General features: G+C 43.1%; 4 protein-coding genes across 6 annotated transcripts; 2 read left to right on the forward strand and 2 right to left on the reverse strand.

The window, feature by feature from the left end:
• The first annotated feature begins 3,238 nt into the window (after positions 1-3,238).
• LOC120025562 (phosphatidylinositol 5-phosphate 4-kinase type-2 gamma-like) lies at positions 3,239-16,922 on the forward strand. Of its 2 annotated transcripts, XM_038970123.1 has the most exons (10): positions 3,239-3,388; positions 3,486-3,583; positions 9,539-9,635; positions 10,141-10,290; positions 11,614-11,760; positions 12,717-12,755; positions 12,896-13,009; positions 13,219-13,492; positions 16,542-16,645; positions 16,842-16,922. In XM_038970123.1, the coding sequence occupies exons 1-10, from the start codon at positions 3,239-3,241 to the stop codon at positions 16,920-16,922; spliced, it is 1,254 nt and encodes a 417-aa protein (XP_038826051.1). The 2 variants fall into 2 exon arrangements, with proteins under 2 accessions (XP_038826051.1, XP_038826056.1); XM_038970128.1 differs by lacking the exon at positions 10,141-10,290.
• Positions 16,923-27,078: 10,156 nt separating this feature from the next.
• Positions 27,079-28,248, forward strand: LOC120025580 (G-protein coupled receptor 182-like). Its single transcript, XM_038970138.1, has one exon. It carries the CDS (start codon positions 27,079-27,081, stop codon positions 28,132-28,134), a length of 1,056 nt encoding a protein of 351 aa, XP_038826066.1. The 3' UTR covers positions 28,135-28,248.
• Positions 28,249-33,829: 5,581 nt separating this feature from the next.
• LOC120021320 (arf-GAP with GTPase, ANK repeat and PH domain-containing protein 1-like) lies at positions 33,830-95,529 on the reverse strand. The gene is made up of 18 exons (XM_038965031.1): positions 95,367-95,529; positions 47,945-48,003; positions 47,367-47,454; positions 46,948-47,033; positions 46,613-46,754; positions 46,149-46,283; positions 45,827-45,948; positions 45,316-45,480; positions 44,453-44,539; positions 44,139-44,243; positions 42,788-42,947; positions 42,324-42,443; positions 41,990-42,127; positions 39,827-39,978; positions 39,042-39,132; positions 36,850-37,072; positions 36,195-36,546; positions 33,830-34,066 (listed from the first exon to the last, which is right to left on the reverse strand). Exons 1-18 carry the CDS (start codon positions 95,527-95,529, stop codon positions 33,830-33,832), a joined length of 2,625 nt encoding a protein of 874 aa, XP_038820959.1.
• A 20,818-nt stretch (positions 95,530-116,347) lies between these two features.
• On the reverse strand, positions 116,348-126,020 carry LOC120062000 (cyclin-dependent kinase 4-like). Of its 2 annotated transcripts, XM_039011794.1 has the most exons (9): positions 125,795-126,020; positions 123,458-123,526; positions 122,968-123,188; positions 119,786-119,921; positions 119,269-119,436; positions 118,988-119,097; positions 118,449-118,499; positions 117,810-117,945; positions 116,348-117,574 (listed from the first exon to the last, which is right to left on the reverse strand). In XM_039011794.1, exons 3-9 carry the CDS (start codon positions 123,183-123,185, stop codon positions 117,476-117,478), a joined length of 918 nt encoding a protein of 305 aa, XP_038867722.1. In that variant the 5' UTR covers positions 123,186-123,188; positions 123,458-123,526; positions 125,795-126,020; the 3' UTR covers positions 116,348-117,475. The 2 variants fall into 2 exon arrangements, with proteins under 2 accessions (XP_038867722.1, XP_038867732.1); XM_039011804.1 differs by lacking the exon at positions 123,458-123,526.
• Positions 126,021-137,034: the final 11,014 nt, after the last annotated feature.

The raw sequence follows: 137,034 nt of genomic DNA on the forward strand, positions 1-137,034 counted from the left end.
TGTTTTGTTTGCGCTGATCTTAACACTTCTTGCACATAATGTTTCCGCCCATCGTTTCCTATAACCTTAAAAAGCTTCTGGACATCAGAACAGAGATCACTAACCTCAATTTGTATGAAGATTGATACTTCCACGAGTCGGCGGCACAGGACATACTGCTCACCCCAGACCAGGCCCTAATCCCCGACAGGTGGAAGAGAAAGAGACGGCGATATAGAGGCCAACGTGCGGGTACCCTGATGAAACTACGCAGAGGAGAAAATAAACAGCCACAACCATCTGTTCTATTGGCAAATATACAAATCACTGGAGACCTGAAGATGGGACCTGAAGAACTGTAATATCCTATCCTTCTCGGAAACTTGGCTGAACAAGTAAATTGATCATATTCTAGCTGGTTTTTCTATACATCGGCAGGACAGAACGGCAGCGTCGGGTAAGCTCAAGGGGGGTGGTGTGTGTATCTTTGTTAACAACAGCTGGTTCGCAATCTCTAATATTAAGGAAGTCTCGAGGTTCTGCCCGCCTACGTTAGAATACCTCATGATAATCTGTAGACCATACTATTTATCAAGACAGTTTTCCTCTATAATTTTCTTAGCTGTCTATTTACTGCCACAAACCGATGCTGGCACTAAGACCACACTCAACGAGCTGTATAGGGCCATAACTAAATAGGAAATAGTTCATCCAGAGGTGGCACTACTGGTGGCCAGGGATTTTAATGCAGGAAAACTAAAATCCGTTTGAACTGATTTCTACCAGCATGTCACCTGTGCAACTAGAGGCGAAAAAACGACATCACCTTTACTCCACACACAGAGTCGCATACAAAGCTCTCCCTCGCCAACTTTTTGGCAAATCTGACCATAACTCTATCCTCCTGATTCCACCTTACAGGCAAAAACTCAAACAGGAAGTACCAGTGGCACGCTCAATACGGAAGTGGTCCGATGAAGCAGATGCTAAGCTGCAGGACTGTTTCGCTAGCACAGACTAATATATTCTGGGACACATCTGAAAACATCGAGGAATTTACCACATCAGTCACCGGCTTCATTACTAAGTGCATCATCGACGACGTCCCCACAGTGATCGTACGTATATATCCCAACCAGAAGCAATGGATTACAGCCAACATCCACACTGAGCTAAAGGCTAGAGCTGCCGCTTTCTAAGAGTGGGACACCAGTGGAGGCTGCTGAGGGGAGGGCGGCTCATAATAATGGCTGGGATGGAGAGAATGGAATGGCATGTAACACACGTAAACCATGTTTTTGCTGTATTTGGTACAATTCCACCTATTACAATTCCACCTATTACACTCCAGCTATTACCACGAGCCCATCCTACCCAATTAAGGTGCCACCAACCTCCTGTGCGGGACACCCTCTGCCCTCTGACGAACATTCAAACAGGAAAAGCTTCAATTGAGGACTGAGATCGAATCCTACTACACTGGCTCACTCACAAAGCCACAGGGCCAGACGGATTACCAGGACGCACTGACCAGATGGCAAGTGTCTTTACTGACATTTTCCTCCTCTCCCTTACCCAGTCTGTTTCAAGCAGACCACCAGTCGCTGTGCCCAAGAACGCAAAGGTAACCTGTCTGAATGACTATCGCCCTGTAGCACTCACATCTGTAGCCATGAAATGCTTTCAAAGTCTGGTCATGGCTCACATCAACACCATCATCCCAGACACGCTGGAGCCACTCCAATTTGCAAAGAGCCCCAACAGATCCACAGATGTCGCAATCTTTATTGCACTCCACACTGCCCTTTCCCACTTGGACAAAAGGAACACCTATGTGAGAATGCTGTTCATTGACTACAGCTCAGCGTTAAACAACAATGGTGCCCTCCAAGCTCATCACTAAGCTAAGGAACTTGGGACTGAACACCTCCCTCTACAACTGGATTCTGGACTCCCTGACAGGAAGCCACCAGGTGGTGAGGGTAGCCAACAACACATCTGTCACACTGACCTTCAACAAGGGGGCCCCTCAGGGGTGCCTGCTTGGTCTCATCCTGTATTCCCTGTTCAAAATTGTTGATGAGAAAGCATATAGGGAGGAGGGCAGTGTGGTGCCAGGACAACAACCTCTCCCTCAACGTCAGCAAGACAAAGGAGCTGATTGTGGACTACAGGAAACGGAGGGCCGGGCACGCCCCAATTCACATCAACGGGGCTGCAGTGGAGCGGGTTGAGAGCTTCAAGTTCCTCGGTGTCCACATCACTAAGGATCTATAATGGTCCAAACACACCAACACAGTCGCGAAGAGGGCACAACAACTCCTCATCCTCCCCAGGAGGCTCAAAAGATTTGGCATGGGCCATCAGATCCTCAAAAAAGAAAGTAAAACAATTAAATAAAGGATAAATTAAAAAAACAAAAGTTATACAGCTGTACCATGACTGGCTGCATCACCGCTTGGTATGGCAACTGCTTGGCATCACTGGGAAGGAGCTCCCTGCCATCCAGGACATCTATGCCAGGTGGTGTCAGAGGAGGGCCCTAAATAAAATAAATAAAAAACTCCAGCGCCCAAGTCATAGACTGCACCAAGTATGGAACCAACAGGACCCTGAACAGCTTCAACCCCCAAGCAATAAGACTGCTAAATAGTTAAATAGTTAACCAAATAGCTATCGGACTATCTGTAGTGAGCCTTTTTGCAATAACTTGTTTTGACACATCAACTCTGTACAGCTATCCAAGTTATTGTTACTCATGGTGTATCTATTATTACATGTATTATTGCTTGTTTTACTTTCTCTAGTTTACTTCTCTCTGCATGTTTGGGAAGTTCCCGTAAAACAAACTTTTCCCTGTTAGTCCACACCTGTTGTTTACGAGGCATGTGATGAATAAAATTAGATTTGATGTTGCTGCATTTGTGGGCGGAGTGCGCGAGCGCTGAAATCGTTGCGCACCTGTCAACTGGACACTGGGTAGGTGATGCAAGATGATGGCGAGTGTCTTTAATGTGATCCGAGTTTGTTTTTCGGCGACTATTAGGGTAACAGAGTCACTTAAAGAAGGCCAAAATAAATAATTAAACCAGGGAGTCATTGAAGGAGTTTGTCGTGCCAGCGTCACAAACTTGGGACCGAATAACAACATCAAACCAAAGGTGAATTCATGTAAACAAAATTAATAACGAATTTTTTTTGTCCTCTGCTCTTCATTGCAACCAACTCAGACTATTGTTTACTGTACTTTAAGCGCGCAATGGCTTCTCCGGGTGCCTCTTCGAGTCCTTTGAGTATCCTGGCTCCCAAAACGAAGACAAAGAAGAAACATTTTGTACAGCAGAAAGTGGAGGTGTTCCGAGCCAGTGACCCTGTTCTAAGCGTCCTTATGTGGGGAGTCAATCACTCGGTACGTCGATTAAATCAAAGTTTTTGTTGATGTTGTTGTTATTATTATTATTATTATTGTGTGTGTTCTAACAGTGTAACGTATCCACTATCTGCAGATTAATGACCTGGTCCAGGTGCCTGTCCCCGTCATGCTGCTTCCTGATGACTTCAAAGCCAATACCAAGATCAAAGTCAACAACCATCTCTTCAACAAGTAGGCTACCTTACTAGACTACATACAACTCCGTAAAAATAGATATATTGATCCTTGCTCAAGTGGAGAGTTAATAATGTCATCTGATTATAAATCCCCTTCTTGACTCAATTGTTCCAAATTTGTCACACAATCTCTGCCAGGGCCGGCTCTAGCCTTTTGGGGGCCCTAAGCAAGATTTGGTGGCCCTTTTAGTTTTAAAGTTAATTTCCTTGAATTGTACACATTTTTCCATGGGGCGTAGAGTAAATGGTGTTGTTTTAAAGGCCTAGTGCAATCAAAAATGTTATTTTACACACTGAGGTTGGAATAATACTGTGAAACTGAGAACATGATGATAATGGCCTATTAGTGTAACAGCTGTTTGAAAAGACCAGCTGAAATTTCAGCCTGTTTTGGTGGGATGGATTATTGGTCTTCCATTATGACAGCACCATGCTGTAAATTAGTTAATAGACCAATAAGAGTTCCAAACCTCTGACAATAATAGCTCATTTTCAGTTTTCCCCTTCCCACCCAGACCACTCCCAGACAGTCCTAGGAAAATTCTTGCTTGAGAAATTCAAATCAAATCAAATTGTATTTGTCACATGTGCCAAATACAACAGGTGTAGACCTTACAGTGAAATGCTTACTTACAAGCCCTAAACCAACAATGCCGTTTTAAGAAAATACCCCCAAAAAGTAAGAGATGAGAATAACAAATAATTAAAGAGCAGCAGTAAATAACAGGGGGCTATATACAGGGGGCACCGTTACAGAGTCAATATGCAGGGGCACCGGGGTCGAGGTAATTGAGGTAATATGTACATGTAGGTAGAATCAAATCAAATCAAAGTTTATTTGTCACGTGTGCCGAATACAACAGGTGTAGACCTTACAGTGAAATGCTTACTTACAGGCTCTAACCAATAGTGCAAAAAAGGTGTTAGGTGAAAAATAGGTAAGTAAAATAACAGTAAAAAAGACAGGCTATATACAGTAGCGAGGCTATAAAAGTAGCGAGGCTACATACAGACACCGGTTAGTCAGGCTGATTGAGGTAGTATGTACATGTAGATATGGTTAAAGTGACTATGCATATATGATGAACAGAGAGTAGCAGTAGCGTAACAGAGGGGTTGGCGGGTGGCGGGACACAATGCAGATAGCCCGGTTAGCCAATGTGCGGGAGCACTGGTTGGTAGGCCCAATTGAGGTAGTATGTACATGAATGTATAGTTAAAGTGACTATGCATATATGATAAATAGAGAGTAGCAGCAGCGTAAAAAGAGGGGTTGGGGGGACACACAATGCAAATAGTCCGGGTAGCCATTTGATTACCTGTTCAGGAGTCTTATGGCTTGGGGGTAAAAACTGTTGAGAAGCCTTTTTGTCCTAGACTTGGCACTCCGGTACCGCTTGCCATGCAGTAGTAGAGAGAACAGTCTATGACTGGGGTGGCTGGGGTCTTTGACAATGACACCGCCTGGTGTAGAGGTCCTGGATGGCAGGCAGCTTAGCCCCAGTGATGTACTGGGCCGTACGCACTAGCCTCTGTAGTGCCTTGCGGTCAGAGGCCGAGCAATTGCCGTACCAGGCAGTGATGCGACCAGTCAGGATGCTCTCGATGTTGCAACTGTAGAACCTTTTGAGAATCTCAGGAACCATGCCAAATCTTTTTAGTTTCCTGGGGGGGAATAGGATTTGTCGTGACCTCTTCATGACTGTGTTGGTGTGTTTGGACCATTCTAGTTTGTTGTTGATGTGGACACCAAGGGACTTGAAGCTTGGGACTTGAAGCTCTCAACCTGCTCCACTACAGCCCCGTCGATGAGAATGGGGGCGTGCTCGGTCCTCCTTTTCCTGTAGTCCACAATCATCTCCTTAGTCTTAGTTACGTTGAGGGATAGGTTGTTATTTTGGCACCACCCGGCCAGGTCTCTGACCTCCTCCCTATAGGCTGTCTCGCCGTTGTCGGTGATCAGGCCTACCACTGTTGTGTCGTCTGCAAACTTAATGATGTTGTTGGAGTCGTGCCTGGCCATGCAGTCGTGGGTGAACAGGGAGTACAGGAGGGGACTGAGCACGCACCCCTGTGGAGCTCCAGTGTTGAGGATAAGCGTGGCAGATGTGTTGCTACCTACCCTCACCACCTGGGGGCGGACCGTCAGGAAGTCCAGGATCCAGTTGCGGACGGAGGTGTTTAGTCCCAGGATCCTTAGCTTAGTGATGAGCTTTGAGGGCACTATGGTGTTGAACGCTGAGCTGTAGTCAATGAATAGCATTCTCACATAAGTGTTCCTTTTGTCCAGGTGGGAAAGGGCAGTGTTGAGTGCAATAGAGATTGCATCATCTGTGGATCTGTTTGGGCGGTATGCAAATTGGAGTGGGTCTAGGGTTTCTGGGATAATGGTGTTGATGTGAGCCATGAGCAGCCTTTCAAAGCACTTCATGGCTACGGACGTGAGTGCTATGGGTCTGTAGTCATTTAGGCAGGTTGCCTTTGTGTTCTTGGGCACAGGGACTATGGTGGTCTGCTTGAAACATGTTGGTATTACAGACTCAATCAGGGACATGTTGAAAATGTCAGTGAAGACACCTGCCATTTGGTCAGCACATGCCCGGAGCACACGTCCTGGTAATCCGTCTGGCCCCGCGGCCTTGTGTATGTTGACCTGTTTTAAGGTCTTACTCACGTTGGCTACGGAGAGCGTGATCACACAGTCATCTGGAACAGCTGATGCTCTCATGCATGCCTCAGTGTTGCTTGCCTCGAAGCGAGCATAGAAGTGATTTAGGTCGTCTGGTAGGCTCGTGTCACTGGGCAGCTCGCGGCTGTGCTTTCCTTTGTAGTCTGTAATAGTTTGCAAGCCCTGCCACATAAGACGAGCGTTGGAGCCGGTGTAGTATGATTCAATCGTAGCCCTGTATTGACGCTTTGCCTGTTTGATGGTTCGTCGCAGGGCATAGCAGGATTCTTTGTCTGCTTCCGGGTTAGAGTCCCGCACCTTGAAAGCGGCAGCTCTACCCTTTAGCTCAGTGTGAATGTTGCCTGTAATCCATGGCTTCTGGTTGGGGTATGTACGTAAAGTCACTGTGGGGACGATGTCCTCGATGCACTTATTGATGAAGCCAGTGACTGATGTTGTGTACTCCTCAATGCCATCGGAAGAATCCCGGAACATGTTCCAGTCTGTGATAGCAAAACAGTCCTGTAGTTTAGCATCTGCTTCCTCTGACCACTTTTTTATAGACCGAGTCACTGGTGCTTCCTGCTTTAATTTTTGCTTGTGAGCAGGAATCAGGAGGATAGAATTGTGGTCGGATTTACCAAATGGAGGGTGAGGGAGAGCTTTGTACGCGTCTCTATGTGTGGAGTACAGGTGATCTAGAATGTTTTTCCTTCTGGTTGCACATTTAACATGTTGATAAGAATTTGGTAGAACTGATTTAAGTTTCCCTGCATAAAGTCTCCGGCCACTAGGAGCGCCGCCTCTGGGTGAGTGGTTTCCTGTTTGCTTATTTCCTTATACAGCTGACTGAGTGCGGTCTTAGTGCCAGCAGCTGTCTGTGGTGGTAAAGTATGTGTAGCCATTTGATTAGATGTTCAGGAGTCTTATGGCTTGGGGGTAGAAGCTGTTAATAAGAAGCCTCTCGGACCCAGACTTGGCGCTCTCGTACCGCTTGCCGTGCGTTTGCAGAGAGAACAGTCTATGATTAGGGTGGCTGGAGTTTTGACAATTTTTAGGTCCTTCCCCTGACACCGCCTGGTATAGAGGTCCTGGATGGCAGGAAGCTTGGCTCTGGTGATGTACTGAGCTGTACGCACTACCCTCTGTAGAGCCTTGCGGGTCAGAGGCCGAGCAGTTGCCATACCAGGCAGTGATGCAACAATCAGGATGCTCTCAATAGCTTTTACTAAGAAGCTATTTTTGTCAATGTTTTAAATTAAAATGGTAAAAAAATCCCTGTAAGGTACTTAATTATTACCCTGAAATGATTTGATAGTGAGATTTAAAAAAAACAGCTGCATTGGACCTTTTTTAAGTCAAGTTTTTACCCAATTATACACATTTTGCCATGGGGCAGAGAGAAAACATTGCAATTTTCTAACACATTTCATGCAATTCCACTCATTTTGCCAAGGAGCAGAGAGCATACAATTGCAGTTACTGCTAATTTCCTGCAAATATACCAATTTTGCCATGGTGTGGAGATACATTTTTGCATGTTTTAAAGCTAATTTACTACATATGTAGAAAACTACCAGTCTAAACATTGTTTGGTGACATGGCTAATTGAGTGGCAGTCAGTGACTGACATAACAAGAGAAAAACTGCTGATGCACAACCAAATTTTGGAATTGCACACGGTTTATTCTACTATTCTTAGTAAGTTGAGACCCCGACTGAGTTCCTAAAAAAAACATGTTTTAAAAAATTTGGTCGAGGGCCCTTGGCCGCAACGTGGACCTAAGAGAACGTTCATGTTGCTTATGCCTGGAACCGGCCCTGATCTTTGCCACAAACCAATTTTCAGTTCTAGCAATAATTGCATATTAGAAGATAGGTTTGTCTATGTTTATCTGAATTTCAAAGGCGAGCACTACCTATGAAGCTGCATTCTGTGCAGAGATGTGAGAGGGAGAGTTTTTGGGAAACACTGCTACCTAAAGCATTGTTGAGAGCTTTGGAGCCTTGCAGGTTTTGTAAGAAGGAAGATTTACAGTAAAGTGCTCATACTATTCTAAAAGAGAAAGAAATGTCCTGTGTGTGGACCATAGCAGGGATTGTTTAATCTCTCGGTGCAGCTCAGCTCACACAAACACCATGACGCTCAATGGCTAAGTAGACAGCGCAATTAGACTCACGATGACATGTCCACTGAAAGGAATGTGAAAGGAATCGGACACAGAGAGAGAGATGGTGTGTGAGACGCACACAGAAGTGACAGAGATGAGTCTAATTTAAAAAAGTGTATTCTTGTATTTGTCAAAGGCCAGAGATTGGCTGCTCTGATGTCTCATTTTGTGTTGTTATTGTACAGTGGGGTCCTGCATGTTTCCTAGGCAGAGACCGTAAACTTTATAAACCTCAATGAGATTTGGTAGATTTTTCCAATCCTTTAATCTGGTCAGGAATTCAGGCCCTGGTGGAGGATTGCTCCCACTTTACTTTGTTTGGATTCTTTTTCATTTGCACAAGAATGAGAAAGTCCTTTGAAATAATTTTGGAATGATAGGCACAGTGGTTCAGATATCGTAATATCAATCAGATGTTCTCAGAAATGCCGTCCTCTATTATTAATCCAGTTATTATTGCAATGCTATTTTTACAGTAGCCCTTGGACTGCAAAACTTACTCATCCAAAATGGTTATTGCACGGTGGTGGTTGCAACAATATAATTGATTTGAGCTTGTCCTCAGATTATTCTTCAATACACTATTCACAATATTAATCAGTTATTGAGCTCAGTTGTACATTCCGATCCTTGTATTTACAGTTTGTTCTCTTCTCTGCTTTCCTCCCTAAGTTGTAGTACACAGCTGAAAGCACTTGGGAGAATGATTAGAAGCGTGTTGTCCCGTTTCTGAACAATGATGTGTGAAATTCCTGCCTCAAGTAGGGAGAGGAGAGGGAAAGAGAGAGGGAGATGCAAAACAACATGCAGAATAGAGGCCAAATGATATCCATGTCCTCGTGGTTAATAGGTGTAGTGCATCAGGTCATTAAGTTGAAGTCTGGTTCTGGTGTTTCTCATCTTTGTCTACAAGATGTAGAATTATAGTCCTAATGTTTGTGAATGTTGAATTCATATAGGCCTAACCTTATAAAACCCATAGAATTAGAATGAGTAGAAGAGGCATCCCCATTCGTTCTACTTGTATGATCGGTAATCCAGAAAAATAATATAAAGCTGTAATAAACATCAATAGTTACACTTTTGATCTCTATTATTTGTTTCTCTACAGAGAGAATCTTCCAGGACATTTCAAGTTCAAAGAGTATTGTCCACAGGTGTTCCGCAATCTCCGAGAGCGCTTTGGAATCGAGGATCTGGATTATCAGGTATGAATACCCACACACAGGCAAACATGGTGAGTCTTTATAAGCTCTGTGGCTTTGATGGCCTACTAGAAAGGGGGTAGGTTTGAATGGGGCAGTTTTAAATTTGCATGAGGTTGGCATAATATTTGCATAGATTGGTTGGTAGGTAAGGTCTGTGTGTTCACTGCATGTTTTCACATAGTGGTGTCTTTTCATTGTCACAGGTTATGTGACATTAATAGGGACTCATGTATGATTTGGGGGAGAGTTGCCATTCAAAGGTGATGGAATTTTACTGGTCCGATGCCCGTTTAATCAGTCATACCCCAATTTTCTTCTAAGAGATGCATCTACCATCTGTTTTGATGTTGTGTTAGAAAAACATGAACTCCACATTAATTTACGTTTCAGTCATGAAAACATCTGTTAGATTTTGTGGTTAACCATCCCCTTTTATGTACAGAGATGTAAAATGTTTTCCATAACATTGCACTTCTCTTAACTTCATATCCCCTCTGATACCCAGGCTTCTCTGGCACGCAGCCCTCCAGTGAAGGACGGGGATGGTCACGGAGTGGGGCTGCTGCTGACATCATATGATCGCACCCTGAAACTCAAACAGATCTCCAGTGAGGAAGTGGAGGACATGCACAACATCCTGTCTGAATATCACCAGGTAACAACACTGGCACCCATTCCCATCTGGCAACCTATTCCCTTTAGTACACAACTGTGCAACAGTGAGAGTGCAAGCTGGTCCTGGAGACTCTGGAGATGGGTGTTTTAAGCTTTTGTTCCAACTCAGCATTAAAGTGATACTTCGGGATTTCAGCAATGAGGCCCTTTATCTACTCCCCCGGTCAGATGAACTCGTGGATACCATTTTTATGTCTTTGTGTCCAGTATGAAGAAAGTTGGATGACTGGAATTCTATGGGTGTCTGCTAGCATGCTATGCAGCTGATTCAATTAGTGATTATTTCAATAATCAAATTTATTTATAAAGCCCTTCTTACATCAGCTGATATCTCAAAAGTGCTGTACAGAAACCCAGCCTAAAACCCCAAACAGCAAGCAATGCAGGTGTAGAAGCACTGTGGCTAGGAAAAACTCCCTAGAAAGGCCAAAACCGAGGAAGAAACCTAGAGAGGAACCAGGCTATGAGGGGTGGCCAGTCCTCCTCTGGCTGTGCCGGGTGGAGATTATAACAGAACATGGCCAAGATGTTCAAATGTTCATAGATGACCAGCAGGGTCAAATAATAATAATAATCACAGTGGTTGTCGAGGGTGCAACAGGTCAGCACCTCAGGAGTAAATGTCAGTTGGCTTTTCATTCATTTTCATCCGATCATTCAGAGTATCTCTACCGCTCCTGCTGTCTCTAGAGAGTTGAAAACAGCAGGTCTGGGACAGGTAGCACGTCCGGTGAACAGGTCAGGGTTCCATAGCTGCAGGCAGAACAGTTGAAACTGGAGCAGCAGCACGGCCAGGTGGACTGGGGACAGCAAGGAGTCATCCAGGAGAGTGAGTTGAGTGAGTTGAGTGAGTTGAGTGAGTTGAGTGAGTTGAGTGAGTTGAGTGAGGTGAGTGAGTTGAGTGAGGTGAGTGAGTGAGAGAATATTTATTTATTCATACACACACAGGACACCGGATATAACAGACGGACCCTAGCCCCCCAACACACAAACCACTGCAGCATAAATACTGGAGGCTGAGACAGGAGGGGTCGGGAGACACTGTGGCCCCGTCCGACGATACCCCCGTACAGGGCCAAACAGGCAGGATATAATCCCACCCACTTTGCCAAAGCACAGCCCCCACACCACGAGAGGGATATCATGTGTTTTAGTGCTGGGCTGGAACAATGCTCTGCACGTCCTGTACTGTAGTTGAGAAGCAATCTCATATACAGATGCAGCATCACACTTAAATAAAATAACGGCATACTTTATTAAGCTCACCTCACCCACATCGTCCCTGGTTCTCCCTCTCTGCCAGCACATAGTGACGTGTCACGGCAGCACACTGCTGCCTCAGTTTCTGGCCATGTACCGGTTGACTGTGGAGAGTGAGGACACCTACCTCATCGTTATGAGGAACATGTTCAGCCACAGGCTCAACGTTCACAGGAAGTACGACCTTAAGGTATCAATCACATTATTTTATAAAATACCTTTTTGCATCAGCAGTAGTCATAAAGAAAGTCCTATACACTTTTTCAATACATCATGTTTAGGATATTTTGAGTGCAACCACATTTTTTTAAATTTGAATTATGTAACAACATTTAGCCCATATATTCAGGTCACTCATCACTGTTCTATGATGTTCCATGTTGTGGATATGAGGTATATTACTGGTTTGGGCTCAGGATAAAGTTAGTCTACTTACAATAATGTGGTTATATTGAGATTATGCTCTCACACAGACGGACCACTAGATGGTATACTGGTGTCGTTACCCATTCTGTCCACAGTAGTTTTGCTCAGTTCCACCATAGATGTAATTACTGGCAGTGAAAGAAAGCAACCCGGCTCTCCGCCCCTGGTTAGAGAATAAGGCAGCCTCACAAAGTTACACACACACACACACAGGGAAACTTAATTTACACACACTAGAACATAGGTACATGGGGTTGGTTCTGAAAGGTACAGGGAAAGGAATAATGAATATAAACATATAGGCTACAATGACTATAGCAGAGTAACACATGGGTATGAATGAGCTTCAACACTGTAATGGCATAGAACTGGAATAGCTCAATATGAAGGACTGTATATGATAATACATTGCAGTGATGAGCAATAGCAACCATAGTTAATAACTGTATATGATGATAGATATAGTAGGCTATTACAAAGTAAGGCACAACAACGACTGTAATCGACTAGTAGATGGTGAAGGTTATAACACAGTAACAAGTATCAAATAGAGTGTAAATAGGAAACAAGTAAATAGCCACTAATAATTGCAGAGAGCCAGTCTCTGCGGTGTCAGCCAGACATAAACAAGTAACACAAGCTGGAAAATAGTCCTACAGCGCCCTCGGCAGGAGAATTGGTAACAGGCAGGTTTGTAAACAGAATGTGTTCTTTTATCAGGGGTCTCTGGTGTCCCGTGAAGCGAGTTTAAAGGAAAAGGTAAGATCATAGCAAAATCTCCAAATGGATTTATTTTCAAAAGTGAGTTGTGGGATATCTTGAAATTGATCAACATGTAGATCCAAATTGGTTATCTTATTGACTTGCTCCCTCTCGCCTCTTTCTCATTGTGTTTTCAGGAGAAAGAGTTGCCCACGTACAAAGATGTGGACTTCAGGAATAACATGCAGAAGGTTTATGTGAGTGAGGAGGAGAAGGAGAGGATCATGGACAAGCTCAACAGAGACGTGGAGGTGAGTGTCCGAGACATGGCACAGCATCAGTTGCACAGCAGTACAATATGCATCATTGCAGAGTGACTGGCTGAGAGGGATGCCCCAGTGTGGGTTGAGAGGGAGGAAAGATGAACAGACAAATGTGACTATGCTGTTGTAAGTGGCTAACTGTACTATGTTTGTCTCTTCTTCTGTGTGTGTGTGTCTGTCTCCCTTTCTCTTTCCAGTTCCTGGTGCATCTGAGGATCATGGACTACAGCCTGCTGCTGGGGATCCACGATGTGGGCCGGGCGGAGGAGGAGGAGATGGAGGAGGAGTCGAATGATGATTATGATGCGGAGGACGAGGAGGAGGAGGAGAACAGCCTGACTCCTGCTCCTGCTGTGGGCTCCTATGCCACCTCCCCTGAGGGCATCGCTGGCTACATGAACTCCTTTAAACCCCTGGGGCCCGGGGAGTTTGACCCTTATGTAGACGTCTACGCCATTCAGAGTGCTGTGGGTGAGTCCCCATAGAGATCCTATAATTAACTTCTAGAATTAAAGTTTTCCTGACCAAGATGGCAGATTTTTAGGCATATTGCTAGGATGACAATTTACGTTCTAGTGTTCTATTTAGTTCTGAGCCCCAACAAGTGAATTTTGTAGCTGATCAGAACAATGATTCAAAGAGGAATGGTTTCTTTTTCGATGTCTTGGATGTTTTGTATGGTCATTGATGATCTAACTGTTGGATACATTGATATAAACCATGGCATTGTTGAATACTTGTTTCTGATTGGCTTGAAGGGCATTATTTCCTTTTATACAAATGGTGGTTCTAATGCTGATTGGTTAACCTCATTCTAGCCGGTGTCTATTCCATGAGTTACCACCGGCTACATCTATGACGTTAAATGCCTATTTATTCTGTTCTATCTGACTGCGCAATCCATTGTCTCATCAGCCCAGCCAGACAATTTCTAAACTTGATCATCACTATAAAACACATCTAGACATTCTCACATTTCTTTTAGACTAACATTTAGTTTTCAACAGCGTACATTTGTATAAACCTTGATGTCTGTCTCTCTGACATTTGCAACATTGTTTCAGTATTCAAATTCGATCTCCAGCCGTCCCATAGTAATGAACGTGTCCATAGTAATGAACGTGTCGGGAAGATACAGACAGGCAGGCACCGTTTCTCAGCCAGTTGAAATCATGAATCGGCTGGCATCATTTTTATGGATGTATACAAAGAAATGTCAATTGAAAAAAGGTAAAAAGAAACAAAGTTTGCAGTCTTTCCTGCTTCAGTTTGAAGTGATTGTGTTAACTGTGTTGTTGGCTAGCTCCTCTGAATAACAGTGTCCTGATGAGAGAGCACATGTTCTATGCCAGGTGAAATCACACCTCATTAGCTCATTCTTATGGATGTATCTAAATGTATCTGAAAACCGAACTGATAGAACAAACGACCAGCCGGCTTGGGTAGCAACCCTAGATTTGCGTTGGGACTATATCTTGTGGAAGGATGAAATAGTATGAATAAATTCATCAAAATAACGTTTTTAATGAAAATATGTCAATCATTATTTGAATATGTTGGTAATCCGTTGTATAAAAGTGATAATGCCCTCGAAGCCGGTGTTTGGAGGATATATTGCCGACTTTGTCTCGGGCCTAACAAAACCTGTGCCAATATATCCTCCAAACACTGGCTTCTCGGGCATTATCACTTAAATAACACACAGTATATTTGCACGGTAGAATTCAGTGACTGTAGTTCATTCTTATGTTCTATGTTTGAGGTGCTTTTGAAAGCAAAAGTCAAATTGAAAACATTATTGGCCTTGTTGAATTAGATTTTAATAATAGCAAACTAGGAGTGATGGTTCGGTTAGCTAAACTAGCAAGCCTGTGTGTTTGGTTACTAACTACTGTCGCTATCTAGTAAACTTGCTAGCTACTTCACATTTCTAGCGGCAGGGTCATTCCTAATATGCGGTTCCTTTTCTGGCCCCAGGAAATATCAGTTCTTATTTAGTATAAAATTTGGATTCCAAAAGGCTTTAAATATAAGATCAGGTGTCCTTTACCTTAACACCAAAATATGGATCCTGAAAGGGAATTTTCTGCATTTTAAACACTTTTTGTCAGTGAATGTAGGTATTTTTGCCATGTCTCCAGATGTTATTTATCAACTTCCACAAGAAATATAAGCCATAAAATAATAAAATGTTTCAAATCTTTCTTCATTATTTTATAGTCCTAGTAATCTCTTTCATCAATAGTTTTTCATGATTATTTCATGTAAGATTTTCTGTATCTCTCTGATATCACTTTCCACCCTGTTAGTTTGTTGTAATTCTCCATTTAAGAAAACGACCCCTTCCTACAATGGCACCACATTCAAGAAGTGTCATCATTTCTTTGGTGGGAAAACTATGGTGCAAAGCTAGATAACTAGAAACACTTAGTTGTATCTATTTTTCCATGTTTCATGTTGTTAGTCTGTATGTCCCACTCATAAATGTCCACCCTGTTAGGCTAAATTATAGACAAAATATGTTTGATAGAGAAGTTAAAACCCTGTTCAAGTGTTCACCGTTAAGTGCCTGAGCTTGACCAATATGTTTTTCTGAAAGTCAAACGTAATTTTTCTGATAGAATACAAAACAAAAAGGTAAAATATATATTTTCCTAAAGTTGAGGTTCCAAATGCCACCGCATTGTAGGAATTGCCTGGCAAATGTGTTAAATTATAGCCATGGTATAATCAACTTTTTTATTTTACCAGGTAAGTTGACTGAGAACACGTTCTCATTTACAGCAACGACCTGGGGAATAGTTACAGAGGAGAGGAGGAATGAACCAATTGTAAGCTGGGGATGATTAGGTGACCATGATGGTATGAAGGACAGCTTGGGAATTTAGCCAGGATGCTGGGTTAACACCCCTACTCTTACAATAAGTGCCATGGGATCTTTAATAACCTCAGAGAGTCAGGACACCTGTTTAACGTCCCATCCGAAAGACAGCACCCTACACAGGGCAGTGTATATCCCTGGGGCATTGGGATATTTTTTAGACCAGAGGAAAGAAGGCCTCCTACTGGCCCTCCAACACCACTTCCAGCAGCAGCTAGTCTCCCATCCAGGGACTGACCAGGACTAACCCTGCTTAGCTTCAGAAGCAAGCCAGCAGTAGGATGCAGGGTGGTATGCTGCTGGCTAACTTGTGGCTCTATGCAGCTCCTTCCACGTCGTTCATTATTTTCCATAGAACGCATAGACTCTTGTTGATTAACCTTTAGACACAGTGATGATGAGGAATAATGAACTTGTGGGCACAATCCGAACCTGAGATACCCATGACTTACTTGATACTGCATCAATGTGTCAATGAGAGATTTGTGTGAAAATGTATCATGTGCATCCAAATTGTTAGGATTTGTCTCATACTGTATTACGCCGTATACAATACAGTAGCTCCATGTATACCTCACAGTCAGTAGGGGAGTGATGATCGTCTATCCACTGTGTGATAGCCTTGTCTTGCTGCTGTAGGTGCACCCCAGAGGGAGGTGTACTTCATGGGTCTGATTGACGTCCTGACTCACTATGACACCAAGAAGAAAGCCGCTCATGCTGCCAAGACCGTCAAACACGGGGTGAGTGACACACGGATGTGTGCATGCCTGCAATAGAGTTGTGAGTATAAATTCTGAACTGTACTTTAGAACCTTTTAGGGGGTAGGAAATACCCACATTTTCCAATTGTTTTTCAAGATGTTTTCTATCTGAAAAGTTAAAGTTGTTGGTTTATCAATATCTGTATTTGGCATGTTGTGTTTTTGTTATTCCTAGTCTGGAGCAGAAATCTCCACCGTTCACCCTGAGCAGTACGCCAAGAGGTTCCGTGAGTTCATTGCTAAGATCTTTGCCTAGCTTACCAGAAAACAGCTACATCTACAGTACCATGGCCGACTCAATACGAAAAAACTCCCCATTTAGTACCTTGTTGTTACAATTCATTATCCAACAGATACTGTATTTGATTCTAATATTTAACTACACTGCTTTTTGATTTCATGAATCAATTCAAGTAGATGATTTTGTATATATATAACTACAGAGCAAATATACAGTATATTAACTAAGAAATATACCGTTTTTTAAAAGCTATTTATTTAATTGAAGTTAAAAAAGTACTAGCTTTGCCACCTGTGGAACACGAGAGAAACAACATCGTCACATGCCTCGAGTTCTGGTTGACTGGAATTTTGGAGACCTGGCAGAGTTCTATTCGCTGTGGAAGTCTGACAACAGAGTGCGTTTGAATGGCTTCTGTGACGATGGGAAGAGAGAGGATTGTCTTTGTGGCATGCTCTTCTAGCTGATTCTCTGACTGGATGGAGGCACAAAAGGACAGAGTGACCGTAGCGATGGCTATTAATTTATGGACACACATACTGAACTGGTATTTTAGAAAGACTGATCGATGTCATTCTTTGCCTAGATTTCCTTAAATCAAAACAAGGTGGAGAAATGCTTTTCATTCTTTTGAAATCACTGATGTATCTTAATATATTGGGAGTGGCTTCTTAATCCGTGAGCGGATCTTTTATTTCTGAGGCTCCGTATCCGTGAGTGCGCAAATTCTCGCAGTATGTCTCATTCATTTACTCATGCCGAACCCAGATTAGATACATGGCTAGTTAAATCAGAATTAAATGGCAAAAAGATGATATTCGCAATGTCACTAAGAAAAAAACAACCACTACAATGTCAATGATTTTGTCATGAGTTCAGTACCATTTGCTTGATTTTGCGGACCCATGACTAAGGTTTATCGTCATTAGCTAGCTAACATTAGCATGCTAGTGTTAGCTAGCAAGCTGTAGGCAAGTCCATTGGAAACCGATGCAACCCTGGTGGCTATGTGGCTTGTTAGATGACCGGTAGTGACAGTGAGGTCCATATGAGAGTCAAGGCTCTAATAAGTGCCATCGTGCACAGAAAATACTGTTTGATGAACTAGCTAAGTTAGCTAACAAGGTATACCAGTTATCATGTTAACTAGCTTTGCATGCATGGCAGGACCAGTGTTGTCCAAGATGGTAGATCGTCTCTGGTGATGTGTCAACATTACAACCACATTACAACCTATGGGACGCAAACATTCCTGCACATACACAGGTATCGGATTACAATAAGAAATATTTCTCAATATATTGCATATTTAGTCCACAATTTCTCTGACATTTGGCTTGTAGTTCTTGCACAACAAAGAAGTAGAGACCGTTTTCAGGGACCTACCCAATCAAAACAAACAGTGAAATTATGGTTAGGGAGAAATCAACCATACCACCGCTACTAGGTGTCAATGTATCCCCACAGATCAAATTGATTTCAACAGTACTTAATAGAGTCCACTAACTTGCTGCACTGGTGTAAAAAGTCACTATTGCACATGATTTTCATATTGACATATCTGGGACATTTTGGAGAACGCTTATGGATCTGTTAGACACATACACACACATCTATGTATTTTCTCTGTAAATGGATTTGCATTTCTTGGGTGAGGTGGGGCTAACTAAATAAGAAATGACAATCCAGGACAAATAGAAATACAGCCTGCTTTGTGATATCAAATGCTTTCTTACATTTTAAGATGGGGTATGCAACCAAGCACACATGAAACCATTCATGAAGACAAATGATTTGAAGTACACCCCTGCTGAGTATAAACAATAAAAATGATTATAGATGCCCCAAAATAGATTGAATGGGCTTGTAATTCACACAGTTCTGATGAAAAATCAAGTGCATTTGATGTAAATATAGGTATACAAGGACATCTAGTGGTCAGCAGGTTTTTCATCCTCAGTCACTAGCTGTCATAATTGTGTATCCCTCCTTCACAAGCTTGATGTTTCCTATGCAACAAAAAAAACATTGATGCACTAGCATGCAATGACGCAGGTATTTACATTGCAACATGTATTGTCATTGACTAAAACAAAATATAATTGTATGAGAAACCGTAACACTTAAATTAATAGCCCGGGCGTTTATTTTCTTAAATTACTGAACACAACTGCCTTTTATTAGAGACATGCTTCTATTTGAGCCAGGCATCTATTTCCTTAATGCACACAGTTTTTGCAAATTTGCATAGTTAATTGTTTAATTCCAGCATCCACTTCCAGCATTTTTATCAATTTCCTCATTTCCTGCACTGTGTTATCGTTTACAAACGGTGTCACGTTTATTTTGTGTAAGTATTCCACTATAAATACAACTTTTTTTTAAACAAACATTTTCTCCACTTTGCTGTGCATTTTCGGCAGTTATTACTTTCGCCACTAGAGACGATTTCTAGCGGTCTGTGTTCCCAAAGTTGTTGACTGTTTTTGTGCTTGCCAGTTAGCTAGCAGTTCTCAGCTGTTAGCAACCAATGGCTAGCAGTTTCTTTCTGGTGATAAAAACAGATGATTACCATCATTTCTTTGAGACATTACTGAATTATTTAACGTAACGAATCAAACGTTAAACCTCAAACAATTCATGGTAATCTCAAACAGGCAGTGGTGGAAAAAGTACCCAATTGTCAAACTTGGGTAAAAGTCAAGATACATTTTTAATAGAAAATGACTCGGGTGAAAGTCACCCAGTAAAATATTACTTGAGTAAAAGTCTAATAGTATTTGGTTTTAAATATACTTATATATCAAAAGTAAATATACTTAACTATCAAAAGTTAAAGTATAAATCATTTCAAAATTCCATACATTTTTTATATGCACACTCACGGATAGAAATAAAAGATCCAGTCACGGATTAGGAACCACTCGCTAATATAATTTGTGCAAATTACATTAAACGTTTCTTTAAATCTATGTTTGAGTTGATATCTACTAAATTATCTGTGTTACATTTTTGGAAGTTCTGTCTCCCATAAATCCAGATATCCTACAGTAAGGTGAGTCACAGTATTCCCAAAGTTCTTATCATATTTTATCAGAAATGTAATTTAAAGCATAGACCTAGCAAATTGTCCAGTGTTAAATCAACACTGACAGTGTTAAATTTAACACTGGGCCCGTGCCTACACGGGTCCATACTTTTCAGTGTTAAATTAACATTCATGGCCATTTAGCTGTCTTGCTGTTGCTAGCTAATTTGTCCTGGGAGAAACACTGGGTGTTTTTTTTATTACCTGAAATGCATACGGTCCTTTTTTTGATGGATCTTTGTAATTTTGAGTCATAGAAAATTGTGTGTTCTCTACTTCGACAATTAATCCACAGATAAAAAGGGAAACCTAGTTTGTTTTCTTTGGTTAATCTCTTCTCGTTCATCTTCTTTGGATTTTATATGGCGGTTGGCAACCAAATTTAACGTGCGTTACCGCTACCAACTGGACTGGAGTGTGGACCTCGTTCATCTTTCAATCACCCACGTGGATATATCCTCGTAAAAACGAATGAGTATATAAGAGAGGTGGTACTTGCAACGAGTCAAACGTCTAAAATAGAACGGGCTCATATAACCAAGTTTTATTTTAGCACCTGGCTACGAAGATGCCCACGAGCAGTGGGCATGAAATTATTGAATATGTGTAAATCACAGGAGGTTGGTGGCACCTTAATTGGGGAGAATGGCTCATGGTAATGACTAGAGTGGAATGGTATCAAATACATCAGGTATTTTGATTCCATTTCCTCCGTTACAACCATTATTATGAGCCATTCTTCTCTCAGCAGCCTCCTACGGTGTATATTTATTTTGCAACGCTCGCACACGTAACATGGCCGGTTTGGTCAGCATGTAACACAGTAGCGTTAGGAATATTATAAGTGCAAGTTTTGGGGAATACTATGGTATATAAATGAACATTAAATTCTCTGGCAACAGCTCTGGTGGACATTCCTGCAGTCAGCATGCCAATTGCACACAAACTGTGGCATTGGGTTGTGTGACAAAACAGCACATTTTTGTCCTTTTGTTGTCCTGAGCACAAGGTGCACCTGTGTAATGATAATATTGTTGAATCAGCTTCTTGATATGCCACACCTGTCAGGTGGATGGATTATCTTGGCAAAGGAGAAATGTTCACTAACAGGGATGTAAACAAATTTGTGCACAATTTGAGATAAATAAGCTTTTTGTGCATATGGAACATTTTGTGGATCTTTTATTTCAGCTCATGAAACATGGGACCAAGACTTTACATGTTGCGTTTATATTTTTGTTCAGTATGTAATTCCTTTTGGAATCCAGCCAGCGTTAGGACATCCGACAGTTGGAATTGTTTAATCACCTGCAATAAATCTAACTGATTGGATAAGTTTAGAAAAATAGGTTATTTATCTTTGTAGCATAAGATTAATCAATCAATCAATGTGCATTCAAAAACACAAATATAAGAACAATCCTTAACATTTCCACCTGCAGTAGAGCATGCTGATAATGGTGGATGTGGTTTTGATGGGAACGTTATACTCCACAGAGTAAAACTGACACACTCACACTCAACACTGGTTATTAACACCAACACTGGGGTTATTTTACACCACTGAGTGTTAATTTCATATTTACAAAATTGATTTTACTCCGGAGTCAACAATAGAAATGTTATACTGAAAAATAAACACTAGGTAACACTGGACAATATTCTGTGTAGAGGAATATAATGGTCTTGAACATCTGATAGGGATGTCATTAACATGTTAATGCCTTCCAGTAAACCACCAAATCCCACAAGGCAGGCAATCACAGTGCAATCTGATTAACAGTGTAACAGTCTGATTTACTACAGGGATAATAAGGATGGACAGACATTTCCTACCCAAAGCATTAACCACCCACGCATAGTGTTGAATGGGGAGGCACCACTAAATGGATGGAATACACACATTGAGCCATAAAAGCTGGACAGAGAGTCAAACTGGCTCACCATGTCCTTTCCCCAGATACGCCTCCCCTCTCAAGCTTCCTAGAACGATTTCATTGTGTATTTGTGTGTGCATGTAACCAGCGTCCTAGTGCTTCCTTAGCAGCTTTGCTTTCTCGCTCAACTTGCCTCTCGACTGGGCTTGAACTAAGGTTGTCTGTCTCACAAACACTTTCCATTACATGTACATTGTTTTTGTGTGCTTTGACAGACATCACACAAACGCCTTCATGGTTTTTAGTCCTTCAGTGTAACATCCTTTAGAGGGGGGTATTTCCTTTAACATTCTCCTCAGAACAGCAGGCCTAGGGTCAGAGGTCACAGCTTTTATTGTCCTCACCTTGTATATCATAAATCTGCTGACACGTTTTCCTGTTGCACTAGGGAAGATCAACAAAATAAGTAGGTATGGGGAACAAAGGGAATTGCTGAGTGAACGCCGAGAGGTACACAGGGGTTTGAAAAGGTGCGGCGCTCTTTTCTAAGAAAGAGATTGAAACAAATCCAAGATAAATATCCTCTGCGTCTGTTTGACCTGAGAGAGATATGGTATGAGAACTAACTTTGTTAAATTAAAACAGTGCTTGTTAGAAAGTAATTCATTCGCACCAAAGAAAACAAGTGAAAGACAAAACCGTACAGATAAACTGGTCAAAATGGGTTGCAGGTGAGGTTGGAAACCCGAAAGGGCTTATATTAAAACCAATATACAAATATAAGTACAAATAAAGCTTGTTCAATCAGTTAAACAGAGAATGACAATTATAAATATACATGATATACTCAGCATATTTTACAAGAAACAAGAACTGGTGTCTATCATTGTGCAAGCTTTATTGTAATTTAAAAAATGAAGTTGCGGCAGAAACTTGTGCTTGAAAAAAATCTGTATACTCTTTACGGTTGCTGTCAGTTTAAACTGAAAATAAAATGCTGTTTTGAAACTACAGAATGTACTCTGTAAAACTGACACAATTTAATTGTTATAGATGTTTAGGTGGCAACATTATTTCAGGGGTTATAGAAGACAACAATAGAGGGCAGCAGTATTTGAACTGGGTATGGCAGGATCTGAAATAGCCTAATGTAGCTGTGGAATAATAGTAAGATGAGCAGTCTTAGAGTATCTTGTGATGTTGGGCGAGACATACTGTAGCTACTATGTACTGGATAAATTGGTTTGTGGATGTAAAACCTCCATAGCACTGTCTTTCCTGACGCAGACACCAGTAATGACTCTGTAGAATTTCAAGATGCTTCATCCATTATTTTCTAAAACTTAGTTGCAGTCTTGGTTAGGGTGACAGTCTTTGAAAACGCTAAGTATCTCCTCAACCCCTGATTCTGCCCTCTCAGCACAGTTCTCTTCTGAAAGCACTGCTAAAGGTCAACTTCCCCTTAGAACCAACTTCTGATTTTGTGGCATCGATAAGAGTCGGAAACATAAATTCCAGTGTAAGAATTGACTACAAAGTCCGTCTCGTCCAAAGCTGTGCTTTGTAAGTGAGTGTGTCATGACTTACTGAAGAGTTTGGTATGGATTAGGATCATGCCCACTGGCACAGTGCCAACTGACACGGCAGAAGCAGCTGTGCTGATTGCGCTCTATTCAATCATAGCAGTCAGATCCTCCAGACAGTGAGACAGACCTGCCCATTACGCAGTGCCTCAGACTTGGTTACATAAGACTATACGTCACCTATGTTAAAATAACTCTAAGCCCTTTATGGAATGGCCACTTGCTGATGTGTTTGATATCACTCGAGTCTGCCACTCTTTGGGGCAAAATTAGAATTGTGACGATCAGAGCAACTTGTCAGAATTGAGAGATGTCTCAAATTGTCAACATTCCAAAACCTATTCATGAGCATCTTGTTCCCCCCCCCCCCCCCCCATGACCTGTTTTGTAACAATTCCCTATGAAACATGGCCAGACAGATGCACACACTGGTAATAGATAGTGAGAAATTAGAAAAACTAAAACGGCACTGAAGCACACACGTCACCACTCGCCAGTGTCTTGATAAGCTGATCGTGACCTGGCTGCTCAATGTCCCTGCGACCTACTACTTGCCTTTATTGACAAACACAGAGTAGCAGCAAGCAGGCATGTATTAAGTGATGACAGATGAACAGTACAACTTTGTAGATTGTGATTGACAATCATTCGTAGTAGTTGCATGGATGAGTTTAAGTGTAAATTATTTATGTAACTGAGGACTTATTTAATGACAATGCTTAAGGGCCAAATGATTCATGTTTATATATACAGTGAGCTCCTAAGGTATTGGGACAGTGACACATTTTGTTTTGGCTCTGTACTCCAGCACTTTGGATTTGAAATGATACAATGACTATGAGGTTGAAGAGTAGACTGTCAGCTTTAATCTGAGGGTATTTTCATCCATATCGGGTGAACCATTTAGAAATTACAGCACTTTTTGTACATAGTCCCTTCATTTTAGTGGACTAAAAGTATTGGGACAAATTCACGTATGTGTATTAAAGTAGTCAGAAGTTTAGTATTTGGTCCCATATTCCTAGCACGCAATGATTATATCAAGCTTGTGATTTTACAAACTTGTTGGATGTTTGTTTTGGTTGTGTTTCAGATTATTTTGTGCCCAATAGAAATTAATGGTAAATAAAGTATTGTCATTTTGGAGTCACTTTTATTGTAAATAAGAATATCATGTTTCTAAACACTTCTACATTAATGTGGATGCTACCATGATTACGTATAGTCCTGAATGAATTGTGACTAATGATGAGTGAGTTAGATGCACAAATAGTTAGATGCAAAGTTAGATGCACAAATATCATACCACCAAGACATGCTAACCTCTCACCATTACAATAGGGGAGGTTAGCATTGGGGGGGGGGGGGGGATGATATTTGTGCATCTGTAACTTTCTCACTTATTATTCACGATTCATTCAGGACTATCCGTAATCATGGTAGCATCCACATTTAATGTGGAGGTGTTTAGAAACATTCTATTCTTATTTACAATAAAAATGACACTACATTATTTGCCATTAATTTCCCAATACTTTTGGTCCCCTAAAATGGGGGGGAACTATGTACAAAAAGTGCTGTAATTTCTAAATGGTTCACCCGATATGGATGAACATACCCTCAAATTAAAGCTGACTGTCTGCTGTGTCACTGTCCCAATGCTTTTGGAGCGCACTGTATAATTGTTGTTTATGAATGGTTTATTATGAGTTGACATGATCATTAGAAATTATTCAGGGCTCACTCAATGTCAGATAGGGACTGTTAATCCTGGGGTGAAAAATAAACCGTGGACTCCATATGTTCCATGCCTAAACTTGCAACTGTTGTAACGTGTGTTGGATCTGTTTTGGTTCCCTGACCTCCCTGATTGAGGTGACATTGACCTTCAGTGACCTCTGACCCTCACCCTTCTATGATAGATTTTGGCTCTTGCTCACAACTTTCCTGGTAGTCTCAAGTCTTAATAATGATATCATTTTAGCCCCTTTAGTTACATCATAATAATGAACTCAGGATGGCTCAGTTATGTGCAATTCTTGTATTTTTTTCTTTTTGGGGGCTTCTTTCATCTGTCACGTTTTTATCTCCCCCTCTATGTTGGTCTGCTCATCCTCTTGCCAGAATGTCCCCCAAACCCCTTCCATCCCCTCTCCTCCCGCTCCAGCGAGGATATCCTGTCCTCCTCTAGCTGGGTGATGTTGACTCAGGGCTGGGGAAGTGGGTGTGGGGAAGGACTTTAACTGTGTGGCTCATGTCTGTACCAGCACAGTGGTCATTGAGGAACACACATAGCCAGTGCAGCCAGGACTTTGAACTCGCTCAGCTGCAGTGGATCCTACAGGTGCACCACTCTGCTCTCTCACTCCTGATCTTGTCCTCTCATCACTGTTCAAGGTAAGACTCCTGATGTGAAGTCCTCTCTCACTTTCATCTCTCAGGCTGCTTCCTAAAGGGCACCCTATTCCCTGGCGGCAGGTAGCCTAGTGGTTAGAGTGTTGGACTAGTAACAGAAAGGTTGCAAGATCGAATCCCCGAGCTGACAAAAATCTGTTCTGCCCCTGAACAAGGCAGTTTATCCACTGTTCCTAGGCCGTCATTGAAAATAAGAATTTGTTCTTAACTGACTTGCCTAGTTAAATAAAGGAAAAATATAAAAGATATTGCACTACTTTTGACGAGAGCCCAGGCTATGGACAAAAGTAGTGAACTATGTAGTGAATAGGGTGCCATTTGGGACTTACTACTACTGACTGAAGGAGGAAAGCTAAGTGTAAGAGAGAGCTTTTTATGACTTATTTCTCATATAGGCTCTTTCCATATGGTCTGGTAATTATCCAGCCATTGTTACTTAGCTGTTAAACTTAAGTTTAGCTATGATATCCACAGCATTATCTATAGATTAGAAGTACCACAGATTTGCAGCATTGTATCAGTCAAGTCTCTGGTCTGACTTAATCTGGATCTAATGTTCTTCATAGGATTGTTTGATATGTGTAACAGTCAAGGCCTCTTGTGATCCTTTAATATTTTATACACTGCCTCTGATCCTCGCCCTGGGGAACACATGCATTCAGTCCAGTCTGTAACTGCCTCATACCCAAAGTTCCGGGATGAGATATAGGAAAACACGGTTTAGAAATGAAATTGTCACATGCGTTAAATACAACAGGTGTAGACTTTACCGTGAAATGCTTACTTACAAGCCCTTTCCCAACAATGCAGTTAAAAAGTAAGACGTGCTAAGAAAATAGTAAAACAATATAACATGAATGAGGCTATATACAAGGAGTACTGGTACCGAGTCTATGTGCAGGGGTTCGAGGGAGTTGAGGTAATATGTACATGTAGGTCGGGGTAAAAGTGACTAGGCAATCAGGATAGATAATGGGTATTTGGAAGGGAATGTAATTTGGGATGAGTCCCGAAATGCAATATAGCACAAACATGCTTTTGTAATGAAGTCCTCAGTGGGGTTTTGAACTTGGCTAAAAAACACACACAATAGGTAATGTAACATCCTGTAGTTGTGGTCACCCCTGATGTTTGTCATAGAAATCCTTATGACACTGTATTTCTGTTTTTTTTCATCTGGATACAATACCGTTGTCCACCTACAGGTCATGGACGAGCACCCCACCTCCGCCTCAAACGACAACAACTACACAGACTCTGCCTGGTTCATCCATGAGTGCCATGTGGACCTGGACAACACCTCGAGGCGCGTGGTGCTCTTCCTGCTCTACCTGCTGTTCTTCATGGCTGGCCTCACGCTCAACGCCCTGGTGGTGTGGGTCAACTGGCACCGGCGCAGCAGCCACAACGGCGTGCTCTTCTGCATACTCAACATGGGCGTGTCGGACCTACTGATGACAGTGATGGTGCCCTTCTTTATGCTGGAGGCGATGATGGAGTACGTGTGGGTGTGGGGATACCTCCTGTGCCGCTTCACCAACCTCGTCTACGACATCAACTTCTACAGCAGCTCCTTCTTCCTGGCCTACATGACGGTGGAGCGCTACCTGGCCGTGGTGCGCACCGGGCCCCGACCCTGGGGCCCCAAGCAGGCCAGGCTCAGAGGCCTTCTCTGTGGGTTCCTCTGGGTCCTGTCCGTGGTTCTGGGCCTGCTGGAGAACGCCCATGTGACACTGCTGGAGTGGGACGAGCCAGGCTGCTACAGCTACCCAGAGCACAACTTTATAGACTGGAACACCGCCCACACCTTCCTCTACCTTATCTTCCAGTTCCTGGGCCCGGAAGCCATCATTGTGACCTTTAACCTGCTGACCCTGCGGGCGAGACCCGAGTGGGCGGGGCGGGGGAAGGAGCTGTGGCTGGTTCATCTGTATTCCCTGGTGTTTGTGCTGTGCTGGCTGCCCTTACACATTGTCTTAATGTTGCTGGTGGTGGATGAGCTGAACCCAAGGGTGCTGAGTTGCCAGACGGTGGCGAAAATCTACTTCTCCTATGTCGTGGTCAAGGCTCTGTCACTGTTCCACTGTGTGGCCAACCCCATCCTCTACAACTTCCTCAGCAGAAGTTTCCGCGGAAACCTCATCGCCGACCTGGCTCGCCACGAGAATCGCGGCAACCGTGTGGGTAATGGAAGGGCAGCGGCCAATGAGAAGGGAAAGGAGTTGAGTAACGCCAGCACCAGCCAATCGGATGTGGAGTCTTAAAGAGAGGGACCATTGTAGAGGGGGAACAAAAACTCATGCGGTGGAATGTCCCTTTGCCATGCTTGATGTTTTATTGTCACATACACCAGATATGTGCAGTAATATAAGAATAATAATATTATATGCCATTTAGCAGACACTTTTATTCAGTCATATTTTACATGTGGGTGGTCCCAGGAATCGAACCCAATACCCTTGCATTACAAGAGCCATACTCTACCAACAGAGCTACAAAGGACCACAGTGATTTGTGTTGTTTTACAGGGTCAGCCATAGTAGTACGACGCCCCTGGAGCAAATTAGGGTTACGTTCCTTGCTTATGGGAGGGGTAGAGTGGAGCTGAAGGATGGGACTATAAAACAAACAAAAGATAACTATTGTAAAATATACTGTGTCTGTAGAATGTATATAGTACAGTATGTATAAGCTGGAAGTAGAAGCCTAAATGTTGTTGTCCATTCGTTTATTCCAATTAGGGGAGGTAGGGTTAGGGGAAAATAATAAAGGACTATCTATATATATTTGTTTAAATGCATCTATTTTATATGTATTTCCCCAAAAATATGGAGTATTGGAAATGATGCAGACAATTACATTGATGGAAGCCACAATCTATCTGCAATATTAAAGCTGACCTACCCCCTTAAAAAAGGAACAAAAGGTGCCTTGCTCAAGGGCACCTCGGTAGATTTTTACCTTGTCGGCTCTGGTATTTAAACAAGCAACCTTTGTTACTGTCCCAACGCTCTAACCGCTAGGCTAACTTCCACCCTAGCTAGCGGTTGCTTCCTTTTCCTCTGCCACACACTTCCTGTTTTTCTTTATTTTAGGTTTCTCGTTGCCTTAATGAAGGGCCCCCCAGTGGCATGACATTTCCAGCAAGGGAATATCTTCCATGTTCTATGTCCATAAACGCTGATGTAGAGGAATGCAGAGATAGTTTTAAGCACAGATCAAGAAAGTGGTAACTAATTCAAAATGTGTCAAGTTTGGTTAGATTAATAATAATTGACAGCTTATTTTGACAGTCTTTCACTCAATGCTTTTTTCATACATCATTTTTTTCCTTTACATGTTTGGTTGTAATATCTTATCCTACTGCTATAATCTGTTCAATAACACTGTGTTGAACAAGCTACTGAACATATGTGATAAACCAGCTTCAGGATGTGGATATATAAAATACCAATTGTCTTCTTTTCTGTGAAATTTGTTGGTTTTCAATCACAGCCTTCTTGTTTTCACATATGAACAAACAAGTTATTAACCTCAAAATGAATGTCATGCACATTCTTCTCACAACCACGAGAAAATAAAGATGACGACTCTTAACTGTCAATAGTTTTGGTACAGGTCAGGTTTAGCATCAAAATAGACATTATACAAGACTACAAATTCCCACAAGCCATCTCTGACACCTTTGCTAACAGGTATTGTGTCAATTTAAAACTTGCACAATACAGATCACAGAATTGTCAATTTAAAGAAATGTAACCAATATTTGTCATTACATTTAGCTAACAGATTGTTAATCCAGAGATTCTTACCTTTGTCTCGATTCGGCAGTCTCGTCCATATCATCATGGCATTTGTAGTTCTTTGATCGCCACATGATCAGCTAATTAGCATTAAGATACATTTTTGGGGGGGGTAAATACAGTTGGATATATTGACAAGGCACCTTGTCCTGGAAAGATTTACACGGTTATCAAAACATCACGCCAAGGTAAGCCTACACAAAACACAGCCCTTATTTTAAGTTTCTAAAATCTCCTATGGGAAAAATGAATGGTGGAAAAACAATTGGAACCCTTCCCTTGTTTGACCGGTAGGTTTTATGGGTATTATGACAAACACTGTGGTACTCTATAGGCCCTGTCAAAAGTAGTGCACTACATTGGGAAATGGGTCATTTGGGACGCAAGCCAGGATTAATTAGCAGGTTTCTGTGGCTTGGCCTGAGCCGACACTACAGAACTCTTGAATGATCTCTCCTGCCTCACAATCTACATGTCTGCCTCCCCATGGCCGACACTGGAAATTAGTGTTTCAGGTTCACTTGTTGATTTACACCCCCCCCCCCCCCCCCACACACACACACACAATCTTGCATAGCAAAAAAACAATACATGTAGAGACAGATCCATGCCTCAGCTTTACATATCCCTTCATGTCAATTCATTCAAACGACAAAATACCCAGAATACAACATTTTTATTGTTGCTTTGTTGTATGCTGTTTTCCCTTTCCTTACTTTTTTTAAGCAGATAAAAGTTGCACATTGAAATATGAAACACTCCCAAATATATAAATAAAACCACAGGTTTGACAGTAATTGTATTGACAGCTAACTTGAATGAGCCATGAATCAAATACAGGAGTAGAAAAACACTGCAAAACAAAAGAGAAGCATACACAATTTACAGACAAATGTTCATTTTCAGTAATAAAAAATAAAAAAAGAGGTATGATCATACTGCAGTAGTTTGGTAAGTCCCAATATAAAAGCAACATGGTCCTTGTGGTGTTATGATAATGGTCTAATGTGGCCACTAGCAAACTTTTCATTCTCAATACAAGGCAATTCATTTCCCTTACTAATAATAATTTTGTACAGTTGGAATAATAATCGAGAATGACGTCTTGAGTTTTGGTTTTGAACCCCTTTTTCTTTTGTGGGTGTGGCAGTGCACCAAAACATTCCCAATATTTGCAATACATTCAATCAAACTCGAAGGCATTTAATTTGTTTCACAATACAATGGTGTCTGGCAGTAACACTGTTCAGCTAAAATAGAACATAGAGCAACTGCTCTAGTGGGTGGGTGGGTCTCTCTCTCTCTCATTTCTGAAACACGCATTATTCACACACATTACAAGTCTCCATCTTGGATCTCAAAGTGACTTCAGGGAGCTAGATAGCGGACTGCCAAATAAAATAAATCCCCAAATCTGTCACAGTTTTGTATCTCTGAACAGCTAAGAGTAACCCCTGTGTGTATTAAACAATAACCTACCATACAAACTTCAGAACACACATTAAAATTCTTGACCATGAAGTACTTCTCAATATTGATAACTATGACAAGTATAGTAATGATGTCAATTTCATATGTCTTTCTATACAATTATTATTTTGACATAAATTCTTAAAATACAAATCCTATATCTGTTGGACAGTATTTCTTTTGAATTTGATCTCAGCTGAGCATTGTTCATTAACTGACCGTTTTGTCTGACCGTGGTACAGTGATACTTTAAAAGTGGTCATTATAGTTCCAGCACTGTCCATTGCTGTTGGTCTTGACTCCACTGTTAAGTTTCTGTATGAGTAAGTACAATGTTATTCAGAGGATTCAATGAGCCCCCTCATACTCCTTTTATCATCATATTGAAGCATCTTTATAGATTTAGCTGCATTTTAAGTTAAGCTGCTCCACATCAACCATAACCATCAAAGCACAGGAGAAATGTTCATAATGAATTTTAAACTGACATTCTCCGCTGTTGAGAGCGGAAACCATCTTCCCGTCTTCATACTATAGTCTTATCATGGGACTTCAAGCATCCAGAGGTACAGAAGGGCGAGAAAGACACATCCATTGTCTCACACTGGTAATTCAATTATTGCAGTTCTGTACCTCTGGTTTGAGAGGTACCTGTACCTGTGTACCTGTGGTTTGAGAGATGTGATTGGGCATGAACCCAAGTCAGTATACAGGACAGGCCATCAATTTGGCCCCAGAGCTTGGCATTACATTATCCCTGTCTGTCAGTCTGTGTTAGTGCAGCTCAGGGTACGGGGTACTGGTGAAGCAGTAGCACACCTTTTGGCAGGTAAAAAGGTCCAACAGAGCAGTGGTGAGGTGAGCCTGGAAGAGTATATATCATCAGCGCCATAGTGGGGACAAGGTACCCCACTGACTAGACCAGTCCCTCTCATTCAAACATGCATGCACACACACAGAGCCAAGTTAGAGGGAGTTCTGCCTCCTGGCTTTACTGTGGTTAGTGATGTGTGGGTTGACTCAAAACCTGCAGTCCCTGCAGTTTAGGGCAATTAAATATTGTGTGGCTGAATGGCGGGCAGGCGGGTTGAATAAACAATGCATTTAAAAAATCCATGAATGTATAATTCTTGTGCAATTCATATCTATAGGCTACATTTAGTTTTTTTTTTTTTAGCTGGTGCTAGAGTGTAGCCTAAGCCTAAACTTTAGGGCCTAACTGTACACTCTCTGAATACACAGCAATCGTCAAAAGATTTTGCGAACTTAAGCAGAAAAAGTTAACATCGATCCACTGAGGCAAAAAGGACAATGTCGGAGTTTAATTAAATAAGAGACGAGCTGCAAAATGGAGAGTTGACAATAAATAGAAGAAGGGCCAGAACAGTAGCCTGATGTTTGGGAAAGATTTGGTGAAGTGGTAAAAGAGGATGATAGCAGTGCCAACTATTATGTGTGATTGTGAGGCGCTATACAAATTTGACAGTCACAAGAGGAGGACTTCAAAATGGTACATCAAGGGAACTATAGGCTACTGTTCAGATGGGTTAAAGGCCCAGTACAGTCAAAAAACATGATTTGTGTTGTATATATATTTCCACACTATGAGGTTGGAATAATACTGTACAATTTCGAAAATTATGATACTGCCCTTTTAGTGTAAGCGCTGTTTGAAAAGACAGCCTGAGGTTTCAGCCTGTTTTGGTGGGAGGGAGTTTTGGCCTTTCATGGTGACATCATCATGTGGTAAATTAGTTAATAGACAAGAGAGTTCCAAACCTCTCTGCCAATAAGAGCACATTTTCTGTTTTCACCTCCCCCACTCAAACCACTCCTAGACAGTCTTAGCTAAATCTTATTGAAAAATTGCTCTTTGCTAAGAAGTCAATTTTGTTTCATTTTGACCATTTTAATTGAAAACAATCACACTAAAGTACTTAATTGTTATCCAGAAATGATTTGAAATACGGATACAAATGCTGCACTGGACCTTTAAATGGAATAGTATCCTGAAATATGCACACTTAATATAGGTCTATAACCGCCTAATATAATATTAACTTGTGAAATTATACACCAAATGTACATTTTGACTGGAGTGGAGAAATATTATTTATTTATTTCAGCATCTTGAGAGAATGAATGTGTGGTTAGGGACTGTCTGTAAAGTTCCTATCTTTATCAGCATCAGAAAAGCTGATAGTAGCCTATTTCAACCACATAAAATATGCATCCAAGCTGAACTGAAATGTTATCAGAAACATGTTGGGTAGTTTTTACAGCTTTTAACATTTTATATATTTGCGGGTTAGGGTCAGGCCTCAGATTTTCACTTTATCACATTGCGGATGGGTTATTTAGCAAATGCGGGCCGGTGTGGGTGAATAAACAGCTGACCCGTGCACCACTAAGGGTGGTGATGGTGTTGGCTGCTTGTTCATTCAGTCCTTCTAGTCTGGGACTACGTCCTGGTGTGACTTTATGGGTTCCTTTTAGAGGACACTGTGATGACACAGCCTCCCCCTTCAACTAGAGCTACCCTGGCATGCATATGGTCACAAACACACATGCACATCCCACACAACCTCTCTCTCACACACACACACACACATATTGCATGTACTCACCCTTTTACACGTACATACACACTTACACTTTCACACAGTGTGCTCTAACCCCTGTCACATTAAGACACTGCTCTTCTGGAGCTGCTGCTGCGGCTGAGGCTGGCGGCGCTGCTCTTGCGCGAAAGGCTGGGTGTCGTGGCGACTGAGAGGCTGGGCGTTGTGGCAACCGAGGGGGCCGGCTCGTTGGGGCAGCCATACTGCAGGAGGATGTCAGCACACTCCTGACTTCCAGCGTAACGCGCCAACGTGAGGGCCGTCTGCCCCTGGGCGTCCCGACACCTCACATCACTGCCATACTGCAACCAGGGAGAGAGAGGGGGGAGGAGGGAGAATGAGAGCGGGCAATAAGATTCAGCTGAAATTTGTAGTGGATAAAAAAGACATGTACAGTGCATTCGGAAAGTATTTAGACCCCTTGACTTTTTCCACATTTTGTTACGTTACAGCCCTGTTCAAAAATGGATTTAAAAAAAATCCTCAATCTACATACAATACACCACAATGACAAAGCAAAAACAGGTTTTTAGAAAGGTTTGCAAATATTTCTAAATATTTGGTATGACGCTACAAGCTAGGCACATCTGTATTTTGGGAGTTTCTCCCATTCTTCTCTGCAGATCCTCTCAAGCTCTGTCAGGTTGGATGGGGAGTGTCGCTGCACAGCTATTTTCCGGTCTCTCGAGATGTTCGATCAGATTCAAGTCCGGGCTCTAGCTAGGGCACTCAAGGACGCTTTCACCCCTGATTGCTCAGTTTGGCCAGGCGGCCAGTTCTAGGAAGAGTCTTGGCGGTTACAAACTTTTTCCATTTAAGAATGATGGAGGCCACTGTGTTCTTAGGGACCTTCAATGCTGCAGACATTTGGTACCCTTACCAAGATCTGTGCCTCGACACAATCCTGTCTCAGAGCTCTACGGACAATTCCTTCGAACTCAAGGCTTGGTTTTTGCTCTGACATACACATTATGTTCAATCAATTGAATTTACCCTAGGTGGACTCCAATCAAGTTGTAGAAACATCTCAAGGATGATAAATGGAAACCGGATGCACCTGACCTCAATTCTAAGTCTCATAGCAAAGGGTCTGAATACTTATGTAAATAAGGTATTTCTGTTTGATTTTTAATACATTTACTAACATTTCTAACAACCTGTTTTTCCTTGTCGTTATGGGGCAGTGTGTGTAGATTGTCATTATGGGGTAGTGTGTGTAGATTGTCATTATGGGGTAGTGTGTGTAGATTGTCATTATGGGGCAGTGTGTGTAGATTGTCATTATGGGGCAGTGTGTGTAGATTGTCATTACGGGGCAGTGTGTGTAGATTGTCATTACGGGGTAGTGTGTGTAGATTGTCATTACGGGGTAGTGTGTGTAGATTGTCATTACGGGGTAATGTGTGTAGATTGTCATTACGGGGTAGTGTGTGTAGATTGTCATTACGGGGTAGTGTGTGTAGATTGTCATTACGGGGTAGTGTGTGTAGATTGTCATTATGGGGCAGTGTGTGTAGATTGTCATTATGGGGTAGTGTGTGTAGATTGTCATTATGGGGTAGTGTGTGTAGATTGTCATTATGGGGTAGTGTGTGTAGATTGTCATTATGGGGTAGTGTGTGTAGATTGTCATTATGGGGCAGTGTGTGTAGATTGTCATTACGGGGTAGTGTGTGTAGATTGTCATTACGGGGTAGTGTGTGTAGATTGTCATTACGGGGTAGTGTGTGTAGATTGAGGGGAAAAAAATATTGTATCAATTTTAGAATAAGGCTATAACGTAACAAAATGTGGAAAAGGGGAAGGGGTCTGAATACTTTACAAAAAATAGCTATACAGTGCATTCGGAAAGTGTCACACTACTACACCCAAGTCATAGACTGTTCTCTCTGCTGCCGCACAGCAAGCAATACATCAAGTCTGGAACCAACAGGACCCTGAACAGCTTCTACCCCCAAGGAATAAGACTGCTAAGTACTGTAGTTAGTCCGGGTAGCTATTGGTTAATTATTTAACTAACTACATTGACCCTTTTTGCACCAACTCTTGACTCAACACATATGCTGCTGTTACTGTTTATTATCTATCCTGTTGCCTAGTCACCTTATCCTTACCTATATGTACATATATACCTCAACTACCTCGTACCCCTACACATCGACTCGGTACTGGTACCTCGTGTATATAGCTAAGTTATCATTACTCACTGTGTAATTATCTTTCTATGATTCCTCTATTGTATTTCTGCACTCTGCTTTGTTGGGAAGGGCTTGAAAGCGTTTCACTGTTAGTCTATATCTGTTATTTACAAAGCATGTGACATAACATTTTATTTGACATTTCTGCCATTCTTTGGCTGTAGTGTCATGAGTGGATGAAAGACAACAAATGGAAAAGGATGAAGAGACTAAAGGAGGGATGTTCTCTCACCCAGACCAGCAACTGGGTCATGACCACGTCGGCGAGCTGGCAGGCAGCATGCAGCGCTGAGTGGGGCGGCAGGGGGGATCCCCCCATGGGAGAGCTGGGGAATGCAGCAGGGGGCTGAGGAGAGAGGTGACCCCCTGGGCGGAGTGGGGCGTTAATGTCGTCCTTGGTGCTGTGGGCCAGGAGGAGGAGCAGGCGGGGGAGGTCCCTCTCCATCACGGCCACCAGCAGACTTGCCGATAGCGTGTTGACCTCTGACCCCTGGCTGGGGGACATGGAGGGGGAAGGCGGGACCAGCGGAGCTACAAACAGCCTCTGCTCATACTTGGCCCGGATCCACGATTCCCGCTCCTCTCTGGGATCAGTCAGACACAGTTACAGACACACACACACACAGTTATCAAGGGAACAGAGTGTGTGAACAGGCATGTGTATGTAGTCAGAATCTACACACACTACTATTTCTACTTTCTACTACTATTAGCTCTAACACTTCTATCAATGCAACTCTTCTACAATAACAACAATAACTAATACTGCAACTGCAGTCCAGCAAACTTGCCACTTATTCACACGTTATTAAGTGTCCCCTTCCCCTGTCCTATCCTCTGTTTCCCAGTGTCTATCCCATGTCCTCCAGTATCCCTAGTCCTCCTACCGGGTGGCGTCGGGTGTGGGTTTCCGGCGGCCCAGTGTGCGTCCCTCCCAGATGCTGTTGGCCAGGTGGTTGCCAATGGCGCCCAGCACCAGGGTGAGTTCTCTGGGCAGGTCGTCCAGGTCTAGAGAGCGGACACGGGACAGGTGGGTGCCCAGGTTCCTGTGGATCCCTGAACACTCAATGCAGATAAGAGCCCCCAGGTTCAGACTGGCCCACGTTGGGTCTGAGAGAGGGGAGACAGCAAGGTCTGAAATCACACTAAATAGTAGACTAAAACGTGTACAGTTTTAGTCCGGCCTGAAACTGCATGCATAGAATAAACAGAGAGGAAATACAGAGATGGGATTAGATTACTGGTATTGCAATGCATTTCTATTCTGGGTTGCAACTACATGAGTAGGATTTACACTGGAGAAAGAGTGGAAGGATATGGAGTGTTGGGGTCAATTTCAATTTTTGTCACCTCAAAAAGTGAACCAAACTCTATTTAAAATGTCAATTGTTCCATTGAAGAGAACTGGAATGGAATGACTGGAATTTAAATGGAATTGACCCCAACCCTGATGGAGAACGGTTCCACACCCACTGAAAACCAAGCTCAATGAGATCACCCAGCTAGCACATTTGATTCTATGGAAGTTGTGGGAACGTATGTTTTTGGTTTCACATTGGTTGTGGGAACAAAGCCATTCGTTTCCTGACCAGTAAAACTGAAAGAATTTTAAACGTTCTGAGAACAGAAGTGAACATTTAGCCTTTTCTGGGAATAATTATTTTCAGGTTGCAGGGATGTTCTGAGAATGTTGAACTATAGTTCCTTAAGTTTTCCTGGGAGGTTTTATTAACACCCTGAGAACTAAAATTATAGGCTATTTGGAGGTTTTTGAATAACTTCACTGAATGTTTCAATAAGACTTTTAATAACACTAATAGCTTATTTTGAACTCCAAGGGTAGATAGGACACATGGAAATAAATTTCTTTAGGCATTAATAATGCAAACACATGTATTTTTATTGTGACACGGCATAATCTTCTGTTCTCTATCCATGGAATTAGTCCACGTTTTGTTACGCATACAAAGCTGTTCATTTTAGTCTGTTCAAACAGACCCCATTTAAAAAGAAACAAGCACTCATTAAGATCAAGTGTGGCCAATTAGTGGGTGCCACACCTGAATACACTTGACCACACCTGAATACACTTGAACACGTTTTTAAATAGCATTCTTAGAACATTCTCTGAACGTTAGTAAAGTTTTCCGGTGGTTTTTATGGAAAGTTTTCTTAACATTCTCAGAACTGAATATATATATTTTTAAATCATATTCTTAGAAGGTTATCTGAACTTTACAAAAGTTTGTTTTTTATGGTTAACGTTCTTGGAACAATTTGAGAACATGACTTTAAATAGAACCAAGAGGAAACCTGTAGGAAACGTTATGCTTTAGTACTGAAATTCCCAAGAAGAATGATGTTTCTAAATGTTCTTGGAACAATTTAAGAACATAACTTTAAATTGAACCATGAGGAAACGTTATTTTTTACCTTTATTTAACTAGGCAAGTCAGTTAAGAACAAATTCTTATTTTCAATGACGGCCTAGGAACAGTGGGTTAACTGCCTGTTCAGGGGCAGAACAACAGATTTGTACCTAGTCAGGTCGGGGATTTGAACTTGCAACCTTTCAGTCCAACGCTCTAACCACTAGGCTACCCTGCCGCCCCAAAGCTTTATGCTTTAGTACTGAAATTCCCACAGAAGAACATTGTTTCTTAATATTCTCTGAACTATTTGAGAACATTTCCAATGTCAAACCAGTTGGAGAAAGTTCCTAGAACATTACCAAAATTAAATTTAACCATGTTTGAACTTTTAGGAATTCTGTTATATTAATGAAATACCAAGATTTTTTTTTTTTTTGTCAAGTTTCTTAAATGTGCTGAGAATTTTCCAAAGCCAAGCAACTATCCTGCACCATTCCCAGAAAGTTGTGGGAAGATTGTATGTGAAATAACCATCTCGCCAAGCTCTAAGAAACATATGGTCCTCAGAACGTTATGCGCTAGCTGGACAGTAAGATGGATGAGAAAGCAGAAAAAGCAGTAGAGCACAAAAGGAAAGAGAAATTGAACAAACAGAAAGAGAGCAGCAAAGTGAGATACAACCAACAGTAATGAATGAGTTGACTAACTAGGTGCTTCACAGTCCACACAGAGGCTGTTGCCCTTGGCGTTACGGATAGCCTGCAGCGCCACAGCTTCACTCTGGCTGTTCTTACGAGCCTGTGGAACACGCAAACACACAATTAGTCTCTCCTTAGTAATAGCTGGTTTCCAAGACAATACACTTTGCCAGATGCAGATATTTTCTTGTAATGCGTGTGGGTGTGAGTGCATGTGTATGTGCCTGTGTGTCTCTGTGTACGTGCGGACAACAACCATCCGAGCCACTTTCTGTTCACCCCGCTACCATCCAGAAGGCGAGGCCAGTACATGTGCATCAAAGCTGGGACCGAGAGACTGAAAAACAGCTTCTATCTCAAGGTCATCAGACTGTTAAACAGCCATCACTAGCACAGAGAGGCTGCTGCCTACATAGAGACTTGAAATCATTTGTCACTTTAATAAGTAGATCACTAGTCACTTAATAATGCCACTTTAATAATGTTTACATATCTTGCATTACTCATCTCATAAGTATATACTGTATTTTATACCATCTATTGCATCTTGCCAATGCCGCTCAGTCATTGCTCATCCATATATTTATATGTATATATTCTTATTCCATTCCTTTACTTAGATTTGTGTGTATTAGGTAGTTGTTGTAGAATTGTTCGATTACATGTTAGATATTGCTGCACTGTCGGAACTAGAAGCACAAGCATTTCGCTACACTTGCAATAACATCTGCTAACCATGTGCATGTGACCAATACAATGTGATTTGATTTGTGTGTGTACGTCTGCATCCTTGCCTTGTTCTTGCTGCTCTCACACAGCTGCAGGCTGGCCAGGATCTGGCTCTCGATGGCAGTCACCCAGGCGTCCCTTTCCTCCACACTCTGGGCCTCAAAGTGCCACGTCTGGCCCGTGCTTGACACGATAAGGAAGTCAAAGTTATCCTCGTCTGATAACAGAACACAGACAATATATAGGCTTGTATTAGAGACAGGCAAAACATGATAAATAGGGCCCGGAGTTGACTATATGACCTGGTACAATTAGGCCTGAGGTCAGGTTAAACTCATGGCCCTAGTGACAAATTACCATACAGTGGATTCAGAGGGTTTCTTCCTCCATCACAATGATGATTGGTGGTGGATCGCCAAGCAGCTCTTATCTGCTAAGTAGACATCGGCATGCATTATTGCATTGCTGTCATGGTGGACAAATGAAGATGTATGGAGTATATGGAGAGAAGACTATTACTGAATGGAGATAGGCGCTTTCTCAAGAGCAGTGTTAATTTCGTCAACAATAACTATGATGAAAAACACTCATCAACAGCTTATTTTTCCTAACTTAACTATGATGATAACGAGATGAGATGTCCTGGGGAAAAAACTACAACTATTACAAATTACTTTTCATTTTAGTCGACGAAAATGTGACAAGACGAGAATTCAACCTAAGACTAATGTACATTTAATTCCCTTTCATCTGCTTTGTCCAATCATAAGCAGGCATGCAGAATAATTCATGCAATCCTCTCATTGGCAAAATTGTCATCTTTCAGTGTGTGGTCTGATTGAGCTGATGTGTTCAGCACTCCGCACAGATCCCAGGCGGTCACTTCAATCACTCGTCAATCTTTTGAACTGATGCGAAGCCAGGACATTTGACTTGTAACTGACCTCAACTAGAAACAATGTTTACCCTCTCTCTTACATTCACGTAGGCTCTATTTTTCCATGTGCACTGTTATTCATTCATCTGTGTTGCCGTTCCCGCGCCGCGTTCCGCAAGTATGAGTTGTGTTTCCTATGGGGAAAAAACGAATGCTATTTGTTGAATATTAGGAGTACAGTAATACTTCTGGCATTTTTGAAAAGCTCAACCTATTGTATTTTCAAGGAAACCACTGTATGGGGAGAAAATCAGAGCTGTAAATTGTTTAACCTGTAGCCAAGGCTGTATAGCCTATATGGTTAATTATGGCTGGCATTGGTTACAATCTGCCACAATATCAATGTTGCCAGCTAAGGTATACGAGGGCATAGTTGGACAAGGCTATCTGAATGTGCACATGATGAAAGTACAAGGTAGCCTGAATATTCATTATTTAATAGATACAAATACACTGACTTATGTAACTAAAATGTCTGTGACTAAAACTAGACTAAATTTGTCCAGAGTTTTAGTCGACTGATAATAACTAAAACTAACGATGAAATTACTCAAATGTGACTAAGATTAAAAGCTATTTTAAGACTAAAACTAAATCTAAAATAGCTGCCAAAATGAACACTGCTCAAAAGAGAACTCAATATGGTGCTATTGCATCTTAAAAGCAGACACAGTGACAGAGAAATTGACAAACAGAAAAGCAGGCAGCAGGACAGACATACAAGATGGATGGACAGACGAAAGGACAGAGACATGCAGTCAGGATGAAAAGCAGGGCTGACAGACAGACAGACACACACCCTCATTACCTGTCTTGTTTATGTTTCTTAAGCTACCAAAGCTTTTTAGTTTCCACATTTTGCGCTTTGCTAAAGGGTATGAGATTAGCAGAGCAGACGTCCCAGGAAAGCAGAGGGGAGAGAGAGAGAATGAAGGAGCACAGGAGAAAAGGAGGAGGAGAGAAAAGGGATAACGGCAGATATTTTGGAGAAAATAAGTAGACATTTTCAAGCAGCAGGGCAATAACAGATGAGAGCGATGTTTTTCTTTAGACGTATGTTCAGTATTGACCCATTTCTAAATCACTTTCAAATTTAGTTTCAAGTTTATCCACAAACAAAGTCTACACAAAGTCTAAAATTCCTCAACAAAGATTTGTACAGGAGGATGCAATGTTCAGATAGAAATGTAATGTGTAGAACACATTCTATTGAATCTCATACAGTTCTATCTGCAATGTTCTGAATGTTTTACCTCACTAAACCCTGAATACACTACTGTTGGAAGCTTACCATCTGCTTGGCCAATTGCTGTGTCTCCTTTCAGGTTCATGCTCTTCTTCTTGCGATGCTTCTTCCTGTCAACCATCGGGGAGGCGGGGCCTGTGTCTTTAGAGGAGGAGGGGTTGGACACACCCTCGATGGCAGTGTCTGCCACAGGCACACAAGCACAGGAAATAAGTTTGTGTCATATGGTATAATAGTACAAAAAAACTCACGGGTATGTGAATCTAGTGGAGAATCATATCCACAATAACTCAAATAAGAGTACACTAGAGATGCAAGCAAATTCAAAAGTGACAAAATAAATAAACAAAGTCCACAGAGGACGAGGGGGTGTACGTACCCACACTTTGGGTCTTGTAGGAGACAGTAGAGGGACAGCGCTGCACCCCTCTGCACCCCTCTGACAACCCTCCTCCCGCCCCCTCCTCTACCGGCAGGAGGTTACTGCCACTACCAGGGACTATGGGGGAGAGAGAAATACATTAAAAAGAAATATTACATAAAGACACTCATGACAATTCAGTGATCAAAGCAAAGAATGTAGATCACTCAAAAAGTTGTCAAGTGCTTATTTATGTTCTATTACATAAGTGCAATGTTTTTTTACATCCCAAATCTGGTGAGAGATGGATGAAAGAAAATGTCTGAAGAAGAGCAAGTTACAGGGAGAATGATGGCAAAACAGTGAGACACCAAGATGGATAGAGAGAATATGCTCTAAATTAGATTCAGAGAGAAGGAGAATGAAAGGGGAGAGAGAGTGATAAAGAGTGGCTATCCTTTTGGGGCCCCTTTTACCTGCACTGGCCCCCTCAGGCACCTGTACGTCTTTGACCAGGCCGTTGAGGCCGGGCGGAGGGCCACAGGAAGGGACGGCACCAGCGCGGGGCGGGCGTTTCCCTGGCACCTTCACAGTCACACGCAGCATGTCCATTTCCTTCCCATGGGCATTCTGCATGTAGTCCTGCCAGGTCAGGGGGAAAGGTCAACCATTACAGAAAATATATAGTGGTATTGTAACATGGTCCAATCCGTTCTGGGATTCAATACAGTGTTCAGCAGGTTATACAAGAGTCGTTCCACCAATTGGCTGCCTTTTGAGCAGTGTAACTTGGTGGGGGGAAAAAACATTTTGTTTCACCTAGTTTTTACATTCTGTCATAAAGAGCACATGTTCAACTTAATACAAATAAACATCTCAAGGAGGTTAAATAAAAAAAATAATTGCAAGTAAAGTAACACGGTTGACGATTTCATCTTAAATCAGCCATGAATCCCTTTGTGACAAGCTTGTTGTGTGCAACAGGGAGGGGCAATTGAATGCAAGCTTCCCCCCAAAAATATATTGTTAAAACGTTTCTAGCCTGTCTATCTATGGGTAACAGGGTTGATGTGTTATGCTCGACCCACTCAGTTATCCTCCACAAAACACCAGAAAATTGCCAAAAATAGTAGAACCAGCTCACCTGCTTTTACACTAGGGTTTGACTAGAAGTTGTTCAATGTTTCTTTTGAAAAAGATTATGAAAAAGGAATAGTTTGACCATATTAAAACAAGAGTTTAGTTCACGTAACAGGGTTGACCTTAAAATGAGGGAAATTTCATTTTTTTTAACCATAGAATGAATCACTAAATCACATTAAATAAATAATAATCACCAGAAATGACTGTGACAGCAACATAACAACTAGGGATTTACAATGATGGTGAGAAGTTGGGGAAATGTTGGGATTAAGTGGGTTAACATCTTCCTAGAAGTCAAAGAGGGTGCACAGAGGAACATGTCAAAATGCTGTCTTTATTCATAATTTTTTATTTATGGCAATTAATTCAATACAAAAGGCTTTTAAAATTAAATATTTGTACTTAAAATATCAATGGCACTCATTTCGTGGAACGACCCACAAACCATACCTCTTTAGCCAACTCTGGGATTCATTATCCAACCATACTCCAAAGTCCCTGTCATAGAGCCCAGAGTTTTCCCTGTCAGGTCATGTGGTCAAAAAGACAAACTCCATTTGTCAATCTAAGGAAGCTCTATCATAAATGTGTGTCTCTAATCAGCTACAGTATATGTGAAGTTATTAGGGATGTGTCCATACAAACAGCTAGACAATAGTGTAGCACTTGTGTGTCAGTGCATTGACTCACATTGACGCTTGAGTGATAGGAGAGCATGCCGTTGTTGGACAGCGTGACATATTTCTTCTTCCATTCCTTGTTGAGGGAGTTGCCACTGCGCTTCAGCAGGATACTCTGGTGGAGGAGAGGAGACAAGGATAACATTCTTTATCTGTTCTTTGTTATCGTTCGTCACCCTTATGCCAAAAGAGCCTAGAAATTCTCAAAGGTAAGTTGAATCCCTCTCCTAGCTCCATGATGTTAGTTCATTGTTTGTGGTGAGCTCCTAAAGACTGCTGTGAGTTCCCCTCTACACAGCTCCTACAGGATGTACTGTCACCCACCTGTTTAATGGGGATGGAGCGTCCACTGCCCAGGTCTCCTGTCTTACTGTCTGTACTCCTCCTCTCCGAGTCACTGCCCCTACGGCCCTGCAAACAAGGCACAGGACAAACGACAACAATTAACAGGAGAAAACAGAGTGAGAGAGATTGAGAGAAATATACAGACAGAGAGTGAAGAAAAAGGCTAAGGAGAGGGACTATAATCCATGAACAGAGCTAAGAAGAGTACATTTCGGCCTCCCGGGTGGCGTAGTGGTCTAGGGCACTGCATCGCAGCGCTAGCTGTGCCACCAGAGACTCTGGGTTCGCGCCCAGTCTCTGTCGCAGCCGGCCGCGACCGGGAGGTCTGTGGGGCGACACACAATTGGCCTAGCGTCGTCCGGGTTAGGGAGGGTTTGGCCGGTAGGGATATCCTTGTCTCATCGCGCACCAGCGACTCCTGTGGCGGGCCGGGCGCAGTGCGCGCTAACCTAGGTCGCCAGGTGCACGGTGTTTCCTCCGACACATTGGTGCGGCTGGCTTCCGGGTTGGATGCGCGCTGTGTTAAGAAGCAGTGCGGCTTGGTTGGGTTGTGTTTCGGAGGACGCATGGCTCTCGACCTTCGTCTCTCCCGAGCCCATACAGGAGTTGTAGCGATGAGACAAGATAGTAACTACTACTAACAATTGGATACCACGAAATTGGGGAGAAAAAGGGGGGTAAAAATTAAAAAAAATAAAGAAGAGTACATTTCAAAGAAAGCACAGGGCCCCTGAGAGGGTTATAGATTGGTCGATGAGGAAACTAAAGTCAGTGAAAGTGTGTGTGTGTGTGTGTGGGGGGGTGGGCGCCTGCGTGTGTATACATGATGGTGGGTATGTTACCGTGAAGCGGGAGCCGGTGCGTCGCCGGGAGGCGCTGTGGACAGACCCTGGGGTGGCACTGCCCAGCCTCTCCCCGCCTGCTGCCCCACCGATCTCCTTATGACTGATCACTGGGGTGGAGGGCAGAGAGGACGAGTAGTCACTGCTCTGACCACCATTACTGGCCTGAGAGAGACAGAGAGAGAGACAGAAAGAGTGACAGACAAATTTGAAAAGAGAGAGTGAGAGATTACAGAGAGTGAAAGAATGATGTCTGAAGATCTGAAAAAAATATGTAAACAAAATCTATATATCTGATTAGGCACTGATCTGAACACTACCAGTCCAACATTATTAACATCTTATTGATTTGGGCCAGTTACTGGGCCATTACTGGCCTGAGAGAGACAGAGAGAGAGACAGAAAGAGTGACAGACATATTTGAAAAGAGAGAGTGAGAGATTACAGAGAGTGAAAGAATGATGTCTGAAGATCCAGTATGGAGGACTAGAGGCCAAAGTTGCTGCTGTACCTGCCCAGGAAAGACTCCTGACACTGGCGTAGAGCCTCCAGAGTGACTGGGAGAGTTGGGCAGGGATTTACAGGAGGCCAGTATAGCTGCCTGCTTCTTCACTGCCATGATCTTGTGGGCAGCTGTGGTAGAGAGAGAGAGATGACAAATACAAACACTATTCGTCAGACAGTCATCTTTCTAGATCCTCCTATAGATGAATATGAAATTCATTTAATTGGTTGATTCAGTCAAAATCCAAGTTAAGCAGCAACATTGTACTGAAAGAACTGAAAAGGAGCAGTATGTGTGTGTGTATGTGTGCATGCGCGCATGTCCTCACCCTCGGTGAAGACGCGGTTGACGTTGAGGCCGTAGGTAGCGCAGGTCTCGTAGTAGGTACAGCGCCTCACGTCTGAACACAGCTGTCTGGCCCTGGCGTCCTCTATCACCCGAGGGTTGGTGCTGGTGATTTTATCTGGAGGAAGGAGAAACTACATCAACAATACATTCCAAGGGCCTTCCGAGTGGCGCAGTAGTCTAAGGCACTGCATCGCTGTGTCACTAGAGATCCTGGTTCGAATGCAGGCTCTGTCACTGCCGGCCGCGACCGGGAGACCCATGGGGCGGTGCACAATTGCACTTTTTTTTAAAAAACACTACATTCCAAGTTACATCAACACTACACCCCATTGGGAAACTACATCAACACTACATCTCATTGGAAACCTTCATAAACCCATATAGACTCCACATGATGTTATCTTTAGAATAACATGGGTTGTTTGGGTATGAGTAGGGTCTTACCTTGGGTGCCCACGACTATGAAGGGGATCTCAGCGATGTTGCGGTGAGAGCCCAGCTCGCTGTAGTTCCTGTACACTTCCTGGAAACTGGCCTCATTCTCCAGACTGAAGACCAGGATGACCCCGTCCACCCAGTTAGCCATCTGGAGGGGAGGGGGTGAGACGGCAGGGGAGGATGGGAGAGGGGAAAAGAGGTAGACAAATGGGGAGAGAAGGAGTGAAATAGAGCGAGTACACGGAGAACGTATAGGTTCATATCACTGTGTCAGAGTGAACTCTGTGTTTTAAAGGAGACTCACTACTCATCAGTCTGTAGTCAGTAAAGCCTCCACCTACCTGTGCATCTGGGGGTCCTGTCTCCTCCCTGATCAGCAACATGTGACTGTTACCATCAACCAGCACCTCCTTCTTATACCTGCCCTCTGAGAGACAGAGAGACAGAGAGAGCAAGAGAGAGAGAGAGAGAAAGCACGAGTGAGTCAGTGAGTGAGCGAGCGTGAGAGAGTGCGAGAGAGAGAGAGGCCAAGATCGTTACAAGAAGCCCTTTGTGTTAAGCCCTTTGTGTTAGTAGTATTGTCTATACAGGAATCCATAGATCTAACTATGAATTTGAGAGTGGATACATTTTCCACACCCATCCCTCAGCTATTTGCCAAAACACTGGCGGGGTGTACGATTTGCTGTTGTTTGAACTGCCGATTGCCCCTTTAAGTACACAGCACAGTATGTCTGTGTGGAGATGATGTCAAACTCACCATCTGGGTTCTCTAGCGGGAGGTAGCTCCCAGTCATGTGTCTGTGGACCAAGGCTGACTTTCCACTGCGGAGACCTCCCAACACCCCCTGGATACACACATACACACACACACACACGTTTACCCCACTCTGTTTGACATGTTTGCCCTACTCTTCTACAACTACTACTATTTACGTCATCATAGCATACTTAAGCAATAAGGCATGGGGGGGTGTGGTATATGGCCAATATACCACGGCTAAGGGCTGTTCTTAAGCACGATGCAATGCGGAGTGCCTGGGTACAGCCCTTAGCTGTGGTATATTGGCCATATACCACAAACCCCCGAGGTGCCTTATTGCTATTATTAAACTGGTTACTAACGTAATTAGAGCAGTAAAAATAAATGGTTTTGTCATACCCGTGGTATACGGTCTGATATACCACGGCTGTCAGCCAATCAGCATTCAGGGCTCAAACCACCCAGTTTATAAAGTACATTATAATACACTGTTACAGTCTCTGTTGAAGCCAAGACTACACGTATTACCTATTCTACTGGAATGACTACAATAATGATAACAACATCGCTCTCACCAGATGGAGCTCTTGGACGGTTCGACTGAAGGTCCATTCTTGACTGTTAGTGCACGCCGCTGTATACAGAAAAAGGGAGAGGAAGAGATATATATATATAAACTCAGCAAAAAAATAAACATCCTCTCACTGTCAACTGCGTTTATTTTCAGCAAACTTAACATGTGTAAATACTTGTATGAACATAAGATTCAACAACAGACATAAAGTGAACAAGTTCCACAGACATGTGACTAACAGAAATGGAATAATGTGTCCCTGAACAAAGGGGGGGGGCTCAAAATCAAAAGTCAGTATCTGATGTGGCCACCAGCTGCATTAAGTACTGCAGTGCATCTCTTCCTCATTGACTGCACCAGATTTGCCAGTTCTTGCTGTGAGATGTTACCCCACCTCTTCCACCAAGGCACCTGCAAGATCCCGGACATTTCTGGGGGGAATGGCCCTAGCCCTCACCCTCCGATCCAACAGGTCCCAGATGTGCTCAATGGGATTGAGATCCAGACTCTTCGCTGGCCATGGCAGAACACTGACATTCCTGTCTTGCAGGAAATCACGCACAGAACGAGCAGTATGGCTGGTGGCATTGTCATGCTGGAGGGTCATGTCAGGATGAGCCTGCAGGAAGGGTACCACATGAGGGAGGAGGATGTCTTCCCTGTAACGCACAGCGTTGAGATTGCCTGCAATGACAACAACAGTCCGATGATGCTGTGACACACCGCCCCAGACCATGAAGGACCCTCCACTTCCAAATCGATCCCGCTCCAGAGTACAGGCCTCGGTGTAACGCTCATTCCTTCGACGATAAACGCCAATCCGACCATTACCCCTGGTGAGACAAAACTGAGACTCGTCAGTGAAGAGCACTTTTTGCCAGTCTTGTCTGGTCCAGCGATGGTGCCTTTGTGCCCATAGGCAACCTTGTTGCCAGTGATGTAAGGCAGGTCCTCACCAGACAACAGGCCTACAGGCCCTCAGTCCAGCCTCTCTCAGCCTATTGCGGACAGTCTGAGCACTGATAGAGGGATTGTGCGTTCCTGGTGTAACTCGGGAAGTTGTTGTTGCCATCCTGTACCTGTCCCGCAGGTGTGATGTTCGGATGTACCGATCCTGTGCAGGTGTTGTTACACGTGGTCTGCCACTGCGAGGTCGATCACCTGTCCGTCCTGTCTCCCTGTAGCGCTGTCTTAGGCGTCTCACAATACGGACATTGCAATATATTGCCCTGGCCACATCTGCAGTCCTCATGCCTCCTTGCAGCATGCCTAAGGTACGTTCACACAGATGAGCAGGGACCCTGGGCATCTTTCTTTTGGTGTTTTTCAGAGTCAGTAGAAAGGCCTCTTTAATGTCCTAAGTTTTCATACTTTATTTGCCTAGCTGTTAGTGTCTTAACAACCGTTCCATAGGTGCATGTTCATTAATTGTTTATGGTTCATTTAAGAAGCATGGGAAACAGTGTTTAAACCCTTTACAAGGAAGGTCTGTGAAGTTATTTGGATTTCTACGAATTATCTTTGAAAGACAGGGCCCTGAAAAAGGGAAGTTTCTTTTTTTGCTGAGTTTATATAGAGAAAGAGAGAGAAAGAAAGCGAGACTGATTAATACATAGGGTCAATGTCATGATCACGTGTTCCCTCTCCCTGTCTGCCTCCTGCCTAAAGCCTGCTTAGAGGAGGGGAGACTTTCAAAGTCACCGGCCGTCGCGCATCACAGCACTCTGAAGCTGTGAGGTGTGCCGCGCCGTTCCAAGTGGCCACACTGCAGTGTGTGTGCCCCCATACGTGCCCTGTCGCAGGTCCAGATGGCACAGAATATAGAGTTAGGGGAGGAAGGGAAGAAGGAGAGAGGGAGTGAGAGAATGAGGTAGAGCTGCAAAGGAGCAGTGCAAATTAATTGCCCAGGCTCAGTGGGGCTGCAGTGGTGAGGCTCAAGTTCATTAGCAGCTCTGTGGATGGAACCCAGAGCTAGCGTGCCAGTTTATGTGTGTGTGTGTGTGTGTGTGTGTGAGATGATTAACAAACAACCTTGTATTTTATTCATCTAAACACATGTCAATATACTAAAGAAGACTGGAGTGATGGATGGGAAATAAAAACATTAACAAGCAAATTCTGCAATGCACGCACGCATACACCGTGTAGAACAGTCCCTCTATCCAGAGAACCGATTCCTGATTTGGGCAACAGGCAGCATCATACACACACGGCCACACAAACGATGACACCGACTCAATCAAAAGGGTCTTTGGAGGTCTGAGTAAAGCAGTGTTGAAGTCAAATCTAGTCAGACAGTGTGATCCCTCATACACTGAATCCTTTCTCTCTGGACACACACCACCATTGAAGGAGTCTCCACAGGCACACATTATATACTGCCTGTGCTTTGCTGTGCGCACCGGCCACACCTGGTAACACAGCCACCACCACTTCCTTCCACTCTCGCTCTCAGGGGAGATGAAAATCCCTTACCCCTTTTCTTTCAGTCAGTCTATCAGTCTCTTCCTCTCTCCACCCCTTTAATTCCCTCTCTCTCTCTAACCCTCCCTTCTCTCTCCAGCGTCACCGGCCAACTGTTGCCATGGCAACCCTTCTTTCATAAATTGCCTGGGTCTTCGCACAACAAACGCTATCATACATACAGTGGTGTGAACACATTCATACAATTGTAACTGAGACACATTCAAACATAGGCTACACATACTAGAGCCCACATAAAACACTGAAAATGCTGAAAAATAAATGATTGACACTAACCAGGTATCCATCCAACCTTTTTATGTGAGTAAAGTACATGTTGGATACCAAATGTCATAACAAGCCTGATGGTAACCAAACAGTTGTCGGTAAACTTTCCAAATGTCAACAAAATAAAATATGCTACAGAAGGTGTAATCACAGAAATATCTCTTTGTTCTTTCACTGGATGTATAAAGGTGAAGCATCCGCTTGGCGTTTCCACTCACTACCAAATATGGTAGTGAGTGGAAGCCCATGGCGGGCAGTGGGACAAGATGGAACCAGATTGATTTTAGCCGACATTCTGCAAATTTTCGAATCAATGAAACATTTGCTCTCAATACAGTTTTCTGTTACCAAAACTAGAATCTGCTATGAACAGAGTGAACTAAGTTTTGTAGACTTTACAATTCGCAAAAGTAAAAAAAATATTTTTTAAAAGCGCTGTGTAGGAGTGCAAAGGCGAATTGAGTTATTGCACACGCGCACTTCAGAGTAGGCGTTCCCTAACGAAAATATGCAGATAGATGCTAGAACTCTCCAATAGGATCTTGCTAGCGTGTGCTTGGCTCTGCCCACGTCCTTGCTTGTTCTGCCCACTATGACTAATTTGTTCAAATTGGAAACGACAGGCAGTGGTCTATCTTGGTTTAGTTATACATCTTGTAATCGTTTTGTTTCGTTAAAATTAACTACGTGAGAAATGTCGGTGGAAACGCTTTTATGCGCAAATATTGATTTAATAACCATCATATCGAAGTAGACTTGGAGTCACGCGATGACATGTTGTGTGGTCCTCCCAATACGACTAGTCGGGAAAGCATGCAGTTTATTAGACTACAGATGAAGTAAATTATGATGAACTACACATGGTGGTGAAAGTGCAGTGATGAGCTTGATGCTCCTATTCTGGTGACATGATCATCGCAGTTTGGCTACCGCTTGACAAATGCAAATAATATCACTCTTTTGTCCATAATAATCTCATGTAGGCTATACACACACTGCATCTGCGAGCTGTTGGCTAGAGCGCACTGCCAATACCAGAGTTGGCACACTCACTATTAAACGCAACATTGTTTTGTTGAGAAAAAACATCAGTACAGTTGAAAATGCGATGGAAACCCATCTCACTTGTCATCTCCCACAGCCTTTTATCTGCAACAATTCAATATGATGGAAACACATATCTTCTGGGAAAATGCACATATTGTTTTTACTGCAGATTTTAGAATATTCGCATGAAAATCTGTCGACAATTGGATGGAAACCTAGCTAATGTTGAGGGCTGAAATGCTTCAGTGTCAACAACATTTTTGTATTGATGATATGGATATTATTATTTACTGAGTTAATTAACAAAATATAATTCCAAAATTGAAAATAGCCCAAAATTTTAAAATGCATTTTCATTAATGGAATTAATTTAAAGGGAAAGGGGGATACCAAGTCAGTTGTACAGCTGAATACCTTCAACTGAAATGTGCCTTCCCAACCGCTCTGAATCAGAGAGGTCCACGTCTTCAGTGCCCGGGGAACAGTGGATTATCTGCCTTGCTCAGGGTCTGAACGACAGATTTTACATTGTCAGCTCGGGGATTCAATCCAGCAACCTTTCAGTTACAGGCCCAACGCTTTAACCACTAGGCAACCTTTACAGTGGCTTGTGAAAGTATTCACCCCCTTGGCATTTTTCTTATTTTGTTGCCTTACAACCTGGAATTAAAATTGATTTTGGGGGGTTTATATCATTTGATTTACACAACATGCCTACCACTTTGAAGATACAAAATATTTTTTATTGTGGAAAACAAGAAATAAGACAAAAAAACTGAAAACTTGAGCATGAATAACTATTCACCCCCCAAAGTCAATACTTTGTAGAGCCACCTTTTGCAGCAATTATAGCTGCATGTCTCCTGGAGTATGTCTATATAAGCTTGGCACATCTAGCCACTGGGATTTTTTGCCCATTCTTCAAGGCAAAACTGCTCCAGCTCCTTCAAACGGAATGAGTTCTGCTGGTGTACAGCAATATATTCTCAATTGGATTGAGTTCTGGGCTTTGACTCTGCCATTCCAAGACATTTAAATGTTTCCCCTTAAACCGCTCGAATGTTGCTTTAGCAGTATGTTTAGGGTCATTGTCCTGCTGGAAGGTGAACCGCCATCCCAGTCTCAAATCTCTGGAAGACTGAAACAGGTTTCCCCCAAGAATTTCCCTCTATTTAGCGCCATCCATCATTCCCTCAATTCTGACCAGTTTCCCAGTCCTCGCCGATGAAAAACATCCCCACAGCTTGATGCTGCCACCACCATGCTTCACTGTGTGAATGGTGTTCTCGGGTGATGAGAGGTGTTGGGTTTGCGCCAGAAATAGCGTTTTCATTGATGGCCAAAAAGCTCAACTTTAGACTCATCTGACCAGAGTACCTTCTTCCATATGTTTGGGGAGTCTCCCACATGCCTTTTGGCAAACACCAAACGTGTTTGCTTATTTTTGTCTTTAAGCAATGGCTTTTTTCTGGCCACTCTTCCGGTAAGCCTAGCTCTGTGGAGTGTACGGCCTAAAGTGGTCCTATGGACAGATACTCCAATCTCCGCTGTGGAACTTTGCAGCTCCTTCGGGGTTATCTTTGGTCTCTTTGTTACATCTCTGATTAATGCCCTCCTTGCCTGGTCCATGAGTTTTGGTGGGTGGCCCTCTCTTGGCAGATTTGTTGTGGTGCCATATTCTTTAAAAAAAAATGTTACATAAATAAACATATTTAAAATGGTGCTCTGTAGGATGTTCAAAGTTTCTGATATTTTTTTATAACCCAACCCTGAACTGTACTTCTCCACATCTTTGTCCCCGACCTGTTTGGAGAGCTCCTTGGTCTTCTTGGTGCTGCTTGCTTAGTGGTGCCCCTTGCTTAGTGGTGTTGCAGACTCTGGGGCCTTTCAGAACAGGTGTATATATACTGAGATCATGTGACACTTACATTGCACACAGGTGGACTTTATTTAACTAATTATGTGACTTCTGAAGGTAATTGGTTGCACCAGATCTTATTTATGGCCTTCATAGCAAAAGGGTGAATACATATGCACGCACCACTTTTCCGTTTGTTATTTTTTAGAGTTTTTTTAAACAAGTAACTTTTTCCTTTCACTGCACCAGTTTGGACTATTTTTTGTATGTCCATTACATGAAATCCAAATAAAAATCAATTTAAATGACAGGTTGTAATGCAACAAAATAGGAAAAACGCCAAGGGGGATGAATACTTTTGCAAAGCACTGTACTTCAACTATAATTGACACCATCTGAAATAAAATAGAAATGCCCCCCAAAATGTGAATAGATTGCAGCTCTTTTTCACCCAATTGTAATGTGGAGTCATTGAGTGAATGGGGTCCATTTGGACTTTGATTGGCTCTGCAAGCAGAGCAGGAAGTTACTCCTTCCGTCCGAAATCCCTCACCCCCTGCCCCCTCACTCCTCCTCCTATCCATCCCTCAGAAGAACACAGCTCTGTGTACTCCCATGCTTAATTATTCATGTGCCACTTACTCCTGACAAATTATTCAGCACTTACACCAATCTTACACACTCCTTAAAATCAGTCTACAATAGCACATTCACAAAATATAGTGAAATCTGAATATGTTATTACATTGGGCTTGATCACATTTTCTTGTGACTCCTTGAAGTTAGAGAAATTTAGGCCAAGTAGGTTTTCATTGGCGGAACCATCACTCTTGGGAGTAGGTGAAGCATATGCAGGTTGTCCTCTCCCTTATTTAACTTATTTTGTACATAATGTTGCTGCTACCGTCTCTTATGACCGAAAATAACTTCTGGACATCAGGACTGCGATTACTCACCACGGACTGCCAGAATCATTTTTTTCCTTTAACAAGTCTGACGAGCCCGACGGGAATGATTTACTTCTTTCTCGGGAACAGGCCCAACGCTTTAACCACTAGGCTACCTTTACAGTGGCTTGTGAAAGTATTCACCCCCTTGGCATTTTTCTTATTTTGTTGCCTTACAACCTGGAATTAAAATTGATTTTGGGGGGTTTATATCATTTGATTTACACAACATGCCTACCACTTTGAAGATACAAAATATTTTTTATTGTGAAAAACAAGAAATAAGACAAAAAAACTGAAAACTTGAGCATGCATAACTATTCACCCCCCAAAGTCAATACTTTGTAGAGCCACCTTTTGCAGCAGTTATAGCTGCATGTCTCCTGGAGTATGTCTATATAAGCTATATATGAGCAATTGCCGTACCAGGCAGTGATGCAACCAGTCAGGATTCTCTCGATGTTGCAGCTGTAGAACCTTTTGAGGATCTCAGGACCCATGCCAAATATTTTTAATTTCCTGAGGGGGGAATAGGCTTTGTCATGCCCTCTTCACGACTGTGTTGGTGTGTTTGGACCATTCTAGTTTGTTGGTGATGTGGACACCAAGGAACTTGAAGCTCTCAACCTGCTCCACTACAGGCCCGTCGATGAGAATGGGGGCGTGCTCGGTCCTCCTTTTCCTGTAGTCCACAATAATTTCCTTAGTCTTGGTTACGTTGAGGGATAGGTTCTTATTCTGGCACCACCCGGCCAATTCTCTGACCTCCTCCCTATAGGTTGTCTCGTCGGTGATCAGGCCTACCACTGTTGTGTCGTCTGCAAACTTAATGATGTAAGCTTAATGCCCTCAATCTCACACAAATTATCAATGAAGCTACCATGTAAAACCCCAAATCCGTAAACACGGGCACCCTCATAGATATCATCCTAACCAACCTGCCCTCCAACTACACCTCTGCTGTCTTCAACCAGGATCTCAGCGATCACTGCCTCATAGCCTGCGTCCGTAATGGGTCTGCGGTCAAACGACCACCCCCCATCATTGTCAAACACTCCCTAAAACACTTCAGCGAGCAGGCCTTTCTAAATCGACCAGGCCCGGGTATCCTGGAAGGATATTGACCTCATTCCGTCAGTAGAGGATGCCTGGTTATTCTTTAAAACTGCTTTCCTCACCATCTTAAATAATCATGCCCCATTAAAAAAAATTTGAACCAGGAACAGACATAGCCCTTGGTTCACTCCAGACCTGACTGCCCTTGACCAGCACAAAAACATCCTGTGGCGTACTGCATTAGCATCGAAAAGCCCCCGCGATATGCAACTTTTCAGGGAAGTTAGGAACGAATATACACAGGCAGTTAGGAAAGTAAAGGCTAGCTTTTTCAAACAGAAATTTGTATCCTGTAGCACAAACTCCAAAAGGTTCTGGGACACTAAAGTCCATGGAGAATAAGAGCACCTCCTCCCAGCTGCCCACTGCACTGAGGTTAGGAAACACTGTCACCACCAATAAATCCACGATAATTGAGAACTTCAATAAGCATTTCTCTACGGCTGGCCAAGCTTTCCACCTGGCCTTACCTGACTTATCCTACCTCATTTGCATACACTGTATATAGACTTTTTCTATTGTATTATTGACTGTATGTTTGTTTATTCCATGTCTAACTCTGTGTTGTTGTTTGTGTCACACTGCTTTGCTTTATCTTGTCCAGGTCACAGGTGTAAATGAGAACTTGTTCTCAACTAGCCTACCTGGTTAAATAAAGGTGAAAAAAATGAAAAAAAGAAGATTAAACTACCAACGGGACATTCAAAACTGTAATATCTTAAGCTTCACAGAGTCGTGGCTGAAGACACTATCAACATACAGCTGGCTGGTTATACGCTGTACCGGCAGGATAGAACAGCGGTGTCTGGTAAGCCTAGGGGCGGTGGACTATGTATTTTTGTAAATAACAGCTGGTGCACTATAACTAAGGAAGTTTCGAGCGATTGCTTATTGCTCGCCTGGGGTAGAGTATCTCATGATAAGCTGTAGATGACACTATATACCTAGAGTGTTTATCTGTATTTTTCATAGTTGTTTTACATACCACCACAGACTGAGGCTGGCACTAAGACAGCATTGAATGAGCTGTATTCCGCCATAAGTAAACAAGAAAACGCTCACCCAGAGGCGGCGCTCCCAGTAGCTGGGGACTTTAACGCAGGAAAACTTAAATCCGTTTTACCAAAATTCTATCAGCATGTTAAATGTGCAAACAGAGGGGAAGATTTTTTATTTTTTTAAATAAAAACTCTGGACCACATTTACTCCACACACAGAGACACATATTAAGCTCTCCCTCGCCCTCCATTTGGCAAATCTGACCATAATGCTATCCTTCTGATTACAAGCAAAAATTAAAGCAGGAAGCCCCAGTGACTCGATCAATAAAAAAGTGGTCAGATGAAGCTGATGCTAAGCTATAGGACTGTTTTGCTAGCACAGACTGGAATATGTTCCGGGATTCCTCCAATGGCATTGAGGAGTACACTACATCAGTCATTGGCTTCATCAAAAACGCATCGATGACTTCGTCCCCACAGTGACTGTACGTACCCCAACAAGAAGCCATGGATTACAGGCAACATCTGCACTGAGCTAAAGGCTAGAGCTGCCACTTTCAAGGAGTGGGACTCTAACCCGGAAGCTTATAAGAAATCCTGCTATGCCCTCCGACGAACCATCAAACAGGCAAAGCATCAATGTAGGACTAAGATCGAATTGTACTACACCGGCTCTGACGCTCGTCGGATGTGGCAGTGCTTGCAAACCATTACAGACTACAAAGGGAAGCACAGCCGAGAGCTGCCAAGTGACACGAGCCTACCAGACGAGCTAAACTACTTCTATGCTAGCATCGAGGCAAATAACACTGAAACATGAGAGCAACAGCTGTTCCGGAAGACTGTGTGATCACGCTCTCCGCAGCCGATGTGAGTAAGACCTTTAAACAGGTCAAACAGGTCAACATTCACAAGGCCGCAGGGCCAGACGGATTACCAGGATGTGTACTGCGAGCATGCGCTGACCAACTGGCAAGTTCAACCTCTCTCTGTCTGTGATACCAACATATTTTAAGCTGCCCACCATAGTATGCCTGTGCCCAAGAACACTAAGGTAACCTGCCAAAATGACTATCGACCCGTAGCACTCACGTCTGTAGCCATGAAGTGCTTCGAAAGGCTGGTCATGGCTCACATCAACACCATTATCCCAGAAATCCTAGACCCACTCCAATTTGCATACCGCTCCAACAGATTATGTAATCTCTATTGCACTCCACACTGCCCTTTTCCACCTGGACAAAAACTCATCAAAAAAAGAAACGTGTAAATATTTGTATGAACATAAGATTCAACAACTGAGACACAAACTGAACAAGTTCCACAGACATGTGACTAACAGAAATGGAATAATGTGTCCCTGAACAAAGGGGGGGGTCAAAATCAAAAGTAACAGTCAGTATCTGGTGTGGCCACCAGCTGCATTAAGTACTGCAGTGCATCGCCTCCTCATGGACTGCACCAGATTTGCCAGTTCTTGCTGTGAGATGTTACCCCGCTCTTCCACCAAGGCACCTGCAACTTCCCAGACTTTTCTGGGGGGAATGGCCCTAGCCCTCACCCTCCGATCCAACAGGTCCTAGACGTGCTCAATGGAATTGAGATCCGGGCTCTTCGCTTCGCCTGTCTTGCAGGAAATTACGCACAGAACGAGCAGTATGGCTGGTGGCATTGTCATGCTGGAGGGTCATGTCAGGATGGGCCTGCAGGAAGGGTACCACAAGAGGGAGGAAGATGTCTTCCCTGTAACGCACAGCATTGAGATTGCCTGCAATGATAAGCTCAGTCCGATGATGCTGTGACACACCGCCCCAGACCATGACGTACCCTCCACCTCCAAATCGATCCCACTCCAAAGTACAGGCCTCGGTGTAACGTTCATTCCTTCGACGATAAATGCCAATCCGACCATCACCCCTGGTGAGACAAAACCACGACTCGTAAGTGAAGAGCACTTTTTGCCAGTCTTGTCTGGTCCAGCGATGGTGGGTTCGTGCCCATAGGCGCCGTTGTTGCTGGTGATGACTTGTCTTACAACAGGCCTACAAGCCCTCAGTCCAGCCTCTCACAGTTTATTGCGGACAGTCTGAGCACTGATATATGGATTGTGCGTTCCTGTTGTAACTCGGGCAGTTGTTGTTGCCATACTGTACCTGTCCCGCAGGTGTGATGTTCGGATCTACCGATCCTGTGCAGGTGTTGTTACACATGGTCTGCCACTGCGAGGACGATCAGCTGTCCGCCCTGTAGCGCTGTCTTAGGCGTCTCACAATACGGACATTGCAATATATTGCCCTGGCCACATCTGCAGTCCTCATGCCTCCTTGCAGCATGCCTAAGGTATGTTCACGCAGATGAGAAGGGACCCTGGGCATCTTTCTTTTGGTGTTTTTCAGAGTCAGTAGAAAGTCCTCTTTAGTGTCCTAAGTTTTCATAACTGTGACCTTATTTGCCTTACCGTCTGTAAGCTGTTAGTGTCTTAACGACCGTTCCACAGGTACATGTTCATTAATTGTTTATGGTTCATTGAACAAGCATGGGAAACAGTGTTTAAACCCTTCACAAGGAAATCTGTGAAGTTATTTGGATTTTTACAAATTATCTTTGAAAGTTTTTTTTGCTGAGTTTATGTGAGAATGCTATTCATTGACTACAGCTCAGCGTTCAACACCATAGTGCCATCAAAGCTCATCAATAAGCTAAGGACCATGGGACTAAACTCCTCCCTCTGCAACTGGATCCTGGACTTCTTGACAAGCCGCCCCCAGGTGGTAACGGTAGGTAACAATACATCCACCACGCTGATCCTCAACACAGGGGCCCCTCAGTGGAGCGTGCTCAGTCCCCTCCTGTACTCCCTGTTCACTCATGACTGCACGGCCAGGACTCCAACACCATCATTGAGTTTGCTGATGACACAACAGTGCTAGGCCTGATCATCAACAACGATGAGACAGCCTATAGGGAGGACGTCAGAGACCTGGCCGTGTGGTGCCAGGACAACAGCCTCTCCCTCAACGTGATCAAGACAAAGGAGATGATTGTGGACTACAGGAAAAAGAGGGCCGAGTACGACATCATTCTCATCGACGAGGCTGTAGTGGAGCAGTTTGAGAGCTTCAAGTTCCTTGGTGTCCACATCACCAACAAACTAACATGGTCCAAGCACACCCCAAGACAGCCGTGAAGAGGGCACAACAAAACCTATTCCCCATCAGGAGACTGGAAAGATTTGGCACGGGTCCTCAGATCCTCAAAAGGTTCTACAGCTGCACCATCGAGAGCATCATTACTGGCTGCATCAGTGCCTGGTATGGCAGCTGCTCGGCCTCCGCCCGCAAGGCACTACAGAGGGTAGTGAGAACTGCCCAGTACATCACTGGAAGCCATCCAGGACCTCTATACCAGGCGGTGTCAGAGGAAGGCCCTAAAAATTGTCAAAGACTCCAGCCAACCTAATTATAGACTGTTCTCTCTGCTACCACACGGCATGTAGTACAGTAGCGCCAAGTCTAGGTCCAATAAGCTTCTAAACAGCTTCTACCCCCAAACCATTAAGACTCCTGAACATCTAATCAAATGGCTACCCAGACTATTTGCATTAACCCCCCCTCTTTACACCACTGCTACTCTCGGTTGTTATGTTATCACCTTAACTCTACCTACATGTACATATTACCTCAACTAACCGTTGCCCCCGCACATCGACTCCGTACCGATACCCCCTGTATATAGTCTCGCTATTGCTATTTTACTGCTGGTCTTTAGTTACTTGTTACTTTTATTTCTTATTGTTATCCGTATTTTTTTTAACTGCATTGTTGGTTAGGGGCTCGTAAGTAAGCATTTCACTGTAAGGCCAACATCAACTGTTCAGAGGAGACTGTGTGAATCTGGCCTTCATGGTCGAATTGCTGCAAAGAAACCACTACAAAAGGGCACCAATAATAAGAAGAGACTTGCGTGGGCCAAGAAACACAAGCAATGGACATTAGACTGGTGGAAATCTGTCCTTTCTCCTTTCGTCTGATGAGTCCAAATATGAGATTTATGGTTCCAACCGCCGTGTCTTTGTAAGACGCAGAGTAAGTGAACAGATGGTTCCCACCATGAAGCATGGAGGAGGACTTGTGATGGTGTGGGGGTGCTTTGCTTGTGACACTGTCAGTGATTTATTTAGAATTCAAGGCACACTTCACCAGCAAGGCTACCACAGCATTCTGCAGTGATATGCCATCACATCTGGTTTGCGCTTAGTGGGACTATCATTTATTTTTCAACAGGACAATGACCTAACACACCTCCAGGCTGTGTAAGGGCTATTTGACCCTGCTGCATCAGATGACCTGGCCTCCACAATCACCTGACCTCAACCCAATTGAGATGGTTTAGGATGAGTTGGACAGCAGAGTGAAGGAAAAGCAGAAAACAATTGCTCAGCGTATGTGGGAACTCCTTCAAGACTGTTGGAAAAGCATTCCAGGTGTAGCTGGTTGAGAGAATGCCAAGAGTGTGCAAAGCTGTCATCAAGGCAAAGGGTGGCTACTTTGAAGAATCTCAAAAATATGTTGATATGTTTAACACTTTTTTGGTTACTACATGATTCCATATGTGTTATTTCATAGTTTACAATGTAGAACATAATAAAAATAAAGAAAAACCCTGGAATGAGTAGCTGTGTCCAAACTCTTGACTGTTACTGTATATATTTTTTATTTTATATTTTTTAACATAGCTGACGAAAACTCAGAAGTAAAAAACAAAAAGAAGGGGTAAAATAAGGATTTTTTTTTATAACACCCTCCAGTTGGAACGAGCGCAAACAAAACAATACTCATCTCAAAAACGGCAAAACGTGCGGTCAAACTAAATTGTGAGCCAGGGCAACACACTAGCTAAACACAATCCCATCCTTGAAAGACAATCAGCAACCAAGTTGTCCTTACCATGGACATGTCTGATTTCAAGGGGAAACTCCTGCAATATACTTAGTAACTTTCTTCTTGTTCTAGTCTGGCTGCACATTCTCGTTCTTGTTGTTTGGCTGCACGCTCGCTCTTGTTGTTTGTCTGTACGCTCATCTTGTCTTTCCCTGTGCTCTAACTAATTTCTGTTGTTCAAATCTCTAATTGTTGTTGCTCCAACTTCGCCTTTAGTTCTAACTTCCTTAGTTGCACGTCTACGGGATGTACTCTGATTGGTCGACATTTTTAAACAGGTATTTTTCCATATATATACATACCCAATGTGTTTTAATAAAATCAACTATATGCATTGAGCTTGTCTGATGCTTTAAACTTCGGTTTGATTAATAAACAAATGCCTCAAGAGGGCGCCAGAGATCTAGATAACTAGAAGAAAAAAACCTTAACCCGACCCAACTATTCTCCTCCCACTCCTTCTGGCTTTCCCAGATTCTGCCATTACTCTTCTGGAGTTGCCGGTAATAGGCTACATGAGGAGTCATCAACCTTTTTCATGTGGAATGCCAATTCATCTTACAATTTCTACCAATCTGCATGCCAGTTATGGTTTTCATATGCACATTTGTGAAACAGTTTAATTTAATTTATAATTATGTCTTCATATATCAAAATCATTCTAAATTCTATCCAAATCCAAATGAAAATGATACAAACCTAAAAAGTAACTTCTGTTACCATTGCCAACTATGTAAAAATAGCCTACATAAAGCCAACAAATAAAAACATTGCAGCCTGCAGTTAGAAAATATCCTGACAAAAATAAATATCCTATAAATCACATTGACTACACATGGCCTGTCTGCAACGAACTTTAAATATTGTATCAACTATTAACTTGGATCTGGCCAAAGCTTGTTCTAGCAAACTTGCAACATTGTCTAAAATATTCTGGGCCTTCAGAGTTTCCCATGCCAGTGAGCTTGGGACAGACACAGCTGTAGGCTATTTGCGCAAGGAATAAGAAGCAGTACTGGATTTGGGCAGGAGCTCACCGGAGTGGAGTACCGAGGCCTCAAATGTTCTACTGCTTTAGCTCCTGTTCCTCTTATAGAATATTAGCTTGAAAGTATTGTGGAGCTCCTGCACCTAAATATAAAACAGTACCAGCACCCAAAATGAGTACCGGAAACTATTTCAGTCCAAGTCAAGCACTGATAAGAAGTAATCAGGTAGGCCTATTGTATGACGTTTCCACTGGATCAGAGCATCACATTTCCCCCTTTCACGCTGAGTGGAAATCGAAAGGGAGAGAGCTGGAAAGATTTTTCAGAATACATTGAAGAACTATTGTAATTCTCAATAGATGTAAAAAAAAAAAAAAAGACTTTGTTTGCTTGCTGTTTGATGTGAAGAAAACATTACTTCGAGAAGCTCCACAGGTCATTAGTAGTGGTGCGTTAAGTCAATCAGAAATACTATCAGATCCCCAAGTGGGCACATTTATATGCCTACATTTGAGCGCAGGCCAGGTAGCCTATAGGCCTACTTTTATGCGTGCGTGTCCTTACTCAACACTGACAGGAGCGCTCAAAACAAAAGACAATGACTAAATTGACAAAACTCGTAAATGGAATGAAATAAACCAAAATTTGTTTCTCACAAGTGTAGCATAGGTTGTGCACTCTGCAAACAATGTGTCCACTCTGACAATGAGAACGGGAAGACTGGAATAATATTGAATTCATTAAAATAAATTAACTTAACCTAAGTAACCTACATAGTAGATTAGAAATTACTGGAATTAACGGTAAATATACTACTGATGATATATGTAATGGATAATTGATATACCCTAACAATCAAACGCAAACAATTCACACAATGAAATTATGAAACAATGATTGTGCACAATTGGCGGGAGAGAGTGCATTCTGGAGAGGGAAGTGCATTGTGTATCTGGGCACATGGTCATGCCGAAGTCTGCACTGGCCTCAGCGGAAGTCAGGGCATTCCTACTTCTTGCACTTCGTGGAACAGTGCAGAGCTGTTGCCAAGGAAGTGAGTTTGGGGGCGGAACATCCCCACCTACCGTCAACCAATCATGTCAATGCAGAGCTATAAAGAGCCCTCCACATTGTTACAAAATTTGGGAGGCGCATGGCGATGCGATACAGAACTCGATTTGGCCTCTGCATGCATCTGGAGGCTCCGCAATTGCGTCACACCCTCCATATGTAGCCTCTGACCACAATTTCGGATCAAGCATACATTAGCTTTTAGTCTAGGCCTCCACAATGGATTAGTTCACTGAGATGGGTGCAAATATAAATTTGTTACTGCTTGACTAAAACGATCTTGGTCGACCAACAGCCTAACAACCAAACAATCGACCAGTCAACTAATTAGGGTCAGCCCTAATTACACCATGTACCCAAATATGCTTATGAGCCCCACCAGTACATTGCCCCAACCCCACCCACATTTCACAGCGATGTTCTGTTTGTACCTTCCATTAAAAATATTCTCTAAAATCATTTGCAATTATACTAGATTATCCACACACCCTAAAAGGAACCGACCAGTACCATGTGAGTTCCTATGTATATCACTGAAGGTACCTTTGACCCTTTTGTACCCCAGGGAACAACACTGTACCCTAACCGTACCGTAATTTTAGAGTGTGTGGATATACAGTGCATTCTGAAAGTATTCAGACCCCTTGACTTTTTCCACATTTTGTTACATTACAACCAGAGGAACTCTGGAGCCCTTTCAGAGTGACCAACAGGGTTCTTGGTCACCACCCCGACAAAGGCCCTTCTCCCCTTATTGCTCAGTTTGGCAGGGCGGCCAACTCTAGGAAGAGTCTTGGTGGTTCCACTGTGTTCTTGGGGACCTTCAATGCTGCAGAAATTGTTGTACTCCTTCAAGGCTATGGAGAAGTACATCCAGGAGGTGCTCCAGAAGGGTTTCATTCGCACGTCAGCCTCCCCTGCGTCTGCAGGCTTCTTCTTCGTGGCCAAAAAGGACGAGGGTTGCGCCTGTGCATCGATTATAGAAATCTGAATTCAGTCACCATGAAGTACCACTACCCTCTTCCCTTGGTGCCGACCATGATCGAACAACTTCGCGGGGCCATTTTTTTTATCAAGTTGGACCTGCGGAGTGACTACAATTTGATCCGCATCCGGGAAGGGGATGAATGGAAGACGGCCTTCAGCGCAATGCCTGGTCACTATGAGTACTTGGTGATGCCTTTGGACAAGCCAATTCTCCGTCAGTGTTCCAGGCATTCGTCCGTGAGGGACATGCTTGGACGCCAGGTGGTCATGTATATCAACGACATACTGGTCTACTCGGCTACCTTGGGAGATCACATCGCTAACATCCGAGTAGTCCTGGAATGCCCCGTCCAACCACCTGTATGTCAAAGTGGAGAAGTGCCAATTCCATCAGGAGGATGTCTCCTTTTTGGTTACCAGATCGGCCCGCAAAGAGTCATGATGGATGAGAAGGTGCATACTGTCAGGTCATGGCCAGTCCCAACCACCATAAACGTTTTTGGGGATTTGCTAACTTCTACCGCCGATTCATTAAGAACTTTAGCTCGATTGCCTCTCCTCTCACTTCTCTCCTCAAGGGTGGTCCCTGGAAAGTTGGGGTGGAATCCTGCAGCTGACGAAGCCTTCCGCCTACTGAAGGGACGTTTCACCTCCACCCCATTGCTCTAACATCCAGATCCTACTCTGCCCTTCGTGGTGGAGGTAGATGCTTCAGAAGTACGGTACCAGTCAAAAGTTTGGACACAGCTACTCATTCATTTTTTACTATTTTCTACATTGTAGAATAATAGTGAAGACAACAAAAATATGAAATAACACATTTTTTAAATGTATTTTTATTGAACCTTTATTTAATTAGGCAAGTCAGTTAAGAACAAATTCTTATTTACAATGACGGCCTACCCCGGCCAAACCCTAACCACGCTTGTGCGCTGCCCTATGGGACTCCCAATCAAGGCCGGTTGTGATACAGCCTGGAATTGAACCAGGTTCTGTAGTGACACCTCGAGGACATCAAAACTATGAAATAACACAAATGGAATCATGTAGTAACCAAAAAGTGTTAAACAAATCAAACTATACTTTATATTTGAGATTCTTCAGTAGCCTCCCTTTGCCTTGATGATAGCTTTGCACACTCTTGGCATTCTCTCAACCAGCTTCATGAGGTAGTCACCTGGAATGCATTTCAATTAACATGAGTGCCTTATTAAAAGTTAATTTGTGGAATTTCTTTCCTTCTTAATGCGTTTGAGCCAATCAGTTGTGTTGTGACAAGGTAGGGGTGGTATACAGAAGATAGCCACATATGGTAAAATACCAAGTCTATATTATGGCAAGAACAGCTCAAATAAGCAAAGAGATGACAGTCCATCATTAATTTAAGACATGAAGGTCAGTCAACCCGGGAGATTTCAAGTTTCCTCAAGTGCAGTCGCAAAAACCATCTCATGAGGACCGCCACAGGAAAGGAAGACCCAGAGTTACCTCTGCTGCACAGGATAAGTTCATTACAGTTACCAGCCTTAGAAATTGCAGTCCAAATGAAAAGTATTCACAGAGTTCAAGTAACAGACACACCTCAACATCAACTGTTCAGAGGAGACTGCGTGAATCAGGCCTTCATTGTTGAATTGCTGCAAAGAAACCACTACTAAAGGACACCAATAATAAGAAGAGACTTGCTTGGGCCAAGAAACATGAGCAATGAACATTAGAGCGGTAGAAATCTGTCCTTTAGTCTGATGAGTCCAAATGTGAGATTATTGGTTCTAACCGCTATGTCTTTGTGAGACGCATAGTAGGTGAATGGATTATCTCTGCATGTGTGGTTCCCACCATGAGGCATGGAGGAGGAGGTGTGATGGTGCTTTGCTGGTGACAATGCATGTGATTCATTTAGAATTCGAGGCACTCTTAACCAGCATGGCTACCACAGCATTCTGCAGCGATATGCCATCACATCTGGTTTGCGCTTAGTGGGACTATAATTTGTTTTTCAACAGGACAATGACCTAATACACCTCCAGGCTGTGTAAGGGCTATTTGACCAAGAAGGAGAGTGATGGTGCTGCATCAGATGACCTGGCCTCCACAATCACCTGACTTCAACCCAATTGAGATGACTTGGGATGAGTTGGACCGCAGAGTGAAGGAAAATCAGCCAACAAGTGCTCAGCATATGTAGAAACTCTTTCAAGGCTGTTGGAAAAGCATTCCTCATGAAGCTGGTTGAGAATACCAAGATTGTGCAAAGGTGTCATCAAGGCAAAGGGTGGCTACTTTGAAGAATCTAAAAAATATTTGGATTTGTTTAACACTTTTTTGCTTACTACATGATTCCATAAGGGTTATTTCATAGTTGTAATGTCTTCACTATTATTCTACAATGTAAAAAGTAGTAAAAATAAAGAAAAACCCTTGAATGAGTAGGTGTCCCCAAACTTTTGACTGGTACTGTAGGTTTGGGGGCTGTCTGGTCCCAACATCAAGGCAATCCACAGAAATTGTATCCATGTGCATATTACTCTAAAAAGCTGTCTCCTGCAGAGAGGAACTATGATGTTGGCGATTGGGAGTTCCTGGCGGTGAAGTTTGCATTAAAGGTGTGGAGACAGTGGTTGGAGGGAGCCCAGGACCCATTTCTCATCCTCACCGACCAACGGAACCTGGAGTACATACGGACAGTGAGGCGACTTGGAACCCGAGCCAAGACAGGTGGGCCTTTTCTTCACCAGATTCGATTTCACGCTGACATATCACCCAGGTAAAAAATACATCAAAGCCGATGCCCTGTCCTGTCTCACGACTCGGGAGATGTTCCTGTCTTGAGTGCACCCATAACTCCGCCCTCTCGAGTTGTAGCTCCCATATTCTGGGACGTAGACATTCGCCAGGCCTTGGAGAGGGAACCCGCACCTGCTACCTGTCCTCCTGAGCACACCTACGTTCCCACGGGGATAAGGGATTGGCTGTTGACCTGGGCGCACACAGCGGTCATCGATGGACATCCAGGTATCACCTGCACCATTCTGTCCATCTCTGGAAAGTACTGGTGGCCCACCTTGGTGCAGGACGTCACTTGTTATGTCAACTCCTGTTCCGTATGTTCCCAATCCAAATCCCCTTCCGAACTCTCCAGCAGGGAAACTCCTTCCCCGTCCCGTGCCTCAGCATCCCTGGTCTTATCTGTCCATTGATTTTGTCACTAATCTCCCCTCTTCTGATGGTTTTACCACCATTTTTGTGATAGTGGACAGATTATCTAAATCATGCCATTTCATCCCTCTCTCTGGTCTCCCTACCACTATCCAGGTCGCTGAGGCAGTGTTCCAGCAGGTCTTCCAGCACTGTGGCCTCCCGGAGGATATCATCTCCGATCGTGGCCCCCTATTCACATCACGTGTAAGGAAGGCCTTCATCGAGATGCTGGGGCTCACGGTCAGCCTCACTTCCGGTTACCGGCCTTGTCTAACGGGCAGGTGGAGAGGATGAACCAGAAGCTGGGGAGATTCCTGAGGAGCCATTATCAGGAACGGCAGGGGGAGTGGCCCCCAGAATACGCCCAGAATTAATTGCGACACTCCTCCACCGGGCTGACTTCCTTCCAGTGTGTTCTGGGTTACCAGCCAGCCCTGCCTCCGTGGACTCAGAGCCAGACCTAAGCTCCTGCGGTGAACGAGTGGTTCAGGCGCGCAGAAGTGGTATGGAACGATTCCCATGTGAGACTCCAGCACGCCGTTCACTGTCAGAAAGAGCAGGCGGATTGCCAATGCAGAAAGGCGCCACCCTGGTGATCGCGTCGGGCTCTCCACCAGGAACCTTCCGCTCCGCCTGCCATGTAAGAAGTCCTCGGTTTGTGGGGCCGTTCAAGGTCCTCTGGATGGTCAATGAGGTAATTTACAGATTACAACTCCCCACTCACTACTGAATCTCACCATCTTTTCATGTTTCCCTCCTCAGGCCTGTGGTTCCTGGTCCTCTGGCTGATGCAGTCCCCCACGACACCCCTCCGCCTCCCTTGGACATCGAGGGGAGCCCCGCCTATGCAGTCAGATCCCTCCTGGACTCCCGATGTCGTGGGGGTCGGCTCCAGTACCTGGTGGACAGAGGGGTATGTTCCAAAGGAGCAGTGTCGGGTTCCGTTGGACGACATTCTAGATCCCAACATCATCCAAGATTTCCACCTTCGCCGTCCGGACCGGCCGGCTCCTCGCCCTCGGGGCCGCCCCCCTGGCCGGTGTCGTCCTGCGGGGGGCGGGGGTACTGCCACTCTCCTGCTCTGGCGCTCGACATCACTGGTCTACTGATCGCCGGTCCTGGCAACCCATCTTTACGCACACCTGCGCCCTATCATCAGTCACACCTGGACTTCATTACTTACCATTTATCTAGCACACTGTTTTGTCAGTCATCAGGTAGTATTGTTTGTGTTTCCATGTCAGACGCTTCTCTTGTTTTGTATCGTTCCGTGTCCATTATCATTAAACTCACTAACTGCACCTGCTTCCTGACTCCATGTCTACGTTACAGCAACAAGGTGTGGAAAAAGTCAAGGGGTCTGAATACTTTCTGAATGCACTGTATGTTCTTGGTAATAAAGATGTACAATATCACTCTCACCCCTGACAAAGAACACCTCAAGAACCTTTGTTTTTTTAGAGTGTATGCTGGTCCAGCATGGTCTAGTTGGTCAAGCTGGTCTGCAAAACCACGCCCATCATGCTCTATTGCGGTTATATTTTTTAAATTGTTTGTTTCAATATCTATGTTTTTGCATTACATTGATTAATTAATTTAGATTTTTCTACACAAATAACACATTTTTCTAAAAACACAACCAAGGTTGGTCACCAGCAAAATCACAAAGAAGGTTGGTTACCAGCCTATTCTGGACTATGCTGTTTTTTTCAGCAGGGTAGCCCAAGGCTATATACTGTAGTGTGGAATAGCAATGCAATCAACATCACTCTAGTTGGGAGAAGGGTATGGGGTTTAAATCTTATATCAACCAATGTTACAGGCAAAAAATTGTGTAAACCATTGGAGTAAGAGGTCCTGCCGCATCCAGTAGTGAAAAATCTGAAATGAAATGGGAAATGCAGCTAGACCTGGTTGGGGTGAACTATGGGGAGGTGGATGTGGGCGATATCTTACCTTCCTCCTCACTAGAACCCCTCTGTACGGGTGTGTAAATAGGGGGCGTTGTGTTGGAGCTGGGAGGCGCAGGCGTACTCTTTGTGAAGATCCCACTGATGAACTTGAGCATCGTGCGGTCGCGGGTGCGCTGGGTGGTTCCCCCCTGACCCTGGACCTTGCCATCCTTCCCCTTCTTCAGGTCCTCAGAGAGAGAGTGCAGGTCACTGTTGTCCAGGGTACGGCTCTTGCCCTTCCTTGCCGGCTTGGACACCTGGGTGGATGGTTGAGCTGGCAGGGAGGTGGAGCCTGTCTTCAGCCTGTCCCCTTGGGGGCTTTCCCTGGTCACCACGCCTGTAAACCCTCCCCCCACTGGGACCCCCTGGTGAAGGAGGGTGGTCCTGCCGTCACTGTCTGCCCAGGACGCTCGGTAAGGCCCTAGGGCGGCCGCAGCACCTATCATAGGCGACCGATCCCCTATACGGTTGTCTTTGCGGTCCAGACTCTTGGCAGATGGAGGCATACTCTGATCGGCTTCCCTCAACTCCCGCCGGCTAACAGCCCCGCCCCCGGCATGTGACCTCATCAGGACCTCGGGTCGATGGGTAAACCTGGGAGGGACAGTGATGGGCACGCTGCCCCGGCAGAGGGTGCTGCTTGGGTCGCCCATCCCCTCCTCGCCCCTTGGAAACAGCATGGGTGGCTCCCTGTAGAGTTCGGTTTTAGGACGGGTTCCCTCTCTCCTCAGCCCTGCCTCTGAGGGGACACCTGATACCCCTGCAAGCCCCTTCACTTGGTCTGTCACGTTCTTCGGTAAGAGGGGAGACTCCTTGCTCTTAATCCCCAATGTGATATCTTTCGAGGAGCCTGGCAAACGACTCTCTTTCTCCCTCATCTCAGGTTTCCCCCTCTCCTGAACAGGCCCCCGAAAGCTGATGTCCTCCTGCTCATCTTCCTCCATTTCTGTGTCCCCCTCTCCCTCGGCACACAAGAGTCCTCCCTCATCCTCAGTGGTCCTGCTCAGCTCCCCCTCATCCCCAGGGCCCCCCACACCTCCTCTCCCCAGGGCGAGGGCCAGCTGTGGCTGGGGCCCAGTAGCCCCTCCATCACCCCCTACCGCCTCGACCTTGACCAGGGTGAGGGAGATTAGGTAGGTGGTGCGCCTCGGTAGGGTGCCTGTTTGGCTCATAGGGGCGGCAGGCTGGCAGAGAGCGAGGCAGACCAACCTCAGAGCAGCGGCAGAGCCCTCACTCTGACCCAGACAGACCCGCAGGGAACAGGCATGGCAACCCACAGCTGGAGGCTTCACCAGAGAGACAACAGCCAGACCAGAAAACAGTCAGACGGTACTGTCAAACTAACTGGCGTACGGATACATCTGATGCGGGTGAATGGTAACTCTGTCAAGGGGTGGTAGGAGTCTTGCTGGCTTGCTTCTTCAGGCTTCTGAACCCATGATACGAAAACTCAAGAGTCAGCACAAGTGAGAGAGTGAATCAGTCTAAGCTACCTGGAATTAGCGGAGCATACTTAACAAGGCTGAGTTACTTAAGTCTAGAGTGTACTTTTTATTTTAATCCTTCCTGTAATCCCCTTGTCACCTTCTCTTTGCTGATCACTGGTCTCCTCCACGGGTTCATTCACAATCCTCTCTTTCTTTTCCCCTTTCTCTCTCCATATGAAAGATTAATTCTACAGCCCGAAGCCAGGGATCTGAGATTGCTTTCCTCGATCTTGATGTTTGAGACTGGGTAGTCTGGAATTATGCAAGAGTCAACAAATGAGCCTGGTCCATTTTTCCAACAAGACTGTACTACGTAGTTCCCCACTCCACAAAATCACACAAGATGAAATGCCTCAAGTCAGTCTTCAGCCTGTAAGCTTCTCTTCAGATAATTTCTTCACTCCCAGTGAAGGATATTCATTGTATCCTTCAGAATCTTCATATTCCCATTACATTTGATTGGTTGACAAAAAAAATAAAAAAATGTCGCACCGTCACAGACACCAAAGGGTATGTATCGTGGTAAAGACAAACCAGACAGCACAGTTAACAACAGCTTAAGCAGACCCAGCAGAGAAAAACAGGTTTGAATGTAAATACGAGAACAAAAATCCATATGGAAATCATTCACATGTTGCAAAGCATGTGGTGGCGAGAGTCTCCTTCCGACTGCATGTGAGGCAAAGACACACTAATGTCATGCATGAATCACGTATGCACGTTGTGCGGATCAATGAAAGGCAGGCTGCAAACATCTGTTGTAATTCCCACAGTAAAGAGAAGCAGAGATGGTGGCCAGATAGGCAGAACGCAGTCACTGTTCCTCTGCCTGTAACCCTCTTCTGTACAGTTGGTTCCGTCCCGCCCTTCAGTCACTGCATCCTCTCCTCTGAGTGTCTTAGGCAATTAGCAAGTCAATAAAATGTGTCTGTGGCAGAGAGCAAGCCCACCGGCTCAGCTTAGCCCCTCCTCTCAGAGCCACTGTGCCTGCTAGCCTCTCCGATAGCCCGTCGCTACCACAGCTCCAGCCCCAGCTCCAGGCAGGCAGACAGACAGTGGAAGGGTGAGGGTGATGCGTCCAGTGAGAGATGCCTGTTCTCGGTCAAGCACTCACGTTCTGTGGCTCGTGTCGGATCAGACAAAACCAAGACAAAAACCTCTGCCTCCTCAACACTTGCTCTCTCTCTCTCTCTGTTCTTCTTAAGGCAATCTCCTGGCAGTTCCCGCTCTCCCTCGCTCTTCTTCTCTCCCCCTCCCCTTCAGGAAAGAGGGAGCGAGCGATGATGCAATGGAGGAAAAAAAGTGATGAAAAAATCCACAGACGTCATACTGATGAATGAAAGGAGAGAGCGAGGGAGGAAAGGGAAAGAGAGAGAGAGAGGAGGAAAGGATAAAAATGAACAGGAGAGTGTGAGGGGGAGGGTATAACCGTCAAATTAAATAAGGTGGTTTGAAAACAAACTGAATGGATGATGATAAATCTTGGGGCACAGAAAAGGGAGGGGATGTGAGGATGAGAGAGGGGATCCGAACAGAAAGGAGTGTAGCTAAAGGTGGAAGAGAGGAGAGGAATGCAGGAGAGAAGGGAGAAGGGAGGGGGGAGAGGGGAGAGGGGAGAAGGCTCTATCTATCCTCTCCCCTTTCTCTCTCCTTGGCAGTCACAATAGCTCCATCTCCCTCCAGAACGGCTCCCCTCACCCCCCCTTTTAAAATCAGCAAGGATTGGGGTAGCAACAGCTTATTCACCACCTCCCTCCTTCCACATCTCTCATCTCTCCTGCTCTCTCTCTCTAAGCTGCTGATACCTGTCTGTTCCTGTGTGTGTGTATTTTTTGGATTTACTATCCTTGTGGGGACCATAAGTCCTCACAAGGAGAGTAAAACAAAGACAAATCTGACAAGCTGGGACATTTTGCTACTCCCCATATGGAAAAATACTATTTTAGGCTTAGGGGTTCGGTTTACAATTAGGGTTAGAATTAGGGTTAAGGAAAATAGGATTTTGAATGGGAATCAATTGTTTGGTCCCCACAATGATAGTAAAACAAACATGTGTATTGTTGTGTCATAGACATTGAATGAGGAGAGGTTATGCTCCCTCTTTCTTCATCATTAGTTCATTATTGACTCACACAATAAAGAGAAACCATGGGTCCAATATTAGAAACTAACACGTTATCATAATTATCCCAATAATGTTTGTACCATGTTTTCTGCTGCTACCATGTTGTGTTGCTACCATATTGTTGTCATGTTGCTGCCATGCTATGTTGTTGACTTAGGTCTCTCTTTATGTAGTGTTGTGGTGTCGCTCTTGTCGTGATCTGTGTTTTGTCCAATTTTTGTTGTTGTTGTAATTCTAGCCCCCGTCCCCACAGGAGGCCTTTTGGTAGGCCATCATTGTAAATAAGAATTTGTTCTTAATTGACTTGCCTAGTTAAATAAATAAAAATACACAATTTTGCCCATAATATACTCACATGACTTAATGATACATGCCACGTGATTTTCAGCATGTGTACTGTATGTGTGTGTAAATGTATGTGGCTGTATGTTGTGTGTGCTCACAGTGGGGGGGGGGGGGGCTTCATTGTGTGTATAGGTATGTGTTACCCACCTGTGTCTCTTGTTTAATTGGCTGAAATCTATGAAGGAAGAACACCCAGAGTATGATGAATCATGTCCCCTCTAAACTGAAATTATGTGTCACTCACTGTGACACATACACAGACAGTTGCTTATAGATACATACACACTATCTGCTCCTTAGAGATTATTTACACTGACTACCCACACATCCAACCTTTACACACAAACTCTCACACACACACACACAAATGCTGCTGTTCTATTATATACTATTTATGCCACTGCATGACCATGTAACTACCCACTTTATAGCTGTAAATACAATGTAATACATTCCATTTTTACGATGCATACTTATTACTTGCATACATACTTGATGCATACTTACTTATTACTTCTTTTACTTGACTTTGACAGGGCTCTGAAGTGCCCACATGCGACAAAATGTTTTGCTGTTCGACCTGTACTTTTATTTTGGAAGCACAGGCTGATAAATTGTTTACGAATCATATCCAACTTTCCCTCAGAACTGTTCTGACGTTTTCTGTCAGCTAAGTAATGGCATTAGCTAGCAAGAACAGCAACAATGAAATGCGGCGGAATTTAAGCTTTCTTTAATTAACAAAAAAAAGTATTTATTAAATGATCAACCACAACCAGGAGATGAGGACAATGTTAAAGACGCTGTTACTGTCACGCACTGACCTTAGAAAGCCTTTTTATTCTCTATTTTGGTTAGGTCAGGGTGTGACTAGGGTGGGTACTCTAGTTTTTGTATTTCTATGTTGGCCTGGTATGGTTCCCAATCAGAGGCAGCTGTCTATCGTTGTCTCTATTTGGGGATCATATTTAGGCAGCTTTTTCCCACCTGTTTGTTGTGGGATCTTGTCTATGTCTAGTTGCCTGCGAGCACTACATTAGCTTCACGTTTCGTTTTGCGCTTTATTGTTTTCTGTGTGTTTCACTTCTAATGAAAGATGATGGAACCATACCATGCTGCACTTTGGTCCGAGTCTTACAACAACGATCGTGACAGTTACCAATCCACTTCCTCAGAAAAAAAGAGCTACACATTTGGAGAGGGACTAGCCCAATTATGTACTATTAGATTTTAATATTATTTATGAGAGGTATTGACATGTTGAATGCACTGAGCTGTCCATCTAAACTACTGGCACACAGCTCGGGCACCCATGCATACCCCACAAGACATGCCACAAGAGGTCTCTTCACAGTCCACAAGTCCAGAACAGACTATGGGAGGCACACAGTACTACATAGAGCCATGACTACATGGAACTCTATTCCACATCAAGTAACTGACACAAGCAGTAGAATTACATTAAAAAAACAGATTTAAAAAAACACCTTATGGAACAGCGGGGACTGTGAAGCAACACAAACATTGGCACAGAACATGCATACACACACACTGATTTAGTACTATAGATATGTGGTAGTGGTGGAGTAGGGACCTGAGGGCACACAGTGTTGTGAAATCTGTGAATGTATTGTAATGTTTTAAAATTGTATAAACTGCCTTAATTTTGCTGGACCCCAGGAAGAGTAGTTGGGGATCCATAATTAATACAAATACTCTTAAGGAGCCTAACGTTACGGTCACGTCTACTCCCGCTCCCTGGCACACGACGTCGCCGGTCTAGTAACCCATCATTACGCACACCTGCGCCTCATTAGGCACATCTGGACTTCCATTACTTCCCTGATTACTCTCCCTTAATCTTGCACTCTGTTGTTATCACCCATCAGGCAGTATTGTTTATGTGTTCATGTTCAGACACTACGCTTGTTTGTTTATTCACTCTAAGTTCATTCTTATTAAACTCACGAACTGCACCTGCTTCCTGACTCCCTGCGTCTTCGTTACAGAATACTGCCTCACAAAATGGAAGCAGCAGCCAACCAAGACATCTCCCAGATGGTTGGCGAACAGGGAGACCTACTTCGCCAACACCACACGTTCTTCAACGTCTAGATCTTCCTCAAGGGGCGTCCTCCAACGAGCAGAGGATCCTCTATCATGAGTCGACCCAGTGCCCCCACCACCAAGAGGTCCAAGGTTTCCACGGTTATTTCCCTGCTGACCGGGCGGGCGTTGGAGTGGGCTATGGCCGTCTGGGGAGGCGAGGAGGAGCTGGGTTCCTATGATAGGTTCTTTGCTCTATTCAGAGAACTATTCGATCATCCACTGGAGGGCAGAGAGGGGGTGAGCGCCTACTCCAACTATGGCAGGAGGGCCAGACCACTGCGGAGTACACCCTCACCTTCTGTACAGTGTCAGCATCCAGCGGATGAAATGAGCTGGCACTCTGCACCTTATTCAGAAGAGGATTGCGTGAAGAGGTTCAGACTGACTTGGCATGCCGAGACGACACCCTCTCATTGGACACACATCGCGATGGCCATCCGTCTGGATAACCTCCTTCAGGATGGTCGGCACCCCCATCAACTCTCCCTCCTTCGTTGACAGTTCTGAGTCAGAGCCTGAACCCAGCTGAGCGATGCTGTTGAAGACAGCTGGGACTCTGTCCCTATTGCGGTCAGTAGGGGCATCAGCTTCAACGGTGTCCGCTACATCCCAACCTGGGAGCCACTAGAGCAGAGGGATGGCCCCGTGATCATCAAATCAAATCACATACACATGGTTAGCAGATGTTAATGCGAGTGTAGCGAAATGCTTGTGCTTCTAGTTCCGACAATGCAGTAATAACCAACAAGTAATCTAACAATTCCACAACTACTACCTTATACACACAAGTGTAAAGGGATAAAGAATATGTACATAAAGATATATGAATGAGTGATGGTACAGAACGGCATAGGCAAGATGCAGTAGATGGTATAGAGTACAGTATATACATATGAGATGAGTAATGTAGGGTATATAAACATAAAGTGGCATAGTTTAAAGTGGCTAGTGATACATGTATTACATAAAGATGGCAATATGCAGTAGATGATATAGAGTACAGTATATACATATACATATGAGATGAGTAATGTAGGGTATGTAAACATTATATTAAGTGGCATTGTTTAAAGTGGCTAGTGATACATTTTTACATAATTTCCATCAATTCCCATTATTAAAGTGGCTGGAGTTGAGTCAGTATGTTGGCAGCGGCCACTAAATGTTAGTGGTGGCTGTTTAACAGTCTGATGGCCTTGAGATAGAAGCTGTTTTTCAGTCTCTTGGTCCCCGCTTTGATGCACCTGTACTGACCTCGCCTTCTGGATGATAGCGGGGTGAACAGGCAGTGGCTCGGGTGGTTGTTGTCCTTGATGATCTTTATGGCCTTCCTGTGACATCGGGTGGTGTAGGTGTCCTGGAGGGCAGGTAGTTTGCCCCCGGTGATGCGTTGTGCAGACCTCACTACCCTCTGGAGAGCCTTACGGTTGTGGGCGGAGCAGTTGCCGTACCAGGCAGTGATACAGCCCGACAGGATGCTCTCGATTGTGCATCTGTAGAAGTTTGTGAGTGCTTTTGGTGACAAGCCGAATTTCTTCAGCCTCCTGAGGTTGAAGAGGCGCTGCTGCGCCTTGTTCACAACGCTGTCTGTGTGGGTGGACCAATTCAGTTTGTCCGTGATGTGTACACCGGGGAACTTAAAACTTTCCACCTTCTCCACTACTGTCCCGTCGATGTGGATAGGGGGGTGCTCCCCCTCTGCTGTTTCCTGAAGTCCACAATCATCTCCTTTGTTTTGTTGACGTTGAGTGTGAGGTTATTTTCCTGACAACACACTCCGAGGGCCCTCACCTCCTCCCTGTAGGCCGTCTCGTCGTTGTTGGTAATCAAGCCTACCACTGCAGTGTCGTCCGCAAACTTGATGATTGAGTTGGAGGCGTGCATGGCCACGCAGTCGTGGGTGAACAGGGAGTACAGGAGAGGGCTCAGAACGCACCCTTGTGGGGCCCCAGTGTTGAGGATCAGCGGGGTGGAGATGTTGTTACCTACCCTCACCACCTGGGGGCGGCCCGTCAGGAAGTCCAGGACCCAGTTGCACAGGGCGGGGTCGAGACCCAGGGTCTCAAGCTTGATGATGAGTTTGGAGGGTACTATGGTGTTAAATGCTGAGCTGTAGTCGATGAACAGCATTCTCACATAGGTATTCCTCTTGTCCAGATGGGTTAGGGCAGTGTGCAGTGTGGTTGCGATTGCGTCGTCTGTGGACCTATTGGGTCGGTAAGCAAATTGGAGTGGGTCTAGGGTGTCAGGTAGGGCGGCGGTGATATGGTCCTTGACTAGTCTCTCAAAGCACTTCATGATGACGGAAGTGAGTGCTACCGGGCGGTAGTCGTTTAGCTCAGTTACCTTAGCTTTCTTGGGAACAGGAACAATGGTGGCCCTCTTGAAGCATGTGGGAACAGCAGACTGGGATAAGGATTGATTGAATATGTCCTTAAACACACCAGCCAGCTGGTCTGCGCATGCTCTGAGGACGCGGCTGGGAATGCCGTCTGGGCCTGCAGCCTTGCGAGGGTTAACACGTTTAAATGTTTTACTCACCTCGGCTGCAGTGAAGGAGAGCCCGCAGGTTTTGGTAGCGGGCCGTGTCAGTGGCACTGTATTGTCCTCAAAGCGAGCAAAAAAGTTATTTAGTCTGTCTGGGAGCAAGACATCCTGGTCCGCGACGGGGCTGGTTTTCTTTTTGTAATCGGTGATTGACTGTAGACCCTGCCACATACCTCTTGTGTCTGAGCTGTTGAATTGCGACTCTACTTTGTCTCTATACTGGCACTTAGCTTGTTTGATTGCCTTGCGGAGGGAATAGCTACACTGTTTGTATTCGGTCATGTTTCCGGTCACCTTGCCCTGGTTAAAAGCAGTGGTTCGCGCTTTCAGTTTCACGCGAATGCTGCCATCAATCCACGGTTTCTGGTTTGGGAATGTTTTAATCGTTGCTGTGGGTACGACATCGTCAATGCACTTTCTAATGAACTCGCTCACCGAATCAGCGTATTCGTCAATGTTGTTGTTGGACGCAATGCGGAACATATCCCAATCCACGTGATCGAAGCAGTCTTGAAGCGTGGAATCAGATTGGTCGGACCAGCGTTGAACAGACCTGAGCGCGGGAGCTTGCTGTTTTAGTTTCTGTTTGTAGGCTGGAAGCAACAAAATGGAGTCGTGGTCAGCTTTCCCGAAAGGTGGGCGGGGGAGGGCCTTATATGCGTCGCGGAAGTTAGTATAACGATGATCCAAGGTTTTACCAGCCCTGGTAGCACAATCGATATGCTGATAGAATTTAGGGAGTTTTGTTTTCAGATTACCCTTGTTAAAATCCCCAGCTACGATGAATGCAGCCTCAGGGTGTGTGGTTTCCAGTTTACATAGAGTCAAATAAAGTTCGTTCAGGGCCATCGATGTGTCTGCTTGGGGGGGAATATATACGGCTGTGATTATAATCGAAGAGAATTCCCTTGGTAGATAATGCGGTCGACATTTGATTGTGAGGAATTCTAAATCAGGTGAACAGAATGACTTGAGTTCCTGTATGTTGTTATGATCACACCACGTCTCGTTAATCATAAGGCATACACCCCCGCCCCTCTTCTTACCAGAAAAATGTTTGTTTCTGTCGGCGCGATGCGTGAAGAAACCAGCTGGCTGCACCGACTCCGTTAGCGTTTCTCGAGTGATCCATGTTTCCGTGAAGCAAAGAACGTTACAGTCTCTGATGTCTCTCTGGAATGTTACCCTTGCTCGGATTTCATCAACCTTGTTGTCAAGAGACTGGACATTGGCGAGTAGTATGCTAGGGAGTGGAGCGCGATGTGCCCGTCTCCGAAGCCTGACCAGAAGACCGCTTCGTTTGCCCCTTTTACGGCGTCGTTGTTTAGGGTCGCCGGCTGGGATCAGATCCATTGTACTGGGTGGAAGGCAAAACACAGGATCCGCTTCGGGAGAGTCATATTCCTGGTTGTAATGATGGTGAGTTGACGTTGCTCTTATATTCAGTAGTTCCTCCCGACTGTATGTAATGAAACTTAAGATTACCTGGGGTACCAATGTAAGAAATAACACATAAAAAAAACAAAATACTGCATAGTTTCCTAGGAACGCGAAGCGAGGCGGCCATCTCTGTCGGCGCCGGAAGTTGCCGGATAAGTCTCCTGGTAGGTATGAATATTCCATCATCACTCTCCACCAAACCCTTTTTAGTACCGATATCACTATCTGGCTGTCCCTCGTGTTGTTTCTACAGCTCTAGTGGACTCTGGTGCCACAGGGAATTTTATTGATAAGGCCCTTGCCTCCTCCCTGAAAATAACATACCTGCACTCCTCCCATTTCCGTTCAAGCGCTGGATAACCAACCACTGGGATATGCGACTATCACAGCACCCCTCACCATCACCGTGGGACCCCTGCACCAAGAAAGCCTTCCCTTCTTCCTCATCATCATCATCATCATCATCATCCAGGCACCCGTACAGAAATTCATACTTGGCCTCGCGTGGCTCCAACACCACGACCCCACCACCTCCTGGTCGAGAATGGAGATCACTGACTGACTGACTGGGCACGCCGCACCTTGTCTGATATGCATTTTTGTAAATAACAACTGGTGCACGATATCTAAGGAAGTCTCGAGCTATTGCTCGCCTGAGGTAGAGTATCTCATGATAAACTGTAGACCACACTACCTACCTAGAGATTTTATCTGTATTTCTTAAAGCTGTTTACATACCACCACAGTCAGAGGCTGGCACTAAGACAGCATTGAATGAGCTGTATTCCGCCATAAGCAAACAAGAAAACGCTCACCAGGAGGCGGCACTGCTAGTAGCCGGGGACTTTAATGCAGGGAAACTTAAATCGGTCTTACCAAACTTCTATCAGCATGTTAAATGTGCAACAAGAGGGGGAAAAAACAACAACAAAAAACAAAAAAAACTCTGGACCGCCTTTACTCCACACAGAGACAGATTCAAAGCTCTCCATCTTGCAAATCTGACCATAATTATATCCTGATTCCTGCTTACAAGCAGAAATTAAAGCAGGAAGCACCAGTGACTAGATCAATTAAAAAAAAGTTGTCAGATGAAGCAGATGCTAAGCTACAAGACTGTTTGCTAGCACAGACTGGAATATGTTCCGGGATTTCCCCGATGGCATTGAGTACACCACAATAGTCAATGGCTTCATCAATAAGTGCATCGATGATGTCGTCCCCACAGTGACCGTACGTATATACCCAACCAGAAGCCATGGATTACAGGCAACATCCGCACTAGCTAAAGGCTAGAGCTGCCACTTTCAAGGAGTGGGACTCTAACCTGAAGAAATCCTGCTATGCCCTCCGACAAACCATCAAATGGGGCATGGCGTCAATACTGGACTAAGAACGAATCGTACTACACCGGCTCTGACCAACTGGCAAGTGTCTTCACTGACATTTTCAACCTCTTCCTGTCCGAGTCTGTAATACCAACATGTTTTAAGCAGACCACCATAGTGCCTGTGCCCAAGAACACTAAAGGTAACCTGTCTAAACAACTACCGACCCGTAGCACTCACGTCTGTAGCCATGAAGTGCTTCGAATGGCTGGTCATGCCTCACATCAACACCATTATCTCAGAAATTCTAGACCCACTCCAATTTGCATACCGCTCCAACAGATTATGTAATCTCGATTGCACTCCACACTGCCCTTTTCCACCTGGACAAAAGGAACAACTATGTGAGAGTGCTATTCAATGACTACAGCTCAGCGTTCAACACCATAGTGCCCTCAAAGCTCATCAATATGCTAAGGACCCTGGAACTAAACTCCTCCCTCTGCAAATGGATCCTGGACTTCCTGACGGGCCGCCCCCAGGTGGTAAGGGTAGGTAACAACGCATCCGCCATGCTGATCCACAACACAGGCGACCCTCAGGGGTGCGTGCTCAGTCCCCTCCTGTACTCCCTATTCACTCATGACTGCACGGGCAGGCACAACTCCAACACCATCATTAAGTTTGCCGATGACACAACAGTGGTAGGCCTGATCACCAACAACGACGACGACACAGCCTGTACGGAAACGTCAGAGACCTGGCCGTGTGGTGCCAGGACAACAACCTCTCCCTCAACGTGATCAAGACAAAGGAGATGATTGTGGACTACAGGAAAAAGAGGACAGAGTACGCCCCAATTCTCATCGACGGGGCTGCAGTGGAGCAGTTTGAGAGCTTCAAGTTCCTTGGTGTCCACATCACCAACAAATTAACATGGTCCAAGCACACCCCAAGACAGTCATGAAGAGGGCACAACAAAATGTATTGCCCCTCAGGAGACTGAATAGATTTGGCATGGGTCCTGAGATCCTCAAAAGGTTCTACAGTTGCACCATCGAGAGCATCCTGACTGGTTGCATCACTGCCTGGTATGGCAACTGCTCGGCTTCCGACCGCAAGGCACTACAGAGGGTAGTGCGAACGGCCCAGTACATCATTGGGGCTTTCTGCCATCCAGGACCTCTATATCAGGCGGTGTCAGAGGAAGGCCCTAAAAGTTGTCAAAGATTCCAGCAACCCTAGTCAGACTGTTCTCTCTGCTACCGCACGGCAAGCGGTACCAGAGCGCCAAGTCTAGGTCCAAGAGGCTTCTAAACAGCTTCTACCAAACCATAAGACTCCTGAACACCTAATCAAATGGCTACCCAGACTGTTTGCATTTTCCCCCCCTCTTTTACACCACTGCTACTCTCTGTTGTTATCATCTATGCATAGTCATTTTAATAACTCTACCTACATGTACATATTACCTCTAACTAACCGGTGCCCCCACACATTGACTCTGTACCAGTACCCCCCTGTATATAGTCTCGCTATTGTTATTTTACTGCTGCTCTTAAATTACTTGTTACTTTTATTTCTTATTTTTATCCATATTTTTTAACTGCATTGTTGGTTTGGTAAGTAAGCATTTCACTGTCTACTACACCTGTTGTATTCGGCGCATGTGACTAATAAAATTTGATTTGATGTTGGAAGACCTGCTTTCTCTTACCCTGTGGTTCCACGTCAATTAAGATTCTTGTGGTTGCCCTCCAGGCCAAAATCTGAGGTTTACCAGGATCTCCCGGAGGTTTTTGCCAAGACCCACTCCACCGGTCTCCCTCATCGCCCCCTAGGACTGTGCCATCGACTTGCTTACAGACTCTGCACAGCTGCTTCTACCCCCTGTCGGTGGCTGAAACCAAGGCCATGGAGGAGTTCATCCAGGAGGCTCTCCAACAGGGTTTCGTCTGCCCATCCACCTCCCCTGCGTCGGCAGGTTTCTTATTTGTGGCCAAGAAGGAAGGGGGTCATATCCATGTATTGACTACAGAGTCAATGCCATCACCACCAAGTGCAGCTACATCCTCCCATTGGTGCCGGCCACCATTGAACAGCTCGGTTTAGTACCAAACATCCCGTTTTCTTTACTAAGCTGGACCTGCAGAGTGGCTACAATTTGATCCGCATCCGGGAGGGGGATGAATGGAAGACTGCCTTCAGCGCGATGGCTGGGCACTACAAGTACTTGGTGATGCCTTATGGATTAGCCAATGCTCCATCGGTGCTTGGGAGTCAGGTGGTCGTGTATATCGACGACATCCTGATCTTCTCGGCCACCACAGAGAGGTGGCTGAACCCGTTCCAAGCCAGGTGGGACCTTTTTTTCTACTAGATTCAACTTCACCCTGTCATACTGCCCAGGTTCAAAGAACATCAAAGCTGATGCCCTGTCCTGTCTCCACGATTCAGGAGAGGTTCCTGTCCTGAGTGCACCCATCATACTGCCCTCCCGAATCTCTGCCCCTGTGCTTTGGGACATAGACGTGGATATCCGCCAGGCTCTGGAGAGGGAACCCGTGCCTGCTACCTGTCCTCCGGTGCGCACCTACGTTCTCATGGAGGTAAGGGATCGGCTATTGACCTGGGTGCACGTATACCTGGGTGTCTAGCGGCAAGGGATCTCCAGCACCACTCAATCCATCTCCGTTAAGTATTGGTGGCCCACCTTGGTGCAGGACGTCGCCCGCTACGTCAACTCCTGCTCCATATGTGCCCAAACCAAATCTCCCCGGCACACTCCAGCAGGGAAACTCCTTTCCCTCTCCTCAGCGGCCTTGGTACCATCTGTCCATAGATTTTGTTACTTATAATCCCCCGTCTTATGATTTCACCACTGTTATGGTTGTTGTGGACAGAGTCTCCAAATCCTGCCATTTTATCCCTCTGATCTCACTACTGCTCTCCAGGTTGCTGAGGAACTGTTCCAGCAGGTCTTCTGGTACTATGGCCTTCCGGAGGACATCGTCTCTGACCGTGGTCCCAAATTCACGTCGCGGGTATGGAGACGGGCAGGTGAAGAGGACCAACCAGAAGCTGGGGATATTCCTGAGGAGTCACTGTCAGGACCGGTAGGGGGAGTGGGCCTGGTTCCATCCTTGGGCGTCCTGGGGTACCAGCCGGCCCTGGCCCCCGAGCCAAACCGTAGCCACTGCGGTGGACTAGTGGTTCCGGCGCGCAGAGGTGGCTTTGGACGCTACCCACGTGAGGCTCCAATGCACCATCTGCCACCAGAAGGAGCAGGCGGACCGCCACCGCAGTGAGGCAACAATATTCCATCCTGGTGATCGCTTCTGGTTTTCCACCTGTAACCTCCCGCTCTGCCTGACCTGCTACACCTGAGGCCCTGGTTCGTGGGGCCATTCAAAGTCCTCCAGAGGGTCAATGAGGTAATCTCCCCCTCTTCACGTGTCTCTCCTCAGGCCAGTGGTTCCTGGTCCCCTGGCTGATGCCATCCAGTACCTGGTGGACTGGGAAGGGTACGGTCCAGAGGAGCGGTGTTGGGTTTCGGTGGACGACATTCTAGATCCCAATAGCAATCAGAGATTTCTACTTTCGACGTCTGGACTGGCCCGCTCCATGGGCCGTCCTCCTGGCCGGCGTCATCCTGTGGCTGAGGGACCTTACAGATAATTGTATGTTTGGGGTACAGAGGTAGTCATGCACAAATAATGTTAAACACTATTATTGCACACAGAGGGAGTCTATTTTGTGACTTGTTAAGCAAATGTTTACTCCTGAACGTATTTAGACTTGCCATAACAAAGGGGTTGAATACTTATTGACTCAAGACATTTCAGCTTTTCATTTGTAAATAATTTGTAAAAATGTCTAAAAACATAATTCCACTTTGACATTACTGGGTATAGGGCAGTGACACAAATTTAGGATGCAACACAACAAAATGTGGAAAAAGTCAAGGAGTGTGAATACTTCAAAGGAATTGTATATACATACAGTTACCAGTCAAAAGTTTGGACACATCTATTCATTCAAGGGTATTTCTTTATTTTACTATATTGTAGAATAATAGTGAAGAAATAAAAACTATGAAATAATACAAATGGAATCATGTAGTAACCAAAAAGTGTTAAATCAAAATATATTTTAGATTCTTCAAAGTAGCCACCCTTTGCCTTGATGACAGCTTAGCACTCTTGGCATTCTCTCAACCAGATTTACCTGGAATGCTTTTCCGACAGTCTTGAAGGAGTTCCCACATATGCTGAGCACTTGTTGGCTGCTTTTCCTTCACTCAGCGGTCCAACTCATCCCAAACCATCTCAATTGAGTTGAGGTCGGGTGATTGTGGAGGCCAGATCATCTGATGCAGCCCTCCATCACTCTCCTTGGTCAAATAGCCCTTACACAGCCTGGAGGTGTGTTGGGTCATTGTCCTGTTGAAAAACAAATGATACTGCCACTAAGACCAAACCAGATGTGATGGCATATCGCTGCAGAATGCTGTGGTAGCCATGCTGGTTGTGTGCCTTGAATTCTAAATAAATCATAGACAGTGTCACTAGCAAGCACCTCCTCCTCCATGCTTCACAGTGGGAACCACATGCAGAGATCATCCGTTCACCTAATTTGCGTCTCACAAAGACACGGCGGTTAGAACCAAAAATCTCAAATTTGGACTCATCAGACCAGAAGGACAGATTTCCACCAGTCTAATGTCCATTGCTCATGTTTCTTGGCCCAAGCAGGTCTCATCTTATTGGTGTCCTTTAGTAGTGGTTTCTTTGCAGCAATTTGACCATGAAGGCCTGATTCACGCAGTCTCCTCTGAACAGTTGATGTTGAGATGTGTCTGTTACTTGAAATCTGTGAAGCATTTATCTGGTCTCCAATTTCTGAGGCTGGTAACTCTAATGAACTTATCCTCTGCAGCAGAGGTAACTCTGGGTCTTCCTTTCCTGTGGTGGTCCTCATGAGAGCCAGTTTCGTCATAGCGCTTGATGGTTTTTGCAACTGCACTTGAAGAAACTTTCAAAGTTCTTGAAATTTTACGGATTGACTGAGCTTCATGTCTTGAAGTAATGATGGACTGTCGTTTCTCTTTGCTTATTTGAGCTTTTCTTGCCATAATATGGACTTGGTATTTTACCAAATAGGGCTATCTTCTGTATACCATCACACACACACACGTCACAAGACAACTGATTGGCTCAAACGCATTAGGAATAAAATAAATTCCACAAATTGCTTAACAAGGCACTCATGTTAATTGAAATGCATTCCAGGTGACTACTTCATGAAGCTGGTTGAGAGAATGCCAAGAGTGTGCAAAGCTGTCATCAAGGCAAAGGGTGGCTACTTGGAAGAATCTCAAATATATTTTGATTTGTTTAACACTTTTTTGGTTACTACATGATTCCATGTGTTATTTCATAGTTTTGATGTCTTCACTACTATTCTACAATGTAGAAAATAGTACAAATAAAGAAAAACCCTGGAATGGGTAGGTGTGTCCAAACTTTTGACTGGTACTGTATGTTTGCTGTTACACTTTTGAAAACAATCAATGTTCTGTTTAGTATGTTGTTTGTCCAAAATGAATTACCTATGTAAATATGTTTAATAGTTTTATTCAAAAGTTCAACTGCAGTTATTTTTATTCTAATGTCTTGCTCACTCTAGTGATGTGTTCTACGTCATCAAGGTAACAACTGACAAAAATTAAGAAAGAGTAATTTGCAGTAAAAAGAAAATAAATAAATCAAATGTCTGGTGATCCTTACTTTTTGAAGTTAGGAGCACCAGTGCTACCAATTAAAAAAGGTAATTATTTGTATTGTTATTATTGACTGATGTACTGCATTGTTGCGGGAGCTAGCACATAATCATGTCGCTGCACATTTTATACCTGCTGTATACTGTGCATTTGAAAATGTAAAATTTGACACACACGGTTCTGTTGAGTGTAAGGTACAGTACTTGAATGGTAAAGCATGCAAAAAACGATTTGTTAACAAAATAGATCAGAAATCCATTGAACACAACAATCAAGTGCAAACTGCACATCAAAGTTCAAAGAACTCACGAGACAAACAATCCAAACATTCCACTGAGGGGTGACGAAGCCATTGTTGTCATTCTTCTTCTATGCTGTTGTGACATTTATCAAGGCAACCACCAAGAAAGACAGCATTCCCTTTCCACTGGGGACCACGGCCCTGTGCGTTCCAACACACACTCTGCATAACTAAAATGCTGCTCTGGAGAGCCACACCACCATTCACCTTTTGCTAAACTGATAGTTGACACATGTTCTGCATTCTGGTGTAATCTCCGGCATCAGAGTACATTCATTTTGGCCTGAGGTGTGACCTCTTTCTTAAAGGGACACATTTATATTTCTCCAGTTCTGGAAGGGAGGCTAGGCCCGGCTGTGTGACAAGGGCATTATGTGATCCTTCCACAGAGGAATTAAATCAACATTTAGCCTCCTCAGCCACATCGTAATGACGATTAACATCCTCCTGCCATTAAGGGTGTGGGCGGTGTGTGTGTGTGTGTGTGTGTGTGTGTGTGTGTGTGTGTGTGTGTGTGTGTGTGTGTGTGTGTGTGTGTGCAATGTTAAGTAGACAGGGGGTTGGGTGGGACTTAGGAGACCCCTACGCAGGCAATCAGAAATTGGGCACATGCACATACAGAACTAATGACACTTGACTCGTCCACAATGCAAATGGAATAATGGAAAACACATAAATGAGTGTGTAGAAATTATGTGCATACACACCTTACACACTGCAGAATGAAACACTCACACACACACAGAGAGAGAGAGGGTGAGTGGGTTCAGAAATCGAATCAGAGCTCTTGAGAGAAGATCCTGGGTGTTTCAAATTGTCCTAATTGCCTCGTAACTGCAAAATATGAGATCTGCAATAACACAAAGAAAGCAACTAGATGAGACTGACAAGTCTGCATCTGAATGATTAGGACTGGAGATTAGGATATCATCTAACTGCCACACCAGTGGAGAGAAGCCAGGTGGTGTGTTGCAGTGAGTTGTGGTCTCGGTCTCTTCCTCTGTGTCTCATAGAGATGGTATTGAAGGTGAATAGTGTTTCCTAATGAGGAGTGATACCTGCTGTGAGGAAAGGCTAAATTACAACACAAGGTGGAGGGAAGGAAGAGATGAGATAGGATAGACGTAAGACGGGGGCGGGAGAGCATTTTTGAGGTGCTTGATTTAGGTTAAGTCCAGGGAGTGTACTTGAGACACTGTAAAAGTGTGTGATAAAATAAACATTTTATAAGGCGAATTTACGGGGGAGGGAGGAGGCTGTACCAATACATGCTCTGCCTGTCTCCTTGAGGCAGGAAGTGGCTTTGCAGAGAGACAGAGGAAATAGGGCCAACGATGACGAGTCTCGCTGCCATGAAAACATCTCAAGGGGCACGCTATCGGTAACCACAACGTGCATAAATGCACAATCAACCTGATTGCTCATTATGTTGTCACGATTGTTAGTTCAGGGCATGGAGGTTTGTTTGACGTTAAATTCAGATACAATATTTGAATAGTAAATCCAACATCATCCTCTACCACATTTACAGCTTTACAGTTAGTAGAATTAAAGTAAACACGGGACTGGTACAGTTGAAGTCGAAAGTTTGCATTCACCTTAGCCAAATACATTTAAACTCAGTTTTTCACAATTCCTGAAATTTAATCCTAGTAAAAATTCCCCGTCTGCTAACAGATCATGTGACTTGTATCTGCTCTGTGATTGGACAATACAGACCGCGAGGCTCATGGTTAGCTTTGGTTTTGGTGCTCGATTTCTCAACACAAAGGTTGAAACATTCATAACCGCCGGGCACTACATCAACATAGAATTGTTTTGCAATCTCGGTCTATGTTGCACAGTAATATTGCAATGAAATCACAACGGATTTTGAGGATTGAGAATCCACATCTGGAACCCCTGGTTGCAGTCCTATTCTAAAATCTTTGTCTGAATGCAACATATTCAGATGTAATTAGGGTCCCCTGAGAAACACTGACCAACACTTTGGTTCCTACCCTGTCATAACTCCGACCTGGCTTTTTCATTTGCTGTCATGCCAAACAACAATACCATAGAATTAGAATAATCATTATATGTCTATGCTTCCAACAGTTCACCCAAGTGTTGATCTATATTGCAAGTCAAATTGAAATATTTGGTTTGAAAACGTAATAACATTTTTTTGCCCACATTGTGCAGCCCTACTAACCTGGTAACTTTACCACTATATGCTAACATTTGGTGGCACAGAAAGAAAGGAAAATGTATATATTATTCAGTAGATGTGTTTCAAAAGTAAGTTGAATTCATAGAGGCATAATGTAGGCTACATCTCAATCAATTAAAACATGTATTTTTCTTGTGGTCCTACATTTTATGTGGGGCTCCTAACTTTTCTAAGTAAGGAGCACCAGTGCTACCAATGAAACATGTTCATTTAGAACCCTGCACACAGAAGATAGCAATAAAAGTTGCAAAGACATACTGTAGATGAAGCTAGATATGAGGTGTTGTCTGCATTACTTGAAGGAACATGAATGTCTGTCAACACCTCTGCAAATAGCGTTACATCTCTCTCTCAATCTGTTTGCTCTCAAGTTAGTCTGAAAAAAGGAAGGCTAGTATGTATTGCTCTATGACCACTGGGTGTGCACAGGAGTGAAGGCAGTTACACAAGCATTTAGGGTGAAGGTCAGCTAAGCAGTGAGCTGGGATATAGGAATTACACGTTTTCAGCAGAAGTGAGGAGACAATGAGATAAAGAGAGAATTAGTTTTCAGACGAGCCTTGGGTCCTTCGATTTCTCTTAGTCAAAATAGCATCCCTCAAGGATGAACTATAAATAGAGCGTATCAGTTGATTCTTTGAAGCTGCGCTTCAAGTTCCTAACAGATATTGATAGAGCATAACAACTACACGTCTCAATGCTTCATATTTATGATATATGAGCATCTATATGAGGGTATGAATATTGGGCGTGCATATTGCGTATGCATTTGACTGTATCATATAAGTCCATACTTCCTTCCTTCCCTTTCGGTCAGTTTCTTCCTTAAGTCGATTTAATGGCTTGTCTGTGAATTATTTTTTTGAAAATGTCTAAAAACACCCTTTTCACCCACCATGCTAGGGTGGCTAATGCTACTTCCTGGTGTTGCAGTGCGAGTTCAGCCGTGGTAAACAACATCATCACACGATGTGCAACATCTGAAAGATGTCAGAAAATGGTGATGGAAAATGTTGTTTTATTAAGACAGTACGCATATTTTCTGTGTTCTTTTCCACCGACGACACCTTTGCAGTCTGAATGGAGGATATTTTATGTACGAGCCGGTCCATGGGGAACACAGTCATATTGCCGGGCTGAATAAATTGAAGTCATGCCGCGTTCAACACAACTGGGAACTCTGACATGTTTTTGCTTTGAGTGGGAAAAATTGTTTTGAACAGTCATTCAACAAACTCGGAATTCCAAATTGGAAACTCAGGCATCTTTCTAGAGGGCCTACTTTCTGACCTGAAGATCACTGACCTCATGATTTGACCTTGGTTTTTTACAGAGTTCCCAGTTGTCTTAAAAGCACCATCAGACATTAAAAGATGCACTATGCAGAAATCACTCGGCCATTTCATAGTTAGCCTTATTTCAGTTTGTGACAAAACAAGCTAGTGTAGAGAATCATTATACCATCTAAACCACTGTGAAATACCTTTTCCATAACCAAAATTATTGTATTTTTAGCTGTTTGAAGCTGGTGTACAAAGCCGAAAGTAAAAGACGCAAAAACAAAACTTAAAAACGGGAAGCATAGCAATAGCACAAATAGAACAGATATACCGCTTCTTAGACTTGCTTCAATGAGAATAACAAATCTATAACCAGTGCTTGACTTGGACTAAAATTGGTTCCGGTACTCATTATTTGGGTGCCGGCACTGTTTATATTTAGGTGCTGGAGCTCAACAATAATTTTGAGATAATATTCTATAAGAGGAACAGGTGCTCTAGCAGTAGAAAATTTGAGGTCCCAGTACTCATCTTTGGTGAGCTCCTCTCCAAGTCAAGCACTGTCTATAACTCACATTTCTATGTGAATTTTGTTGATTGACCAAAAAGTTACATATTGCAGCTTTAAAGTCAGATGTAAGACGACCAACAACATAAAATGAATAATAGTGTCCAGTTGGGCTATCCTTGGATTTGAGTTTAGTCGGTTAGGCCAGTGGTTCCTAAACTGTGGGGTGAGGGGTAGGCAGGTGGGGTGTGGGGGTCGTCCCAAGAGAATTCTCTCCGGTTATAGTCACAGCCGTGTATATTCCCCCTCAAGCCAATACCACTACGGCTCTCAAGGACCTACACTGGACTTTGTGCAAACTGGAAACCGCATTTATTGTAACTGGGGATTTGAATTTAAAGCAAATTTGTGGAAAACGCTATCGAATTTCTATCAATACATTGCCTGTAGTACTCACGCCTCTAAAATTCTACCATTGTTACTCCCCTTTCCGGGATGGCTCAAAGGCCTTCCACCGCCCTCCCTTAGGAAAATCAGATCACGACTCCATTCTGCTCCTCCCTTCCTATAGGCAGAAACTCAAACAGGAAGTACCCGTGGTAAGGTCTATTCAAAGCTGGTCTGACCAATCGGAATTCATGCTTCAAGATTGTTTTGATCACGCGGACTGAGATATGCTCCGGGGTGCCTCTAAAAATAACATTGACGTATACACGGACACAGTGACTGAGTTCATCCGGAAGTGTTTAGGGGATGTTGCTCCCACTGTGACTATGAAAACCTACCCAAACCATAAAACCGTGGACAGATGGCAGCAATCGAGCAAATCTGAAAGCGCAAACCACAGCATTTAACCACTGCAAGGTTACTGGGAATATGGTTGAATATAAAGTGTAGTTATTCCCTCCGTAAGGTAATCAAACAGGCAAAACGTCAGTAGAGACAAAGTGGAGTCGCAATTCAAAGGCTCATACACGAGACATATGTGGCAGGGTCTACAGACAATCACAGACTACAAAGTGAAAATCAGCCACGTCGCGGACACCAAGGTCTTGCTCCCGGAAAACCTAAAAACCTTCTTTGCGTGCTTTGAGGATAACACAGTGCTACCGACGCAGCCCGCTCCCAAGGACTGTGGGCTCTCGTTCTCCATGGCCAACATGAGTAATACACTTAAACGTGTTAACACTCTGGAGTATTTACAGACATATTCAATCTTTCCCGATCCCAGTCAGATGTCCCCACTTTCTTTAAAATGTCCACCATTGTTCCTGTACCCAATAAAGCAAAGGTAACTGAACTAAATAACTATCGCACAGGAGCACTCACTTCTGTCATCATGAAGTGCTTTGAGAGGCTAGTTAAGGATCACATCACCTCCACCTTATAACAATGACCCACTTCAATTTGCATACCGCCTCAATAGATCCACAGACGATGCAATTGCCATCGCACTACACACTGCCCTATCCCACCTGGACAAGAGAAATACCTACAGTTGAAGTCGGAAGTTTACATACACTTAAGTTGGAGTCATTATAACTCGTTTTTCAACCACTCCACAAATTTCTTGTTAACAAACTATAGTTTTGGCAAGTCGGTCAGGACATCTACTTTGTGCATGACACAAATAATTTTTCCAACATTTGTTTACAGACAGATTATTTCACTGTATCACAATTCCAGTGGGTCAGAAGTTTACATACACTAAGTTGACTGTGCCTTTAAACAGCTTGGAAATTCCAGAAAATTATGACATGGCTTTAGAAGCTTCTGATAGGCTAATTGACATTATTTGAGTCAATTGGAGGTGTACCTGTGGATGTATTTCAAGGCCTACCTTCAAACTCACTGCCTCTTTGCTTGACATCATGGGAAAATCAAAAGAAATCAGCCAAGACCTCAGAAAAAAATTTGTAGACCTCCACAAGTCTGGTTCATCCTTGTGAGCAATTTCCAAATACCTGAAGGTACCACATTCATCTGTACAAACAATAGTACGCAAGTATAAACACCATGGGACCACGCAGCCGTCATACCGCTCAGGAAGGAGACGTGTTCTGTCTCCTAGAGATGAACGTACTTTGGTGCGAAAAGTACAAATCAACCCCAGCACAACGGCAAAGGACCTTGTGAAGATGCTGGAGGAAACAGGTACAAAAGTATCTATATCCACAGTAAAACGAGTCCTATATCGACATAACCCGAAAGGCCGCTCAGCAAGTAAGAAGCCACTGCTCCAAAACCGTCATAAAAAATCCAGACTACGGTTTACAACTGCACATGGGGACAAAGATTGTACTTTTTTGGAGAAATGTCCTCTGGTCAAGATGAAACAAAAATAGAACTGTTTGGCCATAATGACCATCATTATGTTTGGAGGAAAAAGGGGGAGGCTTGCAAGCCGAAGAACACCACCCCAACTGTGAAGCACGGGGGTGGCAGCATCATGTTGTGGGGGTGATTTGCTGCAGGAGGGACTGGTGCACTTCACAAAATAGATGGCATCATGAGGGAGGCCAATTATGTGGATATATTGAAGCAACATCTCAAGACATCAGTCAGGAAGTTAAAGCTTGGTCGCAAATGGCTCTTCCAAATGGACAATGACCCCAAGCATACTTCCAAACTTGTGGCAAAATGGCTTAAGGACAACAAAGTCAAGGTATTGGAGTGGCCATCACAAAGCCCTGACCTCAAACCTACAGAAAATGTGTGGGCCGACCTGAAAAAGCATGTGCAAGCAAGGTCTACAAACCTGATTCAGTTACACCAGCTCTGTCAGGAATGGGCAGCTTGTGGAAGCTTGTGGAAGGCTACCCAAAATGTTTGACCCAAGTTAAACAATTTTAAGGCAATGCTACCAAATACTAATTGAGTGTATGTAAACTTCTGACAGACTGGGAATGTGATGAAAGAAATTAATGCTGAAATAAATCATTCTCTCTATTATTCTAACATTTCACATTCTTAAAATAAAGTGGTGATCCTAACTGACGTAAGACAGCTAACCTAAATGGCACTAAATTAAAAAAAAAAATGTAAATGCTGTCATGTTAACAGAACACCATATCCTAAAAGCAGTACAGGTCAAAGTAAAATAGACAATATGGAATGGACAATCACAACTGTTGTGTAGGATTTAGGATTTTCACCCCATTGTCATGATCAGTTGTTTAAAGTTGATCATAGCGAAAAAGAAAATACTTCTGCATTTCCCGCTGTGGAAACACATTGCAAGTAGGCTCATGATAACTCCTGATAAAGTTGGGTAAATTATATTCAGAACTTAAATAACCAAATTGATTAGTCACAGGAATTAAGACTAATAAAGCCAATGCAATGGGCTATTTTACAAATGGTGGGCCTACAACATGGATTAGCATTGATAAAATTCCATTGTGGCTATAACCAAGTATGACCGAGCCAACGTCTTTTTTTGGGTCCCGTCCGGATATCGTTTCTTGGTGTTTTATAAACGGTAGACAACATAACATTGATGGCATTCATAAAATTCAATTTCAGACAACACTGTAGGCTACACCTCAGTAAGCATGTACCAGTGCCTACACCTTTTGGACGTCTTTTTTTGTTGCAGTTCCGTACCGGCCTTGATTTCCACAGACATTGGTTTTTGTTCCGGTCCGGACCAAATCTGAATCTACAAATGACTTATTTTCAACTTTTATTCAGAACCGAAAATGAACCCGATTTCAACATCTGGAAAATACGTACTTTCAACGTCCGGAAAATATGCCTTTTCAACATCCTGAAAAATAATTATTTTAAACATACGGAAAATAGATTTTCACCTTTCATTCAGAACCTAAATTGAACTTGTCTTTTCCAGACGTTTAAGTTATGTTTTAGAAGTCATTTCAAGTAATTTTGCTTAGTGGGACTATTCTAGTTTTGCTGGGGGCGCAGGACGTTCTCCAATGCTGGAAGGGGGACCCGAGTGAAAAAGTTTGGGAACCCTTGGACTAGGCTAAAGGAAAATGCGCCCACTATTTGTAGGTTGTCAGGACAACTCCTTGCATGATAAACTGGGTTGGGAGCCAATGGCGGGCCATGGGGCTAGGCCTATTGAATTGCTTACCTTGGATGCTGTGAAGGTGAACGTTTAAACCAGAGCGAAGTTGTAGGTCGTCGACCCTCTCCAACTGCTTAAAAAGTTTGGCAAAGTTGTTCTTTACAATTTCATAGCGCCGTACCTCGGTCCGAATTGCATTGGAAAGCGCTAACTTGTTGCTGCTGTTCATATTGACACCTGTCTCTGGTGATTACATGCGCGAGATTGACATTCGTTATCCATCTGCGCGCACTTCTCCAAACAGTTATACCAAAGCTAATCGAACCTATGTATTCAGTTTAAGAGCTTCTATCTGCAAAGTAGCCTACATCATCAATCAAAAAATACTTTATTAATTTGAGCAAATTTCTTGTTCCGTTTGTGCCTTACAACGTCTACTTCCTTGTTTTAAAGAGCTGCAAGAAGAATGCTGATGAGTCGGACTCGTTTTGTCTTCTGAAAAAATATGACACCTCATGGAGACAGTGTTTCCCACTGGGCACAGACGTCAGTCCAACGTCTAATTTTGATGTACATTTGGTTGAGTTCTGAAATCAAAAAAAAAATCACTATGTCATTGGAATTTTTACCAATCCAATCTGTTTTCCAGGTTGATTCAACGTCATCACTTATTTTGGGGGTTTTAAATTACGTGGAAACAACTTTGATTCAACCAGTCTTTTCACAGTGGGTTGTGTGTATGTGGCTTTGTAGCAATACAAGTGAAGTACACCCTACATTTATTTGGACATTGAAGCGAAAACGTTTCATTTGTCTCAATACTCCAGAATTATGGATTTGAGATCGAATGTTTTATATTAGGCGAAAGTACAGAATGTCACATTTTATTTGAGGGTATTTTCATACATATCCGATTCACTGTTTAGAAACTAATGCGCTTTATATACTGTATCTAGTCCACCAATTTGAACGTGTTATAGGTAATTATACAAATTCACTATTCCTAGCACGCAATGATTACATCAAGCATGTGACTACAAACTTGTTGGATGCATTTGCAGTTTGTTTTGGTTGTGTTTCGAATTATGTTGGGCCCAATATAAATTAATCTTAAATAACTTTTACTGTAAATATGAATAGGATATGTTTCTGAACACTTACATTTTACACCCCATGACAAAATGTATAGAGTTGCAGGAAATAAGCTTTAAAAGGTGTGTAAACAGTTTTTGTCATGAACAGTCATGGCCGGCCAACTCATTAGGCAGGATTAGGCGGGTTTTTATGGCAGCAGATTGACGAGGGCCGCATTTTCTGAACTAAACTGGCCAAGACGCACCTCAAACAACAACACATAAAACCTCACTTAATTCTGCCCAAAAACAATTAACATTTTTCTCAACCAGTGGCATATGGGCTTTTTAGGTGAATGCTGATGCCACCCTTTGATACGCAGTGCCCACTTTGTCAAAGGCAGAGGCGCAAAATGTTTTGCTTGTCCATTCCCAGCGCGCCTCTCCAGGGTGCGCTGGGAATGAGGGAACCCGATGTATGATATTTATGCCTCTGTAACTTTCTCAATCATCATTATTCCCGATTCATTCATGATTACCCATAATCATGGTGGCGTCCACATTAATCTAGAAGTGTTCAAAAACACATTATATTCTTATTTACAATAAAAGTGGCTGCAAAATGACACCATACCTTATTTACCATACATTTCTATTGGGCGCAACATAATCCGACTGACAACCAAAACAAACTGCAAATGCATCCAGCAAGTTTATAGAGTCACAAGTTTGTTGTAGTCATTGCGTGCTAGGAACATGGGCCCACAAACGTAACTTTTGACTAAATTGAATACACAGTAAGTGAATTTGTCCAAATACATTGGCAAGAAAGGTATGTTAACCCTTTGGAATTACCTGGATTTCTGCATAAATTAGTCATATAATTTGATCTGATCATCTTAGTCACAACAATAGACAAACACAGTGTGCTTAAACTAATAACACACACATTATTGGATTTTTCTTGTCTATATTGAATACATAATTTAAACATTCACAGCATAGGTTGTAAAAAGTATGTGAACCCCTAGGCTAATGACTTCTCCAAAAGCTCATTGGAGTCAGGAGTCAGATAACCTGGAGTCCAATCAATGAGACGAGATTGGAGATGTTGGTTAGAGCTGCCCTGCCCTATAAAAAAAACTCACAAAATTTGAGTTTGCTATTCACAAGAAGCATTGCCTGATGTGAACCATGCCTCAAACAAAAGAGATCTCAGAAGACCTAAGATTAAGAATTGTTGACTTGCATAAAGTTGGAAAGGGTTACAAAAGTATCTCTAAAAGCCTTGATGTTCATCAGTCCAAGGTAAGACAAATTGTCTATAAATGGAGAAAGTTCAGCACTGTTGCTACTCTCCCTAGGAGTGGCCGTCCTGCAAAGATGACTGCAAGAGCACAGTGCAGAATGCTCAATGAGGTTAAGAAGAATCTTAGAGTGTCAGCTAAAGACTTACAGACATTTCTGGAACATGCTAACATCTCTGTTGACGAGTCTACGATACGTAAAACACTAAACAAGAATGGTGTTCATGGGAGGACACCATGGAAGAAGCCACTGCTGTCCAAAAAAAAACATTCCTGCAAATCTGAAGTTCGCAAAAGAGCACCTGGATGTTCCACAACGCTTCTGGCAAAATATTCTGTGGACAGATTAAACTAAAGTTGCATTGTTTGGAAGGAACACTATGTGTGGAGAAAAAAAGGCACAGCACAGAAACATAAAAACCTCATCCCAATGGTAAAATATGGATGGAGCGAGCATCATTGTTTGGGGCTGCTTTGTTGCCTCAGGGCCTGGACAACTTGCGATCATCAACGGAAAAATGAATTCCCAAGTTTGATCAAGACATTTTGCTTGAGAATGTAAGGCTATCTGTCCGCCAATTGAAGCTCAACATAAGTTGGGTGATGCAACAGGACAACGACCCAAAACATAGAAGTAAATCAACAACAGAAGAAAATACACCTTCTGGAGTGGCCCAGTCAGAGTCCTGACCTCAACCGATTTAAAATGCTGTGGCGTGACCTCGAGCGGTTCACACCCGACATCCTAAGAATATTGCTGAACTGAAACAGTTTTGTAAAGATGAATGGTCCAAAATTCCTCCTGATGGTTGTGCAGGTCTGATCCGCAACTACAGAAAAAGTTTGGTTGAGTTATTGCTGCCAAAGGAGGGTCAACCAGTTATTAAATCCAAGGGTTCACATACTTTTCCCACCCTACACTGTGAATGTTTATATGTTGTGTTCAATAAAGACATGAGAACATATAATTGTTTGTGTGTTATTAGTTTAAGCAGACTGTTTGTCTATTGTTGTGACTTAGAATTTGATCTGATCTTCATCTATGACCAATTTATGTAGAAATCCAGGTAATTCCAAAGGGTTCACATACTTTTTCTTGCCACTGTACTTATGATACCTTCAAACGGGGGACTAGATACATAAAGTGCTTTAATTTATAAACGGTAAAGCAGCAGTGGTGTAAAAATACTTGAAAGTACTAGTTAAGTAGTTTTTTGGGGATATCTGTACTTTACTTTACTATTTATATTTTTGACAACTTTTACTTCACTACATTCCTAAAGAAAATTATGTACTTTTTACTCCATACATTTTCCCTGACACCCAAAAGTACTCGTAACATTTTGAATAACGCTGACTTCTTCCACACGCTGAACACTTAAATGCAACAACAAAACATCAATGTTTTTTTAAACACTATAGTTTGTCTACAAGCATGATGGCTGTACTTTAGGTTTATTGCAGCATGCTGATATGAAAATAAACTTGTTGTACTTCAATGTTTGTAAACAATGTAAATGTAAACACACACTCTATAGCCTCATAACATGGTTAAAACTATAATGTTGATATCATGAATGGTCTGTCTTTGCATACATACAGTGCATTCGGAAAGTATTCAGACCTCTTGACTTTTTCCACATTTTGTTACGTTACAGCCAAGTGGAATCTGAGGGCCTGTGTTTGGAACATGATAGTGATGTGGACACTGAGGAACTTGAAGCTCTCGACCCGCTCCACTACAGCCGTGTCGATATGAATGGGGTCGTGCTCTGCCCTCCATTTCCTGTAGTCCACGATATGCTCCTTTGTCTGCTGATGTTGAGAGAGAGGTTGTTGTCCTGGTACCACACTGCCAGGTCTCTGTCCTCTTCCCTATAGGCAGTCTCATTGTCATCTGTGATCAGACCTACCACCGTCATGTTGTCTGCAAACATAATGACGGTGTTGGAGTCGTGCACAGCCATGCAGTCGTGGGTGAACAGGGAGCACAGGAGGGGACTAAGCACGCACCCTTGAGGGGCCCCCATGTTGAGGGTCAGCGTGGCGGATTTGTTGTTGCCTATCTTCACCACCTGGGGGTGTCCCTTCAGGAAGTCCAGGATCCAGCTGCAGAAGGAGGTGTTCAGTCCCAGGGACCTTAGCTAGGTGATGAGTTTTGAGGGCACCATGGTATTTAACACTGAGCTGTGGTCAATGAACAGCATTCTCATGTAGGTGTTTCTTTTGCCCAAGTGGGAAAGGGCAGTGTGGAGTGCAATAGTGATTGCGTCATCTGTGGATCTGTTGGGGAGGTATGCGAGTTGGAGTGGCTCCAGGCTGTCTGGAATGATGGTGTTGATGTGAGCCATGACCAGCCTTTCAAAGCATTTCATGGCTATAGATGTGAGTGCTACGGTGCGATAGTCATTTAGACACGTTACATCAGCGTTCTTGGGCACAGGGACTATGGTGGTCTGCTTGAAACATGAACATGAAAATGAAGGTATTACAGACTGGGTCAGGGAGAGGTTGAAAATGTCAGTGAAGACACTTGCCAGCTGGTCAGCGCATGCTCCAAGTACGCGTACTGGTGATGCTTCTGGCCCTGCGGCCTTGTGAATGTTAACCTGTGTAAAGGACTTAATCACATCGGCTACAGAGAGCGTGATTACACAATTGTCTGGAACAGCTGATGCTCTCACGCATGGTTCAGTGTGCTTCGAAGCGAGCATACAAGGCATTTAGCATCACTGGGCAGCTCTCGGTTTGGTTTCCCATTGTAATCTGTGATAGTTTGTAAGCCCATGCCATATCCGACGACAGTCAGAGCTGGTGTAGTAGGTTTCGATCTTAGTCCTGTATTGATGCTTTGCCTGTTTGATGGTTCATCGACGCACTTATTAATGAAGCTAGTGACTGATGTGGTAAACTCCTCAATGCCATCGGTGGAATCCCGGAGCATATTCCAGCCTGTGCTAGCAAAACAGTCTTGTAACTTAGTATATGCCTTATTGGACCACTTTCGTTTTGAGTGTGTCACTGATACTTCCTGTTTGAGTTTTTGCTTGTAAGCTGGAATCAGGAGGATAGAGTTGTGGTCAGATTTTTCAAATGAAGGGCAAGCTTTGTATGTGTCTGTAGTAAATGTGATTTAAAATGTTTTCATTTCTAGTTGCAAAGGAGACAAGGTAACAGAAATTAGGTAAGACGAATTTCAGTTTTCCTGCATTAAAATCACTGGCCACTAGGAGCGCCAGCCTCTGGATGAGCACTATACAGCTTTTTGAGTGCGGTCTTAGTGCCAGCATCGGTTTGTGGTGGTAAATAGACAGCTATGAAAAATAAATAGTGGTAAATTGTATGGTCTACAGCCCTCAAACTCAACTCTGGATCTCGAATTCAGTGCCACAGCCTTTTTTAATTGTTCCCATCTAATCAGGGACTGATTTATACCTGGGACACCAGTTGTGTGCTATTAATTATCAGGTAAACCAGAAAACCGTCAGGCTCCAGACCTCGTAGTGTAAGAGTTAAATACCCCTAGTCTAAAGCTTATCATTATGAATACTAACTCAATGTAGCTAGTTTGACCATATTGTCAATGTTAAGCAAGCTAGCTAACTGTATTAATAGCAATGTAAGCTAGCTTACGATTTCCCAGTTTCCCATGAGGAAGTGAAGCCAGCACATGGTTGACGCAGCTTGTTTGACATTAGCCAATCAGCGTTTCTCAACAAGTTCAAAGCACGTGAATGCATTCAACTAATTTTACGAATTTACAACTGGTAATTACCACTTTCCTACTTGACTATGAATGCAGAATTAGCTACAACTTCAGAGTCCGTTGGAAAGGATCAGATTGAGCAGTGGGGTGTACAATCATTGATCTACAAATCATATTCCCTGACAAATAATAGGTTTTGTGCGATTTAAGATTCGCAGAGCTACGGCTCCCCTGTCTCAGGCAATCCCCCAGCCATGCACACACGCACAACCAGACATTGATTCATTGATTGGAGACAGCTTGTGTCAATTACAGAACATTTCCTAGGATTTTCTACCTGCAGCAACACTAGTGGGTAATGCTGGAAAATGGTAAATGCACAGTTCCTCCATTTCCACACCAAAAAGCAGGGCCTAATGATATGTGAGTCAGTTAAAAAGTCCAATACAGCCATTTTTATCTCAATATCTAATAATTTCCAGGTGACAATGAAGTACATTACTGTGATTGTTTTCAAGAAACAAAAATACTTTTTTAGCAAAGAGAAATTTCTCAAGCAAGAATTTAGCTAGGACTGTGGGAGTGGTTTGAGTGTGGAGGGGAAAACTAGCCGTTATAGAGTACCACAGTATGAGTCATAACTATAAAACCTAACGGTCAAACAAGGAAATGGTTCCAATTGTTTTTCATTTTTCTCATAGGGGATTTAAAATAAGGGCTGTGTTTCGTGTAGGCTTACCCTGGTGTGACATTTTGATAACCGTGTAAATCTCTCTAGGACAAGGTGACTTATCAATATATTTGCCTGTATTTACCACCCCAAAATGAAATGCAAATTAGCAGCTAATGTGGCTATCATAAAGAACTACAAATGCCATGATGATGGCCTCCCGGGTGGCGCAGTGGTCTAGGGAACTGCATCGCAGTGCTAGCTGCGCCACCAGAGTCTCTGGGTTCGCGCCCAGGCTGGGCTGGGTTCGCGCCCAGGCTCTGTCGCAGCCGGCCGCAACCGGGAGGTCCGTGGGGCGACGCACAATTGGCATAGCGTCGTCCGGGTAGGGAGGGTTTGGCCGGTAGGGATATCCTTGTCTCAGTATGTAAAAAATGTAATAAAATGTATGCACTCTACTGTAAGTCGCTCTGGATAAGAGCGTCTGCTAAATGACTAAAATGTAAAATGTAATGATGACTGGCCAAGACTGACGAACCGAGGTGAAGGTAAGAATCTCTGGATTAACTATCTAATGTTAGCTAAATTTAGTCATTAATAAATTGTCAAAATGTCTTTAAATTGACAGTTCTGTGAACTGTCTTGTGCACATTTTTTATTGACACAATACCTGTTAGCAAAGGTGTCAGCTAGAGATGATGTGCAGGGGTTTGCAGGGATTTGTAGTCTTGCATGATGTCTACTTTGCTTTTTCAAATCTAAGAGTAAATAGAACCGAATATATTGATAAAAGTCACCTTGTCCAAGAGAGATTTACATGGTTATCAAAATGTCACGGGAGAGTATGCCTACACAAAGCACAGCCCTTACTTCAATAGTGTTTTTAAAAAACTATTGGAACCCTTACCCTGTTTGACTGCTAGGTTTTCTGGGTATTATGACACCTCCACTGTGGGGCTCAATAAGCAGAGATTTTTGGAACTCTATTTTGGATTGGTCTATTAACTAATTTACCACCAGGTGTTGTCACAAGGCAGGCCAAAAATCCCTCCCACCAAAACAGGCTGAAATTTCAGGCGGTGATTTCAAACAGCTTACACTAAAATGGCATTATCACAACAGCCTCAATTTATTGGCGCATGGACTCTACAAGGTGTCAAAAAGTTCCATGCTGGCCCATGTTGACTCCAATGCAGTTGTGTCACATTTTCAGGATGTCCTTTGGGTGGTGGACCATTGTTGATACACACAGGAAACTGTTGAGCGTGAAAAACCCAGCAGCGTTGCAGTTCTTGACACAAACCCTGGCACCTACTGTACTACCATACCCCGTTCAAAGGCACTTAAATATTTTCTCTTGCCCATTCACCCTCTGAATGGCACTCATACATAATCCATGTCTCAAGACTTAAAAATCCTTATTTATCCTGTCTCCTCCACTTCATCAACACTGATTTGAAGTAGTTTTAGCAAGTGATATCAATAAGAGATCATAGCTTTCACCTGGATTCACCTGGTCAGTCTACAGTGCATTCGGAAAGTATTCAGACCCCTTAACTTTTTCCACATTTTGATACATTACAGCTATATTCTAAAATGTATTACATTTATTTTCCCCTCATCAATCTACACACAATACTCCATAATGACAAAGCAAAAACAGGTTTTTAGACATGTACAGTTGAAGTCGGAAGTTTACATACACCTTAGCCAAATACATTTAAACTCAGTTTCATGCGGTCATGCTGGAGGATGTTGCAGGCAGCAGAACATTCTCCACGGCGTCTCCAGACTCTGTCACGTCTGTCACATGTGCTCAGTTTGAACCTGCTTTCATCTGTGAAGAGCACAGGGCGCCAGTGGCGAATTTGCCAATCTTGGTGTTCTCTGGCAAATGCCAAACGTCCTGCACGGTGTTGGGCTGTAAGCACAACCCCCACCTGTGGACGTCGGGCCCTCATGGAGTCTGTTTCTGACCGTTTGAGCAGACACATGCACATTTGTGGCTGCTGGAGGTCATTTTGCAGGGCTCTGGCAGTGCTCCTCCTGCTCCTCCTTGCACAAAGGCGGAGGTAGCGGTCCTGCTGCTGGGTTGTTGCCCTCCTACGGCCTCCTCCACGTCTCCTGATGTACTGGCCTGTCTCCTGGTAGCGCCTCCATGCTCTGGACACTACGCTGACAGACACAGCAAACCTTCTTGCCACAGCTCGCATTGATGTGCCATCCTGGATGAGCTGCACTACCTGAGCCACTTGTGTGGGTTGTAGACTCCGTCTCATGCTACCACTAGAGTGAAAGCACCGCCAGCATTCCAAAAGTGACCAAAACATCAGTCAGGAAGCATAGGAACTGAGAAGTGGTCTGTGGTCACCACCTGCAGAACCACTCCTTTATTGGGGGTGTCTTGCTAATTGCCTATAATTTCCACCTGTTGTCTATTCCATTTGCACAACAGCATGTGAAATTTATTGTCAATCAGTGTTGCTTCCTAAGTGGACAGTTTGATTTCACAGAAGTGTGATTGACTTGGAGTTACATTGTGTTGTTTAAGTGTTCCCTTTATTTTTTTGAGCAGTGTATAATTTATTCAAGTTTTACAAAATGTACATCAATGTAAATAGAAAGATTTCCCATATCCCAACCTTCCTTCCTTCCTGCTTTCAGACCCTTTACTCAGTACTTTGTTGAAGCACCTTTGGCAGTAGTTACAGCCTTGTGTCTTCTTGGGTATGGCGCAACAAGCTTGGCACACCTGTATTTGGGGAGTTTTCCCATTCTTCTCTGCAGATCCTATGCACAACTATTTTCAGGTCTCTCCAGAGATTGGGTTCAAGTCTGAGCTCTGGCTGGGCCACTCAAGGACATTCAGAGACTTGTCCCGAAGCCACTCCTGCCGTGTCTTGGCTGTGTGCTTAGGGTTGTTGTCCTGTTGGAAGGTGAACCACCCCAGTCTGAGGTCCTGAGCGCTCTGGAGCAGGTTTTCATCAAGGATATCTCTGTACTTTGCTCCGTTCATCTTTCCATCGATCCTGACTAGTCACCCAGTCCCTGCCTCTGAAAAACATCTCCACAGCATAATGCTCCCACCACCATGCTTCACCATAGGGATGGTGCCAGGTTTCCTCCAGATGTGACGCTTGGCATTTAGGCCAAATCAAATTGTATTGGTCGCATACATATATTAAGCAGATGTTATTTTGGGTGTAGCGAAATGCTTGTGTTCCTAGCTCCAACAGTGCAGTAGTATCTAACAGTGCAGTAGTATCTAAAAACAATTCACAACAATACACACATCTAAAAGTGAAAGAATGGAATTAAAAAATATATAAACATTAGATAGAGCAATGTCGGAGAGGCATTGACTAAAATACAGTAGAATAGAATAGAGTATATACATATGAGATGAGTAAAGCAGTATGTAAACATTCTTTCGGATCAGTGTACCTTCCATGGGACGGTTGAGCTAATGTAGGCTAATGCGATTAGCATTTGGTTGTAAGTAACAAGAACATTTCCCAGGACTTAGACATATCTGATATTGACAGAAAGCTTAAATTCTTGTTAATCTAACTGGACTGTCCAATTTAGAGAAGCTATTAGAGTGAAAGAATACCATGCTATTGTTTGAGGAGAGTGTACAATTTTGAACATGAAAAGTTATTAATAAACAAATTAGGCACATTTGGGCAGTCTTGATACACATTTTTTAACAGAAACGCAATGGTTCATTGGATCAGTCTAAAACTTTGCACATACACTGCTGCCATGTAGATTTATTCAGCCTGCTGAGGTTGAAGAGGCACTGTTATGCCTTCTTCACCACACTGTCTGTGTTGGTGAGCCATTTCAGATCGTCAGTGATGTGTACGCTGAGGAACTTGACGCTTTTCACCTTCTCCACTGCTGTCCCGTCGATGATGTTAGGGACGTGCTCTCTCTGCTGTTTCCTGAAGTCCCAGATCAGCTCCTTTGTTTTGTTGACGTTGAGTGAGATGTTATTTTTCTGGCACCATTCTCCCAGGATTTCATCAGATCAGAGAATCTTGTTTTTCATGGTCTGGGAGTCCTTTATGTGCTTTTCGGCAAACTCCAAGCGGACTGTCATGTGCCTTGCTGAGAAATGGCTTCCGTCTGGCCACTCTTCCATAAAGGCCTGATTGGTGGAGTGCGGCAGAGACGGTTGTCCTTCTGGAAGGTTCTCCCATCTCCACAAAGGAACTCTGGAGCTCTGTCAGAGTGACCATCGGGTACTTGGTCACCTCCCTGACCAAGGCCCTTCTCCCCTGATTGTTCAGCGCTGGGAAGAGTCTTGGTGGTTCCTAACTTCTTCCATATAAGAATGATGGAGGCCACTGTGTTCTTGGGGACCTTCAATGCTGCAGAAATGTGTTGGTACCCTTCCCCAGATCTGTGCCTCAACACAATCCTGTCTCGGAGCTCTACGGACAATTCCTTCGACCTCATGGCTTGGTTTTTGTTCTGACATGCACTGTCAACTGTGGGACCTTTTATATAGACAGGTGTGTGCCTTTCCAAATCATGTCCAATCAATTGAATTTACCACATGGTTGTTGAAACATCTCAAGGATGATCAATGAAAGCAGGATGCACCTGAGCTCAATTTCGAGTCTCATAGCAAAGGGTCTGGATACTTATGTAAACAAGGTATTTCTGTTTTTCATTTGTAATAAATGTGCAAACATTTCTAAAAAGGCTGTAAGGCTGTAACGTAACAAAATAGAAAAAGTAAAGTGGTCTGAATACTTTCCGAATGCATTGTACACTATGAACACAATAAGCGGCAGGTAGCCTAGTGGTTAAGAGCGTTGGGCCAGTAACCGAAAGGTTGCTGGTTCAAATCCCAAGATGACTGAGAAATCGGTCTGTGCCCTTGAGCGAGGCACTTTTCCCTAATTGCTCCCGTAAATTGTCTACTAAAATGTAAACAAATAGCTAAATTGTGCATATAAGAGATTCGCAGAGAGTGCGATGTGCAGTTCTGGGATGATAGTGCAGCATGAATAGTGGAAAGTCCATGGATGAGAGGACCAGGTGGAAGGTTTGGTGAGGCCATGGCACACGGGAAGAAACGGTTCAGGTGGCAGGAGGTTTTGGGGCTGAAGATTATCTTTCCTACACGCTTCCTTGCCCTGACGTCATGCAGGACCTCGATGGAGAGCAGGTGGCAGCCAATGACCTTCTCAGCAGACCCGACAATCCGTTGCAGTGAGGATGGACTTGATGATGGTCGTTTAGAACTGTATCACCATGCATTCACCAAACATTGCACTGAGGAAAACAGATTTGTTTTATAGAAATTGTCGGATTGGGAACTACCATCGTCTATCAATTACAGAATCCCAAATTAATAAACTGGTCACTGTATTACCTCTTAATCAATAGTTTGTCACAAAATATATTTCCCACCCATCTATAGGGCACCCCTTTTATTTGTAAATAAATATTGATGGCCACAAACCACACACAAATACTTATTTGTTTAAGCTACAAAAGATTCACGTAAGTTTATATAAAATCAGCAAAACTGCAACACTTTCTGTGGCATAGACAAAACCTCTTAAATTATAAAAGATTGTTCCCTGTAAAAAAAAAAAATCTCTGCATGTCACCACACACAGTGCAATGCTGGTAGTTGGTGCTCAGGGTTCTGTTTTTGATAAACCCACATCAGACAGACAGAGGGCTAGGGGGCTCAAACTGGGGTGGTTCTCAACCGGTTTGGTCCCAGGGACAAACAAGCACAGGGTCATATTCATTAGTACCCGTAGTAGCAAAATGTTTTGCAACGGAAAATGAAAACAGTTTCTTATTGTGAAAGTTCAGGTAGTCCCTCCTTGCTTCAGTCTGTTTTCTTCCATTTGGTGCCTGGTGAATATAAACCCAGATATACCTCTTTGGAGAACTGTGTTGATTAAAAACATCCAATGAGAACATATTGAATTCATATAGCGTCTGAAGGAGCGGTCTGCATTATCCCAGGAAGCAATGCAGGTGCTGCACAGACCATAAGTTGAGAAACACTAACATACAGTAGAGTTATATGGCGTTAGACAGCTGTGGAACCATCCTATCATACACGAGACAAGAAACTGTACAGACCAACATTGCCTTCTCTTTCCCAGGGCTTTCTAGTGTGTGTGCAGCACGATGTGAGTTTGTATGACTTCACATGTAATAACCAGAAGCATCAGGCTGTGAGTGTGTTCTTCTTTTCATATTGACACATTGTGTGTATGTGTACATGTATCTTCGATGTTGTATTTTGTTTGTGTGTATGTTTGGTGCCCTGGTGTATGTCTATATAATGCTTGCGTTACTTGTGGGCCTCTTCACTCTCGGCTTCTATAGGAATGGGGAAGGGAAAAGGGGATGCCTAGTCAGTTGTACAACTGAATGCATTCAACTGAAATTTGTCTTCTCTACATTTAACCCAATCCCTCTGAATCAGAGAGGTGCGGGGGGCTGCCTTAATCGACTGACCCTTTCCTTTCCCTAGTTTAACAACAGTGCCAATGTGGTATCAGTCTGGAAAAGGGGGGTGGTTGGCAGGAAGCCTACAGGGATGCCTCATACAACAAGCTTTTTGTATATTCATGTTGATGACCAAGAAATGCCAAGTTGAAATGCACTCTTGCTATTTTTTTAACATGATAAGAAGTGCACCAGTCAGGTAGTCTCTCAAAAGTTGAGACATGCTGTAAGCCTGATAATTCAAATGAACTTTGAATGGAATTGATGAATAATGTATAATGAAGTGGAAAATTGAGAATTACAATACACAGCAATGGGCAGCCCGACGTTTTTTGGATGATCTAGCTTGGTTTAAATGGTGTTCCGCTAATGTACATGCCTTCAAATAAATTGACACTGATAACCATTGTGAAAAATGTTTACTCACTTATGATCCTTCAATCTGTGCCAAAAACCCGAGGTGAATTCTGTATTTATCTTGGTTCTAACTATTTTGTTTCCTTTATTGTTGTGTGTAAATGTTTTGTAAATAACTTGAAAAAGTGTTTTCCTAGTGACACTTTTTTTTATTACCTTATTTATTTGCCTGTCATTGGAGGAAATTGTTTGCTAATTGTCTAATACCAATGGTGTAAAGTAATTAAGTAAACATATTTTAAAGTACTAGTCAAATAAAGGTTAAAACATTAAAATACTAAAGTTGTTTTTTTGGGTGTCTGTACTTTACTATTTATATTTTTTAAACATTCCTAAAGAAAATAATGTACTTTTTACTTCTAACATTTTCCCTGACACCCAAAAGTACTCGTAACATTTTGAATGCTTAGCAGGACAGGAAAATGGTTCAATTCACACACTTAACATCACTGGTCATCTCTACTGCCTCTGATCTGGCTAAACACACATGCTTCATTTGTAAATTATGTCAAGAGTGTTGGAGAGTGCCTCTGGCTATCCGCCAATTAACAAAACAAGAATGGTGCCGTCTGGTTTGCTTAATATAAGGAATTTGAAATGATGTATACTTTTACTTTTGATACTTAAGTATATTTAAAACCAAATACTTTTACTCAAGTAGTATTTTAATGGATGACTTTCTGTTTTACTTGAGTAATTTTCTATTAAGTTATCTTTACTTTTACTTAAGTATGACAATTGGGTACTTTTTTCCACCACTGTCTAAGTCAGCCTTTCTTAAAGATATGGGTCAGGACATGTAAACATTTTTAAATAAAGGGCACTCATTAAGATATCATATTAACATGGCTTAAGTCATAGAATTGCAGGACATTTGCTGTAAAACTGAAGAAATAAATATCTCTGCTCCATGGCAAAATGAGTAGAATTGCATGAAATGTGTTAAAATTGCTAAATGTTCTCTCCACCCCATGGCATGTGTAGAATTGCAGGAAATTAACACTTAAATGTATCTTCACTGTCAAGAGCAGTGCCACTAAAATGTTTTGCCCGCAAGGTGAAGAGGGCCTCCTCACCAAATCTCGCTTAGGGCCCCCAAATGAGGCATATTTTCATGAGCTTGAGTCCCAGGAAAACACTGAATTTCTCATTTGGGTCCCAGGCTGAAAAAGTTTAAGAACCTCTTGTGTCATTGATCCTATCTTGGAGGAAGTTTCAAACTAAGGATATGGCTTTTAACCACCTGTTAAATACTTAGCATACCGTTGATTTGTCACTTTCACAAAACCGCCAATAGGACACACGTTTTAGAGACAAGAGTTAAGGAACGAGTTCCATTCAGTATTAAGTACTGCACTTGATGGTAACCTTGCAAAAAGCCCTTGGTTGCACAGTACCTATGCACAGCAGTGGGTTGGAGTTAGTATGTTCAGACAGTCCCCTAGCTGTCACTTAGGCTGCGTTTACACAGGCAGCCCAATTCTGTTTTTTTCTTTCTCCACTAATTGGTCTTTTGACCAATCACATCAGATATTTTCAGAGCTGATCTGATCGGTCAAAAGACCAATGAGTAAAAAAAAGATCAGAATTGGGCTGCCTGTCTAAACGCAGTCTAAGAATCAGTGACCCTGAGCTTTCAAAGGCTCCTAGACTGCTGCCACATCACATCCTCCGACTCAACGCTCTCACTTCACTTGTTTTGACCCTAAACATTTGAAAGGTGTTACTTCCCCTGAAGTTAAACCATGATTGACAGAATGACTAACATCTGACTTGACGAGGGTGGGCTCAGCCCTGGTATTGACTTCCTGTTCTAGATTGTGGCAATGTCTCAGCTTCTTGTTGCCTTTTTCTGACCCAAACGGCACCCTATTCCCTATATAATGTACTACTTTTGACGAAGGCCCGGTTTCCCAAATGCATCTTAAGGCTAAATTAATCATTAGAACCTTCATAGGCACATCGTTATATCTCCTTGTCGTTTCCCCAAAACCACAGTTATTAACATTGCACTTAAACACTTGTAATCTAACACCTGCCTCAGACCATTCGTAGAACAGCGAAGTGCGTCGTTTGATGCTTTTTTTGCCCTCCCGCGTCACTTTATACACACATGATCTCTGCTAAACATAGAATCACATGGTTTATCCGTATCTCTGTGACCGCTGATAACTTCAGAACAAAGTTGACTATAGTCGCCAATGTCTTTGCAATTGATACAAACAAGCGACGTATAAAACAATGCTTCAAATGAAAACCGAGGTGACTGCATTCAAAAACAGTAGGCTATAGGCCTATTGCAATCATATTGAAATACATTTAATGTTCAATCGAGTTCTATTTTGATCATTCTAGTCTGTCTATAATCTTTTATCGATATATTTAATGTGTAGCCTAACATGAGCAATGTTGTTCCAAATTAATATTTGCAGCCGTAGGCAGTAATATCTCTGTAGGAGCTGATCCTTCATCAGTATTGTGAAATAATTTAAATGTTAAGGAAAGATTTGAATGGAAAAAGCTGATCTGAGCGCAGCGCTCCCTTTCTTTCGATCCTATCAGTATCGATACATGCTCCAACGACATTCTGTGTGGTGTTTTGGGAAACGCATGTTACATCTTCGGCCGTTGTAGGATAGAATCATTGTTAAAACACTCAAAAGCCTAATGCCCCGTTTACATCGTGACGCATTTCATTACGCCATCTTCAAGTAGTCTTGCCCCGCTACTGAGCGGACAAGTGTAGTGTTTGTAACACAAGATGGAGGAGAGCCCGTCTCTCTTCAGAGATTGCATTTCTTTTGAGTGATTGCTAAATATGACCTCTTCATTCAAGACAGAATAAATATGTTGTTTCAGGTGACAATAAACATGTTTTTGTTTAGTTACTTTTTCCTCAAATTTTATAGCAAGTCAAGCTAGCTAGGCAAGGTTGAAGATATCATTGTAGCTAGCGACCTCCATTAAATAATTATAAAACAAACATCATTAGCATCAAACTTAAACGGGAGGCAACAGTCATAATATAATTGGTTTAACAGCCAATGTGTATTATTTAACAAGGGGGCGTTGTTTCCACTCCGTTGTGGACATCCCCACTGAAAAGCATGACATCTGGGGCAACGTAGTCGGAGTGCTTATTGGTAATATGAAGAGGTTTTGGAATGGCAAAGCCCCCTTTCGGTTGAAGGCTCCGTTACGTCGTCTTTACTCCAGCCAGAGTCAGTCAAAGAACAGAAGAGGAAAATGTGGTTTTCGGTCATGGCTTAATGGGATAGCTAGCAACTTGCAAACAATTACCCATTCCTATAAGTGAGTATTTTATTAATGTTAAATACACATTGGCTGTTAAGCCAATTACAAACTCAGCAAAAAAAGAAATGTCCTCACTCTCAACTGCGTTTATTTTCAGCAAACTTAACATGTGTAAATATTTGTATGAACATAAGATTCAACAACTGAGACAAACTGAACAAGTTCCACAGACATGTGACTAACAGAAGTTGAATAATGTGTCCCTGAACAAAGGGGGGGTCAAAATCAAAAGTAACAGTCAGTATCTGGTGTGGTCACCAGCTGCATTAAGTACTGCAGTGCATCTCCTCCTCATGGACTGCACCAGATTTGCCAGGTCTTGCTGTGAGATGTTACCCCACTCTTCCACCAAGGCACCTGCAAGTTCCCGGACATTTCTGGGGTGAATGGCTCTAGCCTTCACCCTCCGATCCAACAGGTCCCAGAGATGCTCAATGGGATTGAGATCCGGGCTCTTCAATGGCCATGACAGAACACTGACATTCATGTCTTGCAAGAAATCACGGAAAGAACGAGCAGTATGGCTGGTGGCATTGTCATGCTGGAGGGTCATGTCAGGATGAGCCTGCAGGAAGGGTACCACATGAGGGAGGAGGATGTCTTCCCTGTAACGCACAGCATTGAGATTGCCTGCAATGACAACAAGCTCAGTCCGATGATGCTGTGACACACCGCCCCAGACCATGACGTACCCTCCACCTCCAAATCGATCCCACTCCAAAGTACAGGCCTCGGTGTAACGCTCATTCCTTCGACGATAAACGCCAATCCGACCATTACCCCTGGTGAGACAAAACCGCGACTCGTCAGTAGAGAGCACTTTTTGCCAGTCTTGTCTGGTCCAGCAATGGTGCCTTTGTGCCCATAGGCAACCTTGTTGCCAGTGATGTAAGGCAGGTTCTCACCAGACAACAGGCCTACAGGCCCTCAGTCCAGCCTCTCTCAGCCTATTGCGGAGTCTGAGCACTGATGGAGGGATTGTGCGTTCCTGGTGTAACTCGGGCAGTTGTTGTTGCCATCCTGTACCTGTCCTGCAGGTGTGATGTTCAGATGTACCGATCCTGTGCAGGTGCTGTTACACGTGGTCTGCCATTGCGAGGACGATCAGCTGTCTGTCCTGTAGCGCCGTCTTAGGCGTCTCACAGTACAGACATGGCAATTTATTGCCCTGGCCACATCTGCAGTCCTCATGCCAAAGTCACATTCACGCAGATGAGCAGGAATCCTGGGCATATTTCTTTTGGTGTTTTTCAGTCAGTAGAAAGGCCTCTTTAGTTCCTAAGTTTTCATAACTGTGACCTTATTTGCCTACCGTCTGTAAGCTGTTAGTGTCTTAATGACCGTTCCACAGGTGCATGTTCATTAATTGTTTATGGTTCATTGAACAAGCATGGAAAACAGTGTTTAAACCCTTTACAATGAAGATCTTTTAAGTTTTGGGATTTTTATGAATGATCTTTTAAAGACAGGGTCCTGAAAAAGGCATATCTTTTTTTGCTGAGTTAATATGACTGTTGCCTCCCGTTTAAGTTTGATGGTAATGACGTTTATTTTTTTATGATAATCATTAGGTGGAGGTCGCTAGCTACAGTGGTATCTAAAACTTAGCCTATCTAGCAAGCTAGCTGCTCTGCAGTGCAAGCTAGCTTGACATGCTATAAAGGGTAAAGAAAGAAGTTGAGAAAAGAATGTAAAACATGTTATCACCTGAAACAATATTGAATGAAAAGGTAATATTTTGCTATCTCTCCTCCATCTTGCGTTACAAACACCAAACTTGTCCGTTCATTAGCGGGGCAAGATCTGAAGATCACATATCGTGTAATATGTGAGGATGTAAACAGTGGATCAGTTCCATTGCTATTGTGAAACCGGGCCCAGAGCTCTTTGGACCTTGGTCAAAAGTAGTGCACTATACACAGAATAGGATGTCATTTAGGACTGTCCTTATCTCTCACACTTGTTCCTTCTACTGTTGTACCTGCCTTTCAACTCACTGTGGACTTGATTACTTGTTGAACCTTAATGTTTCCTTCTCCGCTACAACTTTCCTATTAAAATGTCATGATTCAAGAGCTTGGCTTGTACTCTACAGTCCTTTCATTCCTCACTTCTCCAAGTTGATGTGAACCTGTAGTCATTTCAGATAAAAGAAACAAAAACAAATTAGTGTACAAGAATGAGATTTCTTAAAACACACTTTGAATGATACAAGAAACTGAAAACGAGGGATAGAATATGCGTTTCCCAATAACATCTAGGGCATTTCTGGTATACAAAAGGTACGATTAAAAACTGCTGTTTAAGTTGATGATTGGAGCAGCTTTATTAGTCTTTGCAGCACTTAAACATTGCAAGGTGTTCTTGGAATGAAAGGGAGGGATACTTAGTACAGAACAACACATTATTTGGCCCGTAAACATGTTCAACAAATGCCACTTAGCTAGTGTGTCCTTCCATGTGCACTTTTTATTTTTTTAAGGCCCAGTACAGTCAGTGATTTTCCAGTGTTGTGTGTATACACACACACACACACACACACACACACTGTCAAGAAAAAGTGTGTGAACCCTTTGGAATTACCAGGCTTTCTATATAAATTGGTCATCAAATTTGATCTGATCTTCATCTAAGTCACAACAGAGAAAAATAGTGTGCTTAAATTAATAACAAATTATTGTATTTTTCTTGTCTATATTGAATACATAATGTAAACATTCAGTGTAGGTTGGAAAAAGTATGTGAACCCCTAGGCTAATGACTTCTCCAAAAGCTCATTGGAGTCCACTAACCTGGAGTCCAATCAATGAGACGAGATTGGAGATGTTGGTTAGAGCTGCCTTGCACTATAAAAACACTCACAAAATTTGAGTTTGCTATTCACAAGAAGCATTGCCTAATGTGAACCATGCCTCAAACAAAAGAGATCTCAGAAGACCTAAGATTAAGAATGGTTGACTTCGATAAAGCTGGAGGGTTACAAAAGTATCTCTAAAAGCCTTGATGTTCATCAGTCCACGGTAAGACAAATTGTCTATAAATGGAGAAAGTTCAGCACTGTTGCTACTCTCCCTAAGAGTGGACATCCTGCAAAGATGACTGCAAGAGCACAGCGCATAATGCTCAATGAGGTTAAGAAGAATCTTAGTGTCAGCTGAACTTACAGAAATCTCTGGAACATGCTAACATCTGACAAGTCTACGATACATAAAACACTAAACAAGAATGGTGTTCATGGGAGGACACCACGGAAGAAGCCACTGCTGTCCAAAAAAACAACATTGCTGCACGTCTGAATTTTGCAAAAGTGCACCTGGATGTTCCACAGCGCTTTTGGCAAAATATTCTGTGGACAGATTAAACTACAGTTGAGTTGTTTGGAAGGAACACACAACACTGTGTGGAGAAAAAGGCACAGCACACCAACATCAAAACCTTATCCCAACTGTAAAGTATGGTGCAGGGAGCATCATGGTTTGGGGCTGCTTTGCTTCCTCAGGCCCTGGACAGCTTGCTATCGTCGATGGAAAAATGAATTCCCAAGTTTATCAAGACATTTTGCAGGAATAACGTTAGGCTATCTGTCCACCAATTGAAGCTCAACAGAAGTTGGGTGATGCAACAGGATAACGACCCAAAACAGAAGTAAATCAACAACAGAATTGCTTCAACAGAAGAAAATAGTCCTGACCTCAACCTGATTGAGACATCCCAAGAATATTGCTGAACTGAAACAGTTTTGTAAAGAGGAATGGTCCAAAATTCTTCCTGACCGTTGTGCAGGTCTGATCCGCAAATACAGAAAACGTTTGGTTGAGGTTATTGCTGCCAAAGGAGGGTCAACCAGTTATTAAATCCAAGGGTTCACATACTTTTCCCACCCTACACTGTGAATGTTTACACGGTATGTTCAATAAAGACATGAAAACGTATAATTGTGTGTTATTAGTTTAAGCAGACTGTTTGTCTATTGTTGTGACCTACATGAAGATCAGATCAAATTTTAAGACCAATTTATGCAGAAGTCCAGGTATTTCCAAAGGGTTCGACATACTTTTCCTTGCCACTGTGTGTGTGTGTGTGTGTATATATATATATATATATATTTCCACACAGAGGTTGGAATAATACTGTGAAAGTGTGAAAATAATAATGCCCTTTTAGTGAAAGAGCTGTGAAAGTAAGAGCCTGAAATGTCAGCCTTTTTTGGTGGAATGGAATTTTGGCCTACTTGGTGACATCACCAGGTGGTAAATTAGTTAATAGACCAATAAGAAAATGTTCCAAATCTCTCTGCCAATAACAGCTACTTTTCAGTTTTCCCATCCCCACTCACACTAATGACAGTCCTAGCAAAATTCTCGCTTAAAAAAATTGCTCTTTGCTAAGAAGCTATTTTGGTAGAAAAATATCACAGCAAGGTACTTCAATTGTTAAACAGAAAATATTTGATATTGTAATAAAAATGTATGCATTGGATCTTTAAACTATAATATTAAAATAACCACACAGGAGGACAGTTATTCCATGTTGTGTGTGTGTGCGCACAACCTGGTCTCAGAGCATTTCGTATTATTCTGTACGTAAAACTGAGACACTCCATTTAATATGAGTCACGTTTCGTATGGTATGAATTCATTTCTGGACTTCAAATGAAATGTTAGGAATTGGCTAAATGTATGATATGTTAGGAATTCTATCTAGGTGGCTAATGTTAGCTCGGCTAGGGGTTAGGGTTAAGTTTAGGAGTTGGAGAATGGTAGGTGGAAAGGTTAGCTAACATGCAAAGGAGTTGAAAAGTTGCTAATCAGCTCAAAAGTTGTCAATGACGAGATTTTAAATAACCACCGGTCTTATGTAACCATACCAAACGTAATATATCATACTAATTTGAGTGTCTCATTTTTAAAGTTTATTATGTTACGTCTAGTCTATGAGACCAGGCTGGGGAATTCATTTGAGGAATGCGAGGGGAGTCAATCCTTCTTCAGGTTCATATCCGTATTGGTCCTTGAACTCCACTTCTCTACTCCTATACATTCTCAAGGGGTGCAACTGGCTTCTGTAGTAACATTTTTTTTAAAGGAACCACAACAGGGATCTGGCCTGAAATGCACTGAATGACAATATACACCAAAATGGAGTCAGGGTTACCATTCCTCACGGTCCCATCCTTCGACGTCATTCACTGCATTTCAACCATTTGTCACTTCCTCCTCATCCTCCTGGAAGTAAGGATGTTCTTGAGCGTTTAGGGCAGAGATTCTTCTTAGAGGGTCAAAGGTTAGCATTTTCTGTGGGAACAAACAGAACGGCTAGGTTTACAAATGTGACTCAAGTAGCAATTAAAAGTAGGGTTTGTCCTATCTTTATCATAGCTTTTACAGCTGTTGGTCTGGGTAAATAAATACACTTTTAGCCAGGATTCACATATACAATTTTACCATTTAGCATTTCAACGCTCCCAAAAAGTTATTTTTGACCAAACAGAATACACCCCACAGCTGGTTAGAAAACCAAAAGTTTCACCAAAAGCAGCTCTGCCCCCTGCTCATTGATCTCAGGAACGTAGTCTGTGATTGGGCGGGGGCTGATAGGACTGAAGTTGTGTCGTGAGAGGGTGACATCAGCAGGCCACTCCTCCATGGGTGGCAGGCCAATCACACTGTGGAATGGCAGACAGGAAGGAACAAGCCAACCAGTCAGACAAGTGTTTCAGAAAGAATTAACAGAAGTTAGACTGATCCAAAGTGGCAAGGACTAAGTCCCGAAATGCACCCGATAGGCCCTGGTCAAAAGTAGTACACTATATATATATATATATATATATATAAGACCTCCCGGGTGGCGCAGTGGTCTAGGGCACTGCATCGCAGTGCTAGCTGCGCCACCAGAGTCTCTGGGTTCGCGCCCAGGCTCTGTCGCAGCCGGCCGCAACCGGGAGGTCCGTGGGGCGACGCACAATTGGCATAGCGTCGTCTGGGTTAGGGAGGGTTTGGCCGGTAGGGATATCCTTGTCTCAGTATGTAAAATGTAATAAAATGTATGCACTCTACTGTAAGTCGCTCTGGATAAGAGCGTCTGCTAAATGACTAAAATGTAATGTAAAAATATAGGGAATAGGGTGCCATTTGGGATACACAGGTGGACATTTCTGCCCATACTCACTTGAATATCTTTCCCAGTTGGTCCATTTCAGAGTCTCCAGAGAACAACGGTCTACATGAGAAAGTTTGGATTTGGGTTAATGTGTTGTTGGCCAACTTCCCCTACTGTGACAAGCATTACTGTCTGTCTCTCTGACCCCATATAGTCTTATTTTACTGTGCTGACCTACGGCCATGTCTGTGGGAGATTACAGGGCCAGGGCTTACCCTCCCCTGTGTACACTGGTGTGGCCTGGCCGTTAGCGTGGAGCCATAATGATAAGAATCCCTGAGTCCTAGTTAATTGGAGTGCCCCAGCAGTAGACTGCTATACTTCGATTTGACCACCTGGTGGGACCATAATCATAGAAATGAGAGGTTTTTCTTGCTTAGTTTCCAATGTGGTAACTTGCTGGGTGGGATATAATCTATTAATCCAGTGGGCATCTTTTAGAATATCAGATTAACATACATACACATAATTTATATTACACAAAGAGAAAATTTAAAAATAAATGTCCCAGTATGTCAAATAAGCCTTCTCTGGCCCTGACCACTCACTTGCGTCGGAACATCTCAGCAAAGATGCAGCCCGTGCTCCAGATGTCCACCGGCGTGGCGTAGGTGGACTGGAGCAGGACCTCAGGAGGCCTGTACCACAGAGTCACCACCTAGGGCAGACATGGAGGAGAGAGACGTCAATGGAGGGGCAGTTGAGAGTAGGAGAGAGGTATGGATGTATATGAATATTTATGCCAACTGTAAAGCATAAGTAAGCATTATGGTGAATGCACATAGAGACCATTTCCATTCTCAACCAGTGTGTATGTCTGTGTTCCTACCACAGGGGTAAGGGCCATGTGGCAACTGTAGATCCTGGCCAGTCCAAAGTCGGCCAGCTTAACCTGACCACGGCTGGTGACCAGGATGTTCTCTGGCTTCAGGTCCCGGTGCACCACACGGTTCGAGTGTAGGAATGACAGGCCACACAGCAATTGACGCATCAGGTCCTAACACACAGGGGGACACATTTAACATGTGTACCAGGCTCGGTCCACACAATGGTCCAACATATCCAGCCAGATAGAGGGCAACCTGTAGACCTGCCAAACACTGAAGGGCAGGGGCCAGTCAAGTGACAACAGCCAAGGTAAGATCATTTAAAAGTTTGTTTTGGATGTACCTTCCTTTTAACATGGTTTACAGGGACCTACTATGTTTATTTAACATGGTTTACAGGGACCAACTATGTTTATTTAACATGGTTTACAGGGACCAACTATGTTTATTTAACATGGTTTACAGGGACCAACTATGTTTATTTAACATGGTTTACAGGGACCTGAGGGGGCTTCTTACTCTGATGTGGCTGGGGGGCAGTCCTGGGGCGGGGGCCTTCTCTAGGTAGGTCTTCAGGTCCTGGTCCACGTGTTCAAATACCAGGGTGACTTTAGTCTCCTGATCTGTCCTCAGGGTGGCACACACGTCCATGAGCCTGATGTACAAACACACACACACACACACACACAATGAGCCTAGCGTACACATACAGTCAAACATCACACACAGACACGTCCATGAGCCCAGTGTACACAGAGTGTTTGTGATAATCTGAACGTTCTATGGTTGAATTTAGAATTCCTCAAGGTTCTGTGCTTGGACCTCTTTTTTCTCTCTTTATACATACTACCCCTTGGTAATGACATGCACTTTCATTGCTATGCTGATGACACACAATTGTATTTATATTTTAAACCAGACGATACTTTAAAGTCAGCCCGCCTTGAGGTGTGCATCACAGACGTTAAATACAGTTATAGTGCACTGGCACTGTAGCGTTTTTGTACATTATATTTAATGATCTCGAGAATGGATGTGCTCATGATGGCATTTAATGTCTGTTTTTATGTGGTGAAGCCAAACACAAATTTCCACATTACGTGGACAATAAAGTTTCTAATTATAAAACATCCAACTTCTTGCAAGACTGAAATTATGGCACTTGGCCACAATAAACTCAGTGTCAGACCTCACCCTCAACATTGATGGTTGCCTCATTACACCAAACATGGTTGTTAAAAATCTTAGGTGTCACCTTTGACCCCGGCCTCACTTTTGACCACTACATAAAAAGCATATCCAAAACAGCATCCTTCCATCTCAGGAACATTTCATCTCTCAAACAGATGCAAAGAAATTGGTCCATGAATTTGTTTAATCTCCAGTTGCTCAGACTACACTATTAAAAGCCTACAACTTGCACAGAACACTGCAGCTCGCATTTTAACCAACACTAGAAGGCACGAGCACATCACTCCTGTTTTATCAGCCCTACACTTGCTGCCTGGAAAGTATTGGTTTGATTTTAAGATCTTACTCTTAACATTTAAAGCACTGCATGGCCTTGCCCCCTCTTATCTGACAGACGTGCTCGTTCCACACAATCCAGTGAGGGTGCTCCACTTCAAAGGACAGTTTGAGTTGATGAATCTTGCACATCCCCAACTTTTAAATTAGTGCTCGTCCACAACACTGAAAAATTAATATAGGGGAAACACTGATGTGTGGGATCTCTTAATACACAGTCAAACAGACAAGCTCATGGTCAATCACCATCATTTGAATGAGAGGCGAGGCATGCCATGGTGAGCCAGTCACTAGCTAATAACCTTTATAGAACCTGCTTATCATAGACATACCAGTCAGTTTTTAGGCATTCCAAAGTTCTTATGCTATGTGGGCGTAGGGTTTCACAAGATACAGGTGATCAGGTCAAAACTAAAGTCACAGGCTACAAGTCGCAACAAAAACAACACAATGTGTCAATGAAAGCGTTTGACTGTGTTTGTTCGTGTTTGTGCATGTTTACGCATTTCAAAAGGTGCTATTATGTGTGAAGTAGAAACAATGAACATGTATGCGTGTGTAGCTTACGTTATTCCATATGTTCCCTTTTTACCACTACAATTTTATGGTTGACAGTGAGACTGTGCGGTTTTGACAGTTAATCCTAGATCTACACAAAAGATGGCGTGGGACGTGAACTAATCTCAAAACTAGACCTCTTTCCTGGCTGGAGAACATCTGACAATCTACGTACTATCACTATAAATAAAGGTTCAATGATTAAATGTGTTCTTCAAACCTCTTTAGAATGGCATGATTGCAAAGTTTTTGTATGCATTTTCAGCAATACCAACTACCCACTGAAGACATTCTTAAAAAAAAAAAGTACACTTGGTCATAAGACTTTATACGGGCAAATAAAATTCATAGAATAAAAAGCAAAGTTTTACATCTTCTTAAGTCTGAGGGTGGTTTTAACCTTCTAGACTTGGAATTGTATGAACAGACAACCCAACCTGTTTACTTGTGACATATAGTTAAATGCACTAAAGAGGAACAATGGGGACATATTGAAGATGCGCACACTCATCCCCAGAATCTTTTTACGTGTCTATTTTCAAAAGATATAGCTAAGAACATTAACAACTTCATAGTTAAGAACACTACTATAACAATATGGAAGAAAATATCACTCCCTAAAACCACAACCTTATGGAACAATCCTTGGATAGCTTTTCAAAATTCACCGATAAAAACGGGCCACATGGAAAACTAAAGTCATAGAAACTGTAAATGACTTGGTAACAGGAAATTTCCATGACAGAATTAAAAAGTAATTTTGGACTGATCAACGTAGATCATTTCAAATACATGCTCCTTTAACAAAGTTACATATCACCATTTTTTTCTCCTTTTGGACATCAGAGCAACCTTGAGGGAATCTTATTTGAGTCAGGAAAAGGATGTTCATATGATATGTTTTGTATATCTTCCCTTGCAGAGAGCATATCCAACTGACAATCTCTTAGAAAACAAATTTACTATTGGAACCAAGACTTAAGAACTGATGTTGGCACAAGATGGAGGGAAGGTTGGAGCATAACTAACAATCACAGTTAACGAAAATGTGCGCTTAATTCAGTATAAACTAATGTATAGAATTTATTATACAAGAGACAAAATTAACAAATTCTACAACAACGGCAGAGTCATGTCTTAAGTTTAAAACTAATAATGACTCAATAATCCATGCTTTCTGGGAATGCTATAAAGTCCGGAAGCTGTGGGCAGAGCTAGAAAGTTTGTTGTCAGCAGTATTACAATGTAAACTTACTTTTAATCCGTCTGTCTGCATATTTCAAGACATGGCATATGGGGGTGTAGTGAGATACCCGATGGGTTGGACGATTCTCTTCTCATCACTCATCTTGAAAAAACATATACTAAAAACTTGGAAATCAATCAATCTGCCATCATTAACACAATGGAAAAATCGAATGATTTATTATTTAAATACTGAAAATGTGTGGGCTACGGAGAGAAACAAAATGGTGCAGTTTCAGGCCATGTGGCGGAAAGTGATGCGGGCGCTGGAGATGGGTGTGTGTGCTAGTGGGTCTGTGTAGGCATGATGTAGTTGATGTTTGTATCGTTTATAAAAAATAGTACAAAAAAATTCATAAATATGTTCTTACTTGACCACGTTGGGATGATCAAACTGCTCCAGTCTCTTCAGCAGGGCCACTTCTCGGACCGTGGATATAGGGAGGCCATCTTGGTCCGTCTGGACGCGAACACTCTTCAGGGCAACAAACTGGCCACTCTCCAGGTCCCGAGCCTTGTACACCGTTCCGTACGCACCCCCTCCAATCTCTGCCACTGGCTCGTACTGGACTCCACTGCCCTGGGCCATGGTCTGGTTGACAGACAGGCAGGCAGACAGAAAAATAGGTACATATGACTACATTTTCCTTCCACAGTAAGACACTGTCCCCTCCAATCCCCTCTCTGTCACCGTGCTCTCCAAAATGGAGGTCCACCTGTCTTAGATCCAGCCCCCTCCTACAATCTTTCACCTTCTTGTGCACTAGACCTCATTAGCTGGGGTCACCTCTGCATTCCAGAGCGGAAGAGGCTGTCGGAAAGTGCGCGTGTGTGTGTGACTGAATGGGGTTGGAATCTGACCTGATATTCAATGAGACAAGATTTCAGTCAACAAGACATTCCAGTGGTCAACCACACAGCACAGGCTCCCTGCAGACATAAATCGGAGAGGGGGAGAGAGAATGACTCGGAGACATTAGACATGAGACAGAATGATGCCAGCACCATGGCGCTTTGTATTCCATACAGAATTCCATGCAGAAATGAAGTTGTGATCAGTCTGCATACTGTACAAAGTATGTAAACAAGGAAGGAAGTAGGCTAAATGCAGGAAGAGTAGCCTAAGTCTCCTTATAACTAATGATATATGGGTAATAATGTGGCCAATGTTATATTGACAGGGTGTATGCCATATACATTATGTTATCTAAGGGTACAAACAGTGGTAGTTCCACTGAATGGAGCAAAACGGAGGTTGGTTTCTCAGACAGAGATTAAGCCCAATCCTGGACTAAAAGGCTAATTTAATACAGATTCTCCACTGAGAATGAGTAAGGAAGACTAGGCTTGAATCCAGGATTAGTCTTAATCTGGGTCCTGGAAACAAGCCATAAATGCTTTTACCAAATTGCCATCCTTAGCTCCTCCTAGAGCCAGCAAGTACACAATAGGTGCGTGCTTAGCCCCCTCCTGTGCTCACTGTTCACACATGACTGTGGCCATGCACGCCTCCAACTCAATCATCAAGTTCGCAGACAACAACAGTAGTAGGCTTGATTACCAACAACGACGAGACAGCCTACAGGGAGGAGGTGAGGGCTCTCGGAATGTGGTGTCAGGAAAATAACCTCTCACTCGACATCAACAAAACAAAGGAGATGATCATGGACTTCAAGAAACAGCAGAGGGAGCACCCCCCCTATCCTCATCGACGGGACAGCAGTGGAGAAGGTGGAAAGTTAAGTTCCTCGGCGTACATATCACTGACAAACTGAAATGGTCCACCCACACAGACAGTGTGGTGAAGATGGCGTAACAGTGCCTCTTCAACCCCAGGAGGCTGAAGAAATTTGGCTTGTCACCTAAAACCCTCACAAACTTTTACAGATGCACAATTGAGAGCATCCTGTCGGGCTGTATCACCACCTGGTACGGCAACTGCACCACCCACAACCGCAGGGCTCTCCAGATGGTGGTGTGGTCTGCACAACGCATCACCGGGGACAAACTACCTGCCCCCCTGGACACCTACAGCACCCGATGTCACAGGAAGGCCAAAAAGATCATCAAGGACAACAATCGCCCGAGCCACTGCCTGTTCACCCCGCTACCATCCAGAAGGTGAGGTCAGTACAAGTGCATCAAAGCTGGGACCGAGAGACTGAAAACAGCTAGCTCAAGGCCATCAGACTGTTAAACAGCCATCATTAGCACAGAGGCTGCTGCCTACATACAGACTTGAAATCATTGGCCACTTTAATAAATGGAACACTAGTCACTTTAATAATGTTTATCATATCTTCCATTACTCATCTCATATGTATATACTGTATTCTATACTATCTATTGCATCATCGCCTATGCTGCTCTGACATTGCTCATCCATATATTTATTATTATTCCATTACTTAGATTTGGGTGTATTAGGTATTTGTTGTTGACTTGTTAGATTACTTGTTGATATTGTTGCACTAGAAGCACAAGCATTTCGCTACACTCTCAATAACATCTGCTAACCATGTGTATGTGACCAATAAAATTAGATTTTATTTAAAGGTGGTCAGTCACATGGTTCACTGGTGTACACTATCAATAGGCCATGATGGGGCATATGCAATGCTACATCAAAGACCATCTGAAATTTGTTCTGATTTATTTACTGATGTGGTCCTATAAATTCTACCCAAGAAAAAAAGGTAGGACAACTTTCATTGTTTAATCTACATACCTCCAATAAACAATTTAATTATATGTAGTTGTCCTAGTATTTTCTCATCAAATAAACTTCTAAGCAAGCAAAATTAGCTAATGCTATCAAAATATTGGACAGAGCTCGTGGCATAAAGCATGAAAACGAAAGCACCCCCTCGACACGTGGTGTTCCTCCATAGTTCTATTCTCAGACAACACAGAGAACAGGCCACAACACTTTTCAAACGCAGTTTAACATCTGACGTGGCAAAAAGTCGTATATGTTAAAACATGGTTCTATATTTATTTTTTGGCATAGCAAAGCATGTTTTTAGCGGCAATAGCAAATTCATGCAACAAGTTGTGTAGAACTTGGGTGATTATGACTTTATGTAAACAGTGCCCCAAACTAGCAGGTATACATTGCAACAAGCGACATTTGTTTAAGAAGTATTTTACAAGATGTGAACATAATTTTAACTAAATTGTATGTAATAGGCTACTTACCACGTGTCTTCACGTTTTATTTAACGTTAGCAGGCTATACTGCTACATTTAGTGCATGAACGAAATCATGTTTTTCACTTGGTTCTTCTTATCAAACCACATTCGAGGTAGGTCACACAGATTTTACACCAAACTGGCAGAAACTGTTGCGGATGTCTTCGATCAAATCATTCGATTTAACTTCGGCCTTACTTCTTTTTTCTAAACACTCTGGTAAAGTGGAGGCGCTTCCTGTAGCCATGCAAGGCGGGGCCAAATATCCATATACCCTCTTAAAAATCATGACAACTTTGCAGCATGTTTTTTATTTAGGTGGCCATCCAGTAGTACATTACACTCTGTAGAATGATACATCTGCCAATTACATGTTCAAGTGTTCATAAACATTATGAATGAGTAAGTGCACAGTGCAGAGAGAGGCAATAAGTGGGTATTTTAAAAGTATTGAATTATATGATGTGCTAATTCTTAGTATTTTTCCTCATGTAAGACTAAAAATGTGGTTTATTTCCTCCAAAGACAACGTATATTATATACATTGAAGAAGAGGGTGTGACTCCTTCGCCCCGGGCGCGCGCAGAGCTCCTTGGCTCGGTGAATGAGGACCGTGCACCAAACCCCTCCCAGCTTTTTCTCACGCTGCGATTGGCGGGGAACTGCTGTTGCTAGGCTCATACACCAGCCCTGCATTCCAAATTAAGTATTCAGAATTAGTAATTTGACGTTTAGTTAAATTAATACTATACCGTATTAACAGAAACACAATTCATAGTATAGGGATATAAATCATGCCCTGGGCCTTTAGCAATAAAGTTAATCATCATATAAAAAAATAAACCTGAAATGACCAGACTTGGGAATATTTTTATATACTAGGCTAGGCTATAATGGTACGGTAAGATGTTTTTAGTGAAAATCTTTCAATGCATAATTGTCCAGTCCATACAAATAATCACATTCTTTACCCATCTGCCACTGAAGTCAATGGTCATGTTCCTGCCCCACTATGCTGCGTTCAAGACAACTCGGAAACTCAAATTTCCAACATGGAAACTTGTTATAGAAAGATGAGCTCCAAGTTTCCCACTTGGAAAGTATCAGAATCAACCAATAGGAAGCTCTACGTAAAAGATTCACGAACATTTGAAATAGGGAGGCTTTGGGGTTTCAGAGTTGTTTTGAAAGCACCACTAGAAGTTGCATTGCATCAACCAATGGTTGCGTGCCACATCATCGACTGTGCAGTCGGCATCAGATTGCAATATCATATGATGGGTTTAGCTGAGAGTTAAACACATATCCAAGCGTTGTGATATCTGGCAGGCATCTGCAATGTAGTTGGACAGGACAACAACCAATGTCAGAGTCACAGATTACTTTTTTGTTCAATTGAGATGACTACTTCAAACTAAAGGTATTCCAGGGTCCAAAAAGTTGAACCCTTTCCGAAATGGACCATGGGCTTTCCAACCTGGACCCGATATGCATATATATATATTTTTTTAAATAGAGAGACCTGTTCCGAACGGACCCGAAGAGTGAGGTAAGCAAGTGAGGGAAGCAAAAGAAAAGGCATTTTTATACCTACTTTTAACCGGGAACTGATAAAGTATGAGAGGAGGGATAGAGGTGCCGCTCTAGCAGCCAGGGGAGTGGCCGTACTATGAGGTAGTGACAGGGTGAGCAGGGAGGGAGATTAGAGAGACACCAACCAACTAAGCCAACTCGAGCAATAGTAGACTAATAGCTGCCATAGCTAGGTTATTTATCATCAAATATGATTATGTAGTACCTGTCTTGACTTCATCAAACCGGGAGAAGATAGTTGAACTAGCTAACGTTAGCTAGCTAGGCTAATTGAGGTTACAGTACATGCGCTTTCTCATCCTACAGTTACACATAACTCCATTCAGAATATTAAGTAGCAGCCTACCTGTTGACTCTTGGTCATTGTAGCCTGTCCTTCTCCTTTAACTTTTAATTAATTAATTCAATTTTCCATGGATTAGTTACAGCGGTTAGAGTGTTTGGACAGTAACCGTAAAGTTGCTTGTTGGAATCCCCAAGGCAGCAAGGTGGAAAAATCTGCCGTTCTGCCCTTGAGCAAGGCAATTAACTCCCACAACAACTGCTCGGTTGAATGCATTCAGTTGTACAACTGACTAGATATTCCCTTTCCCTAACAGTTTATAGGTAGTTGATGTCATCAATAGGCCTGATTGACAGTTAGTGTTAAGTTATTCTCTTTATTTTGATAACATTGACATCTGAAAGGACCACACCCAATATGTTATTCATAGTCTTCTCATCCACCTCCTTTTTACTCATAAAAAGGACTTATTTTCTCAGATTATCCAATAGTAAAGCATCAGGGAAGTTGATCAGTTATAATAGCTCCCCCCTAAAGCCATTCATTCAGCGCTGGAAGTTTTGGTGATACTGTAGACAAAGATGCAGGGAGGTACAGTATGCTTCTCCATTAACCTTTAACTGCAGTGGGCTAAATCAGGGTCACACAGAGTGTTTCTTGGTAGTCTTAAACAAATCTACTTTGAAACAAAAGTATACACCTCATACACATGGTTATGGGCTTCAAATAAAGATTTATTTTTAAAGATTCTTCGAAGTAGCCACCCTTTGCCTTGATGACAGCTTTGCACACTCTTGGCATGCTCAACTGCATCATGCGTCACCAGGAATGCATTTAAATTAACAGGTGTGCCTTGTTAAGTTAATCTGTGGAATTTCTTTCCTTCTTAATGCGTTTGAGCTAATCAGTTGTGTTGTGACAAGGTAGGGAGGTATACAGAAGATAGCTCTATTTGGTAAAAGACCAAGTCCATATTATGGCAAGAACAGCTCAAATCAGCAAAGAGAAATGACAGTTCATCATTACTTTAAGACATGAAGGTCAGTCAATATGTAACATTTCAAGAACTTTGAAAGTTTCTTCAAATGCAGTCGCAAAAACCATCAAGCGCTATGATGAAACTGGCTCTCAAGAGGACCGCCACAGGAAAGGAAGACCCAGAGTTACCTCTGCTGTCATGATCGTCGTATGAGTGTGACCAAGGCGCAGTGTGGTATGCGTACATTCTCTTTTAATGAATGAAACACATTACAAAATCAACAAACGAAACGGGAAGCTATACAAATAGTGCAGACAGGCAACTAAACATAGACATGATCCCACAAACACAAAAGGGAAATGGCTGCCTAAATATGATCCCCAATCAGAGACAACGATAAACAGCTGCCTCTGATTGGGAACCATATCAGGCCACCATAGATAACCCACCCAAGTCATCATCACGCCCCAACCAACACAGAGAAAAAACAGCTTACTATGTTCAGGGCGTGACATCTGCTGCATAGGATAAATTCATTAGAGTTGAGTTTGGGGCAGCAGGTAGCCTAGTGGTTAGAGCGTTGGGCCAGTAACCGAAAGGTTGCTAGATCTAATCCCCAAGCTGACAAGGTAAAAATCTGTCGTTCTGCCCCAGAAGAAGGCAGTTAACCCACTGTTCCTAGGTCGTCATTGTAAATAAGAATTTGTTCTTAAGTGACTGCCTAGTTAAATAAAGGTTAAAAAAAATTGTTAATTGCATATCAGATTGCAGCCCAAATAAATGCGTCGCAGAGTTTGAGTAACAGACACATCAAGGCACACTTAACCGGCATGGCTACTGCAGCAATATGCCATCCCATCTGGTTTGTGCTTAGTGGAACTATAATTTGTTTTTCAACAGGACAATGACCCAAAACACACCTCCAGGATGTGTAAGGGCTATTTGACCAAGAAGGAGAGTGATGGAGTGCTGCATCAGATGATCTGGCCTCCACAATCACCTGACCTCAACCCATTTGAAATGGTTTGGCATGAGTTGGACCGCAGAGTGAAGGAAAAGCAGCCAACACGTGCTCAGCATACGTGAGAATTCCTTCAAGAATGTTGGAAAAGCATTCCAGGTGAAGCTGGTTGAGAGAATGCCAAGAGTGTGCAAAGCTGTCATCAAGGCAAAGGGTGGCTACTTTGAAGAATCTAAAATATAACACATGTTTTGATTTGTTTCACACTTTTCCGGTTACTACATGATTCCATGTGTTATTTCATAGTTTTGATGTCTTCACTATTATTCTACAATGTAGAAAATAGGAAAAATAAAGAAGAACCCTTGAATGAGTAGGGTTGTCCAAACTTTTGAATTGTACTGCGTGTGTGTATAATATATAATGTCTGTAATGTCTACGTTAGTGTTTCAATTGTATGTCAATTGTAAGGTACTTTTGTCTGTAATGTCTTTTTTTGTTATGTGTCGGACTCCAGGAACACGAGCTTTCGCCAATGGCGTCGGCTAATGGGGATCCTGCACCTTCAGTGCTGTTCTATTTGTACTTAACTATGCTTCTGAATGGTCCCATTATATAGTTCATCATCACCCAGTTGGGTCCGAACACCTATAATGGTTACATTCGAAAGGTGGCGAGCTCTTGTCTCAGTAAGTTTTTAGCACCATGGTGAAGTTGGACGCTCTCAGGCAAACGAACGCAGGACTCCATCCTGTCTGGTGCGTACAGAGGGCCCTCTGCCAGGACCCTCCCCATGATGCGGGCGCAAATGCCGGGTATATTTCACTCAGAATGGCTGGGTGCACTAACGGTAGCAGTAGAGCTACTGAGTTGGGATGACCATCTGTCCACCAGAGAGCTATCAGAGGCTAGACAGCCTGCAGCCTGTCGGCCACTAGAGCAGCGATCAGAAAGATCTCCACAATGTTTGAGGGACCAAGATTTCCTTGCAATGGCTACTTTTAAGGAGACTCTTATAGGTCAGGGTTGTGGGGAAAACACCCTTATTAAGAGCAACCTCGACCTCTTGTATCCTATTTTGTGTCACGGTCACTATTATAGTAGATTATTCCACCACTCTATTTGTCTGTTTCTGATGGCAATATCTCAAAGCAGAAGCCAATGACAAAGTGGTTGGGCTAATTATTGATTTGTAAGGACTAAGGTTATTATAGTTTTTATTTTTATTCGTTTTTTTATTTTATTTTGAAATTCAATCTTAATGTGACTTGGATTTAAAATGAATAGCACAGAGACTGGTGCAACAACAATATGGTGGAAGAAAACTCTTTTGCTCATGTTTACATCAATCCAATGCTATTTAATTTTAGTCTTAAATTGACCAGTTTCTCACAGCAGGACAATAATCCTGCTGCAACAGAAAATGGGAATTATTATGTGTATTATATTTGATGTACATTTTTGTAAGGGTTTATGCATTTTTCGTTAGTGCAAATCAAGTCTGAATTGTTAAAGTCGAAATTACAAACTTTAGAAGCCTAAAGTTTGTATTTCCTGCTGAGCAAGAAAATACCCTGCCACAACAGAGTGATCAAATTAAGATAGTATATCTGTACACTTAAGAAGAATCAAATTCGCTATCTAGACGATTTCCCCCCCTGTTATTAGTGATAGCTTGTGATTGCGATGCACAAACTAGGCCTATTTGAAAAAGCGCCATCTCCTGGCAGCATGTACCCACAAGATTCAGTAGTTTGAACACCCCCACCCCAAAAGCTTGAAAACCATAATTTTTTATGTGAAAAAAAAACTGTAACTGAACAAATGTTATTATGGTTCTTATTTTATTTTATTTTGAAGCCAAAGATAATACTTTCAGTATAGTTTTAGTTTCTCAAACGGGTTTGTTAATTATTTTATTTCAGTTTACTAAATTGTTTTTTCATGATTAGTTTTCGTTTTCGTTTCAGTTTTCTTTTACTATAATAACCTTGGTAAGGACCCAGTGTAATGGGAAAATTATTATTGGATGTGAACTTAATGACCAGGGGAAAACAAGTCTTGGTGAATGTAATATTTCTGGTAAACAAGCTAGACAGCTGAACTGAGAGAGTTCTCTTAGTTTAAACCAGATGCATTGCCAGCACAATCTGTGTGCATTTGGTGTGGGTGATGTGGCTGAGTGCATAGACAGACTGTGCTCAGCCAGCGGAGGTGGTCACTGTGTATGTGTGTGTGTGTGTTTGTTTGAGTGTCTAAGTGTCTGTTTTTGTGTACCTGTGTTTGTACCGTGTCAGTGTGTGTGTGTGTGTGTGTGTGTGTCTTTATGAGTATTTTAGTGTGTTGGTGTGTGTATGTATTTTGTCTTTATGGGTTTTTGTAGATGTATTATTCAGACTGATGGTCACAAAGCTGCTCAACCCTCTGTAGATAACCAATGACACATATTGCTAATGTCTCAGTGACACAACCATGGCCCTCTTCCACCCTCTCTCTTTGTCCCTCTACCTTTGAATGCTACACTATCTTTCCCTCATCTTTCTCTCTTAAGTTGCTTCTGCTTTCTCCTACAGTAGTTATCTCCCTCTTAGTTAGCTAACATTGTGTGCTGTAGTAGTGTCTCTAAGACTGACAGAATCTCAGAGTTAGCATGCCTGGACAACCTGCTGGCCTTTTCACAGAACATTACGTTTTACATTTACATTTTAGTAATTTAGCAGACGCTCTTATCCATAGCGACTTACAGTCAGTGCATTCATGTTGTAGTCAATGTTGGCATGAACTGATGGAGCGTATCCAAACATCATGTTCTTAAATTGATAGTTTATGAAATGTGACACAGTCCTGCCTAGCAGTGTTTTTTTTTTTTACACTCGTACAGACAGATAGAGCAGTGGTTGTCAATTTTCCATGACCTAAATTTCTTTTTCTTTCATACATCTGGGCCTCGCTGTCCTTTCGTGGCTCTTGTCCTCCACACAAATTATCTAATTTCAGTACTAATATGTCAGCAGATAATTGTACTGGTTACAATTCTATTCACAGTGCTGCACAATCTGACTGCTAATTTTTGCCTATACAGTACCAGTCAAAAATGTGGACACCTACTCATTCAAGGGCTATTCTTTATTTTAACTATTTTCTATATTGTAGAATAATAGAGAAGACATCAAAACTATGAAATAACACAAATAGAATCATGTAGTAACCAAAAAAGTTTTAAACAAATCAAAATACATGTTATATTTTAGATTCTTCAAAGTAGCCACCCTTTGCTTTGATGATAGCTTTGCACACTCTTGGCATATTCTCAAACAGCTTCATGAGGAATGCTTTTCCAACAGTCTTGAAGGAGTTCCCACATGTGCTGAGCACTTGTTGGCTGCTTTTCCTTCACTCTGCGGTCCAACTCATCCCAAACCATCTCAATTGGGTTGAGGTCGGGTGATTGTGGAGGCCAGGTCATCTGATGCAGCACTCCATCACTCTCCTTGGTCAAATAGCCCTTACACAGCCTAGAGGTGTGTTTTGGGTCATTGTCCTGTTGAAAAACAAATTATAGTGGGACTAAGTGCAAACCAGATGGGATGGCGTATTGCTGCAGAATGATGTGGTAGCCATGCTGGTTAAGAGTGCCTTGAATTTAAAATAAATCACAGACAGTGTCACCAGCAAAGCACACCCACACCATCACACCTCCTCCATGCTTCACAGTAGGAACCACACATGCGGAGATCATCCATTCAACTACTCTGCATCTTACAAAGACACGGCGGTTGGAACCAAAAATCTCAAATTTGGACTCATCAGACCAAAGGACAGATTTCCGAGGTGCTGATTTCCATGTGACGTTGCGGCCACGTGTTAGTCAGAGTATCCCGGGAAATCTAAACGGTGTATGGACAAGGACGGACATTAGTAGTCTGCCACTGCAATAGGGTGTGTCTTCTTTCAAATATCTCTCTCTTGTAACATGTGCCTATGCATCGTTTGTTCAAAGCATTCTCAAACAAGTCTAGGCCTATCACCTAAACGGATACTAGGGTCTTGTCTTACATGGGTGTTGTAATGATGCACATTGCTTCACTGGCCACCCCACCACTGGGGTGTTCTTTCATGAAGTTCAGCCAGGTGGTACTTGATGCCACAAATAAAATGTTTAACATATTTCAAAGAACTCGGCCAAGCAGCATCAGACGACTGAATAGATGAATTATTCAGTTTGTGGCCATCGAAGGTGAGCATTTTCCCACTATAGTCGGTTACAATGCCAAACTGCAGTCAGGTCAAGACGCTGGTGAGGACGATGAACACGCAGATGAGTTTCCCTGACACGGTTTCTGACAGTTTGTGCAGAAATTATTTGGTTATGCAAACCCACAGTTTCATCAGCTGTCCAGGTGGCTCATCTCAGACCATCCTGCAGGTGAAGAAGCTGGATGTGGAGGTCCTGGGTTGTCATGGTTACACATGGTCTCTGGTGGACATTCCTGCAGTCAGCATTCAAATTGTGGCATTGTGGCATTGTGTTGTGTGAAAAAACTGCACATTTTAGAGTCACCTTTTATTGTCCCTAGCACCAGGTGCACCTGTGTAATGATCATGCTGTTTAAGCAGCTTCTTGATACACCACACCTGTCAGGTGGATGGATTATCTTGGCAAAGGAGAAATGATCACTAACAGGGATGTAAACAAATTTGTGCACAAAATTTGAGAGAAATAAGCTTTTTGTGCATATGGAAAATTTCTGAGATCTTTTATTTCACCTCAGAAAACATGGGAACAACACTTTACATGTTGTGTTTATATTTTTGTTCAGTATGAATGTAAGAGGAAATACACAAAAAGGCCTAACATAAATCTCTCATGGATAATTGTTTGATTCCGTAAACAGATCTGCTGCTGAGATAAACAGTTTTTCATGTCATGTGATCATGGAAATCATGTGTCATGTGACCATATTTTCAATGCATTATTATTATTATTTATTTTAAACAATGAGCTTATACTTGTTTGTTTCTTTCCTATTTCCGTAGGCTAGTTTAAGGATCCGCCCCTTTTTTTTCAATTTTTGCCTAAAATGACATACCCAAATCTAACTGCCTGTAGCTCAGGCCCTGAAGCAAGGATATGCATATTATTGGTACCATTTGAAAGGAAACACTTTGACGTTTGTGGAAATGTGAAAGGAATATAGGAGAATATAACACAATAATTCTGGTGAAAGAAAAATCAACCGTTCTTTTTTTTGTACCATGATCTTTAAACTGCAAGAGAAAGGCCATAATGTATTATTCCAGCCCAGGTCAAATTTAGATGTTGGCTACTAGATGGCAGCAGTGTATGTGCAAACTTTTAGACTGATCCAATGAACCAATGTATTTATTTTCAAAATGTTGTATCAAGACTGCCCAAATGTGCCTAATTTGTTTATTAATAACTTTTAATGTTCACAATTGTGCCCTCTCCTCAAACAATAGCATGGTATTCTTTCACTGTAATAGCTACTGTAAATTGGACAGTCCAGTTAGATTAACAAGAATTTAAGCTTTCTGCCAATATCAGATATGTCTATGTCCTGGGAAATGTTCTTGTTACTTACAACCTCATGCTAATCGCATTAGCCTACGTTAGCTTAACCATCCCGTGGAAGGAACACCGATCCCGAAGAATATTTATTTTTCGGCTAATTTATTATTGAGTGAAAATCTTCTGTGTACATGCGAGGCGCACGTGGATCCAGCGCTCCGTAGGCTGCTGCATGTGTGGCGGCCCCTAGAGAGTTCGACCCAGCGTGACTCTCCGCGGGTGTCCGGCCGGGCCAGACAGTGCTCATAATACACACAAGGCTTTACCCTCGCGTCCATATCTCTATGACTAATGTTTTCATCTGGCTGTGATTAAACTCTAATCCAGTTATGGCATAATTCATCTATTCAGTCGTCTGATGCTGCTTGGCCGAGTTCTTTGAAATATGTTAAACATTTTATTTGTGGCATCAAGTACCACCTGGCTGAACTTCATGAAAGAACACCCCAGTGGTGGGGTGGCCAGTGAAGCAATGTGCATCATTACAACACCCATGTAAAACAAGACCCTAGTATCCGTTTAGGTGATAGGCCTAGACTTGTTTGAGAATGCTTTGAACAAACGATGCATAGGCACATGTTACAAGAGAGAGATATTTGAAAGAAGACACACCCTATTGCAGTGGCAGACTACTAATGTCCGTCCTTGTCCATACACTGTTTAGATTTCCCGGGATACTCTGACTAACACGTGGCCGCAACGTCACATGGAAATCAGCACCTCGGACAGCGGCTTCTGCCAACGCGCAGCAAAACGGTGGAGCTTTTTTCCTTTGCCGATAGACGGAGGAAGGAATAATCATAAGAAAATGAGTGGACAACAACAATATAGATAAACACATCTGTGTTTCAATTCGGCTAGCATGCATTTCCATGGCAGGATCCTCCAGTTCTCAGATTTCGATGGAGGCACGTCTGCTGTCGGAAGCAAGTATTTCAGCGCAACCATGTAAATTAGCGTCTTATTGTTATTAATTGAACTGGTGTAATTAGTTATTGGTAGTAAACGAACCCGTTATTTGATGGCAAAGTTTAATTGGCGTAGCGAAGTAATCGTTTTGCTTCGTTCGCCTATTCTGGGGGGTTCTTCCCTGGCATCTTCGTTGTTCCTGGTTTGTGTTGTGCAGGAATCATTGCAGAAAGAATAAAAAAGCAGCATGGAAATTCAATGGCAAAGTGATGTGCGTTTTTCTACACATTTTTGGTGTCTCGTCCGATCCTGTTTAAAATGCAAACACGTTGGATAGTAGTGTCTCTCGGACTTGTGTGGAGGGGGAACAGTGTGGACGTAGTCTATTCTCTATCAGCCAGAAAAAACACGGTCAGGAAACAGGGGAAGAGAAAAACACGGTGATCTGATGGCTAGCATGCCATTGAGGGACAAACAAGAGAGATGATTGCCATCTCGTTTTAATTCCAACTGGCCTTTTTTTGTATGGACTAAACAGCTGAAAGCAGCACCCCAAAATGACTCGGTGGAATTACTCATGCCATAGCATTAATAAAATGTTATATTATACCTGAGACTCCAAAGCTCCTCCGAACCCCTCTCTATCTTGCTCCGCTCTCGTCTTGCGATATAATATCACATTTTGGCTCAGAACCATGTTAAAGGTTCCCCTTAAATACAGCTCCCGTTAAATTCAAGCTTTGGCATTGTCCCATGAGTGACTGGGTCGAAAATGAACGTGAGGGGGTTCCGTTCGATCTTATTGCTGTTTGGATATGCTAATCACTCACATTGAAAGCTATCGTGATGGTTTTGTATTGGCATCCGTTGACTCCCGAAAGAAACAGTCTCTGCCCATCCATTAAAAAACTTCCGCATTGGCTATCATAGG

The sequence above is a fragment of the Salvelinus namaycush genome, chromosome 2 (genome assembly GCF_016432855.1).
Source record: "Salvelinus namaycush isolate Seneca chromosome 2, SaNama_1.0, whole genome shotgun sequence".
Classification (NCBI taxonomy): domain Eukaryota; kingdom Metazoa; phylum Chordata; class Actinopteri; order Salmoniformes; family Salmonidae; genus Salvelinus; species Salvelinus namaycush.

Excerpts from the sequence above, each read along its gene's own strand:
- LOC120025562 (XM_038970123.1), top strand. The coding sequence starts at position 3,239 with ATGGCTTCTCCGGGTGCCTCTTCGAGTCCTTTGAGTATCCTGGCTCCC. Across the intron at positions 3,389-3,485 it reads TGTGGGGAGTCAATCACTCG|ATTAATGACCTGGTCCAGGT; the intron begins GTACGTCGATTA and ends CACTATCTGCAG. Across the intron at positions 13,493-16,541 it reads CGCCATTCAGAGTGCTGTGG|GTGCACCCCAGAGGGAGGTG; the intron begins GTGAGTCCCCAT and ends TTGCTGCTGTAG.
- LOC120025580 (XM_038970138.1), top strand. The coding sequence starts at position 27,079 with ATGGACGAGCACCCCACCTCCGCCTCAAACGACAACAACTACACAGAC.
- LOC120021320 (XM_038965031.1), bottom strand. The coding sequence starts at position 95,529 with ATGAACAGCAGCAACAAGTTAGCGCTTTCCAATGCAATTCGGACCGAG. Across the intron at positions 46,284-46,612 it reads CATAGTCGTGGGCACCCAAG|ATAAAATCACCAGCACCAAC; the intron begins GTAAGACCCTAC and ends TCCTTCCTCCAG. Across the intron at positions 39,979-41,989 it reads AGCAATTGGCCAAGCAGATG|ACGAGGATAACTTTGACTTC; the intron begins GTAAGCTTCCAA and ends TTCTGTTATCAG.
- LOC120062000 (XM_039011804.1), bottom strand. The coding sequence starts at position 123,185 with ATGGCCCAGGGCAGTGGAGTCCAGTACGAGCCAGTGGCAGAGATTGGA. Across the intron at positions 119,437-119,785 it reads TGCCCCCCAGCCACATCAGA|GACCTGATGCGTCAATTGCT; the intron begins GTAAGAAGCCCC and ends CCTGTGTGTTAG. Across the intron at positions 117,575-117,809 it reads AGGGGGCAGAGCTGCTTTTG|AAAATGCTAACCTTTGACCC; the intron begins GTGAAACTTTTG and ends TTGTTCCCACAG.